At 36.0% G+C, this 144,179-nt stretch overlaps 1 protein-coding gene and 1 pseudogene across 3 annotated transcripts; one reads left to right on the top strand and one right to left on the bottom strand.

The window, feature by feature from the left end:
• Nucleotides 1-29,627: 29,627 nt before the first annotated feature.
• Nucleotides 29,628-138,579, bottom strand: LOC149536351 (ABC transporter F family member 5-like). 2 transcript variants are annotated; one of them, XM_089802980.1, is made up of 9 exons: nt 137,318-138,579; nt 135,960-136,301; nt 104,116-104,256; nt 103,824-104,003; nt 100,804-100,959; nt 71,484-71,585; nt 71,222-71,350; nt 70,729-70,833; nt 29,628-30,104 (listed from the first exon to the last, which is right to left on the bottom strand). In XM_089802980.1, exons 1-9 carry the CDS (start codon nt 138,215-138,217, stop codon nt 30,009-30,011), a joined length of 2,151 nt encoding a protein of 716 aa, XP_089659106.1. In that variant the 5' UTR covers nt 138,218-138,579; the 3' UTR covers nt 29,628-30,008. The 2 variants fall into 2 exon arrangements, with proteins under 2 accessions (XP_089659106.1, XP_089659107.1); XM_089802981.1 differs by lacking the exon at nt 70,729-70,833 and having other exon boundaries at nt 137,318-138,572.
• LOC149536352 (hydroxyphenylpyruvate reductase pseudogene) lies at nt 31,359-106,512 on the top strand (annotated as a pseudogene). Its single transcript, XR_016356773.1, has 3 exons — nt 31,359-31,711; nt 104,915-105,540; nt 105,991-106,512. The product of XR_016356773.1 is annotated as a hydroxyphenylpyruvate reductase pseudogene (transcript).
• Nucleotides 138,580-144,179: the final 5,600 nt, after the last annotated feature.

Raw genomic sequence — 144,179 nt, 5'->3', positions numbered from 1 at the left:
TGTCACTTTGCAAAAAAATCACGATGAATATATGGTTGAATCAAACTTTTAAATTTGTCCATAAATGCTCCAGTACTTATCTCCTCTTCAACATATTCTAGTCTTTTGGATTCTTTCCCAAATTTAGTTTCATTCCTTACATACTTGTAACCCTTCCACTTTATAATTTTTGTAACATCAATTTCTTCATTTTTCAAAGGAAAAAGATCCAAATTAACATGTGTCACATGTTCCTTTAATGCAGTTAATTTGACCCACGTGATCACTATTTTGTCACATAAAATAAATGAGATGAACTCACTTCATCTACTAGGAGGAGCATTTTATAACCAAAAGTTTCTTTTACAAATTTTTGATAAACCTGATAATGGAGATCAAATTCAATATTATAATGACAGCAACAAGTTTCAAACACTTTGTTTCTCTTAACATAATATGGATTCAATCTTTCAAATAATGTCTTCTCAATCTCTATATTGGGATTTGAATTACAAAATGAGACATATGTTTCATGTTGTGTTATGTCCAACCAATGTTTTGTATGATGTTCATAATGATTAGCTCTAACCATGTGTTTGAGAACATCTCTAGTATTTGACGAAGGATGAGTACTATCATTCCAAAATAATATTACAAATTTTTTTATTCCATTATCAATCCTATCACAATGAGGATCTCTATACATTACTAGTTTCCTTCCGAGTGCAATCATCTAAAACCATTCCCCTCCTAACATATTTTGATATTTATTTTCTACTAAAACCAATTTGTGATGAAACTCAAGATATTTGTTTGTTTTGAGCTATAGTGCTACCAAAAATAGATGTCAACATAAAAATTCTTGTCATGGTTATCTTTTCCTTACAGAGCTCAAACCTTTCTTAACATTTTCAATAATATCACTTTGCGTGTTAGAAAATTTTCTCTCTTTTTTATGTTGTGTCTACACCCAACAATTTTAATGGATCTTGCAAGTTTTTTCAAATAAGAACATGAGAATGTAATTGGGATTTTTCAAGTGTTTCTAAATCATCAAATTTACTTCTTTTTTTTACACTATCTTATTCAAAGCTCTCTATTTGGAAAGACTTAATGATTTAATATTAGTAAGTGATTTCAATTTATCCACTTACATTGTAAGTAAATGATCTAAATTTCTAGTCATGATATTTATCTTTACACTTATAGATGGTCCTATTTAATCATTCATACCAATTGGAACAACTCATCTTGGCCCTTCTCCAATTTATACTACTTCATGTCCTGAATTTTCATGTATCGGACTTTCTCCAACACCTATTTGTTCATCTTCTAATTGTTTGTTGTGGAATACATGCCCAAAAATTAATGAAATTACAATATTATTTAAAGAAAATTGAAAATAGACACATATGAATGTACAGGTACATACCTTCTCTCCTTTGGTAATAATTTGCTAATATATTCTATGATTTCTCTATTCTACAACAAGTGATTTGTTTCTTTTTTATTTACTTTGTCTTCCTTTCTTTTTTCCCATCTCCATTCTTCACAAAACTATCAAATTGCCTTTAAAAAGAAAAACTCCTATATTTTATAATTCTTCTTTTTATTTCTTCAAACATAGCAAATTTGAAGGCAATTTTGAATTGATTTGCAAACTCAAAGCACATATCCATTTATATCAATCACCAAAAAAATTACCTTCCTAACAATGGGCTTCATATAAATCCCCCCTAGGCCACTTTCTAACAAGGGAGAAAGTTGTTAGAAAGTGCCCAAGGGCTTTCATTTGAAGCACCCCCCTCATGCCACTCACCTGACTGTAGGGAGCTTCGAACAAAGCCCCTTCATTCAAATGTCACAAAATAGAAAAAAATTCAAACTTCTTGAAATTTTTATCAAATTGTGTCCTTCTAGTGGCTCAAACAAGGGCTAAATAGGTCCATATTCTAAAAATAAACATACCATATTGTTGTACTCTGAATAATTTTTCCAATGATTATAATTTTAATATTTATTATGTTTATTGTAATGTTTTATTTTTTATTTTATTAAATATAGGTTGTTTGTCCATTTCACAAATTTTATTAAATATTGTAACAACCACTTTTTTTTGGGTCTGACTAACATCATATAATATTAAGGAAATATAGTTAATACTTCGTATTCATAGGAAGATAGTTATAATAGTTACGATCGGTTAAATGGAAATTTCATAACTAATAATTGAAGGCATCATCAATGAATTTAACAAGGAATTTAAAATCTACATACTGTAGAGCTCAAAACCAAAATCCATCCAGGGATGCTTCTGCAAAACCCAGATTAGTCCATATATACCACTTAGGATCAAATAGCTATACAACTTATTGAAATACAAATACCATAAAGTACCACTATATCATTTAGACATCAAATACCATTGTATCATTTAGGGCATCAAATACCAATGTATCAATTAGGGCATCAAATACCACTGTATCATTTAGGGTATCAAATACCAATGTATCACAATTAGGACATCACATACCACTATATCATTCTTTTTTCTTTCTATTGCTAACTATGGCAATAACATGTAGTTAGAAGGTATGCTCATATTCAATATTCACATAAATGAAAGACTGAAATAACAATCCGTCAGATAAACCTCTCTCTAGCATATAGATATATTCCATGTTCAGTTGGCAGATCAAGTGATCTAACTAGTTACCAATTTCATTGACAAGAAAAGTTGCTTTAATTTAAAGGAGATAACTGAACCAATGATATAAATTAATCCATCATATCTTCTACTTTTATAAATAGCATAAAAGTAATATACATGTTGCCAACAAATGCTTGATTGCATAACTTATCTTTGTCTGGTACATGTTTTGACATCTTGTGGAGAGGGAAAACATTTTCAGGGGCTTAACCTCCCAACCATGGGCCTTAACTTACCCCCCACACAATCTCATTTGAGAAAGGCCCTCCCTACTCAGAAATAGATGGGGAACAACATATCCTACAACTAAGCATCCTGGTAATAGAGTATCAATTTACCACTCGACTTGGCAACTGAATATAATTGGAAAATCATGAGCTAATGCTTAACTAATTTGCATTTACAAATTTTTATTATTTATCGAATGACTGATCATATAGTTTCTATTCTTATAGGGGAATCACTCCTCCTCACCCATTATCTAAGGCATTTCTTCCTTGGTAAGTCCCTAGAGTTATACCAAATTTCTTGAGACCCTAACACATAGTCTCACTAAATATATTCATAAATTAGAAGTACAGTGTGCACCCATATGTACTTTTTTTATTGCTCCTAGAAAATTCAAAGCCAATTTAAGGATAAAATCTCATAAGAATTATAGTAACATGAGAGAGATAGCATCATGGAAAGAGATTCTTATTTAGCCTAAGGTTTGGATCTCTAATATACAATTGAAAAACCAACCTGACAATGACATATAGTAAGCACCACTCATACAGAGATATAATAAACATGATCTAGTTGTATCAAAGCAATATCACTTGAATTTGAAAGTTGAATATATGTGAGTTTTTCACAACCCCTTCATGTGAGCCAAGATCAAGGCCATAGAACTAAATGAGGAGGAATGAGTAAGATGGAATGAAGAAGGAAATGTGATGCCATTTCTATGGAGTTACTAGATGTTTCTATGTTAATGTTAGAACGGTTGCTTTACGGACTTAGCAAGAGAAAAGAGATGTCCCAAACCACATCCAGAATGGTATTAAATAATAACTCTCTCTTAGTTTCAAAACAAGAACATCAGTTGGTATGAAATCTTGATTTATGAATCTTGGAAAAAACTATGTGGTTATGAGCACATGGGCATCGACTTACTTGGGTCATCATATTGATGTGAAGGAAAAAGAATAATGAAGTTATTGGATATAACATGACAAATATAACTTTATATATATATATATATATATATATATATATATATATATATATATATATATATAATCATCATGTTATGTGATTATCTTATAATTATACCTAAATGTGTATGTATGCAATTCAAAGAGAATATATAATTTATTTCTAACATTAATTCCCCTCTATATTTGCATGCCCATATATATATATATATATATATATATATATATATATATATATATATATATATATATATATATATATATATATATATATATATATATATATATATATATATATATATATATATAAACATATGCATATATCTATGACTATAGGTGTTAACCATGTATCAAGGTGATCACATATATTTATATATATAGACTTAGCAAGATGGTACTGATAGGGATTCAAATCAACAGAGAGGTAATTGCTCTTTAACAAAATATTTAAAAGTGTATTTTTTTTAAAAGTTTGACCAAGTAGCTCATGGTACTGTCCAACATACACTTTTTTTGCCTAGTCTCTTACCCTTAGCCATGGTGGTTCACAACTCATACCTATTTTTCCAGTGATGGTGGTGCCCCTCTTGCCTAATTCCTTTTTGGAAATGCTTTCCCCCTTTCAATGTGCTTCTACAAACAAAAGTTCCCATGAGAATGTCATATTCCTCAACAAGTTATTATTCATAAACCATCATAATGTCTAACCACCAATTCACTTTCAAGATGAATAACCAATTTTACAATATTTAAAGATAACAATATAATTGCATCATAACGATTAACTAACATGTCATCTTCATATGTAGTTAGTTATATTGATTATATGAACATTTTAAATTGGGTAAAAATTGGGATGTAAAAAATATTATTTATGAGGCTTCCACTTGTAGGTGAGTTGGTCTATTCAGTTTACTTCTTTGAGGTCACAAATTTGACTCCCCTTCATAGTGAAGAAGGGTTGTAGGCTAGTTTCCCTTACGAGACTTTCATGCCAAGTACCTACTCTACTAGCCTAGGGTATAAGACTGGACTTTTCCCCCAAAGTTTCAGTCGCCACTTGTAGGTGAGTTGGTTTCTTCCTTGAGATTTATTTCCTTGAGGCCATAGATTTGACTCCCCTTCATAGTGGAGAAGGGTTGTAGGCCATTTTCCCTTACATCTTTTTCATGCCAAGTACCTGCTCCGTTGTTCTAGGGTATAGGACTGGACTTTTCCCCCAAAGTTTAAGCTGCCACTTATAGGTGAGTTTGCATGTGCCTTGAGGTTTACTTACTTGAGGTCACAGGTTTGACTCCCCTTCATAGTGGAGAAGGGTTGTAGGTCAGTTTCCCTTATGGGACTTTCATGCCAAGTACCTACTCTATTGGCTTGGGGTATAGGACTAGACTTTTCCCCCAAAGTTTAGCCACCACTTGTAGGTGAGTTGGTATGTGCCTTGAGGTCACAGGTTTGACTCCCCTTTGTAGTGGAGAAGGGTTGTAGGCTAGTTTCCCTTATGAGACTTTTGTGCCAAGTGCCTGCTCCGTTGGCTTGGAGTATAGGACTGGACTTTTTCCCCAAAGCTTTAGCTGCCACTTGTAGGTGATTTGGTTTGTTCCTTGAGGTTTATTTCCTTGAGGTCATAGGTTCGACTCTCCTTTGTAGTCAAGAAGGGTTGTAGGTCAGTTTCCCTTACGAGACTTTTCTGCTAGGTACCTACTCTGTAAGCCTAGGGTATAGGACTAGACTTTTCCCCCAAAGTTTCAGTTGTCACTTGTAGGTGATTTGGTCTGTACCTTGAGGTTTACTTCCTTGAGCTCACAAGTTCAACTCCCATTCGTAGTGTAGAAGGGTTGTAGGCCAGTTTCCCTTATGGGACTTTCATGCCAAGTACTTGCTCCACTGACCTAGGGTATAGGACTGGACTTTTCCCTTAAATTTTTTAGTTGTCAGTTGTAGGTGAGTTGGTTTGTGCTTTGAGGTTTACTTCCTTGAGATCATAGGTTTGACTCCCCTTTGTAGTGGAGAAGGATTTTAGGTCAATTTCCCTTATAGGACTTTCATGCCAAGTACCTACTTCACTGGCCTGAGGTATAGGATTGGACTTTTCCCCAAAAAAAAAAAAATTAAATGGCTCCCATTGCTCCCACTCACATTTCTTCCATTCAAAATGTGGATGATCCTACCCATCGTCTACCTATTGTTGCTACAATTGCTCACCATCCTCCTCCTATTGCTGGTGAAAGGGTTTATACTACATCTCCTTATGGGTCTACTGGGATGCCTCAGATGGCCCTCTATGGGTCTTGGATTACTGTAGGAAGATCTACAATATCTTATGCGGATGTGGTTTCTTTTTAGGTAGGCCTTGGTGATCCTTGTTTGGTTGGGTGAGGGGGACTTCATTTTTTTTTGCCTATCTTTGTAAGTAGCCCCATTGTGATTAATCTAGATTCAGAAACTATTGATGAGATTTTCTAATATGTGGAGGATTACTCTTCTACTATTGCTATATTTTTTTTTAGGGGTTTTTGGCTCTCTCTTCCACATTTGCATGCTTGGATTTCCAAACATTAGGAACCAATCATAACTAATTTAGTTCAGATTTACCCTGTGGCAAGGGGTTTTTTATTATGAAATTTGTAAATGTTGCAGATAGAGAAACCATTTTGTGTAGTTGTTTCTCATGGGAGGAGAGGTTCCCCCTGATGGCCAAACCTTGGTATCAGGGATTTGATCTTACTGTACTAAATCCTTTAATAACATACCTTTATTGGTAAGATTGTCAAATCTTCCCCTTCACTTTTGGTTGGATTCAATCTTGGAGGTTGTGGGGAAGGCCATTGGATATTTCTAGATGGTTGATTCAGAGTCTTCTAATGTGTATATGATGATTTATGCTCATATTCTTGTAGAGATAGATGTTTCCAAGGGTCTCCCTGAATAGATTACTTTGGCTTCTTCAAATGGTTCTTGGACCTAGATTCTTGATTATGAGGGTATTCCTTTCAGGTGCAAGATGTCATAAGACTAGCCATCTTGTTTTGTGGTGTTCCTCTGATAAGGTTAGATCAAAAAAATCACGGGGGTTTTGAACCATCACTATATAGTTCAAAAAGTTTCCAAGGAAGGGCATGGGGCGGATAACTCATCTCAGAATGATCCTTCTTTGGAAGATGATACTCTTGTTGTTTTTTATGATATAGATGTTGTCTCTAAGGAGGTATTGGTTTAGAATGTTAATGGTGTCCCTTCTTTTGTTGTTTAATATGTCTAGAACATTGTTGTTGGTGCTGAATTAGCTGTCTTTTCTCCTTCTTCTAAGAGGGTTTTGGGGGGTTAGTAGTGGTGCTACACCTTTTCCCCCTTTGGATACTCTTGTGGTCTACCTTGTTTCTTCAGGTTTATCTCTAGATTGGCAGATGGTTGCTAAAAAGGTGGAGGATGGATGGATATCAGTTAAAGGAAAAAAGCCAAATCCTACAAACCTTTGTTTGATATGTCTTTATGTTCTCAAAAGATTGGACCAAAATGTAAATCTTGATGGTCTTTTGTTTTTTTTTTGGGCTAGCTTTTATCCCTCTTATTGGGAACTATGGTGTTTCCCTCTAGTTTTTTGGGTGGTGTTCCACAATTATATTAAGATCCTTCATTGATATATATTTCTTGTCTCTTTGTAGAAGATTTTAGGTCCTTTCAAAACCTATTTTTACTTAATCAAAACAAATATAATGTATGATATTTTTGTGAATTAACATAAAACATCAAAGGAGAATGGAAAGGGGAAAAGATCACATGTACCATTTACCTATCTTTAGCTTATGTTGAGAAAAAATATATTGCATGCTAATTCTTATAGATCCAAGTGATAGAGCTTGTGCCCAAATTGAAAACATTCCTAGAAGTGGACTTTTTGTCATCAATAAAGCCTCCCTAATCTGAATCTATATACCCAATGAGTCTAGGATCGGTATTTCATCCATAGAGGATACCAAAGTCTGATGTACCCTTGATTAGTGTAGGATATGCATTGCTACAACCTAATGATCTAAAGTAGGAATTGTGATGAAGTAGGATATATAACTCACTACAAAGATCAAATTGGGTCTAGTAGTTGTGAGATAAATTAAACTTCCCACTAGTTGCCTAAGCATGAATTCATTTTCAATTGGAGAACCAGATTTGGCTGATAACTTTGGAACAAACTCCATAGGTGTAGTTATATGTTTAGAGTTGTGTATTATGTATTTTCTAGCAAAACCCATGCAAACTTACTGGGAGATGAAGATGCCATAAGACTAGTATGAAACCATGACACCTAGGTAGTAGTGCAAACGGTCAAGTTTTCTCATGTCAAAAGACTAGTATAAATTATGTTTTATTCCCTAAATCAAAGATATCAAATTTCCAAAGATTATCATATCATCAATACATAACTAGAAGAATGATATCATTTCTAGTAGTCTTGACATTTAATGACTCCTCTAGAAACCCTAATTCATAATGTGCTTATAAATTGTAATGTATCATGCCCGAGGAGCCTATTTTAGGTTGTAGATTGCTTTCATGAGTTTGAGTACCTAGTGTTCTTTACCAACAACATTGAATCTAGGAGGTTGCATCATGTAGACCTCTTTCTATAACTCACTATTAGGAAAGCACTTTAACATGAGTTTGATGGACCTACTAGCAACATTGAATTTCCATGGCTAGGACTAATTTGACAATTTTCATCTTTGTTGTGGGAGAAAATATACCCTCATAATCAATTCCTTCACACTGAAAGATCCTTTGGCAACAAGAAAAGTATTTTACTTATCTAAAGTATCATAAACCTTGTATTTAACCTTAAAGACCCATTTGCATCAAATTGGTTCCTTCCCTGGAAATCAAGTGTCTGTCTTCACCAAAATATGATTCTTAATGTCCATAACTTGTTCGCACATAGGTATCCCTTTTTCTTTTGTGTATGTTTGAGGCTCATACACACTGTGAATATTGTGCATAAGAGAAAAATTTATAGAATCATAAGGTTTGCTCTTCTTTCAAGTAGTTCTAATTCTACTGATCTTTTCACATTTTAGCCTAGCATTTTTATGTATGAAAGTAGAAGTTCCACCATCAAATGTAGGAGGTGCAATATTATTAGGCTTATCAAATAGAAGATCAAATGAGTCCTAAGGAAAGATAAGTGATGTAGTTGCATGTCTAGGTGATCCTAAGGGAGAAGGAATCAATGTAGGAGAAGGAACAAGAAGAATTGAAGCCCTCTTATTAGGTGGGCCTAATGGAAAATGGACGCCCAAGTATTGAACATGGAAAGGTTGCTAAAAATCTAAAACAAGAGGAGTTAACTAAAATGGTCTTTGTTCCTCGTCAAAGTCCATATGATGACTAAAGATGAGATGATTTATCTCAATGTCAATAAGTTGATAGGATTTTTTATTATCCTTGTAATTGGATAGCATAATTTTCTATCTCTTATCATCCAACTTGATCCACTTAGTATCAAGCACATCAACAAAATTGGTGGTGTCAAAGACTTTGAGATGACTAATTTTGGGCTTAAGAGTTGACTGGACCTCTTTTAAATCTTCCTCTTGAGAGCTACAATTGGAGAAGGTTGAGAAGATAAACAAGAATGTACTTTGCTTCACCCAAAAAATTCTTTGGGACACTCTTTTTTTCAAGCACAGAGTGGTCTATTTTAGTGAGCATATGGTTTCTCTTTTCAAAAATATTTGCTTGAGGAGAGTAGGGTATTGTTAACCAATGTTTTACATCATGTTCAGAGAAATGGAAGAGGATACAAAGTAGGATTCTCCCCCATTGTTAGTTCTAACACTATATTGACCAAACTCTTTTTCTACAAATGTTTTAAAATTTTGAAACAAAACAAATAGCTCTCATTTTTCATGAAGAAAATACACCCACATTTATTGAGTCATAAACAAATAGTAAGAAATGATTGCACCTAGTAATACAAGGAGTTTTCATAGAACCACAAATATCAACATGGACTGGTTTGTTGTAGTATTTTACAAGCTCTCCAAGAGTTGCCATCTGAAATAGACTCTTATGCTACATCCTATTAGGATTAAAGAGATAGAAATAACAATTATATGCAAATATAACCAATATCATAAAATAATAAATCACATAGAAGAGAACACGAGACATAAAGATATAACATGATTCACCCAATCCCTAGGATATGTCCACCAAGAAACAAGTCCAATATTCTTATTATCCAATTATTAGAACCTATGTACAATTTGTGGTCTCTTATAGCTCAATACCACTGCAACAAGCTACAATCCCATCATACATTATGAAATCCTTAACCCTAAGCCATTTGTACAATTTTTTTTTGCTTACAAAATTAGGGCTAGAATAAGTCATCTAATAGAAAAAATAGTAGTTGATGCCTTTTACAATAATAAAGTTAGTTGAGCGCACCTAGGGTAGACCCCTTGATCCTATCTTGGGGGTGTTACCCCCAAGCCCCTATAGTAAAATATAGGGAAACCACACCAAATAAAGTGAGAAATATTAACCTTCGAGTCTAATTAGGCTCCACATCACAACAATCTCCCACTTGAAGATTGATTAGACTCCACAACAATAACCTCCTACTAGGAGACTAGTCATAGCACCGCTGAACCCGAAGCTCCCTCTAGAATGTAAGACCACTCGGACTATATTGTTCGTTTATTTTGTTCTATCTAGAAGAACACCCAAAGCTAAAGAGGAGTTCAAATTCTATTGTGTCACTGCCTTTGTAAACATATCTACTAGATTATCATCTATATGTATCTTTTCCATCTTTAACTATCCGTTATCCAAAACTGACCAAATGAAATGGTACTACAATTGTATGTGTTTTATCTTAGAATGTATAGTAGAATTCTTCACAAGATGAATAACACTTTGGCTATCTGTAAACAAATAATTGTCCATGTGAGGGTGCTCCAACTCTTCCATGAACAATTGAAGCCATATCATATCTTTCATTACCTCTGTAGCATCAACATACTCTGCCTTTGTAGTGGATAATGCATTAACCTTCTACAACCAAGAAATCCAACTCAATGTTGTCCCACCAATAGTAAATACATAACTTGTAGTACTTTTCCAGGTATCAACATTCCTTGCCAAATCTGAGTTAACATAGCCTTGTAAATCAATAGTAGAGTCCCGAAAATATAAAAACTTACTAGATTTTCCTATCAAATATCTGAGAATCCATTTGACTGCATTCCAATGCTCAATCCCAAGATTACTCATATACCATCTAACAACTCCCACTCCATGTGCAATGTTTGGCCTAGTAAATATCATGGCATATATTAAGCTCCCTAGAGCTGAATCATAAGTTACCTTGGACATCTTATCCTCCTCTTCTTTTTTCTTTGGACACATCTTCTTGGTCAATTTTAAATGAGTAGGAAAAGGTGTGCTAACAACTTTGACATTCTCCATAGACAAACATTACAACACCTTCTCAATATAATCAACCTGAGATAATGTCAAGTTTATGTTCTTCCTATCTCTGCAAATTTTCATGCCAAGGATTTGTTTTGTTATCCCCAAATCATTCATTTCAAATGAATGTGTTAATTGTTGTTTTAACCCCTTAATGTGACCTATGTTAGATCCAACTACAAGCATATCATCAACATATAAACATAAAATAATGTAGATATCATAATCAAACCTCTTAAAATAAACACAATGATCTGAATGACACCTAATGTATCCATGTCGATGCATAAAACTGTCAAATTTAACATATTAGATTCCCGAGGTGCTTGCTTAAAGCCATATAAACTTTTCTTAAATATTCACATTCAATTCTCCTTACCTTTGACCTCAAATCCCTATGGCTATGCCATATATATATATATATATATATATATATATATATATATATATATATATATATTCATCCAATTACCATGAAGAAAATTTGTTTTAACATCAAGTTGTTTCATATGCAAATCTTTAGCAGTGAAAATACTTAAAATACTATGAAGAGAAGTCATTTAAACAACAAGAGAAAATATCTCATCAAAATCAATGCCTGTTTTCTATACAAATCCTTTTACAACTAACCTAACTTAAAATCTATTATTACCTCCATCGTCTTCATTCAACCTATAAATCCATTTATTATGTAAAGCACATTTACCTACAAGTAACTTATATAAATCCAAAGTCTTATTTTTCAACAAAGCATCCATTTCTTCTATTATTGAATCTTTGTATGCACCTTCACAGATTCATCATAACATTCAAGTTCACCAATATTTGTTAAAAAAAAGAATACAAAGAGGGAGAAAATATTTTTGGAGGTCTACTTAGCCTTGTTGATCATCTAACATTCAGTGGGGTGTGTGGTATTCTTTGTTACAGTTGTTGCAGAGCATGAAGGATTGATGAAACATCATCCTTTTGAGTATCATCCATCACTAAATAATTATTATTTTTCTTCTCATGTTGTTGCAACATATCTTTGTACAACACTTTATCATTGAATATGACATCCCTACTTCTTCCAATTTTATGATTTTCAAAATCCCAAAGCCTATAACCAAATTCATCAATGTCATATTCATAAATTTTTTTTTTTTTGATTTAGCTTCCATCTTGGTTCTATTTTCAGAATCTATATGTGCAAATGCTTCACAAACAAGGGTTCTAAGAAAAGAATAAATTGCCTTCTTACTAGTCCATGCTTCGTCTAGAATACCATAGCCCAAAGGAGTAGAGGGACCTCTATTGATCAAATATATAGTAGTACTGACAACCTCTGCCCACATGTTTAAGGGAAGACCAGCATGCAACCTCATGTTCCTTGCACACTCCATAATTATCATGTCCATGTGTTCAACCACTCCGTTTTCTTATGGAATCCTTGGAACAATTTTTTTCCTACAAATACCATTTGTGGAACAATAACCTTCAAACTCAATGGTGCAATACTCATCATCATTATCAGATCTGAGACATTTAAGCCTTTTACTAGTCTCATTTTCAACCAAGCTTTTCCATTTTTTAAAAGTTACAAATACATCATATTCATGTCTAAGGAAATAAACCCAAACTTTTCTAGTTGCATCATCAATAAATGTAACATAATAATGAGAGCCACCAAGGGAAGATGCCTGAGTTGGTCCCCATACATGTGTATGCACAAGCTCTAATTTCTCATTTTTCTTTTCCTTCCCACTTTTCACAAAACTAACTCTCTTTTATTTTCCATACAAACAACTTTCACAAAAATCTATAGTCATACATTTCAGACCTAATAAAATTTTCTTTGAATGAAATAATTTCATACCTTTCTCACGCATATGCCCAAGTCTATTGTGCCATAGTGTTGTTTTAGAATCTATAACAACTATTTGTTCTCCTTGCTCAACTGCAACAATTATTCCTAAACAATCATTTTTCTTTGAAATAATTAAAGTCAAAGGAACAATATGACATTTACAAAGATATAAGGTGTCTACTTTCACACATTTTTCTTCTATAAGAGAATCTTTTGAAACCTTCCAATTTTTATCATTAAATGTAACTATGCAACTCTCAACACCTAGTTTTCTTGCTGATATTAAATTCCTACTTAGTCTTGGAACATGTCTTACCTCTTGTAGTAGTCAATGATTCTCATTTTGCAACTTGATCTTAATTTTTCTATTTCCAACAACTTGACAAAGTTCATTATCCCCCAAATAAACAAGTGCAATATCCCCTTGGACATAATCAAGAAAATGACCTCTATGGGGAGTAGCATGAAATAAAGTCCCTAAATCTAAAACCAATGAATCATCAACACTTTCTAAAGAAAGAAAGAAAGTATCATCTTTGAATTTTTTACGTAGTACATTTGCCTCCTTATTCCCTTCTTATTTGTCTCCTTCATTACTCTTTTGAGTCCAACAATCTTTCTTCTTATGCCTTAATTTCTCACAGTACCAACAATCTCTTGGTCCTCTCAATTAGACCCCTTTCTATTTGATTTTTCTCTTGATTTCCCATGATTTCCTAAATTGTTTTCTCTCTCATTTTTTATGCATCTTCTTTATGCATTCAAAACACTTCTTGGTGTAGACCCACTTGAGCTTTTCTTATGAGTTTCCTCACTCAGAATAACACCAATCACATTATCAACTTTTAGGGTATTAGATCTAGAAAAAAAATTACTCGAAATCACTACCAAGTCATTCTATCTTTCAGGAAAAGAACACAAAATCAAGAGAGCCCTAATTTCTTCATCAAAATTAACATTTATAGAAGATAATTTTCTAGTAACTATATTGAACTCATTTAAATAATCTGCAAAAAATCCACCTTCTGTCATCTTCATATTAAATAAACACTTCGTGGAAAATATTGTGTTTGAAGAGGAAGGCTTTCCATACAACTTTGCTAGGATTTGCATCAACTCTTTCATCGTCTTTGCTTTTGTAATATTAAATGTCAAAGATTGTGCCATGCATAAATGAATACTTCCAAGTGCCTTTCAATCCAAAATATCCCATTCCTTATCTATTATAGCGGTTGATTTCTTTGATTTTCCTTGCAATGGCCGTCATAAATCCTTCTAATAAAGATAGTCTACCATTTGCATTTTCCATAACTGAAAGTTCTACCCATTAAAATTCTCAACCTTCAGCTTACCCTTATCTACCATCACTCCCGCTCAATTGTGAGATTCTCGCTCAACCATGAGACCTTCCTACAAAGGATAATTGAAAACAACCTTGCTCTAATACCACTAGTTAGGATTAAAGAGACAAAAATAAAAATTACATGCAAATATAACCAATATCAAAAATAATAAATTGTATAGAAGAGAACACAAGACAAATATTTAATGTGGTTCACTCAACCCTTGGGCTACCTCCATCAAATAGCTAGTCCAATACTCTTATTATCAAGTGATTACAACCTGATTACAATTTGTAATCCCTTGCAGCTCAATACCATCGCAAGAAGCTACACTCTCATCATACATTATGAAATCCCTAACCTTAAGTCATTTTATACAAGTTTTATTCTTCTTACAAAATTAGGGTTGGAATAAGTTGTCCAATAGAAAAAAAATAGCAGTCAACTCCTTTTATAATAAAAGTTGGTTGAGCACACATGGGGCTCTACCCCAAGACCCCGCAAGATGTGATTCCCCTTGACCTCATATTGGGGGCATTGCCCCCAAACCCACATAGTAAAATCTAGGGGAAAACTATGTCGAATAAAGTTTAAAAAAACTAACCTCCAAGTCTGATTAGGTTCCACATCACAACACATCCCAACTTGACATTTTATGCAAACTTTGAGGTTCTAGGTCTAAATCTTTGGTAGTCCAATGACAAGATCTTCATGAAAATGTTGAGAAAGATAGTGCCCATATCGCTATGTTAGAGTGTAGTAATTGAGGAGAATTCGGTTGCCATGGAAAACTCTAGAGATTCACAAGAGTCAACAAGTTTGAATAGACTATGATCATCAAAACCCATCACAATAATGGACAAGTCTTGCAATCAATGATATTACATTACTATGAATTGAAGGTCATGTATAGCCAAGAAGAATGTCTCATAATTTGATTGACTAAGAGAAGGTTGAGTGTCACTCTTGGAGCATAGTACACATCCAGGAAAATAATGGGTCTCCCTATTAGATTGAATCTATATATTTCCCTTTTTGACAATAGTGTACTCTTGCACTCCAAATAAAATTGAATCTGAGGATGGCTAAAAATCTATAGAAAAAGGCAAAACAATACACTAATTTTGAGTTTCAGAAATATTTTTTAGCATAGGTCCCATTGTAGGAATGTTGAAAGACCAAAAAAAATCTAAGAGAAACTCAAAGCACATCTTGAAAATCCCACAAAAAATATACAATTGAAAATTAAATCCAACTAAAGTATAGAAGGTTTATGAAGAAACCTTAAGTAGCTAAATAAAAAAGTTTGCAACTACTAAGAAATTGCATAAGGGATGTCAAAGGGTTGAAGTGTTAGGATTAACAAGACATAAATAACAATTACATGCAAATATAACCAATATCTAAAAATAATAAAGCACACAAAAGAGAACATAAGACACAAAGATTTAGCGTGGTTCACCCAATCGTTGGGCTACATCCACCAATAGTGAGTCCAATATTATTATTTTCCAACAAATTCAACCTCATTACAATCTACAATCCCTTATAGCTCAATACCGTTGCTACTAAATCATCATACATTGTAAAATCCCTAACCCTAAGCCATTTTATACAATCTTTTTGTCACTTTCAAAATTAGGGCTCAAGTATTCCATCCAATAGAAAATTAACTCCCAATGCCTTTTACAATAATAAAGTCATTTGTGCTTTTGGGGGTTTTTCCCCTGAGAACCCCCATGAGAGCATTGCCCCTCGAGCCCACCATGTATCATGACAAGGAGCATGCTTAGGTCTCTACACTAGGACCTCACAAGGGGCATTGCCCCCAAACCCCCGTAGACAAATCATGGGGGAGGGGGGAACCATGTCAAATGAAGTAGGGAAAAACTAGTACTTGAGTTTGATTAAGCTCAACATAACAACAATCTCCCACTTGGAGACTAATCAAACTCCACAAAAATAACCGCCCACTTGGAGACCAGTCATAGCACTGGTAAACCTTTAACTCCCACTACAATGTAAAACTACTCTAGACTCTATTGTTCTTTTATTCTATTCAGTCTAGAAGACCAACCAAAGCTTAAAAATATTTTAGCTTCCCCCTTGTCACCGCCTTGTTAAACATATATGTCAAATTATCATCTATGTGTATCTTTTCCAACTTTAGTCACCCATCATCCAAAATAGACTAAATCAAATGGTACTACAATTTTATGTGTTTTGTCTTTGAATGGACAAAAAAATTCTTCGCATGATGAATGACACTCTCGTTATCTATAAATAAATAATTGTCCCTCTGTAGGTGTCTCAATTCTTCCATGAATAATTGTAGCCTTATCATCTCATTGATTGCCTCTATCAAAGTAACATACTCAGTCTATGTAGTGGATCAAGAATTCACCTTCTACAAATCCACCTCACTATTGTCCCACCAATAGTAAATATATAACTTGTAGTACTTTGTGCAGTATCTAGATCACCTTCCAAATCTGAGTCGGTGTATCCTTGCAAATCAGTAGTAGAGCTAGAAAAATGTAAACATTTAATGGACATTCCTCTCAAATATTTAAGAATCTATTTGACTGCATTCTAATGCTCAATCCCAAGGTGGCTTGTATACCTACTAACTACTCCCACTGCACATGCAATATTTGGCCTAGTAATACCATGGCATACATCAAACTTCCTAGAGTTGAAGCATAAAGTACCTTGGACATTGTATCCTCCTCTTCCCATGTCTTTGGACACATCCTCTTAGTCAAATTCAAATGACCAGGCAAAGGTGTGCTGACAATTTTGGCATTCTCCATAGAGAAACATTGCAATGCCTTCTCAATATAATAAGCCTAAGATAGAGTTAATTTCATGTTCTTCCTATCTCTACAAATTTGCATAGTAAGAATTTATTTTGTTGCCCCCCAAATCCTTTGTAGAAAATGAATGTGCTAACTATTATTTCAATTCATTTATGTGGTCCATGTTAGACCCAACTACAAGCATATCATCAACATATAAATATAAAATAATATAGCTATCATCATTCAACCTCTTAAAATAAACACAATGGTATGAACAACATCTAGTGTAACCATGCTCATTCATAAAACTATCAAATTTAAGATACCATTGCCAAGGTGTTTATTTCAAGCCATATAAAATTTTCTTCAAATTGCAAACTAAATTCTCCTTACCCTTGACCTCAAATCCCTATTGTTGTTCCATGTATATTTCTTCATCCAAATCACCATGAAGAAAAAAAAATTCAACATCAAGTTGCTCCAAATGTAGATCTTTAGCAACCACCATACTCAAAATAGTACAAATGGGAATCATTTTAACAACTAAGAAAATATCCCGTCAAAATCAATTTCTTTTTTCTATGTAAACCCTATTACAACTGACCTATCTTTAAATATTTTCTTACCTCCATCCTCTTCTTTCATCCTGTAAACTTGTTTATTCTGTAAAGCCTTTTTAGTTGCAGACAACTTACATAGATTCCAAGTCTACTTTTTCAGAAAGGAGTCCATTTCATTTGTCATTGCCGACTCTCACTGAAGCTTTGTATCCAACTACACATCTTCATCATAACATTTAGGTTCACCAACATCTATTAATAAAATAGAGTACAAAGAGGGAGAAAATATTTCTAGAGGTCTACTTAGTCTTGTTGACTATCTAACATTCACTGGGGTGTGTGGTATTTGTTGTTGATGTTGTTGCGAAGGATAAGAAACTATGAGAACATCATCTTTTGGAGTATCATCCAGTACTACATAATCATTTTCTTTCTTCTCATGTTGTTGTAATAGATCTTTGTACAACATTTTTTCATTGAATATGACATCCCTACTTCTTACAATTTTATGGTTTTCAAAATTCTAAAGCCTATATCCAAATTCATAGATGTCATATCCAATAAATACACATTTCTTTGACTTAGCTTCCATCTTAGTGCTATTTTCATAATCTATATGAGCAAATGTTTCACAACCAAAGGTTTTGAGAAAAGAATATCTAACCTTCTTACAATTTCATGCTTTCTCTAAAACACCATAGCCCAAAGGAGCAGAGGGACCTCTACTGATCAAGTATACATCAGTATTGATAGCCTTTGCCCACACATTTGAGGGTAGTCCAACAGGCAACCTCAAGCTCCTTGCACGCTCCATTATTATCTTGTTCAGCGTTCAGTCACTCAATTTTCGTGTGGAGACATTAGAAACACTTTTTTATCTACAAATACCATTAGTCTTCAAACTCATTTTTGTACTAATCACCACCATTATTAGATCTAAGACATTTTACCCTTTTACTAGTCTCATTTTCAACCAAGCATTTCTATTTCTTAAAAGTTACAAATACATTTAATTTGTGTCTAAGGAAATAAACTCATACTTTTCTAGTTGAATCATCAATAAATGTAACATAATAATGAGAGCCGCCAAGGGAAGATACCTAAGTTGGTTCCCATACATCTTTATACACAAGCTCTACCTTCTCATTTTCTTTTCTTTCCCACTCTTCATAAAACTAACTCTTTTTTACTTTCCACACACACAAATTTCACATAAATCCATATTGACACATTTTAGTCCTAGTAAAAATTTCTTTGAATGAAGTAATTTCATATCTTTTTCACTCATGTTCCCAAGTCTGTTGTGCCATAGTGTTGTTTCAAAATCTCTAGCAACTATTTTATGTTCTTCCAGCTTAACTGCAGTAATTGTTCATGAACATTCATTTTTCTCTGAAATAATTAAAGTAGAAGAAATAGTATTACATGTAGAAAGATATAAGGTGCCTACTTTCACACCTTTTGCTACTACTAAAGAACATTTTGAAACCTTCCATTTTTTATCATTAAAAATAATTGTGCAACCCTCTATCACACATTTGTCATACTGAAATTAAATTCTCGCACAGTCTTGGAACATGTCTTGCCTCTTGTAGTAGCCAATGATTCTCATTCTACAACTTAATCTTAATTTTCTCATTTCCAACAATTTGATAGGGTTCATTCTCTCCCAAATAAACTTAGCTCAAAATCACCTTGGATATAATCAAGAAAATAAACTCTATGGAGAGTACCATGGAATGAAGCCCCTGAATCTAAAACCCATGAATCATCAACATTTTCTAAGGAAAGATGAAAAGCATCCTTGTTAGATTTATGACTTACCACATTTGCCTCATTGTTTTCTTCTTGTTTGTCTCCTTCATTGTTTTCTTTCGAGACTAGCAATCTTTCTTCTTCTGCCCTAGTTTCTCACAATACCAACAATCTCTTGGTCCTCTAAATTGAGACCTCTTTTCGTTTGACTTTCCTCTTGATTTCCCATGATTTCAAAAATTGTTTCCTCTTTCATTTGTTCTATCTCTGCTTTGAGTGTTTAAAACACTTCCTAATTTAGATCCACTAGAGTTTTTTCTACGAATTTTTCACTCAAAATAACACAAACCACATCATCAAATTTTAGGGTATTAGAACCAAAAAAAAATTAATCCTAACCATTACCAAGTCATTCTTGCTTTCAAGAAAAGAACACATAATCAAGAGAGCCCTAATTTCCTCATCAAAATAAGACAACTAACTAGTAACCATATTAAACTCATTTAAATGATCAGCAACATATCCACCTTCTACCATCTTCATATTATTTAGACACTTCATGAGAAATACCCTATTTGAAGTGGGAGGTTTTTCCTACAACTTTGTTAGGGTTTGCATCAACTCTTCTGTCATTTTTGCTTTCATAATATTAAATTCTACTAATTGTGTCAAGCCTAAACAAATACTTCAAGTGTCTTTTTGTTTAGAATATCTCAGTCCTCATATGTTATATTTTCCTCTTTCTTGGCATTTCCTTGCAATGGCCACCATAAAGCCTTCGGTTGAAGATAGTCCTCCATTGCATTTTTCATAATTAAAATTTTTGTACATTAAACTTCTCAACATTCAACTTACCCTCATCTATCATTGTTCCCACTCAACCGTGAGACCCTCTTGCAGAGGAGAACTGAAACAATCTTGCTTTGATACCACTTGCTTAGATTGACGAGACAAAAATAACAATTACATGCATATATAACCAATATCAAAAAATAATAAAGCACATAGAAGAGAACACAAGACACAAAGATTTAATGTGGTTCACCCAATCCCTAGGCTACATCCACCAACAACAAGTCCAATATTATTATTAACCAGTCATTTCAACCCTATTAAAATGTGTAATCCCTTACAACTCAATGCCACCACAAGAAGCTACTAAATCATTATACATCATAAAATCCCTAACCCTAAGCAATTTTATACAAGTTTTTTGTTGATTAAAAAATTAGGGCTAGAATATTTTGTCCAATAAAAACTTAACTCCAAATGTCTTTTACAATAATAAAATCATTTGAGCTTTCAGGGGTATTTCCCCTCGACCCCACCCTGTATTGTGACATGGAGTGCACCTAGGGCTATACGTCAAGACCTTGCAAGGGACGCTGCTGCCAAACCCCCATAGACAAATTTAGGTAGAAATCACATCAAATGAAGTAGGGAAAAATTAACCTCTAAGTCTAATTAGGCTCCACATAACAACATGAAGAAAACCCAATGGCAAGAAAACCATTAGTCTCTAACAAAAACTAGCCATAATGATGGTCAAAATACAACAAAAGTTGTCATTGTTTATGTAGTGTGGAATCCTTGAAGTCTGCTTGCAAGAAAAAATGTCGTAGCAAAGAGGTGGTTGAACGTAAAAAAAACCTATCTAATCAAGTGAAACCATTGTTGTTTCTATATAAAAATGGAAACAAATAACCTAGAAAATGCCAAGTCGTGAGCAAAAAATTCTTCATTTTGTAGACTAGGAACCTAGAAAAGATTGTAGGAAGAAAAAACAATGCTAGCATAGGCCCTCAGAAGTCATTGAGGGCTAATAAGCAAAGAAAACGACCATGAAAATGGTCAATCGAATTAGAGAAATTGAATAAGGAGAGGGACAGGGAGAGAGAATATATAACATTTAACATAAGATTTCTCTATTAAATAAAATATATGACATCATACACATAATAGTAATTTAATAATTTAGTTTATTATATATGATATATTATAATGTAGTATATCAGTTAGATTATAATATAGCGTGATATGTATTACATAGGATAAGAGGAGAGGGCTTCCCATATAGGGACAGCAAGCCCGACCTGTAGGGGTAGGGATTGTTTCACCCAACAATGGATACTAGGTGTTGTGTGTATTGACTCATATAGTACTACAGCTAACACTTTAGGTATCCTGCCTGGGAAGTACGTTCACAAGAATGAAACTCAAAGGATTTAACACTAAAAGGGACTTCTTCGAGTCAAGACAGTAGGGCTTCACCAACAAGCATACATTAATGGCATAATTATAGGGAGTAAAGTTCCAATATTATTGCATTTAGCAATGTGGAATGGGAAAAATAGAATGTCAAGGAGGACAAAGCAGGGAGAAATCATCTTTGGGGTGCCTCACAAAATGGAAGTAATTCCCTAATTTGATTGAAAGGCTTGATTCTCTCACTCATGTCCTTAGATGATCAAATAAGCCCTACTATTCTTGAGGGGTTTCATCCTATATGTCTTAGTTGTCAACAACACTAGAAATGGTGTTGTGATAAAAGCTCTTGTTCCTACTAATGATGTTACTATGAATGATGTTCTGACATGACCTATTGCTACTAGGTATGTCGGGAGTAGGGGTCATCGCCAACTATCTTAGCTATCTCCTACCTATTTGCCTCGAGATTGATATGGGATTTATCTTGTAAATTAAAATTTTGGAAAGTAAACCCAAAAAATGTGCTTATGAGACTTCTTACGTTTTAAGATTTCGACCATTTAGTTGACAACTTTTTTCAACCCAAAATTTGACTAAATGAAAAGGATTTCTTAAAAAGATTTCAGCTTTCCACCAATATATTTTAGGTCTAATTTTAAGTTTGATAAATAACTATTATTTAATTTATTTACATCTAAAGTTATGATTGATAGAGTAAGTGAAAAATATTTATAACATTTTTCAAATCCTATACCATTTATCACATTTTATGCTTTGCATACTACAAGAAAAAAGTTGAACATGTTAATTTTTATATTCCAAAGACATTGTAAATTAATTCATATTTATATTATACAAGTAATTGCAAATAATTTAGTGAATTAATGAATAAACAAGACTTTCATTTATAGTTTACAAAGACAATGTTTATGTTTTGAGACAATTATTAGAATTAAAAAGAATCTAATATTTACAAGATTTACAATATTGGGCATTAAATAATAATAAACAAGATCTTACAGTGGTAGTATTCTAATACACAACCCTCTAAACTTAACAAACTTCTCTAGAAGTAGGAACTTGATCAGAATATCTATAGTTTGGTCTATTGTAGGAAGATTTTGCAAATTCAGAGATCCGTCTTTAGCTAGCTAGTGAATGAAGTGACAATGAATGTCAATATGTCTAGTTTAATCATGGAAAAATGGAGTTTTGCCAAGTTTGAGCACCTTTGATTAATATAGCAAAAGAGGGTTCCTTCTTGAGACATGTAAATGCCTAAAAGCATCCTTCAAAGCCAAACTACCTCACAAACTACTTTTACCATTCACCTATATTCAGCTCTTGTCAAGAAAAGAGATATAGCATGCTACTTATTACTAGTCCAAGTGATAGCACTTCTTCCCAAACTGGAGACATACCAAGAAATGGACTTTTTGTCATGAGAAAAGCCACCCCAATTGGACTTTGTGTATTAGTTCATCCATAAAGGATATTGAATTCTAATGTGCCATTGACAAAGTGTAGGATGTGCTTCATTGCATCCTAATGATTTGAAGTAGGAGTTGGCATGAAGTAGGATATGTAGCTCACTAAAAATCTTAGATTAGATCTAGTGATTGTGAGATAAATTAAACCGCCTACTAGTTTCCTGAATGTGGATTCATTCTCAACTACATAACCAAATTTAGCTAATAACTTAGGACCAAACTCCATAGATGTAGACATAAGTTTAAAGTCTTGCATTCTGAATTTGTCTAGCAAATCCCATGATTACCTAGATTGGGAGATGAAGATGCCATGAGAGTGTTGTTGAACCTTGGCAACTAAGCAATAGTGCAGAAGCTCAAGGTCGGTCATATCAAAAGACTAGTCTAGATTATGTTTGATTCTCTAAATCAAAGATGTTGAACTGCTAATGATTATCAAATCATCAACATATATAACCAAAAAACTAATATCATTGCCAATAGTATTGACATACAAATCTGAGTTTGAAGGACTCCATTGGAAACTCTGATTTGTGAGGTACTCATCAATTTTCATGTAACAAGCGCAAGAAACCTATTTTGGGTCATAGACTATTTTCATTAGTTTGATTACTTGGTGTTCTTTATAAGCAACCTTGAATCTAGGAGGTTGTGTCATGTAGACCTCTTCCTAAAACTCACCATTCAGGAAAGCACTCTTCCGATTTGATGGACCTTCCAAACACACTAAATTGTCATGGCTAGGACTAATCTGAGGTATTCATCTTTGTTGTGGGAGCAAAGGTCTCCTCGTAATCAATTCCTTCACACTGAGAGAATCTTTTGGCAATGAGGCAAGCCTTGTACTTATCTAAAGTATCATCAACCTTGTATTTAGCCTTCTAAACTCATTTACATCCAACTAGATTTCCTCCCTAAAACGTGAGAGTTATTCTTCAACGAATTGTGGTGCTCAAAGTCCATAGCTTCTTTGCCCTTAGGTGTTTATGTTTGCAAATTATACACAATATGAATGTTGTCCAAGAGAGAAAAGTTTAGAATCATATAGTTTTCTCATCTTGTGAGCAATTCTACTTGCGATGAGCTCATCATCATGACATATCAGCCCACCGTTTATGTTGAATAGTAGACGTACCAACATAAGATGTAGGAAGTGCAACAAGATTAGTTTCTTCAAATAGAAGATTGGATGAACCCAAAGGAAAATTAGGTGGTGTAATTGCATATCTATGTGATCCAGGGAAGGAAGGAACCGATGAAGATGTAGGAATGAGAACAACTAAATCCCTCCCATTAGGTGGACCTCATGAGACGGGCACCCAAGTCTTGAATTTGGAGAGATTGATCATCAAAATCCAAAATGAGAGGAGAGAGTTGAAATGGTTCGTGTTCCTCATCAAAGACTACATCGGGACTAAAGATGACATGCTTTGTCTTGATGCCAACAAGTCGATAGGCTTTTTTATTATCATTGTATTTGGTTAGCATGAGTTTTGGCTTGTAGTATCCAACTTAGAATACCTGGCATCAAGCATCCAAGTAATAGCGGTGGAGCCAACAACTTTGAGATGACTAGTTTTGGGCTTACAGCTTGACTATGCCTTTTTCAAAGTCTTCATTTTGATAGCTACCAAGGAGAGCAGTTGAGAAGATAATTGTGTCTAACCAATATTTCTTTGAAACACTCTCATCTTCAAGCATATAGTTGGCTATTTCAATGATTACACAATTTATCCACTCAACGACACCATTTTGTTGAGGGGTATAGGGTGTTGTTAACTAGAGCTTTATGCCATGTTCACAGAAATGGGAGAAGACAAAAGAATGGAATTCTCCCTCAAACAGTTCTAAGAGTAACAATATGTTGACCAAACTCTTTTTCTACAAATGCTTTGAACTTTTGAAACCAAACAAACATGTTTGGTTTTTTATGAAGAAAATACACCCACATTTTATGATTGAAATCATCAAGAAAAAGTAAGAAATGTTTTGACCTAGTAATAGTAGTAGTCATAGGACCACAAATATCAACATGAATTGGTTAGTTGTAGTTAGAAACTCTCCAAGAGTCACCATATGAAAACATGGTCTAGTTCCCAACTTAACATTCCTTGAAAATTCCGAGGTTTTGGGTATGAGTATGGTAGTCCAATGACAAGATCTTCCCAAAAAAGTTGAGAAAGATAGTGCACATTTAAGTGTCCATATCATTGATGCCAAATTGTTCTAAGGAGTGCTTGGATACCATGACAAGCTCTAGAGAATCACCAGAGTCATTAAGTTTGAATAAATTGTGATCCTCACAACCCATGGCAATAGCAAACTATGTCTCTTGATCAATGATGCTATATTAATGTGAGTTGGTCATGTCTAGCCAAGTAGAGTATCTTACAATTTGATTGATTGAGACAAGATTGGCATTCATGGAACATAGTATACATTAAGGAAAATCAATTTCCTCCCTCTAGATTGAATCTATCTAGTACCCTTTGCAACAACAATGTGCTCTTCTCCTCTAAAAATAATTGAAACCAAGAACAGTTAAAAATTTGTGAATTGATCCCGGGGACAAGTGAAATGACAGGATGCACCAAAATCAATGTACTAGGCAGAAGATCTAACATGATTTGTAGGTCTTTTAGCCATGAATTTGTAAAAGGCAAATTTTCTTTGCTTACTGTACTCCACTACATTTGCTTTATGTTGTGAACCATTTTACTTGGTCTATATAGCCAAGTGCTTATGACACTCAAGTTTCATATGACCAAACTTATGGCAATAGTTGCATTGAATGCTCTTCTTTGAGCCTATTGATGTTGGAGAAAAGAATGTCTACTAAGAAGATTGGGGAGAGTTAGTTGTGAAGGCTTATTCTCACAAAGATGAATTGGTACCGTTGTTGAATTGTTGTTTCTAGTGATCTCCTTGTAAGAGCATTTGTGCAAAGATCGAAAAGCCTCAAGTCAACATTAGTTGAAGCAATGTTGAGAGTCTCAACAGAGTGCCCGTGGGAAGAAATTAGACTTTTCAAAGAGATCACAACTATGTCTTCTTCCATTTTTCATCCAACTATTTCTAGTTGATCTAGAATGTCCATGATTTTATTGAGATGATCCTTCAAGGGCACTCTTTCATCCATCATAATTGTGAAGAGCATGTTCATTTAAAAGAAATTGCGACTCTTATCAGAGTTTGCATACAATACTTTTAGATACAAACAAAATTTGCAACTATTAGCCAAAAAGAGCCTACAACAATTGCTTATTGATGACTAAGAGTTTGATAAACATAATAGGTTCTTGATCTTACTCATCAATTTTGCTATGCTTCTAGCCTTCATCCTCAAGATGATCAATCTTGTCCAAAACAATTTTGTCAAGACGTGTATTCAAAGATCATCATTCACTATTTCTAGCTATTGTAGTTTCTTCCATTGAATTTCTAACTCCCTCAAGGAAAATATCCAAGTACTGTAGTTTCTACCATTGAAATTTCTAACTCTCCTCAAGAAAAATATTTGTTAGAGGTGTCATTGGGAAAATGAGGAACTTTGACCGTATGGCAACACAAATATCGATGTATGAGACTTTCAAGACAAAATTGTGTAATGAAAGACACTAAAGCGAAAAATAATGTATTAATTTTGAGGTAGAAAAATATTTTTATGGGCATGGAACCCAATGTAGGAATGTTGGAAGACCCAAAACAAATTGAGAGAAACCCAGAAAACCTCTTGAAAAACCCACCAAGAATATACATTTAAAAAATTGAATCCAACTAAAATATTGAAGGTCTTTCTTTAAAAACCTTGGGTTGCCTAAAGAAAACATTCTGCAAGTATTGACAAAATGCAGAAAGGTCGTCAAAGGAGTGAAGAAAACCCTAGTGGCAAATAAAAGGCTAGTCTGTAACTAAAAAATTGACCGTTATGACGATTGAAATGCAAAAATATATGCCATTGTTTTTGTAAGGTGGTACCCTAGAAGCTAGCTTGTTTGTGAGAAAAAAGTTGCAAGAAAGATGTCGCAGAAAATAAAGGAATGCGTCCAATAAAGCAAAATCATTGTCTTCTTGAAAAACAAAATGAACCCAAAAACACCAAATCGCAAGCAAAAATTTCATTGTTTTGCATACTAGAAACGTAGAAAGGGTTGCGGGAAGAAAAAACAATGTTGGCACAGGCTATTAGGTAAAGAAAACAACCATGAAAATGATTGATCGAACCAAAGAAATGGAGCACAGGTCTTAGAGAGAAACAACTGTGAAAATCACGTGCATGCTAAACAAAAATACAATCGTGATGTGACCAAACAAAAAATGCACATGGGGTAGGAGAAAAAAATTTCCCTAGGGCAAGCCCATGTTGTAGGAAGAAAATTCGAAAAAATACTATTTAGGAGTGGCTCTTGATAGATTGGCATGAGATTTGGTAATGTTAGTGACCATTATTTGAAGAGCAAATGTTGCAAATATGGCCAATCTTAGACTTGCACAAGTTTGATTGTTTATCAATCTGATATACTCTTCTTCTAGTGTGTCATTGTAGAGGTTGTGTATGCTTCGTTCTTTTCTTATGATTGATTATTAATGTATTAGGCATAAGTACGGGTGTTTTCTAGATGTTTATCTTGTTTTCTAGACCTATTGTAGCATAAGTGAAGGTGTTTTCTAGATGTTTATCTTGTTTTCTAGACCCATTGTTTATTATATTTTCTAGGTGTTACAAAATGATACCACGCCTTTAATCTTTGATATTATTACCAAAGGCTTACTTTTTGTTGGGTTTATGATTTCATTGCTTGTCCATGTTTCCTGAAGGTTTGTAGAAGTTCCATGATGTTGACAAAGCTTTGATGTCTCATTGTAAACAATGGACACCAATGTGTTTAGCATAGCTCATTAATTTATGTACTCATCCACTAAATAAGTTGTTATCACGTATTTACCCACTAAATATATGGACAGATTGTTTGTTACTAACCCAACTAAACAAGTAGTTACATTTATCATTTATATTAAGTTTTCTTACTAAATAAGTAGGCATCTATAATCTCGCATTGTTGAACAAATGGTTGTGAACTCCCTCTCTCAATGTTGTTTGAGCACTATGTCAAATGAGTAGTATTGGTTGGCTTGTCACCTAATGCATTTTATAAACATCATATGCTCTACTCTGCCCATCTTAGGTACTACGTGAACAAAAAGTGAAAAAGAAAGTGCATTGCATATTATTTCCAGTTGTTAAAAAGTTTCTAAAGAAGGGTTGTTACATCATGCTAACATGTTCGGTGAGAGAGACTTACAAATGCTAAGAACAATATAATCCTAAAAAGCCTTGTGTGGACTTGGTTTTTTGCTTACTAAGATATTTTTCAATTATCACTATGGATTGCTAATGTGTTTGTGTTCAGAAAATGATGCTAGATGTGTTCAAATAATTCTCTCTAGAGTCAAAATGGAAATTCAGATCGGGATACAGTTTTATGCCCAGTTGACAGAAGTAGTATCAATCTTTAACCTGTATTTTTGAGGGCCCAATTTAGTGATACTGACATTTTAGCTCGTTATTTATCAGTTAGATTAGTCCTAGTTAATTTTAGCAAAAACAATTACAAAAATAAAACACAATCGCTTCACATAAAGTTGGTGTTACCCTCCATTTATTGCATCTCATCTTTTAACATCGGTATTCCAATAACATAAGTTCCTTTAAATTTATCTATAGCTTATTTTGTCATCTACATTATCAGGAATATACAAAATCAAACCTCTGAAGATAGCAATCTATTATCACAACACATGGTTTACAAACTAACCATAAAAATCATTTTTCCCTATTTCTCAATGATGCATTTCATCGAGTAATTTGAGATTATCTGTCTTCCTTTAACCAAATCTATGTAGTTATCTTTCAATTTTACGTACACAAAAAGTTGTCTTTTCACTAATATAGTTGAATGCTAATAGGATATCCATTATATTCTCAGTAAATGTTACAAAATACCTACATGTTTCACCCCTGTACTAGATTTGTGTGTTCCTACTTCCAGATCTACAAAGTAAATGAAGCAATCAAAACTGAAAGCCCTATATAGTAAAATCTATAGTTGGTACAGACATCTGAAAGGAATTCACAAAATGTTGTTCAAAGCTGAATGAACTTGACCGTGAAAACTACTCAAAATGAACATTTTTGTAGAAATGTGTGGCAAGAAGTTTTCAAATAAAGCCCTCTTGAAATCAAACAAAAGATTCACAAGCAATAATTTTGCTTGAATACCAAACAAATATTCTTTATTCTTTAAAAAATATTTGTTTGTGATTGCATGGCCCAACAATTCTCAGACGGATTTGATAAAGACTGGATACAATATTACCAGGAATCATGATACATGTATAGTTTTTGATATATTTACTCCACTAATCTTTCATTGTTCAAGGACTTGTACAACTGGTCTGGACATAACATAATGGAATTTGCATTTGTTTTTCAAAACATTTCTTTACCACCACAAAATAGGCTTTCTTGTACAAGAGGCTTAGGAGCATATTATGCCTCCTACTGGTATAGATTTATATTATGAACATAAATAGAGGCCATGTAGGGGCATAGGTAAATATATCGACATGATAAAAAAATTGGGGGTTCAATTCCAACGCTTGGCATTCTTCAATTTGCTAGATTTTGCTTTGTTTTGTTGAAAAGAAATTTGCTTTTGCTTCTTCATCAGTAATTTCTCTGCCTGCATTTTCACAATGGGATAAAAAAGTCTTACGAGATCATATATAACCACACATTTTAATAATTAGTTATCCACTTGAGAAATAAATCCTACTTGAAGATCTCTCCAATTCTAAATCTGTTGCAAAAAATGCAGATTGCAAACCAAGTGTTCATTTCAAGCTTGAATTGATTGCATTCACGTCATATGGGGACCTACCATTAATGATGTCAGAGTTTTCTGCATAACCAGTGACAGAAATCTGATACAACTGTTTCAGATGTATTCATTATGTTTTCTTGCATAAGGCATTTCAATTGCAACCAGCTTGTTTACTTGGTAGACATCCACATGCTGAATGCCAAGTCCAACTTTGGAAAAGCTCTCAGCCAATATTTGAAGATTTTTCATTTTATGAGTCCATGCCATTTCCCTAGTCTCTTTGTAAATGCATTAGAACTAATAACTATCATAAGCAGGATATTAATAAGGTAAAATCACCCTTTCTAGCAGCTGAAAAGGCACATACCTACGATGGCCAACATCATATGGCTGCAGCTTGTGACAAATTTACAAGGTATAACAGATGTTGAAGAAAGAGAACACATAAGAACAGCATAGCATCAATTAAACAAAGTTTAATGTCGACAAGACATTCTAGTAGCAAAAAGGATTCCCAGGAATGAATTGGTAAAACAAAACACAAATACTTTTTCAAAGATAAGGTTAGAAAAAAACAAAAAAATCGTAAGAAACACACTTCAATCATGAATGGCAAGTCTTTTGCACCAAAACCACAATAAAATCAAGAATTTTTTAATTAGTAACTTTCAATGGTCAAAGTTGTTAACAAGAAGTTTATCATAAAATCACAATTATCACTCAAAATTTTTTATTTTTGGGGCAAGTCACAATTTCATGCAAATTATTTTCCCAATTTTCTAAGGATCTATCTCTATTTTGGAGATGATGAAACTTGGTAACTCATTGATTATAATCTAAGTCACAGGATACGCTGCATTTCATCCATTAAGTTTGAATTTCAGCAAATTTTTACCCTTTCCGAACTTCATCCAAATTTTATCGAATGTAGTATAATATTGTTATTTATAATAATATTATTTTATTTTAAAATAATATTGAGTTATTTAGTTTAATTATTTAGCAATGTCAAACTATTTTGACAATTTTGTGGAAGTATTACTTATATTTAAAAATTAATAAATTTATATATATTAAATTTAATGTTGGTATTTTTCCAAATTTTTGCCCTTGCCAAATTTTATGATCGACGAACTTGATTTCGAATTCAAACCTCATGACTTAGATTATAATTATAACCAAGATAGAACATTTTAATCATGTATGATCCATATCCCACTTTTTCATCATTTTAAGTTCTTAAAGTTATCAAATGTGATAAACCACCCCTTTCCCCAATATCCGCTTCACTCAATTATTTAACTAGAAAGTACATCTCTTAATATATTCCAACCATAATCTAGGGTTTCCTCTCTGCTCACAACATAGTGTTGGCTTTGATGTGGAATAACGGCCCCTATTGTAATCATCTTGTGTTCTTTCTAATTCATGTAATAAATGCTATTTTCAGTGCTTCTTTAGCATATGTGAGTCATATTATATGATCCTTCAACCCAACTTGCTAGGGGTGTTTCTGTCCATCAATGTGTTGTGATGGTGTATTTTGGATGCTTTTGAGGCTATGTCTGTATGACCATTGAGGTGTTTCGAAAGGAATTTCTGACCATTGATTATGAGATGCATATGCTGTACCCATAAATGTCAGATCATTCCAGTGTTTTAGCATTGTGTGATTGTGGATTATGCAAATCATTCTTGGATTATGCTAGTCATAGAAGATTGCAGTAGATGTCATGATTTCGGATCATGATTTTATACCCTGCTGGTTAATTATGTTGCTTTGGCTATTTATTATATGGAGGAGGTATGCCTAATGTCTAAGTTACCGACTCAGATGCAGATTCCAAAGTGGATTCCAGAAGCGGATACAAGATGCGGAGAAAAAACAAATTGGATGCGGATGTAGGAGGAAACGTGTGTGTGTGTATAGATATATACATGCAAAGAAATGCAAGAAATATACAAAAACAAATCATTTGATAGTATTAATATGATACTTAATCCTTTATCAAAATTCAAGATATTTCAAAATTCATATGATATATCAATATGTGCTTGTCCAACATAAAATCTGAACAGAATTACATTAAAGTTTTGGCTTTCCTGGTTCACTGTTTAGCGAAATTTTCTTGAAGCCTGAATATGGAATATATTGGTCATTATTAATTTCAGCTTCCTATAATATGTTCTTTGATTTTTGCTTGAGAGGTGCAGCATGAATACGATCCCTTGTTTCCATATACTAGTTATGGTCTTAAAGTTGATTCTAATGTAACTCTGTGATTGGTTTTTTCCAGAATTATACTCTTACTGACACAATGCTACTGCTTTATACACTTTGATTGTCCTGATGCAAGTTCTGATTTAATTATAAATGTTGTGCTTTAATCATCTGGAACATTTATCCAGTGCCTTGGAGTTTGGGTCAGACAAACTAATACTAAGTATTAATAACTATAAAAGGAATCAGTCTGATGGTGCATAATGTTCTGTAAATGTAAAGAGACATGATGCCGGAGTGGCTTTTGTACATCCATCATAGTTTTAGCATGTATAAGATCATTTGTAACATATTAGGATGCTGTGATCAGTCTTCGTGTTTTGGCCACTGGGCCCACGGATGCTCCTGGATGTATCCCAAAGCCCTGTGGAAGCTGGCTGGAAGCCTGTGGCTGGCTTCCGGCCAGCTTCCACAGGGCTTCTGGATGCATCTGGAACCCGTCCACATCAAAATCCGCACCCGTGGGTTTCCAAGAAGAATCAGTAGCTTAGCCTAATGTTTGACCTAAGTGTGCAGGAAACTTAACAGGTATTAAACCAATGTCTGGTATTTGGAAAGTTGACAAAGATTTTGCTTGGCCATCTCACATTACTTAGCCTCATGAAATCCCTGTATTACTCTGAATTATTAAACCAATGTCTGGTATTTGGAAAGTTGACAAAGATTTTGCTTGGCCATCTCACATTTCTTAGCCTCATAAAATCCCTGTATTACTCTGAATCCAAATCAGTAATGATTCTGAAATCCATATGCTATTAAAACCCAAAAAGTGTGGCTAGGCCTTTGTGTGTCATGTTTATCTTTTGTGTTGCATTAAAGCTATTTTAAAATAAATGTTTACTGTGTTCGTGAAATCTTAATCATCAAAAAGGTAATGTTTATAGTTAAGCAAAAAAGAGATTGCATTATTATATTATTGGTGGAAAAAAATCAATTGTTTACTTGAAATAAGTTTAGTTGCCTTGAAAACAGAAATGGTTAGCAATAGAGATTGAAAGTTACTATTGCTTAATTTAATTTTCATTATTCTTGGCTGCATATTTTTCCCACACCCAAAACTTTTTTTCTCCCCTTCTCTTGGACAATGGAATGCAAGATGGCTGTTTCACATTTATCTATTTCTATTCGCCCTTGTCTACTTTCACCACTTAACAACTTCTGTTATTGTTCTTATTATCACCATTTCTATTATCATTTTTACCATACTTTCTTCAATTCTTAATTCATCTTTCTATGAAATTTAAACCCTTCATCTTGTTTCAAACTCAATCATCTTTACCTGTTTCTCAATTATTTTTTATTTTTACTTATACCAATATAAAATTTATAATATCATGATATCATCATTCTACTTTTAGGTTATTGCCAACCCATCTTATCATTCTCTTCATTTTATTGTTTCCACCTTTAGCTTACATCTTGTTATATTCCCTTAATGGATTAAGTTAATTAAGTTAAGGAACCAATAAAAATAATATCTTCAGAGTTGTCCCTATGACTTTATTTTGTTAGAAGGACAACTTAGTATTATTTTATTATTAAAAAGAAAGGTCCAATAAAGTGTTTTCAAAATTAGGGTCAGTAGACCAAAAGAGTTAATTGAAAAATCTAATTAAAAAGTATATTGTACACTTCTAGAAAGTGACTTAAATTACTGAATACCTGATCATAAAAGGAGCTTGGCTGGTGAAAATAGGGTTTCTAAATAATTCATCGATTTGACTTTTCTAATAGCTTCGATCTCATGTTCATTGATTACCTCCCAAGGAGGAAAAGCCTCTCTATGTACATGATTGAAGGATTAAACCCCTCACTTATAGAGGATCCCATATTCCATTCAAAGATCACATTGGTGCTGAATGTTTCCAGTATTCAGTGGTTTGATGTGTCTGGAAATTTTCTAGATATTGGAATTTGTGCAGAAAGTTCCAGAATGAATGGAAGATTCCAGTTTGGTTTGTGGATTTCTAGTTAATAATTGTTAGAGTGTGATTGCTGCAAATGTACTAGCATTGTTTGTAAATTCTGTGTGTTTCAAACGCAGCGAGTGCTCTTGCCTTTATATTGAAAATGAGGCAAGGAGAGACATGTCCCTTCATGGGACATGTCTATTCATTATTATGAGATTAATATAATGACAATTGATTATGTGTGTTTGTGTGTGTGTATATCTTTGAATCATTATTATATTAATTTCTCTTGAGGGTATTTAAGATATATTTATCTTCAATAGACTAGTCTCATAGGATTTATCTGACAGAAGCTACAAAACATCAACACTCCCTCTTAGCTAGAGAGGATAAACATAGGATATGATATTACCCCAGCATAATATCAAGAATGGCATGTTAAGAATATACTTGATCCAAAGATATATAAAATTTGATATCAATTCATTAAATCAAGCGTAATGGCCTCAAAACATCAATTCGCATGATATTCATAAGTACTTTGAGCAATGGTCTTTTGAATATCAAGTCACATGATATTCACCAAGTACTCAAAGTAATGGCCTCTTCAAGATGATGTCATGTCATATTCACCAAGTACTCTGAGTAATGGCCTCCTGAACATCGATTCACAAAATGTTCGTAAGGTATGTGCACACATATCCTCAATAATACTTACCGTAGGAACATTATATTCATGGTTTGTTTAAGGAAATTAATCCACCATGCAAGATATAATCTATCATGATCTACTTAGACATCATAAGATATCCATCATAATAGAAGATAAAGTGATTGTAAGATCATCACCTTCCAATAACTTTAACAAATACAAGCAATAATCATTTTGAAGTTGTCACTTCCTCGTGATGTCCACAGGGGGCAGGCCCATTCACACATGACATCAAAAGTTTACATGAAGTCACCATATATACTCTCATGTGGTGTTGTCATAACATCCACCATGACCCATATCAGAGAATAAGGATTTTCACCTTACACTTTTCTCTCATAGAGAAGAATGTGTTACGAGCAATTGCACTTGGAACTTCTCCTTCATGAAGGAACACTAACCTTTTGACCTACTAGTCAAGGTTACTTGTAATGAAATGTCAAACTCCCTCTGAATCTAATATCAACTTTTTTGACCTCCTTGTACAAGGTTGCCTCTAATGAAGTGTCAGACTCCCTCTGAATCTGATATCAATCTTCTTTTCCAGCAAAAACATCCTCAGAGAGAAAGGAAAACATGAAGGCAAATAGCTCTTATAGTATGTATAGAAATACAAATAAGAGATTGACTACAAAAAAAACAAAGGTAGTTTTCAAGATATATTAATTAGAAAATACTAATCTCTCCTTATCTTGAATTCCACTTCCAATGTCTTCTTATCCTTTCTTGTAATTTCCATCAGATCATCAGCGAATGTTATTTAGTGACTACCCAATAGTCATGAGTTAAACTGATGAAAATTAACACCATTTGTGGAATTTACATATCGTCGTAACTTTGACCGACAAGATCTCATTGGTATGTATCATAAAGTCGGTATAACATTTGCAATGGGCCTCCTGATGAATCATATCAGCATATATCTCTTGGATGCTTTTTATTGGTGTAGCATTCCATTGTCAGGATAGCCTTTAAATTTTTATACCAATGGCTGATGGAATAGGTTTAGGGTTTCCTTAGTGGAATCTGAATCCATTGCTCCATATCTCTATACCTTTCTTGATTCTCAGTACTCGTATTCCTTGGCGCATGAACACAACATCATCATTATTATTAGCGGCACACAAGACAGTTTTATTGCCTTTGTTGTTTCCTTTAATGTTGTGTAGAATTTGCAACCCAATTCACTTTACAGAGTGGACTCTTAACCAAAACACCTTCATTATCAAATTCGCAATCCTTATCAATAGACCATCCTTTGTTGCACATATAATGCTTATCAGTAAACAATCCCTTGTACATATCAGAATATTCTCTCAATTTAAAGTTTGTAATGAATTTGAACAAAATACTTTGATAATCGCCTAGATGAGGATTTTGTGTCTTAATGTTCTGAAACTGTTGTTTTTTCATCTTTTATCACACCTTCATCTATTTGAAGTCACTATACGATTATGGCTTTTGTATAATATGAAATCGGCTGCTACTTATGATCACAATTGCTGCTTATATTGACCTGTTCGAAAAGTCTCTATATATTTGTCACTGTCAAAAATCTTCATATATAAGTTGCTAAATGATTACAGAGATGCATCCAAGATATCTCTTTTTCTATTTTCTGTGCATATACAGATGTAATGATATTTTTTTGTTGATGGCTTATTCATCACATCCTTGTTTGGTTGATTTGGTATCTTCTACTCTTAACATTTGTGCATGTTCATATTGACGGTATAGTCAAAACGTGTTTGATTTTTCCTTCCCTATTCGATGCCTAAGATTCATCCATATTCTTATTCAACAGTGACCATTTGCTAGGGATCGTCCTCTCTGAAATGTTTGCTCCTTATTTAACAATGCTCAGTAGATCTATCTTCAAGCTGTTTAGGCTTTATAGAAGGAACTTGGCTCTATTACCATGTTAAAGTGTGCTCACTGCAAATGTAATAGCACTGTTTGTAAATTCTGTGTGTTTCAAATGCAGCTATCTCTCTTGCCTTTATATTGAAAATGAGGCAAGGAGAGACATTTCCCTTCATGGGACATGTCTATTCATTATTAAGAGATTAATATTATGACAATTGTAACTATATATATGTATATATATTTCTCCTAATAGTATTTTATATATGTGTGTGTTTGTGTGTGTCTCATAGGATTTATCCAACAGAATTTACAAAACATCAACAGTAATATTTATATTTCCAGATTTATTTGTAAGGTTTCAATGTTTCATGATCTATAAATTAGAAAGATATATTATTGGTGCAGCTTAATCTGTGCAGAGTTAATATTATTGCTGCATATACTTATTTTCTATTGTGTGCTTAAAATGGTTGCAGGTTTACGTATAATATTTCTAATTGTGAATCAGCAGCTTTTTATGAACCAGCATAGGGTGTCATGGAGTTCCTAAAATCCACTGCAAGAGACAGTTTAGTATAAAGCATTATTAGTCATACCATATAGATAAGATGTTATGATGGATATAATATTATTTGTGACTCGTAGGAGGATAAGGTGAAAAGGTTTACACTAAGGAGGCAAGGCTTGACAAACTTAGTTTTGGTCTGTCATACAATTCAAACCAACAAAAGAAGACAAAATAAGGGCATCTAATTAATAATATGTCAAATGCAGCCGATGATAGTAGCTCCCATATTAATCTACATTACTAGATTCGCATGTCTGACCCATGAACCGGTATGCCTCCAGACTGTGCAGGGTCCACATTTGACCCTGTGGGTCTGTCCAGATCTGAGGACCACGAATCTAGGCAGACCCACAGGGTCAAATCCAGGCCCTGCATAGACCTGGCCCAGACCAGTCGAGAATCCCTATGGATCGAGGGGACTCTGGCACGGACCCATAGGGAAAAACATAGGATACGGTCACAGATCTTGGAAAAATGAATTGTGATGATTTTCTTTAAAATCATACTGATAATGTTTATCTTTGACATTTGGCATTGATCCTTGATCAAGCATCATACATTCATACAATAAAATGATTTAGATATATATTTTTTGTGTCATATAAAGGGACCATGTTGCAGTTTTTTCATCTTCAGAAAAGAGTATGTATGCAGTAGACGATGATAGCGGGACATTCTGTCAGGCTTTTGGCATTTTGCAATTAATGACATAGACTACTAGAAAAGAGTTGGAAGGTCAGCATATTGCACTAATGTTGTATGCAAAGTGCAAAGTGTAGGGACCATGGAAAAGGGCAGAAACACATCTAGGCACCATACAAGAAAAAATCTGCAGGTACTGACACTTTTCTTTTATATGTTTTTGTTTATTGTATTTTTTGATCGATAAATGGCCGAGGCCTAGATTAATTATTTAATTATAGTTATGTATTGAAATTAATTATTATCAAGTGTTAAGGTCAAGTAGATTTGAACCCAAGACCTCCCACATAAGAGGCTCACAAGTTACCATTGTGTTGTAGGCTCTTGCCTATGTTTTTGTTTATTGTTACTATATAGCTCTCGAATTGAAATATATCGAAATAAGGTCTCTAGTTAGAGAGATAAGATAAGATAAGATAATAATACTAATGTCCAACAAAAAACCACAAGGGTTTATGGGACTGAGCATACAAACAGAAGAGCCGGCAACAGCAGGATCACCAAATGGTGATAGAAAAGAAACAAAACAAAAACACAAGACCAAGAACCACAGGACTAAGAATCCTTCCTTGGTACAAAGTAGTCAATCACAGAAGGATATAATCGTGGACAAACCAAAAAGATAGATCACCGCCAAGACCCGCTGGAGGAGTGTCGCTGCCTAGGAAGACTAGTACAATGTCTGACCGATCTAGAAAGAGTGATGTTGGAAGGCCTTTTCATGCTCCGTGACTGAGACAAAGGGGAGAAAAAGGCGATGATGAGCTGGTCTAAGATGTGGTCCTAAGATGTGGCTAACTGAAGGGTATGCTCACGAAGCTGGGTGGCCTCCCGAAGGTAAAGTGCAAGACACCACTAATCAACATAGCTAAAGAACTCCGAAAGAGAGAAACAATCTTTGAAAAGACAATAAAATCTCCCTCTAATCTCATAGTAGATAGAGCAACGAAATAAGAAATGGGTCTCAGTCTCAACTTCTGCCAAAGTACACAATCTACAAACCCGATCCTCTGTCCAAATGGTGATCAGTCTAGATCCGAAGATGATGAGAACCAACTCTGAATGAGCCCAAAGAGAATCGAAGGGCGTGACACCAATGCCGATAGAGATGTCGCCGGTAGAAATTGTGTATCAGCCGACGGGTCCCTTCGGGAAGGAAATTGTGTATAAGCCGACGGGTCCCTTCGAGAAGGAAATTGTGTATCAGTCAACGGGTCCCTTCGGAAAGGAAATTGTGTATCAGCCGAAGAGTCCCTTCGGAAAGGTTTTTGTTATGTAGCGACATGTTGTATGTGGCCAACAGACTCCTTCGGGAAAGTTCTTCGGAAAGTATTTATAACCCCTTTGGGAAGCATTGTATTCAAGAGATCATATCATATCAGAACCTAATGTAATATCTTGGCATATGCGAATAATAATAAGAGTTTTGTTGTTCGTGTTCGTGTCCATTATCTGTGTGCAATTCTTAATTAACCTATGCGTAAACATTTGGCGCAGTTGCCCGATGGACCTAGTACGTAGGCAGGCGGATATGAATTAAATGCCGAATCAGTTGAACAAGAATAAGAATAAGTTGAAGGAAAAGGATGACATACGCATTGCACAAGAAGATTTAATTTTGGCTCAGCAGACAGAGCGTCGAAGGAGATTTCAGAAGATTGCCGACAGAAAAAAGAGCGCGGAAGGATTGTTGAAGGAGACTCGACAGCGGCTCGTTTTGGTGGAAGAAGCGAGGGAGGAGTTTCTGAACCTGCATACGCCACGGGAAGAGAATCCTAACGGAAGGAGATCGACTAGCACGGCTCGGAGTGCCGAAGGAGCACGAGTGTGGAGTGACCTCTTCGTCCGAGATATACTTCCGAAACGAACAGCTTCGGTTGACGAACCCTCTTCTTCACCAAACAGCACGGAAGCAGAGAACAGCACGGGTGTCCAGAACAACGCGGGTGTGCAGAACAATGCGGGTGCCCAGAACAGCTCGGGTGTTGGAAATAGCGCAGGTATGCAGAACAGCGTGAGTGTTGGAAACAGTGCGGGTGTGCAAAACAGCACGGGTGTTCAAAACAACGTGGGAGCTCTAAACAGTGCGGGTGCTCAAAACAGTGCGGGAGTGCAAAACCATGCAAGTACACAACAAAACCCTCAACATACAGTGATAATGGCAGGTCCGAAGGAAAAGTTGCCTAAATTTGATGGTGATGAAGCAGCTGATCCCATTCGACATTGTAAAACATGTGAAACAATCTGGAGGGCAAATGGCATAACAAATGCAAACAAATGGATCCGACAATTTTCCGCTACCCTACGAGGTGTTGCGATTGATTGGTTTACTGATACTGATCCACAAAAGTTAAACAGTTGGGATAACATTAAGGAGGAGTTCATCGCAAAATTTCAACTTCTGTGCGACGATAATGAAATTGTAGCGAAGATATTCAATACCAAACAAAAGAAGAATGAAACAGTACGGGTCTTCGCCAGGAGGTTGAAGGACTTAATCAGTAAAATGGAGAATAAGCCGGCAGATGGGCTCCAGAAAAGATGGTTCATTGAAGGCCTTCACCCGAAGCTGCGGAAAAAGATGAAGATCGTGCCACCATCGACATATACTGAAGCATACAATCGGGCATTGAATCTTGAAAGTGAACAGAAGACAAAGAAGAAGAAGACCAGCTCATCCGATTCAGATGACGACGAGCCTTTGGGAGAAGATAGCAGCGACGATGAAGGCAGCAGCAAGAAAGTTCGTGCTCTTCAGAAGGACATGCTTCGGATGATGAGGGAGTTCAAAAACATGAACAAGGAGACTAAGGGAAATGACCTATGGTGTACGAAGTACAAGAAAGAAGGCCATATGAAGGGATCATGCCCGAAAGATCAATTTTGTGAGATTTGCCAGATTATGGGACACCCGGTAAAGGAATGCCCTTTCAACTTGAAAACAAGAACACCACAGCAAGTGTTCCTGACACAAGAGGCATCCCCGTCAAGAGGGAACGGGAACACCAGTGTGGAAGGTGCCACATCGGGCGGATACAGAAACAATCGGCGCGGTCAAAACAACAACAGCAATAACAACAATGGCGGCAACAACAATATAGGCGGAAGGAGCCGAATTCAGTATGATGTGAATGGTCGACCGATTGTTCAATGCCGCACATGCAATCTGTGGGGTCACTTCGCCCGAAAGTGCACAACGACAAACACACCGAAGTTGCTATGCCGATGGTGTGGACCTAGCGATCATGATGATACTAAGTGCCCGAAGTCCGAAGTAAACTTGATTGCCGTCGGGACGGATGAGGAAGAAGTTCTGGCTATCACACGGCAGCAGGCGAAGCTCTACCCTGATCCGGCGGAATAAAAAAAGAGACTGGAGGAAGCACGGGCAGAGATCCAGAAAGCAGCACAGGCAGAAACGGCACACCTGAAGGACCCGCCAAGTACCTCCGTCTGAAACTGTGCAAAACAGAATATTGTACGGCAAATATTGCAAGCTGAGATACCCGTCAAGATAAATGATCTGTTGCTCACTATGCCTCAACTCCGTACGGCCCTCACAAATATAGTTTCGAGTGCTAAGCAACCCATAGAGCAAGACAAGGAGAAACAGGGGGCTACAAGTGCAGAAGACTCGATGTTGTTAGCTCTTTCATCTGAACGCTATCCGATGGTTGTTGAAATGGGCATTCTCGGGACTGTGCTAACGGACACGATCGAGGACGGAGGATCCGGTGTCAATGTGCTGCCAGAGGATACTTGGAAAAAGTTGGGACAGCCGACATTATGGCCACCTACCTTCCAATTGTTAACAGCCGATCAACATGGAATCAAGCCATTGGGAATACTCACAGCGCAACTAGTGACAATTGGAACACAACCATTCCTGTTGGACTTCGTTGTGATTCCTCTAAGGCAGAGAGGATATGATGCCATTCTGGGCCGGGGGTGGTTGATACAAGCTAAGGCAAAACACGATTGGAAGAAAAATACTTTATCACTTGAAAGCAAAGGCCGGAAGTATGTCATCGATCTACACACTCAGATGGTTGGAGAAGAAGCTCTATCATCGGATTCTGAAGGAGAAGATGATGAGAGGAGGCAGAGTATGGAACCCGATCAGGAGGGAGTCCTACGATTGGAAGGAGATGACGATCTGGATTCAGTAAATGGTCTTTACCACTGGCAGATAGAGGATTACGAGCTCTTTCCAAGTTGTAATATGCTAAGGATCGACAAAGGTAAGAAAGAAGAAGGAAATGAATGTCCGAAGGAACACAGAGAAGCCGAAGGAGGAAATGAATGTCGGAAGGAACACAGAGAAGCCGACGAAGGAAATGAATGTTTGAAGGAACATGGAGAAGCCGAAGGAAGAAATGAATTTTCGAAGCAACACAGAGAAGCCGAAGAAGAAAACACGGATATGACTGAAGCTGAAGGACAGAACATACAGTACGAACCCAAAAGAAGGAAAAATTCTACTGTACAACTGCGCCGAAAGAAAGTATTACGTTGAACCACAAATATAGCAGAAAGGTACCAGCAGCAAGGAAGACACACGATACGGTCTGCACAGGCAACAAAGAGGAATGGTTCAATAAAAGTTGTAGCAGTACAGAGTGAATGTGTTATTAACGGACATAAGGGGCAGCTGACGGAGTCCGAGCTTCGGGAACAAACTAGGCAATATGGAGATGACATAGAACAGGCGTAGCAGGTTTCAACTCAGACAGTGGGTGTTGAAGTACAACAACCGGAATGAGATCAAATCAGGCAAGTTCAAAGTTAAGTGGGTTGGGCCGTATCAGATCTGAGAAGTAGGGGACAATAGAGCAATAGAATTATGGACTTTGGATGGACAGGAAGTGCCTCAGGCGGTGAATGGCTCGAAGTTGAACCACGGCCGGAAGACTTCTGCGTCAGAGAATGGCCTTCGGGTGACCCCTTCGTCATTGCAGACCGACGATGCCGACGGTCGGAGGGAAAACTAACTTTGCTATTGAAAAAATAAATAAATTGAAAAAAATATATGTATAATAAAAAAATTATTTTAAAAAAATTATTTTTAAAAAAAAGAATGAAAAAAAGTACCGTACGGATTTTGTCTGCTCACCGTATGGTTTTCACTTAGTTTTTGAGTTGTACGGCTTTTGAGTTGGGAGCTACTGTACGGATTTTGGAAACAAAGCACCGTACGGATTCTTAACTGTTCACCATACGGTTTTGGAGGAAGTACAGCTTTTGCATATTATAAAGTATGAGAAGTACGGCTTTTTCTTGCAGTGTACGGTTTTCTTTTTGGTGTACGGGTTTCAATATTTGAAGAAAACATTACCGTACGGATTTCATAGTTGAAGGGAAGAATACCGTACGGTTTCCATATTTGAAAAAAAGTGCTGTACGGATTTCATAGTTGAAGGGAAGAATACCGTACGACTTCCATATTTGAAGGAAAAGGTAGCACTGTACGGTTTTTCATATTTGAAGGTGTACGGTTTTCCTGTAGTGCGATTTTTAATGCAATGTATGGATTTTAATTGAAGGCTAATGTACGGTTTTAGTATAGTATGATTTTTTTAGCAGTGTACGATTTTTAAAGAGCTACATATTGTAACATTGGGACCACCGTACGGATTTTAATAGCCTGAGAAGGTTAACGTACGGACTTTATTGAAATCACCGTACAGACTGCAAGATTACAGATTCTGAAGAGTGGGGTTTGGGCATACGGCTTCTACTTGCTATTTGGTAGCACAGAAGGGTGACAGGAGGTTTTCTATAAAAAAAAATAAAAAAAAAAAAAAGTCGACAAATCAAGAATGCTCAGAATGAGTATCAGATGATGCCACAGGGTAGAGGAAGAACCAACGATTGCTAGAAAGTGTAGAATCGGCAAAAAATGACAAAAATGGTGTGTTCCGTGTAGTTTTGTGTGGGTTTCAAAGTGCTAAATTGGTCTTGGCGGCGAGGGGCGCTGCCCCTCGACCCCGCCCTGCGCACCCAAGGCGCTGCCCCAGGACCTCACGATGGCGCTGCCCTAGATGTCGCTGAGGGCGTTGCCCCCTGGACCCCCAGTCGTTGCGAATATCAGTCGTGGGAGTCTGACCAGTTGAGAAGACTTGGAGCTACTACAAGCATGGAGTGTCTGTGTACCAGAGGCACTGCGAGTAGGTGTTGGCCGTGAGGCTGTCTTGGTGGATGCGTAGAGAGCTCGGGAGGAGTTGATCATCCAATTGAAGGCAGTACAGCGACACTTGGTTCAGTGCACCTGGAATTGGAAGGCAGAAAGCGACACAGGTGGCTATCAGGGTCAGATGTCAGATTGGCTAAGGTGACAGTGTTGAAGACCAGTTAGTCAGTCAATGTATTTTGGTTGTTGATTTATCTCAGAGATTTTGTAATAGTCGTCAGGAGACGACTTTTCTTTTTGGGGGGGATGATGTCGTCGGTAGAAATTGTGTATCAGCCGACGGGTCCCTTCGGGAAGGGAATTGTGTATAAGCCGACGGGTCCCTTCGGGAAGAAAATTGTGTATCAGCCGACGGGTCCCTTCGGAAAGGAAATTGTGTATCAGCCGATGGGTCCCTTCGGAAAGGTTTTTGTTATGTAGCGACATGTTGTATGTGGCCGACGGACTCCTTCGGAAAAGTTCTTCGGAAAGTATTTATAACCCCTTCGGGAAGCATTGTATTTAGGAGATCATATCATATCAGAACCTAATGTAATATCTTGGCATATGCGAATAATAATAAGAGTTCTGCTGTTCGTGTTCGTGTCCATTATCTGTGTGCAATTCTTAATTAACCTATGCGGTAAACAAGAGATAAGCAGGATGCACAATAATACCATTCTGAATTGCAAGAAATGCTCTGCATAAAATGCCATCTTAGGGCATAATCCACCAGAAGGATTTCACCAAGTAGTGATAATGTACTGCCTGTAGATATCCTGTCTAACATACTCATTTAACTTCTGACAAGAGGGAAGGAGATGAGCAAGAACATCCAACGGAACTGGAATGGAGGGAGACAATCAATGTCGATCCCGATTGAACCCAACAGAGAGGTGGCTAGGGCATACCAACAACGAGATCTAGTGCTAGTGTCGGATCTCATAATTTGAACAGAAGAGTAGTATGCCAAATGAGAGTATCTATGACAGTCAACATCAAAATCCATTAAACCATGAAGTCAATGGAGAAACCAAATCAAGTCAAAAATGGTCACAAGCCTAAAAGGATGAGCTCCAAACTTGACTAGGACAATGTTGTGAGGAGTGAGTCTGTGATAGCTAATGATGCGTCGTAAAACCAACGTTTGAACATGCTCAATAGAGGCCCAATCAGAAGCAAGAAGAGAAGGCCCCCAAACCACCGAGCCATAAAGAATGGTCGGTCTAACCAAGGAGTCCAAGAGGGACGGCTTGGACAAAATGTCCTTAAAATGACGTCTGAAGCACTGTCTCTCAATCATGGCCAAAGATCCCATGCCCATACTAATTTTGGATTGAATAGCAGGTCTAAATTGAAGTGGGGTCTCGAAAACTTAACTCCGAGATACATATATGAAGAAGTGATCTCAACCTCCTACCCCTGGAAAAAGAAATGAAGATGAGAGGTCTTTAAAAAGTTAAAGATCATAACATGAGTCTTAGCCAGATTGACCACAAGTTGACGCTAGTCACAAAAAGAGGCCAGACCGTTAAGGAGTCTCTGTAAGCTATCAGGAGAAGAGGTCAGGAGAACAACATCATCAGCAAAAAGGAGAATGGAGATCAAAACTTGATACAAATAACACCCGTCACCAAGATCCGAAGAGTTCACAAGAAAATCCTCGAGCTCGTCAATATACAATCCGAACAAAGTAGGGGAAAGAGGACAGCCCTGCTTCATGCAATGGTGCTCTGAATCAGATCAAAAAAACCCTCTAGAGTCCTGAGTCTACCAGTCACCTTCTCATACAATCTAATAATAGCAGTCAATAGCATATCTGAGATCCTGATCTCTCTAAGTCTCTGAAATAAGGTCATCCTAGGAACAAAATCAAAAGCCTCACAGAAATCCACAAAACGGCAGTATACTTTCTTAGCGTGATGCCTAGCCTCCTCAATAAAAGCCCTCAGTAAAGATGTGATCCATAGTTTGATAGTCATCTCAAAAACCAGCCTGCCCTTTAGCCCTACAACCTCTCCTGTCTAGCTCTCTAGATAACTTGGTGTTAAGAGCAGTGGTGTAAAGTTTGGCATAAAGAGAGAATAATTTTATGATAAATATGCTGTCTATAGTAAGTTCATTAAAGGTTGTCTGAAAGCCATTTGATAAGGATGTTATTTTTGTTTTACTCAACTCAAGTCACATTAAAAGGTTACTTTTATTACTTTTCTCACCTCTGCAATGAATCATTGACTTGAGCGACAAGACATAGGACAAATAGCATCTATCTCTAGCTGATATAATGGCAGGAAGTCTCCAAAATTTCTTCTCCCAAATTCCCAATTTCTACATGGAAATAACTATCCATCATGGAAGACCAAACTCAAAACTCAACTCAATTTGAAGAAGTTAGAGATGTGGTCAATGAAACCACCACAACACACAATACAAATGCTGATGAACAAAAGAAACTTGATCAAACTGACAGAAAGGCAAAATTGATCATCTTGTTCAAGGTGTAGAAATAGGACAAATAGCATCCATCTCTAGCTGATATAATAGCAGGAAGTTCTCCAAAGTTTCTTCTCCCAAATTCCCAATTTCTGCACGAAAATAAAAGACCAAACTCAAAACTCAACTCAAATTTGAAGAAGTTCGGGATGTGATCAATGGAGCCACCACAAGACATAAGACAAATGCTGATGAACACGAGAAATTTGATCAAGCTGACAGCAAGGCAAAATTGATCATTTTGTTCAGGGTGTTCAATAACGTTCAACCTTTCATCCGAACTCATCCATAGCCAAAGATGCATGGGACAAGTTCAAGATGATGTATGAGGCAAAGAATTAAAATCAGATCCTGAATTTGTAGAGTCAACTACCTGGTCTGAAAATGAGGAATGGAGAACAGTTCAAATCCTTTTTTTAAAAATCATTGAGTTGAGGGCTTCCCTACAAGCATTAAGAGAAACAACTGATGATGCTATCCTAGTGCCTATCGTTCTAAGAGCACTACCATCTAGACACAAGGTGTTTTTGACAACACTGAATCTCACAGAACAGACTCAGTTTTGAGTAGCTGGTAAATCTCCTTCAAAAGGGAGTGTCTATAGGCAAAGATCATAATCAAGCTGATCATGCAAAGATGCATGGGACAAGTTCAAGATGATGAATGAGGCGAAGAATGAAAATCACATCCTGAATTTGTAGAGTCAACCACCTGGTCTGAAAGTGAGGACTGGAGAACAGTTAAAATCCTTTATTAAATAAATCACTGAGTTGAGGGCTTCCCTACAAGCATTAAGAGTAACAAACTGATGACGCTATCCTAGTGCCTATGGTTCTACGAACACTACCATCCAGACACAAGGTGTTTTTGACAACGTTGAATCTCACAGAACAGACTCTCTATTTTGAGAAGCTAGTAAATCTCCTTCAAAGGAAGAGTCTATAAGCAAAGATCATAATCAAGCTGATCATGCAATAACCACACACCATAAAAGAAAAAATCCTACAAAGCAAATTAGTGGACCTCCCAAATCTACTAGTTCATCCAGACCTTAGAAGAAATGGCCAATATGTGAAAGAATAGAACATGATGTGAAGAATTGGTGGTACAACTCCTTAACAAAAGGATCATCCAACAAGTCACATCAAATGAATCCATTTCAAAGTGGTAATTCACAATGGGAGCAGAAGAACACACAGAAACAACAAAGCAATGTCAATGAAGCAGAAGGTATTCTAGACAAGGAATATGTGTTTCCGGCGCACACTTCAAGAGATGGTTCACAATCAACCACATTATGGCATGTGGACTCAAGTTTTACAAAGCATATGACTGGACAAAAGGCGTGGTTTCTCACCTTGAAACCTCATCATGGTACAGTCTCTCTTAGCAATGATACCACATATGACATCCAAGGTATTGGTGACATCTTTTTACAGTTTGGCATGCATCTCTGAAATCTTACTAATGTTTTGTGCATACCAAGACTTACCAAAAATCTCCTATCTGTTAATCAGTTCCTTGACCACAACTTGAGAATTGAGTTTGATTAAAACCTGGATAAAAAATTTTGTGTCAATCACAATAAGTCTAAACATTCAAAAATTGTTGCACATGCCTCTAAGAAAGGAAAAATGTTTAGGCTTGATACAATTGACAATAATCAAGCCTTACTGACTAAGGGTAGTGATCTACCCATGTTATGCCATCATAAATTTGGTCATTTGAAAACTGGTTATTATCAGGCCCTTAGTAAGAATTGCATTGTCAAATGGTTTCCCTCACTTGAGAAGTCAACTGCTATCTGTTCTAGTTGTATTGTTGGAAACCAACATCAAGCACCCTTCTATCAAAGTGAGCATTGTGCAAGCCAATCTTTGCAGCTGGTGCATACCAATCTGTGCAGGCACATGGCACCTAGTCACAGGGGCCAAGCTTACCACATTCACCTGCTTAGGGCCGAATTTGAAAGTTGGTTTGCACCAAAGTCGGATACGGTGCAAATTCAGTCAAAAGATGGTTTCGGACTGGATAATTCAGTTGAAATTCTCTGAGAAGGAACCTGTGCAAGTTTCCAGTTACTTTGATTAATCCAGGAGGAATTTGGAAGAATTTACAATGACTTTGAAATAAATTCTGCATATCCAGAGGAACAGGCACGACTTTGAACAGAAATGATGTGCAATGATCTTTCCTGCCCACTGAAAGCCAAACTAAGAACAAAATTATGATTCTCGGCTGCAAACTGGTCATTACTCTCATCAAGCTCCCTGGGTAACTAACGGAACTAGAGCTGGATTGTCCAGACTACAGTTGGATAGACTGTCAGGTCTACAACCAATGCACCACCAACATGGACTGCTCAACACACCACCAACACGCCACTCTTATCTACGGAGCATGTATTGAACCAATCTACTTCCCTAGTCCAGACTGAACCAATATCTCCACCCACAGAAATGCATTGAGCGCAATCTCATTTTTTACCATATATTAATGGCGCTGGAAATGAATGCTATGCTAGAGCAATGGTACAGATTGCAAGAGACGTCGACAATCTATTGAAAATCGTCCTAAAAACTCTCTTGCAGGTTTTCAGATCCTTGACGCCATTGCATATTATGAAGTGGTGAGATTAAATAATAAAGTATATTATATGCTAAAGAGATGTTAAGTAATTTGGATGCCAAACTCCCTTGTAATGTTCCCAATTTTGCTAGCATCAGAGTTTGAGAGATTAGCCTATTTGTGATCCTTGTAGGCTAATTATTGTGGATAGAAGGTCTTTTGAGTCAAAGGCTTGGCCATGTGAGGGCCTTGTCTTCTTTGCAATTCAGTATGTTCTAGTTTGATCTTCATTTGACTCAAGTTGGACTTCATTAGGGCTTACTTTTATGCATCTTCTATTTATGTCAACTCTGGTGATGATTAAAAGGGACCCTTTCTATTTTAAGAAAGTGCATTTGATCACATGAGGAAATAATAGGTGTGACTCATGTTTCAGACGGCATATTTAAAGGATAAGTATTTTGGGAGTTACTATTATTTTAGTGGCCAGATTATTATTAAATTATCAAATGAGAAATTCTAATTGATAGGTGTAATGTTGAAGGCTCTTTAATGAAAAGTGTGATGAAGAAGCCAAGTTGCATTATAAAAGAGACTTCATGAAGAAAAATAATTCATTCTTTGGCTATTGTTTTTATTATTTGGTGAAGTTGCTTAAGGTTTTCAACAAGAGTTTCTTGAGGACTGATTCCTCTTTTGATTCACACTTTGAGCCATTGAAAGACCTAGTGAATTGTGCTCTGATTCTGGTGATTAATTCTGATTGTACTGATGGTAATTCTGGTGCAGCTGTATATCAAAATTATTAAGTTTTGCTGAAGATTCCTCTGGGGTTTCGACACCAACCATTTCCTCCTACTGGCATGAGTTTGTAGCTGATTGTTAATGCCATTTCTGTTGAAATTATAGCATCAATTGGATATCTCTTATCGGTTATCTGATTATGACTCAAGATATGTTTTGCAGACTAACATATGAATCCATACACCTATATTTAGATCTACATATACATACATGCAATCATACACTACTCTGCCCGACTGTCTCATTGATTCGATCTGGTTTATACTGATGAACCAATAATCCATTATATACTGCATGTCACCTGAGTGTCCATGGAGCTTGACCTTATCATTGATCAGACTGCTATCAATGGCAGACAAATGTAACTCAAGATCACTGATTGTGATCAAGTATATTTACCTTGGTATCGGCGATCAAATCAAGTATTGTGTTTGTTAAAACACAATTTGTTAAGGTCATCCATTGTATGGACATGACCCTACAGGCCCAAAGGGCACGTAGAGTCATGTCTACAATCGGACATTACTCTTTCCAAGAAATATATATTGAGAGATAAGATAGATGGAAACACATCAATGCAACAAACGGTATTACCCTCAGTCTGATATATCTGCAATCACCTGTTACATATAATAAAGATCAGTATCATTTACTTGAAGTTTCAGAACAATACTATTTGATTGAAGACTCAGAATGAAAGCCAACTTTGAGATCCAAAAAACATTATAGATATTTGTGCAATTGATTATAAAAGAAGATTTCATAGGCATCTGAGTTCACAGTAAATAAATTCCACCTCTGATCCAAATTCGTTAACATGGTATCAGAGCCTCGTTAGTAGAACAAACCTTTGAACCAACAGTGATTTCTTTCTTCAAGATCACTGAAATACTTCTTTGCACAATCAAATCAATCATGGTGACCAATATCAGAGTTGAGGATAGACTAGAAGGTGCCTACAACTTCGTTTCATGGAAAATTTGAATCACGGCAGTACTCCAAGAACTTGAATTGGAGTCATTTATAGAAGAAAACAAGGAACTACCGAAAGATGAAACGGAATTGATAACTTGGAAAAGATGGAATAATAAGGCCAAGAATATTATCATTGATGGGGTTAAGATCATATTCTTCCATCAATAGCAAAACTTACAAATGCTTATGATGTTCTCAAAACTATTCAAGACACATTTGAGATAAACAATGCAAGCAGATTGCTTAAATTAAAACAACTTCTAAACATCAAGATGGACAAAGGAGATTCAATCACCTCCTACTTCTCCAAAATCTCTGAATTAAGAAATCAACTCTCTACCATTGGAAACAATGTTGAAGATATCGAATTATCCCTAGTAGCTCTTAGAGGATTACCAATATCATGGGAATCATTTATTCAGTGCATCAATCATCCATCTATACCCAAATTTGATCTACTCAAAAACGAATGTACCCAAGAAGAGGCTCGTTTAATCTCAAGAGGTATCATCCCTAACAAAGAGGAAGAGATTCAAGCATTGCATATAAATTCTAACAATAAAAAGGGAAAATTCAAAAGGAATAGGGAGAAGAAAACCTATAAGAAAAGAGATCTGTCCAAAGTTCAATGTTATAAATGTGACAAATTTGGACATACACACATGTATTGTCCAAAAAGGAAGAAAAATCTTGTCAACATGGCCGAAGTCAAGGAAGTAGAAAACAAAAATGAAAAATACTCATTATTCTACTTTACCCTATCTAGTGAGATAAACTCCGTAAAAACACCTGGATAGTTGACAGTGGAGCTTCTAGACATATAACCAGATTTAGAGATAAATTTGAGACTCTTGAAGAATATTCAACTGAAGAAGTGACAATAGGCGACAACTCCACCTGAACGGAATTGGGACCTGTTTAGTACATCTAAGTACCGGAGTTAACTTACACCTAAAAGACGTCCTACTTGTTCCTGGAATCAAAAGAAACCTTACCTCTATATCTGGTCTAACAAATCAAGGATATCGAATTTTTTTTCAAGAAAATAAAATCGTATGTTGAATGAAGTATTCAAACATTAAAAATGCTATTACTATTGGAGTTAGAGAAGGAAGTTTATACAAACTTTGTAATTCCACAAATCTAGCACTAAATCATGAAACTGGAAAGACAAATGAAATTTGGCATAGGAGACTATGACATTTAAACTTAAGAGCATTACCTTCTATAGAGAAAATTGTAAAAGGTCTACCCAACCTTAAATATGTACATGAAGGATGTGCATTAGGAAAGAATCCTAAAACTTCATTTCATTCCAATGAACATAAGTCTAAAAACATTCTTGAACACATTCATACTAACTTATGTGGAACCATGACACTGCCTTCATTAGGAGGATTTTCACTATACATCATCTTTGTAGATGACTATTCTAGAAAAACTTGGATATATTTTTAAATCAAAAGATTCAAATGAGGTCCTCAAATTTAAAGAATTCAAAGATTTAGTTGAAAACCAAACTGGGAAGAAAATCAAAATTTTAAGATCTGATAATGGAGGAGAATACATCTCCAAGAACTTCAAAGATTTTTTATATTTGTTGGGATTAAGAGGGAGTATATTGTACCACATAATCCTCAACAGAATGGAGTAGCAGAAAGAAAAAATAGAACCATCACTGAAGCAACTAAAGCAATTATGCACGATCAAAATCTACATACATCATTCTAAGCTGAAACGTCTAATACTAGTGTACATATTCAAAACAAATGTCCTCATGCAATTCTAGAAAGCACAACTCCTGAAGAAGTTTTCTCAGGAAACAAACATGACCTAAGTCGTCTTAAAACTTTTGGTTGTCTAGTATATATCCACATTCGTAAGGAGAAAAGAACTAAACTAGAGCCATCAAGGAAGAAAGGCATATTTGTTGGCTATAGTGATTGTTCTAAAGCCTATAGAGTATATGTGTCAAGTTCAAGAACAATTGAAATCAGTAGAGATGTCAAGTTTGACGAACATGTTGTATTCAAAACTTCTAAAGATATAGAAGAACCTAATGATGATTCCATTCCTCATAATGATGAAAGTTCTATGATTGAGAGGGAGAGTGGCATAGAAGATAATGGACCCACTACATCTAATCCTGAACAAACTTCAAATCCTCATAACAAGAAAAGACCCTTATGGACAAGAAAAATGATTGAAGAAAATGGTACCCGATGAAGTACTTAGAGAAACCAAGAGGACAAGAAATCATTCATGTTAAGTTACCCACATAAATGAATCCACTAAGCATGAACCTTCTAATGTTGAAGAAGTTCTAAAATCCCAAGCCTGGAAAGATGCCATGATTGAGGAATATCAATCTATTATATAAAACGATGTTTGGGATATTGTGCCAAGACCCAAAGACAAATATGTTGTCTCCTCTAGATGGCTATTTAAAATCAAGCAGGCACCTGATGGCAATATTGAGAAATACAAAGCCAAATTTGTGGCACGAGGATTCTCACAAAAGGAATGGATCGATTATGATAAAAAATTTACTCTAGTTGCCCAGTACACATCCGCCAAAACTATACTTGAAATAGCTGCATCCAAAGGTTGGAAGGTTCATCAGAGGGATGTAAACACAACATTCCTAAATGGATTTATTAATGAAGAAGCATACTTGGAACAGCCAAAAGGGTTTGTTATCCACAAGAAAGAGTCACGTGTATGCAAACTAAAGAAAGCCCTTTATAGTCTTAAACAAGCACCTAGGGCCTAGTACAAAAGAATAGATAGCTACCTTACCAAACTCCAGTACTCGAGAAATGAAGCAAACCGCAATATATACTTCAAGATATCAGAGGGAGATATGTTAATACTACTTCTCTATGTTGATGATCTTCTGATTATAAGTGAAGACCATCTCATTATCAAATGTAAGCAAGACCCCATAGCTGAATTTGAAATGAAATATTTAGGGCTTCTACACTACTTCTTGGGATTATAAGTAAGACAAAAGAGAGAATACATTTTCCTAAATCAAGGGAAATATACCATTGACATATTGAATAGATTTGGCATGATGGACTGCAAACCACTATCCATACTGATGGAGACAAATCTCCATAAACTCAAAACTGAAGCACGTGAGACTGAGGTCGTTGATCCTAATATTATAGACAAATAATCGGACCATTAATGTACTTAGTGAACACTTGTCCAAATATCTGTTATGCCACAAATGCAACGTCAATTTATGTGTGAACCTAAGAAGGTTCACCTTGTGGAAGAAAAACACATCTTGAGATACTTACGAGGCACTATTGGACTCAGGATAAAATACAAAAGAGTTGAGATACAGGTTTGTAATGTCCCCTTTTTAGCATTCATAGCATGATGTTGTCGTTAGCCTATTTCCCCACGGTCCCGTAGGCTAACCAGAACATTAAAGGGGCTTAGAGGCCATTTGGCCTAGATAGTTTCAGTTGCAAGTCTTTTTGAGGGGTTTTGAGGCAACTTTGGGCATACTTACTATTTATAGTAAGTCATCTTGGATATGGTCGGACATCCAATGGCAGCGGTATGTCGATGGTAATTGTTTAAAATCAGCAAGAAGACTTGTTTATCATTGATAAGGTTTGTTATGCATTGATAAAGCTATTTTATGAAGTTAAATTTAAATATTTAACTTTATTAATGCATAGACTATAGTTTGTGGGAAATATTTAAATTAAAAGAGTCCCCTTTATTTTATAACACATTGGAGACATAAGTTACATAAAGGGAGTGATGTTTTATCCCACATTGAGAAAACGAAGGATTGAGCTCTTGTGAGAACACTATAAAAGAAAGGGGAGAGCTTCTTTTTAGTAGGCTTGGAAATATCAAAGAAATTGGAAAATTTTCTGGAGATTATGTCTCAATAGTTTGAAGGACGAAATCCCTTCAAGCTGGAAATCTTGACGCCATTGAAAGATATGGTCTTGAGATTCAACATAGTAGCAATCCGAAAAAGCAGATACGAAAAAGCAGTCTGAAAAAGCAGGCTGAAAAAGCGGGTACGAAAAAGCAGTCCGAAAAAGCAGAACCGAAAAAGCAGGCCGAAAAAAGCAAAGCAAAAAGGGCAGCATTGAAGGAAATTATTACAGCCATCTACAACCAGGTTCTTTTGTTAGTATTGCTTTTTAGGGTGTTATAAGCTTTCAGCTGTAAGTGTGCATTATACCAGCATTTTCATTTTGTAATCCATGTAAATGCCAAAGTCTTGGCCATATTTCATGAGCAATGTAATTTTCATTGCAATTAAGAAGATAATAGTTTCTGGTGTCATTTAAGCAATTTAATATCATTATTTATCAGCTAGTTAGTTTGCATACCAACTGTTTGTAAAAATGTCAGTTGGTTGTAAGTGTTCATTTCTCATGCTTAAATCATATATATGCACTGAATATTGTCAAAATTAGTAGCACACTCATGTTAGGTCATTGTGTAGTCCATTGTAGTCTTCTAGCACAAGATTCTCATTGATGCAAATTGAAGAAAAAGTCATTTGAAGCCAGCTGAAATACTATATCAGTATACATCCCTTGCATGTGAATTGTTTGATGAAATTCCTTGAGCTTTCATCAGCTTTTTTGAGAGCAGATTTGAGGAGGGCCACTATAGTGGTATCAGAGCTTGCTTGCAAAGTGTTTGACGAAATGTCAAACAACTGAAGTATAAAGATTTTTGGTGTTTGAAGAAGTAATAACCTATTGGGGTTATTACAAGGTTCATGGATATTCAGACTCCGATTGGGCCGGATGTTCAATTGATCAGAAGAGTACTACGAGATGTTTTAGCCTTGGTTCTGCAATGATATCCTAGTTTAGTAAGAAGCAATCTTCTATTGCTCTAAGTTCCACCGAAGTAGAATACATAGCTACATCCATGGGAGCACGAGAAGCAATATGGTTAAGGAAGTTACTGGTTAGGCTATTTGGGAAGCCTTTAAAAACTACAGTTATTGATTGTGACAACCAAAGTTGTATCAAACTATCCACGAATCCTATCTTCTATAACAAGTCAAAGCATATAGAGATACCTATTCACTACATCAGAGATATGGTAGATAGATGTGTCATCAAGTTAGAATAAGTCAGCATTGAAGAGCATTCTACTGACATATTCACCAAACCTCTTGCAAAGTTGAAAGTTGAGTACTTTAGAGGGAAACTTGGTATGACAAAATTGTAATTGTAACTCCTGGGACATACTCTAAATTGTGTAATATATTAATCTCTGTGTGTGTGTGTTTTGTTGTTATTTTATTAAGAGTTACTAGTGTACACGTGTTTATGAAAGATGATGATCTTTCACTTTATGAGCTGTTAGGTCTCTATTGTAAGGTGACGATCTCAACAATAGATTGACACGTTATCATAGACTTCATTAAATTACTTGTCTTGGGATGTGTCGGATAGTATGATAACAAAAGTATCATGATTGACTACTATTATGGTTGTGGAATGAGCCAGGAGCTGTGATACTATTTGTGTTGTTTTGAGCTATTGTTCCATTGTCATGATAAGACCTGTTATCTTGGTCTTTGATAGTATTCATGACTATGAAATGAATTATGATAGACTACCTTAGTCCTAGATCAAGTCGGAGATCATGATCCTATGTTACATTAAGATAAAGATGGACATCTTATAGACTATACCCAGCTATTGTCCCGGATTGTGCCAGAAATCAGATGTCTAACACCTTTCTAGACTATGTGTTGATGGGCATTTTTAAGATTGATAAAACTTAGATCATGATGTTGTGAGACAGCCATATCCTCCCTTGCTAAGAGGGAGCGTTGAAATTATAACCTCAGTCAGATATCTCTTATTGGATATCTGATTATGACTCAAGATATGTTTTGCAGACTAACATATGAATGCATACACCTATATATAGATCTACACATACATACATGCAATCATACACTACTCTACCCGACTGTCTCATTGATTCAATCTGGTTTATACTGATGAACCGATAATCCATTATATATTGTATGTTGCCCGAGTGTCCATGGCGCTTGATCTTATCATTGATCAGACTGCTATCAAAGGCAAACAAATGTAACTCAAGATCACTGATTGTGAACAATTGTATTTACCTTGGTATTGGCGATCAGATCAAGTATTCTGTTTGTTAAAACACGATAATTTAAGGTCATCCATTGTATAGACATGACCCTACGGGCCCAAAGGGCACATAGACTCATGTCTATACAATCGGACATGACTCTTTCCAAGATATCTATATTGAGAGATAAGATCGATGGAAACACATCAATGCAACAAATGTTATTACCCTCGGTCTGATATATCTGCAGTCACCTGTTACATTTAATAAAGATCAGTATCATTTATTTGAAGTTTCAGAATCATACTGTTTGATTGAAGACTCAAAATCAAAGCCAACTTTGAGATCAGAAAAACATTATAGATATTTGTGCAATTGATTATAAAATAAGATTTCATAGGCATCTGAATTCACAGTAAATAAATTCTACCTCTGATCCAAATTCCTTAACAATTGCTCGCCATTTTTGGTGTCTAAGAAGAGCTGCGATCTAGATCAGGTTTGGTGTCGATTTAGTTTGCCTTCATTATTGTTTCTTACTATGACTTTTGAAGGCCATTTTACTGCTATATACTGGTGTCTACAACCTGCAACTCTTAGACCATTATTTGTGGCCAGTTGCATATATTCTAGCTGCATTGGATTTGGCATTTCTAGCGTACGATCTGTTGTCACTTGCTGGAGCAAAATTATTGTTTGAGCATTGAATTTAGAGAAGATTCTGCTGCAAATTGCAAATGCCTATCAGCACAGTAGTGGTGCTGCATCATAATCAAGTTCCATGATAACTGTTTGATAAAATATCAAGTTGTAGTCGTGTGTTTCAGCCATTAGTATGCATGGCAAGTGTTTGTAGAAATGCTTAGTGGTTGTAGGTGCATATTGGGATGTGTGGCAAGTGTTTGTTATTATGTCTACTGCTGTAGTACTTAATTTCAGTCATGTAAATGTTTGTCAAAGGTCTGAAACAGCTATTATGCCATTTCCATAACAACCTTGCATTGCTAGAAGCGTTCAATAACCTCATTTGCTGCCTATAAACTTAAGGAATACAATCTGAAAATAAAGGACAGCAAGATATAGGATGCATGCAAAGTGTTCGATAAAATGTCAAACATTCAAAAGTGAAGTAATTTGATGTTTGCAGGAGTTAGAACCAGTTGGGGTCTTAAAGTGGTATCAAAGCTTATTTGCAAAGTGTTCGGCAAAATATCAAACAACTAAATAGTAAAGGAAATTGGTCTTTGTCAAAGTGAGAACTAAGAGGACTCTTGAAGTGGTATCAGAGCACTTTCTTGCCAAAATGTGCAATAGAAAAAATTTTATTATCTTGGTTCTGTTGTTGATATTTGAGAGAACAACACTCTTGCACTTATTTCAATTATGGATAAGTACAGGAAAGTCTAATAAATATGGAGACCTGTTGAATAGGAGTAATCTCGGGAAGCAAACAAATGCCTTAATGGAAAGTATGGAAAAGCTTAGACAAAATCAGAAAAGGATAGAGGCAAGACTTTCAGATCCGGCGACAGTTGACAAGGTAGCTAGGTATATAGTCTTCATTTTTAAAAGGTCTTCACCAAGAATGCAAGAAGATAAACTAGATTTTTTCACGGGTGAGACATCCAGAAGTCTTCACCATGAGTTCTCAGTAGCTGGTGATCATGGTGAAGATGATTTTGTGCTCAGTGGGGCAGCCACTAGTCCTATATGTAGTTATGATGTTGGAGATTCTACACAAGGGCCTGTGGATGTGTCTGTTTCATTAGAGGACAGCAACATTGAGTTCTAGCAGTTTGAAGATTCTAGATTTAGTGCTTCGGAAAATGTTGAGGACATGCTAACTACCTTTGATGGCAGTCTTACATCAGTTGGTGCTAGTGGGGATATGAGTAATATAGGGTCCGATTTTCAGGAAAATGGTCCCTTATGTGAGTATGTTGATATTGTGGATAGTGTGAGTGCAGAAGATGCAATTGTTACCACTATTAGTTTAGACTCTCTTTATGAGGGTGTTGCTTTTGAAGATGGTGTGGAGAATATGAGCATTGATGGTTCTCAATATGGCAGCTACAACAGTGTTGAGTTAGGCAGGAGAAGGTAGTCTTCTCAAGTGGGATGGATGAGAGCATGGAGCTAACCAATTATGACACTCATGATTTGAGTGTTATAGAGGAGTTAGGTGATGTAGATTTATAACTTGGTGATGTTGATCTACATGATGACATCAAGTATTGTATGCAGCACCAAGTGATATCAGAGGGGCCTTAGTTGGACGGTATTGATAGTAGTGATGTCGAGACCTTTGATGTTTCACACGATGATGATTCATGCTACAAGTCCAGTATATCATATCAAATGACAAGTGATGACTTAGAGTATTTATTGGATGATGGTAGGTCCCAAGATCGTCATTTAGAGGGACTTACTAACGAGGGGGAAGCAGAGACATGCAAGGACTTTGGTACAACAATGGCTTCAACTTCTTCAAAGGAGGTAATGGAGAGGTACCCAATAGCAGTTTCTTAGTTGTTGATGTGTGTGAGGATGATAGCACACATGATGTTAGTGTTCTTGTGGTGAACAGTGTAGATACAATCTCCTATTACAATGTTGTTAGTGAGTTAGAGAGCTTACATAGGAGCTAGGGTATACAAAGACATCATGTGTGCAAACAACTGATGGTGAGTGATAGTGACATATTTTTAGCTCTTGATCATTGTGATGCTAGTATTTGGTTGGGGTGTTCCTATGACACGTGAGCACGATGGTAGTTCTTTTTTCCTAGCACAAATTCATTCACTTCAAGCAGTTGTTGGGATCTTGAAGCATAATTATTTACAGTTGGTAGCTGACAGGGATTATCTTCCGGAGTGGGGTAGTACTTGTTATGAGGCATTGTTAGGGAAAGAGGAGGTTGTTGAGCTCACCCATGAGCTTGAGGTGATTGTGGACTCTTTGCAATGTAGTCAGTTGGCCCTCCAGGAGTCACAGTCATGTCTGGACGAGGATATTGTAGAGTTAGAGCGACTATAGTCTTCACAGCTATAGTTACAATTTGTTTGTCTTTAGTGGTAGTTGGTGACGATTTGATATCCAGGGGTTATGGTTATGAGAAAGTTAGAGAGCTGGCCACACATATCCCAGTTACTGGTGCAAATGAGTGCATCTGTAGAGAGAAGTGAGAACGCACAAGTTGTATAAAGATCCCTTGTGGTTACATCCACTATAGATGTTATTGGTGATGAGCTAGATGACAAGGGTTACATTTAGAACTATGACCCACAAAGGAATTTTGGGATGTGTACATGGTGTCGTGTACATATGGTTTTACTTTTGACTCTCAGGTGCACAATTCAGTTGCGCATGTGTTAGTGTGTATGGCAACTCATTTTGCACAATTCGGGGAAACAAGCTTTGTCAACTTTCTGAGTTGCTTCTCTATGAGATATCTACAATCAAATTCATCTCAGTTTGGAAATCATGTCAATTAGATTGGTTATGATACTACAAGAGCTATTTGATGATCACAGGGACATTACACAATTCTACCCTTGGGACTCGAGTGGACTAATGTGTTATTTGTTTCTGAGATTGCTTGGGGACAAACAATCTTAGAGAGGGTGGACTATAATGTCCCCATTTTTGCTAGCTTCAGAGTTTGAGGTATTAGCCTATTATTAAGATACTCGTAGGCTAATTATTATAGATAGAGGGTCTTTTGAGGTAGAGGCTTGGCTATGGGAGGGTCTTGTCTTCTTCACAACTTAGTATGTTCCAGTTTGATCTTCATCTGAATCAAATTGGACTTTGTTTGGGCTTAGTTTCATGCACCTGCTATTTATGGCAAGTCTAATGATGATTGAGAGGGACCATTTCTATTTTAGCAAAGTGCATTTGGTCACATGGGGATATAATAGGTATGACTCTTATTTCAGACAGCATATTTAAAGAACAAGTATTTCAAGAGTTATTATTATTTTAGTAGCCAAATTATTATTAGATTATTAAATGAGAGCTTCTAATTGAAAGGTTTATTGATGAAGGCTCTTTATTGAAAAGTGTAAGGAAGAAGCCAAGTTGCATTATGAAAGAGACTTCATGAAGAAAAAGAATAATTCTCTTGGCTATTGTTTTTATTATTTGTGGAAGGTTTTCAACAAGGGTTTCTTGAGGACTGATTCCTCTTTTGATTCACACTTTGAGCCATTGAAAGATATGGTGAATTTTGCTCTGATTATATGGTGATTGACTCTATTTGTACTGATCGTAATTTTGGTGCTTCTGTATATCAAAATTATTAAGTTTTGCTGAAGATTCATCTAGGGTTTGGATGCCAACCATTTCCTCTTCTTTGTGTGAGTTTGTAGCTGATTGTTAATGCCATTGCTAGCCGTTTTTGGTGTCTAAGAAGAGCTGCGATCTATATCAGGTTTGTCATGGATTTGGTTTGCCTTCATTATTGTTTCTTACTGTGACTTTTGAAGGCGATTTTGCTGCCATATACTAGCGTCTACAGCCTGCAACTCCTAGACCATTATTGGTGGCCAGTTGTATATATTCTAGCTGTGTTGGGTTTGGCATTTCTAACATGCGATCTATTGACACATGCTGGAGTTTAAGCATGAAATTCGGAGAAGAGTTTGTTGCAAATTGCAATTAGTGGTGTTGCATTATAATCAAGTTCCATGTTAATTTGGTTTGTCCATGAGAATTATTTGTAATAAATTGCAAGTGTTGTTTATCCATGAGATTTATTTGTAAAATGCTTGCAAGATTGCACTACAGCTGTTTGATGAAATGTGTGTTTCAGTCATTAGTATGCATGTCAGGTGTTTATAGAAATGCTTAGTGGCTGTAGGTGCATATTGGGATGTGTGGCAAGTGTTTGTTATTATGTCTATTTTCTGTAATAGTTGATTTCAGTCACGTAAATGTTTGTTAAAGATCTGAAACAGCTATTATATCATTTATATAACCTTGCATTGCTAGAAGCATTCAATAACCTCATTTGCGGCTTATAAACTTAAAGAATACAATCTGAAAACAAAGGACAGCAGATAGAGGATGCATGCAAAGTGTTAGACAAAATGTCAAACACCCAAAAGTGAATTAATTGATGTTTGCTGGAGTTAGAATCAGTTGGAGTTCTTACAGTGGTATCAAAGCTTGCTTGCAAAGTGTTTGACAAAACAACTGAATAGTAAAGGATATTAATGTTTATCAAAGTTAAAACCAGAAGGGGTTCTTACATCCCCAAACTCCATCGTGAGTTTAAATATATTAATATTTCATAGATAATGATTAACATATTTATTATTGTTATATTTATTAATTTAAAAAATATTTTCATTTTTATATTATAATGTTTAATAAATGACTAGTGTGTATTAAAAATTCATAATATACTTCTTTTTAAAAAATTTGATTCAATACTCTTAAAATATTTGTTGTTGTACACATTTTTTTAAAATATATTTTTATACACACAAACCTAAAATGAACCCAAACCCACCTAAAAAATATTTGAACAAATTTCAAACCCAAATCCAAGCCTGAATCTAAACCGGCAACTTAGCACAAGGGATTCAAGTATTTTCATCTTTTTGTTCATTTCACACACGAAAAAGCATGGGTATATTTCTTACAGCATGAAGATGAGTCCTTCGCCTACTTCAAAGCGGTTCTTACTCTTGTGGAGAAGATACGAGTCATCATATTCCTATGCTCCACTCAAACTAGGGGGGAATACACCAGAACAGAATTCTGTGTACCTGAAGGAAAATGGAATTCAGCATAAATTTACTATAGCATACACACCTCAGCAAAATGAAATTCTTGAATGTAGAAATCACATCATCATGGAGATGGTTTGAAGTATGTTGAAAGGTTCTCCACTAGAACATGTATATTAGGCTGAAGTTGTTTGCACAACAGTTTATCTTTTGAATCATTGACCAACCAAAGCCCTTGATGGCATCAGAGCAAAAGAAGCATGGACAGGGGTAAAGCCTTCCATCTCTCATCTTTGTGTACTTGGATGGACTACCTAACGCATATTCCTGAACAAAATAAGGCAGAAGCCATATGAAAAGTCATTGCAATGTATTCTTCTTCGATATAGTAATGAATCTAAGGGAAATTTCCTTATGTATCCTAATACAAAGAAGATATACATTAGAAGAGATGTAATTTTTGATGAGCAAAGTGAGTCATGTTCTCCGCTACATCATCACCTACTTTAGATAGTGCTCCTATATTCAACATGGAGGGAAAAGTTATGGGAACATTGATAGTCAATCAACACCCACAGATGTCACAAAACCTTTAGCAGAGTGGTATAATAGTACCATCTACTGTTCAAGAAGCACTAGAGTCAAAGCCCTAGATAGAGGCTATCGATGCAAATTATCAATCTCGGACGAAAAACAACACTTGGAAGCTAGCTGATCTACCACGTGATAAAAAAAAAATTGGATGTAAATGGATATTTAAAACTAAATATAAGGTAGATGATAGCATAGATAAACATAAGGAGAGACTTGTAGTCAAGGATTATGCCCAAAAAGAAGGGATAGATTATAAAGAAACATTTTCTCCCACTGCAAAAATTAAAACCATTAGAATAATTTTTGCTTTACTCGCCCACTTTGATTGGAAACTATACCAAATGGGTGTAAAAAGTGCACTTCCCAATGGAGGCCTTAAGAAAAATGTCTATAAGACCCAACTAGAGGATAAGTTGCACCCGATAAAGAAGAAAAGGTTTGCAAACTAGTCAAATTCATATACAGTCTCAAACAGGCTCCTAGAGCTTGGTATATTAAAATTTACGAACATCTGCTACAATATGGTTTCACTAGGCATCTATGTGATCCCAGCTTCTACCTCAAAGGTCAAAGGGGGAATATTGTGACCATTAACACATATGTTGATGACTTAGCAATCCCAAGTAGCTTAGAAGTAATGCTTGAAAGTTTGAAACAACCAGAAATGATCTCAAGAAAGCTTTTGAAATGACAAATGTCAGACTACTACACTATTGTGTTGGCTTAGAGGTATGGAAAACTAATCACCATATCTTTCTATCTCAAAAGAAATATGCTGAGATACTACTAAGTTTTGAATGATGGATCCCAGGATTGCAATTATTTGTTTCTAATCCTTCTCATCTAGCAAATACAACTCTCTATCGACAAGTGATTGGATTCTTGATTTATCTGACGTACTCCAGACCAAATATCAATTTTATATTTAATTATCTATCAAGATTCATGCAAAAACCAAAGATGTCACTCATTGGAATGCAACAAAAAGATTCATAAGGCATACACTTGGTATAGCGGATCATGGTTTGGAATACAAAAAGAATGATCAATTCTTCTTGACATGATATACAAATGCAGACTATGCAGATTCTATTAATGATAGGAAATCCACATCTTGATTTGTATTCTTCTTAAGTTCAGGACCTATTTCTTGGAGAAGTAAGAAGTAACCACAGTTGCTCGTTCTTCAACAGAAGTAAATATCATGCAACAAGTGCAGAAATTTGTGAAGTTGTTTGGCTAAACCACATATTAGAAGGGCAGGGGTGCCACAAAACCAGCCTGCTGCCCTCTATTGTGACAACATAATTGTTCTCAAGCTTGGTCACAATTTAATGTTTCATGAAGCTGACTCTTATATCATATGAGAAAATGTACAACAAAACAATGTTTAGCTCCAATTTCTCTCTATCCAGGAACAACATGAAGATATCTTCACCAAGCCTCTTTGTAATGTCCCCTCTTTCAGCTTGATCAGATGGTCATTCTATTAGCCTATTTCTAAGTCTCAGTTGGCTAAGTGGTTTGGGGTTAGGAACTTTGTGTCTTGGTTGAGTTTGTGCAAGAGTTTCCCAAGCATTCCAACAGGGTTTCCTTTTTAAGCAGAGAGCTATTTTGAGTACTTACTATTTATAGTAATTCAATGGGCTATCCATTCTTCAGTAGTGTAGAACTTCTATTTAATCTTTGGCAAGAAAGTTTTTAAAAAAATATTTGATTGATTTCCTTTATTCATCTTTTAAAATGCTGCTTTTTAAGCCTCTCAGAAAAAGACTCCTGCCTTAATCAAACAAAGTTATTTTAACGAGGGATCAATGTATTTCATGGACATGAGGCTAATATTATGCCTTGAAAGTGGACACAAAGGCAAAAATGTTTTTAAGATACAGTTTAAAAATACAAAGAGGATGGACAGCTAGGAAGGGAGACATAAGAAGATAAAAAAATAAATTAAAAAAGAAGAAAAGAGGGTTTAGAATTTTGGAGGGAATATGACATTTAAACTTGTAATGCCCTAATCCTCTCGTCTTCAAAAAGAACATTTTTACTCTCATTTTATCATCTTGCTTTGGCAACATAATGAAGTGCTGCTGGAGAGTTTTCAGGGACAATTTGCTGATTTAAGGACGAATACCCTCATCTGGGATACTGGTTTCGCTGATTAAAGACTCCCTCGAGCTGATTACTGATAAAAGATCAGAATTTGATGTTTTTTGGTGCATGCTTTGGGGTGTGAAGATAGAGAGTTTTAGTGTTTTGATGTGGGTTCTTAGTCTTCAGTTTGGTGTATGTGGGTTTTCGTGTGTTGGTGATTTTCCCTTTGTGTTGGAGTGAATTAGGGTCTATTTGGCTCCGTTGTCAGGGTGCTGGAGTTTATTAATAAAAATCTGGAAATGTCCAAGGTGACTGAAGCACATTTTTCAAAATAAAACTCAGAGATTTAAATCTGCTTCAGGGTACTCTGCCTTTGTGTTTCTCATGGCTGGGCAACATCTTTTGGGCTATCTTTTGTGGATTGTGATGGGGTTTGATTTTATAATGGAAATCGCCCTATTCTAGAGGATTACACACTTCCTCCTTGGCATGTGGAGTTTGGCGAATGTCAGATGAAGAGTTATTTAAGCTGGTAATTTTCTGAGCATTTATCAACAAGGCTGATTTTCCCAGGTCTGAGATATTGTAACAGAGGTCTGATTTCAGTTTGCAGTTGACTGTTCAGTTGATTTGTAATGGGTTTCCATATGAAATGGTGCAAATAATGTTTATTCTATTCAATGTAATGTTATTTCTATGTATGCACTAACCTATGAATGAAATCTGAAGTAAACAAACAGAAAACAACTTGTTCAGTTCACATCTATTAAACAAATATTGAAAACAAAATTCAGGGGTGCCCATTACACTCTTGCGCACGAGATTTTTAGAATTCTCTTATTAGTACTTTAAAACAACAATGTGATAAGTGGGGAATGTTGGAACATTACATCATTGTCCACCTGTGAATGGTTTGTCATTGTGTGCTTTAATTTGTTATTGTTTGTTAGCATATTTAGGATGCTGTTTGTTAGATTTGAGAACCTGTGGTTTCACAGGGCTCATCATGTTTTTCTGTATAAATATGTGGCTTCTAATGTAATGGAGATCACTTGAAATCAAAAGCTCTTAATATATAGCAGCTACTCAATCATTTTTAATATTTGAAAGTGTTTGTTTATCAGTATCATATACTCAATAGTGACTTGTGCAGTTCTCCGTTGCTTTATTCTGTTGTAATGCAGTCTGCCAAGATGGATTTGCATAGCTGCCAAGCTCCACAAATCATTATTTAGTTTGGTAATTACATGCATTGCTTTTGAAAGCTTGCCTCCAGAAGTGAAATTAATAGGCTACATTCACATCCCAATTACAGTATCCTCTCACCTTTCCCATAGTGGGTTCTTTTCTGGCGATCATAAAGTGCAACGGTTCGTGTTTTATTTTTGTACTTTACAAAGTCACCTAATATTCCAAAAATGGACATTACACATCCCCCAAATATTTCCAACACAAATATTTTAACAATTTTTTATTTTATTTAATTTCCCATATTTTGTGCTTTATGGGCCCTTCTTATAAAGAAAAATTTGCAACCCACTCTTCATTCTTCACCTTGATGAAACTTAGAGCAAAAACATCTCATAGGTTTTTCTACCATTGGGGTTAAACAAGGCTGTCCTCTCTCCCCCACTTTGTTCGGTTTGTATATTGATGAGCTTGAGGATTTCCTTTTGAAGTCTTCGCTCCCAAGTGACAGTTGCTACTTACACCAGGTTTTGATCTCCATACTTCTTTTCGCAGATGATGTGGTTCTTCTTGCTTCTTCTCCAGAGAGTTTACAGAGGCTTCTGGATGGTTTCGCTTCTTTTTGTGATCAAAGACAGCTTGCGGTTAACCAGGGTAAGACACGGGTTATGATCTTTAATTGCTTAAAGACTTCTCATCTTCACTTCTTTTTTTAGGGACAAGAAATTGAGATCACGTCTTCTTATATGTATTTGGGAGTGGAAGTTTTCTGGACCCCGCTTCAATATGAGACCAATGATAAAGTCCAGAGTTAGTAAGGGTATGGGTTCTCTTGCTATGCTTGAGAAACAGTGTTTTAGACACCATTTCTAGGATAACTCGTCCAAGTTATCCCTCTTGGACTCCCTTGTTCGGCTGACTGTTCTTCATGGCTCAGTGGTTTGGGGGCCTTCTCTCCTTGGTTCTGTCTGGGCCTCAATCGAATGGGTTCAAACATTGCTTTTACGACGCATCATTAGATGTCACAGGGTCACTCCTCATAGTATCATTCTTGCTAAGTTTGGTGCTCATCCCTTCAGTCTTGCAGCCATATTTGATCTGATTTGGTTCCTTCATCGCCTACGTGGTTTTGCAAATTTGGTTTGAGAATGTGATAGATATTCCTACCTGGCATATTGTTCTTCTTTTGCTACTACGAGTTCTGATACTAGCTCTTGTGCATGTTGCTAGTATGCACAAGCATCTTCTCTGCTGAGCTCGATTGAGATTGATATTGATCGTCTCCCTCCTTATCAGTTCTTGTCAAATGTCCCTACTCATCTCCTCCCATCTCGATAGGAGATAAATGAGCATGTCAGACTTGATATCTACAGACAATATATTATCACTACCTAGACTAACCCTTATGGTGGCTTATGTTTGAGGATGGCCTTCTATGCGGAGCACTTTCTAGAGATCAGTGATGGGAATATTGCTCGTCCTAGTTACCTATCTCGACAGTGGTGTCATGCCCTACGTATCTCTCTGGAGTCTTTCAAAGTTGGTTCTCACTATCTTTGAGCTCAAATCAACTATCATATTGACAGAGGAAAACGGATCTTAAAGCTGTGTACCTTAGCTAAGGTCAAGACGGAAACTCACTTTATTTTCTATTGCCCTATCTTTTATGAGATCAGAGAGATTTTATTGTTTGTTCCGGGACCTTTTTTCTCTTTCACCTTTTTTCAATTATTGTGACCAGCAATGTCTAGTGCTCTATCTTCAGGAGGCCACTCTGCTCCATAATAGTACTTTACAGTCACTACTTCCTCACCGACATACCTCTGATCATCTTATTTCTGCCTTTTTCGCACCCTTATCTCCTTTATGGGGTGTGAAAAGGCCATCTAGGTCTACCAGTTCTACTGGTCATTCCAGATCTGTCAAAGCCCGTAGCGGTTTCTTACGTCAGCAACACTCCTCCACGAGTTCACAAAGATAGTTTAGGGCTCCTGTCCACTCGCAGTCTTATCCTTTTGTGACTGATTTATTTTTGCCAAGAAAGGACTCCTAGTCTTTGCCTTGGCCTCTCTCTTCTTGTTTCTTGTTGTTCACTTTTCTTGGACACCGTTTGGTGCTCTTGTTGTTGTCAATTGTTTGATTGTTGTTGTCGGTAAAAGGTATAATGTAGCCGGCGGGTAGAGTAGTATCCGAACGGGCGCGTGACGCTTGAGTCACCCCTTCGGAAAGGTATATGTACACGTCCGAGATGGACTTTGGAATCATTGTAATCGGAAATCATTGTAGTTATTGTAATCTGCAAATGAATACATGAATAAAGTACCTGTTCGGAATTGAATCATGTTATACTTGTGTTGAACTTCTTACCCTATGCGATAAATATTTGGTGCCGTTGTCGGGGAACCTGGAACGAAGGAATGATATGAAGATTGATGCCGAATTTGCCAAACAAAGATCGGAATAAGGTGAAAGATAAGAATGAACTAAGTACAGGAAAAGAAATTTTAATTTTAACACAGCAAGCAGAACGCAGACAGAGACTTCAGCAGATTGCCGAGGGGCACCGAAGGGGTGAAGAGGCACAGACGGAGGGAGTGCACTCAACTAGTAGGCTGAGGAGTGCCGAGGAATTGCTGGAAGAAACTCGACAACGCTTGAATTTGGTGGAGGAAACAAGGGAAGAATTTCTTAACTTGTATACGCCGAGGGGAGAGTGTCCGAACGGAAGGGAAGCAACTCGCACGGCTCGGAGTGCCGAGGGAGCACGAGCATGGAGGGATCTCTTCGTTCCTAATACACCGGACAAACGGATACAGGCGGAGAATAGAACATCACTTGAAGACTTGTCACCAGACAACGCGGTTGTTGGGAACAAGACTGTTGTCCAGAATAGCACGGAAGCACAAAACAACGCGGGAGTCCAGAACAACGCGGGAGCACAGAACAGCGCGGGAACACAGAACAGCGCAAGTACACAAGTACCTCAGAATCCAAGACAAGTAACAATGGCTGGCCCTAAAGAAAAGTTACCCAAGTTTCACGGTGATGGTTCAGCAAACCCTATCAGACATTGTAAAACGTGTGAAACCATATGGACGGCAAATTGTGTGACGAATGAGGGTAATGGGAAATCATTGTAGTTATTGTAATCTGCAAGTGCATACATGAATAAAGTACCTATTTGGAATTGAATTGTGTTATACTTGTGTTGAACTTCTTACCCTATGCGGTAAACAATTGTAAACTCTCAGTCCCGTAGACCTTTTGTGGTCTTTTGTTGGATATTAATAATTTTATCTTATCTTATCTACAAGCATTTCACTGATTACCATGATCGATTTAGTTTTGTTTCTCTAATGATGTTATAAATTGTAAACTAGAGCATTCAATTATTATTCCCCGCGCCCCTCTCCCAAAAGAGTAGAAAGAATTTTTCAAAATATTCTCATACCAACAATGTGGGTTCTCTTGTTAATCAACCATAAACTCCTCAGATTCTTTTTTATACAGTATTTCCTAAATTAGATATAGAGTTCACAAATCCTTTGACCTCTCCATTCGTGGGAGAAGCCTTTTTTGTCTTTAGCATGTCATCAAGTTAATCAAGTTCAAAGATAGAAGTTCATTGACAAGTTTGAACTTGAGAGATGCATACACATAATACAGATTTAAATGAGAAAGAAAAGACAGAAAAAATGTCACAAAGATACCTTGGACATCTTAGATTTGGCTTTTACTTTGGGAGCACTGAGCTCAAGTTCTTCCTCTCGCTCCAGTGCTTTCTCTCTTGCTTCAAGGTTTTGTTCCAAGTAGTACTGAGAAATCAAAAAGAACTCAAATTTTTTGATGTTATCAGATTCATGCAATTGAGAAAACACAAGATAACTATATATAATATACATAATATCCACATTAATGTTTCGACATCATTTGTGTCAAACTTACAAAAAAGCAAGACTGTCAAAAAAACATATAAAATAAAATGAGATATGTTTAGACTTCAGAGTATTAAGAGAACAATGAACTGAAAGCAAGGCTGCTTTTATTTAGGTTCAAGAACTTACAATTTAATTCACTTATTTCTTTGACTACCTTTTCTAAACAAATATAACTCCTTGAGTGATTGTTCCAATACTCCTAATTAACCAGGACTTCAAAAATGATTGCAAAATTTGTATGTATGGAAAATATGAAGGTACTTACATTGTAATCACCAACATAATCATTTAGCATTCCATCCTTCACCTCCACAACTCTATTGACAATTTGTTTTAGAAAGTATCGATCATGAGACACAGCAATTACTGTTCCACGATACTCTCTTATCGCCTCCTGATCATGCAATTCCAGTCAATACATCAGTTACAATAGTAAATATCTGAGTCAACATAAAATTCATGGAAAAATAAAGTTATGCACGCAGAATAGAAGAAAGAATCTCTTAAGCACAATTTTCAATTTTCACCTCGAGCATCTCCTTCGTTGGTATGTCAAGATGGTTAGTTGGCTCATCCAGTACAAGAAGTGTTGAAGGTGTAACCATGAATTTACAAAAAGCCAACCGTGCCTGAAACATTGCATTTTGATGAATTTTAGTATGTGTGTACTTATCAATTCTTTATTAATAAATGACACTTTGAAAATCAAAATTGTATGATAAAAATATAAGAGAGTAAAGTGTGTAGAAATGAATGATGCATGAAAGCTTGAAACAATGTAGCAGAGATAAAAGTTACAAAAATAGATTGCAAAATATAGTACAACATACAGAAACGAGATCAATAGAAAACAAACAATATAGAAATTGATATCAGCAAGCAAAACTTCAAAATAAAGGTACATTTATTTCAGCTTCCTCAACAATCCATCAACAGTCCTCTTTAAAAATCCTAGATCATAGATCCAGATGGTGTTTATCAGAAAAGCTAAGCATATTGGAAATTTAAATAAAATATATATGCAACAACAAAACATTAGCTTCCTAGACTGCATGTGGCCAGTTAAAAACTTCCCATGATGATAAGAAAAATGAGAGAAAGGAGGCTTATAGAGTATTATATGCACCAAAAGCTTTCCTAATTCAAAACAGGTTTGCATGTGAAAGTTCCTGGGATAGTGTGTTTGTACATTCCTTCTAACTGCTACTCCTATCAGTTAGAAGGGCTTGTGTTTTAGGGCCCCTTTGTCTTGTAGTTATTACTATTTTACATAAAGATTAGAAGGGGGAGCCTTATAAGATTTTACATGCACCAAAAACTTTGCTAGTTCTGTGATGAAAATCATTGATACATTTGTATCTTCCTTCTAAATAGTACTGCAATTAGATAGAGGTGCTTGTGTGTTTTGAGGGTCTAAATGCCGTGTGTTTGTTACCATTATACATATAAGATAAAGATTAGAGATGAGATGACTTCTCGTGAAGACTGGTCATCAAATATATAATCAAACAGTCACTGCTCAAAACCCCCTCAATGCTAAGAATAATTAGAAGTTAACATGGCAGTTGTAATATGTTAGTGAACAGATTTGTCTTTTCACAAAAGTATCCTCGAAATGACTCCGGAATGCCCAAACAAGACAACAAAGTTCTGTAACTAACAGTTGAGACGTTTGCAATAGTATGTGCAAATGCTCTCTGAATTTTGACAAGGTACAGCTCCCTTCGACTGATATGCAATGAATATTGTATCGCTGATACGCTTTTCGCCAAAAAGCATCAAAGGTACCAGCATCTACCCATAGCCATGATGTAGATGTGAGGGAATTGAAATAAATAAACTCAATGGATATAGGAAAATAATACAAAGCCTACTTCCCTCATATTAACATTCAAACACTAAATAAATTGAAAGGTGTACATTCTTTCCCAAGGCAATTAATCCTCAAATCAAAGTGTTAGAATCTAATGCATGCACAGCTGAATGGATAAGCATGATGATGAAATGATTCCTGGGAGACAGCTAGATAGAATCTGAAGAAAATGCAAATGAATTCAAAGATTTCAAAACACAATCTTCGTTATTTCAACATCCACAATAAACTATACACTACTAATTCCTGAAAAGAAAACTATGCCCTTCACTCCTATAGATAACAAAATCAGAAAAATGCCCTCTCTCCTATAGCACACAGATTTCTGAAGAGAAGTGGAACCTCTTCTTGGTCAAGCCTTTTACAATTAATAGGCCTGGATGGATGTTATTCAGTCTTCGTACCTGAATCCTCGAACCATATGGCTCTCAACTGTTCTTTAATTCCCATGGCCACCTTTTTTTTGCCGATGGCTCTCATTTTAATATCATGCCTTTTATGATATTCTCTTCTTAAAGATTATCCATTTCATTAAATATTATTCCCCTCGGAATATTATAGAGGCGAAGAGAATATAGAATTTTGATAGTGGTGACCCCACATTGGTATAACTTGTTTTGTTTTGATAGACCAATGTATGTCTTGTTACCATAAGAGAGAGTTGATACATGTTATACTAGACAAGTGGCATGCAAAGAGGAAAACAGTTTTACTCAATGCATCCTTTCTCATCTATGATAACTCCTTTTTTACTATTTTTATTTCTTCCATGTGTGAAATAACCGAAATTTGGAAAAATGACTCTTTGGAGTTCATTACCGCAACCATACTTGACATATGTTGGTCCAATAGATATTTAAATTGTGGTTTTCTCGGGTTTCCATTATAATGATATCATGGTGTGCTCCATCCTAGTTTGAAGAGGCCCAAGGACTCATCAAGCCTGATACTCTGTACATTTTTGCGTTCCCATTTCGAAGCATTCTGACAAATAGTTTGCTATGCTGCTCATGGACATTATTTTTATACACACCTATCATGATTGATTACAATGTGAGATTGGTGATCGGCATATATTGAACACAATTTGTGCTCGATTTTAGAGTATGCTCAATGATCCCTTACTCAATAGATCATTGGGGCATGGTCTCATCGTTATACTCTTGTTCGATGTCATTCTTTTGTCTAGGCTAAAGATCGATGATCCTTGATTTGTAATGCTCACCTTTATCCCGCTTTGATTTGGATTTGAACTGTGAACTTTTTCAAATAGTTCGCATGTACTCATCTCACATTATAGAAACTGAGTAACCAATCTTGGAAACCTCTGGTGTTCCCAGTTCCTTTGTCATCACGAGTCCCTTGGAAATCGATTTGTCATACTTGTGTGGAACGAGCCCCAGTTTGAGACCAAGTGTTAACACATTATGAAGACAAATCCTTAAAACTTGTTGTTTCCATCAACATATGTAACCACCATTTGCAACTATATCCATATTTGAGGCCTTGCTTCCCGTGATGTTGGCATTTCTGTTCAGGCCCAATAACCCTTGGAAGTTATTACCTTTTATAACGTTTCGATGTTTTAATGGAATGACTTCCTTGATTTTCGTATTTCCATCATTGGCAATTGTCATTATTTAGTTCACCTCAACATCCACCATGTGTTCAAGCAACTTCTCTATTCCCCTTTGATCGGTGAGTTGAGGAACACAAGACAATATGAACTCGAACTTTCATGTTCTCCATCTATGAATTAGATGTAATCATATAGACTCCATTACATCAAACTGCGCAATTTCATCTACAATAATTGGGGACACGGTTTATGTTTGGCATATCTTCCCGATAGACCTTTCATGTTTATTATTCACTAATCATTGATCCAACCTAGATGTGTTGTTGAGTACCTGTACCATTAATCAAATTCCTTAATCACTCACTAATCGATCCTACAACCTCTGTCTATTATGATCTGAAATTTTGTGAGCATATTATCAAACAATTCATATATGTCCATTGTGTCTTGGCTCAAACTGTTAGCAAATACACGAAGGGAACCCGATAGGATGAAGATTATGGCTTGAGATGAATCGACATCTCTCAAGATTTCTTACCGGGTCTTTGTGCAGTGTCTTCATGCCATTATACATTGTTTTGATGCCACATCTATCAGTTGTTGATATCTTAAGCTTCCTAATCAATCTCCAACCTATCTTCTCTACCTTTTGTCAGTGAAAACATATTTAATAACATGAAGCCGAACTTTAGTGATGGATTTTAATGGAAAATCCCTTTCATATTGACTATGATCAATTCCTTCAATGTCAAGGCCTTCATTACTTCAAAGATGTTTAGGCAATTATCATCATTTTGTGAAACATTTCATGGTTATCTTTTGGATTTGCTAGCTCAACTCCATTAGGGGTAGTTTGATAATTGACATATAACTACAAAGCTTCATGCACTAGTATTCCCATATAAACAAGGTAAGTGAACACCTTCAAACCAGCTCGATCTCTACAAATTTCATACATCATGGACTTGCTCGGAGACATGGGTTACTAAATTCAGCGAAGTTCCCAAACAAGGGACGTCTTGGATTCATCCTTCAATGGTGGCATGCAACCCTATTGATCGGGTGTGACATGTGCCTGATCCATCATCAGCCATCTTTGGTGTTTCCAAGCCACGAGCCAATATTTAACATCTATTCACTCCATGTCGTTATGTAGCCCGACTGGAAATGGACACTTAAAGGATGCAAATGATATCTTCTACAAGCACAATTTAACTGACACTGTCATTAGCTTAATAGTTTTGAATTACTCTATTTTGGCCTCCTCTGTGAAATACCTATCATTGGAATGTCAGAGATTTCATGAACCACAGAGTAGGTGAAACTACACTTCAAAATCTGCATTTTAGACCATAGATTTGAACTTTTTACTCCACAGTTCAAACCATTGAACTGGGTAGAATTCTTGAACCATCGAATCATAATGAACCTATCTAAACCAATTGAACCATTTTAAATCACTTGAACCATATTGTCTCTGGGTATGCCACCTCAAACCTGCTGAACCATATTAAGTCACATTTCACCTGGATCAAGCATATTCATAATGGAAGCATCTACACAAGCTAATTAGAACTATAATGTACCAAAGGGAACCACTGAACTTGTGCTCTTGAACCTGAACTCTGAATTGCCGAACCTCTGTACTAAGCCTATGAACCCATTTGTACCAATCAAACCGATATGAAGTAGTTCGAAGTACTTCAAGGCTTGTTCTTGAACTTACAATATTCAACAAGAACATCAGAGATAAAATGATTGATTTTAAAATTTTGAGTTTGGATACATATGAGGGCTAACATAATAATAAAATAAAATAATTATCTGCGATATGTAAGGGCACAATCAGAGGGTCCACTCAGGTGTAGTGTAGTGGCAAAAGACAAAGAAGTGGTGAAAATGTCTAGGAAGTAATGATGGGTTGCAAGCAAAGGCAAAGTGGAGGGCTGCAAGGAAAGGTAAGAAAAGAGTCGGACCTAGAAAAATTTCAGAAATAAGTGTGGAGACTAGGACTGGATGGGTGCGATACTCGATCTGCTCGAATTCCTGCAAACTCTCGGTGGATCTATATGGACGATAGGCATCTTCTAGCCTATTCAAGCCTCTTTGTGTAGGCTAGGTTGCAAAGCAAAGTGCTGACTTCTCATTCCCTTTTTCCTCTACCTCTCCAGTTGCGACTCCTCCCCTTTTGGATTCTCAAGACCTTCTGGCATGTAAGAACATATCAAACCTAGTTCATGTTTGCAACAAGTCTTATGTGATGTGTGTAGTAGATCAAGCAAGCAAATCCTAACCCATCTCCTCCTAAGGTGTCATTGTCGTCACCTTTGGTTTCTCCAAAGGTCATTCCTAATCCTATCTCTACTCTTACTCCTTCAGCCTCTATTTCAGTTGGCGATGCAAAAGTGGCTTTCTTAGTTGAGCTTGTGGATTTTCACATAACTGACACTTGTGTCAAAGTTGTTTCTACAGATTTGGGGAGCCAATCTTTGATCATTATGCTTTGAAGTAGTCACCTTTTGATAGGTTTTGGAATGGGTTAAATCAACTTGGTGCAACTCATCTCTCCCTGTCCTCAAACCATTGGATTTTGAGTTCTTTTTTATTTGTGTCAAGCACCCTTCAGATCGTGATTTTGTCGTTCACAATGGCCCTTGGTTCTTTGGACAACTAGGTATCCCTGTCACTCCTTGGAACCCCTTCTTTGATCCTTCTTTGGCTCCTATCATAGAAGTCCCTATACAAGTCCAACTTTATAGTACTCCTTTGATTTTGCATGATTCAAAGCTTATCAAGAATATGATAAACAAAGTAGGTATTTTTGTCAAACAAGACTCTCATGGTTCCTCTAATGTAAGAACCCCTATAGGTTCTAGCTCTGCCAAACCATCAATTTGTTATGCAAATGGTATGTCTATACGTATGTATGTATGTATGTATGTATGCATGTATGACAAGTTTACAAACTTTGTGTTCCTGACCAACAACCTTAAATCTAGGGGGTTGCGTCATGTAGACCTCTTCTTGCAAGTCACCATTCAAAAAAGCACTCTTAACATTCATCTGATGGACTTTCCAACCAAACTAAGCTGCTAAGGAAAGGACAAGCCATACAGTACTCATTTTGACTGTAGGAGAAAAGGTCTCCTCATAGTCAATGCCTTCTTTCTATGAAGCACCCACAACCAACAAGACAAGTTTTATACTTGTCTAAGGTTCCATCAGCTTTATATTTCACCTTGTACACCCATTTGCAGCTAATGGGCTTCTTCCCTGAAGTAAGATCAAAGAGGACCCAAGTGTGATTTTTTTGAAGACTTTGGAACTCTTCTTTCATAGCCTATTCCCGCTCAAGGATAACTATAGCCTTAGAATAAGTTTGTGGCTCATAGACACTATGAATGTTAGCCATAAGAGCAAAATTAACTTTAGGCTGTTGTTTGCTCTTATTTTTGGAAGCTCTACCCTCAATGAGCTCATCATCCTTGAGATCACTAATAGTTTTAGCCCACCATTTAGCCCGGAGAGTGGGGGAACCAATGTTTGGAGGGGCTGGAAGAGGATTAGGAGCAGCAACAGCAGCAGAAAGAGGATTATGTTCCAGAGCCTCAACAAGATCAGCAATAGGAGCCTCATGACGGGCATCCTCTACATCATCCCTCCCATCAGGTGAAGCTAGAGGAAGAGGAACATTGTGAGGCTGATCCTCAAAACACTACATAGGAGAAGAAAGAAAAGGTCCTCGAGATTCATCAAAAACAACATCACGACTAAATATAAGATGATCAATGTCGACATCTATCAGTCTGTAGGCCTTATGATTATCATTGTACCCTATCATCATGAGTCTCTGACTCTTGAAATCCAACTTCGAGTGCTTAGCACCAGGAATCCAGAAATATGCAAGAGAGCCAAAAGTCTTCAGATGACTGATACTGGGCTTACGACCAAACCAAACCTCTTCTGGAGTCTTTCCTTTAACAGCTTGAGTAGGAGAACGATTTAGGAGGTAGACAACAGTAAACACAACTTCTGCCCAATACTTATTAGGAACAATTTTGTGTTGTAACATAGAATGAGCCAACTCAACAATCGTATGATTACGACGCAGTATGAGATGTAGTGAACTGGCGTTTAATACCATGGGTAGCATAGAATTCGAAGAATGCAGTGGAACAAAATTCTCCACTATTATCTGTTCTAAGAGAAATGATACTACAGCCGAACTCTTTTTCAACCAAAGATTTAAACTTTTGAAAGGTAGTAAATGCATATGATTTTTGTCTAAGAAAGTATACCCACATCTTTCTACTAAAATCATGAACAATGAGCAAAAGGTATTTGCAACCAGTAATTGAAGATGTATTCATAGGGCCACAAATGTCAGCATGAAGTAAATGAAGTACCTTAGATGCACGCCAATAATGACCATCATTGAACGAAGTAAGATGTTGTTTGCCAGCTTGACAAGCGCCACACACTCCAAGATGTTGTGTCTGAATATCAGGTAGGCCAGAAACAAGTCCCTCCTGGGACATCTGAGACAAGTACTAGATGTTGAGATGTCCCTATCGCTGATGCCACAAAGTGCTAAGAGATGAAGTACGAGCTCCCATAGCTATCTCAAGAGAATCACCGGTGTTAGTAAGCCGATATAGGCCATGATCTTCTAGACCAATAGCAATGGTAAGATGAGTCTCTTGATCAATAATGGAACATTTTTTAGTACTGAACACCACATCCAATGGAGGGGAATTCCTCATGATCTGATTCACAGAAAGCAAATTGAGTGCCATACCAGGAACGTAGCACACATTGAGGAGGAGAAGCTTCTTCCCATCAGACTATATCTGGACATTTCCTCGGCCAACAATTTTGTTTTCCTCTCCTCCGCCAAACACAACTAAATCACTAAACGGAGAGAAATCTATAAAATAGTCACGCTGATGAGAAAAGTGACATGAAGCACCAGAATCGATATACCAAGCAAAAGACCTAGCTATATCTAAAGAGCTTTTAGCCATAAAAGCGTAAAAAACAGACTCCTGCTCAGAGTGTTCAGCAACATTTGCCTGTTGATGTGACCCTCCCTGCTTCCTTTGTTCAAAAGTGATTCTCTAACGGCAATCTTTCTTCATATGGCCATACTTGCGACAGTAGTGACACTGCACTTTCTTTTGCTGAGGGTTACTTGAAGGTTGATGTGAACATCCATGTTGAGAGTACTGAGATGGTTGAAATGTAGCTACAAAAGCATTGTTTTGAAGAGGACGAGGAAGCACAGCTACAAAACTGCTACTTCTAGCGATCCTGTTGTAGGAGTTTGTTGCATAAAGCAGGAAACATCAAAACAACATTCGTAGACGTAATGTTGAGAGTCTCAACAAAGTGCTCGTAAGATTGTGGTAGACTCTTGAGAGTGATGACTACCATATCTTCTTCCTCCATTTTCTGACCAATAGCCTCAAGCTGATCTCGAATGTCCTTAATCTTCGTGAGATGCTCCTGTAAAGACATACTATCATCCATCATGATAGAGAACAATTGATTTTTCAAGAAGAAAACTCATCTTTTATCAAAGGTCTCATGTAGCTCCTTCAAGTGCTTCCAAATGTCGGAGGTCGTCTTCCATAAAGGAATCTAAGGCAATTAGTCATCTGTAACAGACAGCTTCTCTGTTACGATCATCAAACTTGTCCTGATCAGCTCTAGTTGTGGTAGGACGAGTTTCTGTGCCCAAAACCAATTTGTCCAGGAGGCGATACTCAAATATAGTCAACATACATTGCTTGCAAGTATTGTAATTATTGAAATTAAATCGCTAATTGCCCTCTGACATCAAGTTGGTCAAAGAGGCCATTTGCCAAAAAAATGAAGTGTTAAATACAATTAGGGACACTTCAAAAACTGAAGTTCAACAAGCACGAATTTCAAAGCAAATTCCTGGCTTACCCAAAAAAGATCCGACAGGTACTTGAAAGAGCTGAGAAAAAACCCAGAAAGAATCTGAAGTCAGATTTCAAATCTGTTGGCTCAAAAATTGAGACACGGAAAATGAGGTACCTAGAAAAAACAAAGTTGCATGAATACAGATATGGATACAAATACAAATATGATATTGGGTACGGATACGGCGATTTTTTTAAGACCCCCAATATGGATACGGCTGGACACAACATTAATAAATAATACATATACATATATTTAACATAGTTATCTAAGTTATTGTGAGAGATTTTCATTACTTCAAAAGTAATATTGACACATAAATGCTACATAAATATTAATAAGTGAATTTAACGCTTTACAATATGTAAACATAGTAGAGTTGCATTAGAAAATAACCCAAAAACAGGTTGATGAAATATAAAAACATTTTAGTTGTCTTTCTCATTCAGTGGAGGTTTTGTTTATACTATTTTAAAAAAATTTGCTTTAATATAGTTTTTTTTTACATTAAAGGGAAGATCTACATCAAATTTTTAAAAAAAACAAATCCCATAGTATTTGGTACGGTTCATAAATCAAGTTTATTAGGCAGACATGGGTACAATATTCGACGTGTATCCAGGCAGTATTGGATACATTTCTAAATTGGATACGGGGATATGCACGCCCAAGTAGGGACAGAGGAGTTTCTGGCAACTCTAAGAAAAAACTGACGAAGACCCAAATAAGATCTCGGAAAACCCACCAAGAATCTGAACTCAAAACAATTTTTTGAGCTCAAAAAATGAGGGTTTCAAGCAAAAAACCAAATTTGCAGCCATGGAGGTCAAAAACAGCAGAAAAATGGCAAAATGTTGTCAAAATATGCCCAAAAAAGGACGATGTTGGTGCTGAAAGAGGCATTTAGGTTGTAGCAATCAAGAAACGACCCTGAATGTTGCAAGAAGTCGTGATTTTTGTAGGCAAAAATTGCGATTCATATCAAACGTTACAGGCCCTTTTTTTTCCTCTACAAATGGCAGTATCAAACGTTGCAGGGGATGAAAACGCCAATGATCTGTCACGTGAGGTCGTGAGGTAGAAGAAAAAAAATGCAATCTGAAGCTCGCGATTTGCAGAGGCAAAACTACGATTTTTGTTGCTCGTGGAGTCCCAAACGAAAACTTTAAGACAAAACCCTTGTTCGAAAAGGAAAGGATTTTGATATGATGAAGCAAGGATGACAGAAAAATAATTTCGAAAATGGGTTTGATAATTTTGAAGAGGAAATTATGATTTTTGAAAAAATTTAAGAAGTAGGCTTTGATACCATAAAATAGTAGACGCAAGAGCAGATAGATTTTAATGAATTGCTTAATATTTACAATGAGCAACACGCTCATATATACAATTCCAGATATTTACAAAATAGCAAGTATCTAATATTAGACTGCTACAATATAGGAACAAAATAGCAAGTATCTAATATAATAATATTAGATTGTTAAAATACGAGAAGCTATCTTAAGCGTTAAAGGAAACATTCAAAATATTCTAATATAGAGGGTAGGGGTCAGCGTCCCATTAGAGAAGCAGGCTTGGACCTATAAACTATGAGGGAGTCCATAGATGGTGTCCAAGGAACTTGGATAACATTTGTATCTTTTGATCACAAATCTAAATAATTAAACATCATTTGATAACCAAAATGGCTATTATAAATATTCAAATTGATTTATAAATAATCATTATAATTGACCCAAAAAGGGGACATTGCACCTTGACTTGGACGAATGTCTATAATCAAGTTGGATCCTGACCTTGATTTCAACTTGTGTCTAAAACTTGTAATCTCCACCTTAAAACATGAGAAAGGGGCTGCAAACAGAGGTTAAATCAAGATGGATGACTTGGAAGCATGAATTCAATATAATAAACAAATCTGGGCAAACTAACAGTGAAATTCAAACCTGAACTAATCAAGACAAGAAAACATACAACTGGGAGATGAAATTGATGAATAAGTGAAGTTAATTGGAAGAGCAAGTGCAAATTAGAACAAGCATAGAAAAACATTGACTGGAAATGCTATGCAAAGGCAGGTTGGGATCCAACCTTGCCTTGGACAGGCCTCCAACATAAGCAACTTCAGAATCTCATCTCCCACTTTAAACACTTAATCCGGTCAGCCAAGGATGGTATCCAATGAATTAAAAGTTGTTTGATAGCAATTCAATTAATCTATAAGACGGTTGGCCATGCAATGAAAGATGTCTTTTTGTTGAAATGGCTATAAGAGCAAACTCTCAAAGTCAATTTAAAGCAAGTAAAACAAAAGGCAGAGCAAAGCATTAAGAATGTGAAAATCAGAGAAGGGGTAAAATTCAAGATATCACACCTTTGGAGAACTCAGCAATTTCCTTCCAACATTTGGATCAGGTTTTGACATGAGCAGGAATTGTTTGTTGTCCTCAATTTTGTATTTGCAAAATTGGATAACCCTACACAATTTCCACTAATTTTTAGTCAACTTCTCTAAGTAGAGTGTTCCTAACATTTTACGAAGGGAATCAGTTATCCCTTGAGTTTTCCAAATTTGTGCATCCTATGGATGCCATTTTCAAAGGTTTTCATCGAGTTTCTCTTTATCTTTCTTGCAAAGATGGGTTTTTCTTCCTTGACTGCAGGTACTAGATTCTTGGTAACCTTCAAGTCCTTGATTGATTTTTCTTGATTGTTTTGTTTCATTTTGATTTTGTTTCATCCTAGGTTTGTTGGTTTTTGAATTCTTCTCATTTCGAGCTATTGTAGGCCTAATCGGAGCCATATTCTAAGAGATGATAAGGAATAAAGCAATTACGGGTGGGATTTTTATGCCCGATTGTAGGTCTTTGTTCTTTGTCAAAAGCCTGCGATTTGGAATCAAAGGTCACTTAAGTCATGAAGTACGGGCTTTTTGCAAGTAATTGCAACTTGTTTTGAGAAGCATTCACTTGTAATGGATGGATAAAAGTCCAGCATTGCATTTGAAATAACATTTTCAAAGGGAACTTGATCTCTTTAATGAGAATGTTATATATGTAAGTGGGCCTTTACAAACTAAACTTCTACATAACAATAAATGCTTGGAGGCATGCATATAAAACCCACCCATGCTCTTAAGACGTTTTTCAAGTTGATTGCAAGTGTTTTAAGGAAAACTATATGTAAGCAGGCTTTTAACGCCCAACTACATATACTGATTACTACTCAAAACATATTGAATTCTCCTTGTAATGTGATCTCAAAACTCGTCTCTGCATTTTAAAGAGGAAATAAATGATTGTTAGAGTGTGTGGTCGGGTTTTAAAAGCCCAACTATGTTATGCTTTCATGTTTAAAAACTTTTAAACATGCATAGCGGTCAAAAAAGCCCATCCTAGAGCATTTGCATGTGATTTTTTAAAGAAAAAATCATTTCCAAGTTGCAGCATTGCTTGGTAAGCCTGCCTAGGGAAAATGCAAGTAATTTATAAAAAGACAAATCATCTCCAGCACTTGTATCATCGTTTATAAGGCCTGCCTAGGGCATTATAAGATGTTTTTACAAGTGTTAAAGTTCCAAGCTGCAACGTGATTATAAAAGCCTGCCTAGGACAGTTGTTCATAATTTTGAAAGATTACAATGCATTCACAGCTTGTATCAAGAGTCTAAAATCCCACCATTGCTGTTGCAATACATTGTTCGCTTGAAATATGGTTTAGAAAGCCCAGTCTAGGGCAAAACCGACTCACTTTGCTGGTGTTCAAACTTTGCTGCTTGTATTAATCAATACAAACCACATTTTTTCCCAAATCGCCATTTCTTTTTTGCAGAAGATGCAAGAATGTTTACAAACAGAAAACATTTTGGTGCTTTCTTTGTTCATTGTGAACCAGGTTGTTGTTCCCTAGATGCCATTTTTTATCAGCGTTGCAAGTTGGCTTGCAACAGTAACCTCAAAACCCATTTCTGATGTTTGAATCAGTCTTGGAGGTTGCTAGTTTATTGCATTTCAGTTTACATTCTGTTGGTGAACAGATTGTCCTCCAAGAATATGTGTGCAATTATAACCCTGACTGCCCAAGTGGGAGAACTAATCAACACCAACAGTTGGACAGGTTACCGTTGGATTGATAACCTCCCTCTGAATTTTATCGGGTACAGCTCCCCGTATAAGATCTACAATGAATTAATTGTGGTTGCTTTTAACCTAAAAGCATGAAAGGATTACAAGCATCTACCTGTAAACACAAAGTAGATGCGGAAAGCTAGATGACCACAAGAAAATAAGTAACAAATGACACAAAGTCCATTTGCATGTAGTGTTACAAGGAGAATGAAGCCTGAGAAAGCAAAGAATCAGAGCTTTAAAAACGCTTTAAAATCAAATATATTTAGAAAGCCATGACATAAATGCATTTACAGAAAACTGAAAGTCATACAAAGATAACAATCAGTGGAAAGAAAATTGCCCAGACTCAAAATTCTAGTATGCAATTATCTCCCAAGTCTCCCTCCTCTAAAAATGTTGAAACAACAAAGTTCTCATTACATTATGCATCTAAATCACTAACTGAGAAGGCAATCTGAATTCCCTCCCCCTGCATACATTCAAAATCAAAATATCCCTTGTTTTCCAACTCACAGTTTGGAAAATTAAACAAAACTCTGCTCTTTCTCTCCCAGTAAATAAAACTTTGATCCAACTCCTCTGTTCTGCAGCCCAAAGTCTACAGACCCAGCCAAAAAGTGGAACCCCTTGCATTGCTGCTGCTGGCCTTTTTATCTTTTCACTTCCCATGGCTTTTCAGTTTCCCTAACTGAATCTTGAAACCGTTTCTCTTCATCTTCCTTGATAGATTTTCTTTGATTTTTATGACATTCAACTTTTAGAGATTTTTCACTAAATCAAATGTCATCTTAGCATATTCGGACAAGTGGCAAATGAATAAATCAGTTCAAAATAATAATAAAAATTTGCTGCTGGGCGGATTTGTTTTGACAGTCAAATGGGTCTCGGTGCGGGGGCCATAACTAATTATTCTACCGTTGGATTTCCTTCATTTTTGGATATGTTGAAGAGATCCTAATTCCGCAGAACCTGACCGGAGTGATCGAGAAAATTATGTTCGAAACAAAAGTTATTGAACACAAAGTGGAGGTATATAAAACTGTCGAACCATCAAACCCGTTGAACCACTTCAAACCATGTCATGTTTTGAACCTGAACTCTGAACTGTTGAACTTTTACATTGAATCTACCTCTATTTGAGCTCCTTGAACCTATGAACCATTTGATCCTCCATGAACCTGTTGTACCATTTAAAACATTTCAAACCGATTGAATTCTTTGAACTGCCAAGCTCATTCGAACCTATGGGATGGATCATTTGAACCGCTGAACCACTGTGAATCTTCTTATGTAGACTAAACCATTGAAAAAAAATGCACTGAAGATTCCAACCATAACCTTGCACCTCTGATAACTATTCTTTGAACATGTCTGTTATGCACATTGAACCAACGAACCTGTAAAATTATTTGAACTTGTCCCAGCAAGTTGAACCAATTCGAACTGCTGAACTATTCTGAACTTCTTTGAACTACTTTGAACTTTAGTTCAAAGTAGTTCAAAAACATGAATTACATGTTTTAAAACCATGTCCATATTGGGTACCAACACATTCTCAGCCATTTCTCACGAGATCATCAAAGAGTAAGAATTGCATTGATTGATGAAGAGATTTTTCCCTTACATGCAAGTGGACTTGAAAACCCCACTTGCAAGTGTCTTCCAAATGCAAAATGAAGTCTCCTTCTAAACCTGCAAGTGCACTTTAAAAATCAGTTTGTAGTCAGCAAACCTTCCCAAAATGACTTGTAATTGGATTTGCAAACCCCACTTATAAGAGATACATCCCTCTTGTATGTATATGCATATATGCCTCATTTTCAGACCAAGTGCTTGAAATTCATTCACCTATAGTGCTCAAGAAAAACCCTCTAATTCATCTTTTTCCTCATTTTAAAAGCTGATTCCTTTCATTTTCCCTCAAGGTTTGATTGATCCACATGCATAGCTCCAGATTACAAAGTTCTAGCTTGGAAAAAAAATCCACAAGTTCACTTGTTTGCCCACGTGATCTACCCAATCAACATATCATGGCATTGAGGTAATATTCTACAAATAGAATCAAAGACTAAAGAGTGACACGAGAAAAGAACGACACCATGATGAAGCCATACAAGGAAAGGGATGAGTGATGGAATGATTGTGCGCATATAATGCTTTCAACACAGATACGGTCACAAAACATTAAAAGATGCTTTCCTAGTAACGACCATTATGATGCAAAACAATCAAGGATGCAAGTTTTTGTTTAAGTTCAAGATGTCTCCACCAAATTTAAGCACAACAATCACAGAGCATCCTATAGCACCATGAAGACCAACAAAGGATACTGTAATAGAAGTCGTGTCTTGTCAGGCACTTAGTTTATTTTTCATCACACATTTTGTAAATTTGTTATTGACAAATTGCATGTAATTGGGAAGTAAGATGTAATTGCATGTGACAATATCATATGCAAAGTCATTGCATGTAATAAAATAGCAGGGCAAGTACATTAGGACTTCTAGTTTGAATAAGTCAAAGTTAGTTTGGGAATAGATCAAAGTTTGTTGGGTTTTGACCACTTTTATTCTTCAGCCCCTCACCTATGTATAGGAGGGAACCTCATTGTAATTTTAATTTTAATTTTTTTACAATGCAAGAAAACTCTTTCTAAGACTTTGAGCTTGGATGTAGAATAAGTTGCTTTCAATAAAAGAGGCAAATTGCTTTCAAACTTTGTGTTGATTCAAGGTGTTATATGGTGACATTTTTTTATTATTGATCGTGAGTTTATGCTTTGTTCAAGAGAGATTTGAATTCAATCTTGCAGTCTTGAAGCTGCATATTGCGTTCAAATTTATGGTTCAATTTGAGTTTTTGGAGACTGTGTTGCGTAAGGGCAAAGTGATATAGTTGATGGTGGCTTCAAATACTTAAGGCTGAAAGACTTTGTGCTTAAATGTTAAGTACTTTCATAGAAATTAGTGAAATATTCAGTAAGAAACTTTGTACCTTACCATTGTTCAAGTTATTAAGTCTTCATTCGGGATAAGTGCAAAAGACACTGAGTTTCTACAACAGTTCCTCTCATGTAAAGTAGATTGGTGTCTTTTGTGTTGTTCTTACGTCAACTAGCAAGTCATTGATATTATTGTAGCAATAAGTGTTTTTTGTTAAATTTTAGTGTTGTTCATAAATTGTTTGCAAAATCATTCCTAGAAAAAGAGGAATTGATTAAGAAAACTACCCCATTTTGTAATTTCCAATTAAGTCTTTGTTAGAGCCACCTACAGTAAGATGGAAGCCCTCTCCTATTGTTGAGAGGAGAGAGTAATCTCATGTGACATTGCCTAAAGGTACAGTTGCAAGTTGTGGTCATAGTTACAAAAAGTTTAGCCAATAGTTTTCAGTGATTCTGCTAAGGACACAACACACATTTGAAAACCTCCCGCTTTCATTTGAAATATACCCATGTCCTTTTCATTGTAATTATCCATTGTATTTTTTGTAGTTTTTTAAGCTTTTACCAAGGATATATAAATGGTTGCCCAAGGTCCTTGGGGAAATGCTTTTGGTCCCTTGAATTTGACTCTACCACTACATACTCTTCTTGGTGGCTTGGGAAATAATTTTCCCAAGATCTTTGGTGATGGACAACATACTAACAAACATATTGCTTATTTTTTAATTTCATGTGGTGTTCATGGTGTTGAACATGAGGAGATGTTTGTAAGGTTGTTCATGGAAACTCTCCAAGGAGTGGTTGTTCACTAGTTTTATCACCTAGCACCCCAAACCATCACAAGTTGGGCTACTCTCATAGCTAAGTTTGAAGAAAGGTTCAACCCTCCTGAATATGCTCATGCCCTATTGGCCCAACTCACCTAGTTGAAGAAGGAATCTCATAACCAAATTTGCTTCTCATTTCAACAAATTGACACAAAGAATTCCAATTGTTGCTCACCCTTCAGTTGCAAATTTGAAGTTTTTCTTTATCAATGGTCAAAGTCCTAAAGTCAGTTTTTTGTTAAGAAGAGCAGCCTGCACTACTCTTGCAGCAGTACAGGCTTCGGCGATTGAAATTGAAGATGATCTCATTCTTTCTGGGCAAATAAGAATAGAAGCAAGTGGGTTTGAAGAAAGTTCCTTTTCTTTGGATCATTTTCTTCCATCAGTGCAGAGGTTGGCAAATGAGTTGCTTGCTGTCAAAAATCAAACAGCTCAAGGTATGTTCTTCATTCTTCATGAGGATGTACAAACGAAACCTTCTCCAAATGTTGCTCGTAGTCTTGTTGGTGGGAACCAACAAGAGTTAGTTTTATTACCAACGAAGCTTGCCATTAAGGCACCATAAGTGAAGGCTGCAGTGAAGTATCCTGAATCTGAATCTAGTGATCTTTTAATTCTCTTTGAAGTAAAAGAAGCAGACAAAGATGAAAACCCTCATTTCTCATTTTTGCATTCTCAGAGAGTCATTGATGAGAAGCAGAAAGATGAAAATCATTCTTCAAACATCTAAGCAAGTAAAGATAATCGTGTCATTAGACGTCAAAAGATGGACATGCATAAGGGTCTCAGTCAAGCTGCAATAATGCATCTTCGTTTCAACGGTCATGAACTTGAACAAGTGTTGAAAGAGCTGTCCCAGAACTTGATGACAATCTTATAATGAACATCATAGAGGAATTTTGTTCAAGTATTGAAGATAATCCTCTCATGTCTGAAATTTGTAACAGCATAATGAAAAGTAAGCAATGAGACAACCCATTATGATCAGTCTGTGGTGATGACTGTTGATGAACCAATTACTCAAGTTGCAACAGCAAGAAAAGATCAGTTTCATCAAGGGGATGCCTAATCAGACATCTCGCTTGGTTGGAGGCCAGCTGAAAGAGTGATATTTCACTTGTACTTGAGCATGAAGATACAATTGAGGAAGAGGCTAAACATGCATTTGAGTTCAGCGGGAACAATTTGAATACATGGACCTACTTCGGGGCAGCAGTACATATGATTCATCTCAAGAGGTACATTTGTTCATTTCTTCCAAAAGGTCTTGCATCAAGCATTGACATCATTGCTCCAGCTATTTGTGGTTCATCTATACAAAGTCTCTGTGAACATGCAAGGTACTGCAAGCTGCTAAAAAAGGCAGCTATTTTGTTGAACCGGTAGATGGTTTCATTGCTGGCTAGTTTTCATTAGGTAGGTTTTCTCTTTTTAATAAGTATGTTTGCACAGGTTTGTGTTTTGTTTTTGTCAGGTTTTCTTTGTCTTAGTCGTATCATCTTTTTTGTCATTTAGTGCCTTTGATGCTCAACTTTTTAACCTTAATAGATGCTAAGGCACTTAGACATCTAGATTCTACAAACCTCATTTCTAAGAACAACCAAGTTACATTCCCCAATTAGAGCTAATTGTTGTCATCAATTTTGTACTTGCAAAATTGGACAACCCTACACAATTTTCCATTAATTCGTAGTCGATTTCTTTAAGTTGGGTGTTCCTAATACATTTTACAATGGAAATCAGTTATCCCATGAATTCTGCTATGTTTTACATCCTACAAATGCCATTTTTGAAGGCTTCCATTGAGTTTTTCTTGTCTTTTTTGCAAAGACAGTATTTTATTACCTAACTGCAAGTACTCAATTCTTGGTAACCTTCAAGTCCTTGGCTGATTTTTCTTGATTGCTCTGTTTGATTTGGTTTTCCTTTTGTCCTAGCTTTGGTGCTTTCTGAATTCCACTCGTTTCAAGCTATCATTTGGCCTAATTCAGAGCTATATTCTAAGAGATAATAAGGTATTGAGCTACCTGCAGCTAGGGGTTTTAGCCGTGACTGCAGATTTGTTCTTTGATTAAAAGACTGCAATTTGGAATCAAACGTCCACCAAGGCAACTTAAATCATGAAATTCGGGTTTTTCGCGAATCATTGCAACTTCTTTTTAGAAACATTCAATTGTAATGGATGGGTGAAACTTCCCCATTGGATTTGAAATTAAAATTTCAGAGGGAAACTAATCATCTTAATGAGAATGTTATATATGTAACTGGGCTTTTAAAACTTGATTACATGACTTGCATAACAAAAAATGCTTGCAAAGATGCATATAAAACCCACATATGCTCTTAAGATGTTGGTTTTCAAGTTGATTGCAAGTGCTTTAAGAAAAAGTATATGTGAGTGGGCTTTTAAAGCCCAATTACATATAGTAATTACAACTCAAAGCATATTGAATTCTCCTTGTAATGCAATCTCAAAAGCTCGTCTCTGCAATTTAAATGGAAAATAATTATTTTAAATGAATATTGAAGCATGTAGTCAGGCATGTTATTCTTTCATGTTTTAAAAACTTGTAAACATGCTCTATGGTTAAATATGTCCGTCCTAGGGCATTTGCAAGTGATTTTTGGAAGAAAAAGATCATTTCTAAGTTGCAGTGTTGCTTGTAAAGCCCATCTAGGACAAATTCAAATAATTTTAAAAAGGCAAATCATCTCCAGCACCTCAAGCATTATTTCTAAAGCCCACCCAGGATATTATAAGATGTTTTTGCAAGTGTAAAAGCATTTCCAAGCTGCAATGGTATTTGTTAATCATTTTGAAAAATTACAATGCATTTGCAGCTTGTATATGTTGTCCTGCATTTTGTCACCACATAATGTAAGTGACAGGACACAACTTTTTCAACTTAGTATCATTTTTCTCTGAGTTTTATTTAATTGGCCGACATTGATCAATCAATCGATCCCAATTGACATAATGATTATTTTTACTGAAGACTTTCATCTAGTCCTTTCAGTTTTTCTGTTTGGTGAGCCTATGCTTGAATTTTTAAGCCTTCAATGTCTTTTTTCACGTTTTCAAGTGTGTGTTTGTTTTCTTTTGATCTTTTAGTTTAGCTCAAACCCTTCCTTTCAGTTTTCCCTTCAATTCGGTGTATCTTAGGGCTTAATCGGGTTTGACACTCAAAAGATATGACCATTTTAGTGTCCAAAAAGTGTTACCTCGAAATGCAATTGCATATTTTGAAATATCATGTTATATTTTAATGTTGACATTCACTTTTTGAAAAATATAACATAAATTGACTTTATGTAATGTTTTTAAGTTACTTTATTGCTCTTCAATCCCTTAGACTACTCTGGTCTTGTGGACGTTATTTAAAAGCATTCATTCATTATCACTTAAGTGACTATAGAGCACTTTATGTTATATCTTCTTATTGAGTTGCTTTCTAAATTTTCACTTTAGTGACTTTATTAACTATATAGTTTGATTTAGATTTTGGAGTTACTTAATGTTTTAATTTAAAACATCTAAGTAAATATTACTTTTTGAATGATATTTGCACATAGTAATTAAACTAAATAGTGTAAATATTATTTTTGACCCAATTAAGAGATATCTCCTCAATAATCAATTAAACATGTGCTTAATTGATCATTTAAGTTATGTAAAGACAACTTTCAACCCATTTACACGTTTTTATATAATGGACCTCCAAGAGTGCGTTTTGCACTAAAAATGCATGTAATGGACTTCCTAAAGTCCATTTTGCATAAAAATCTTCTTTGCATGTAATCCACTTTACATGTAATTGCATCTTGAGTCCACATTTTGGCTTTCCAAAGTCAAAATTGTCAAAAACATATTACTTATTGCATATTTTCAAAATATGTAATGCCTTTCCAAGAGTGTGTTTACAAAGGATTTGCCTTTACATGCAAGTTTTAAAATATGCAAAGGGCCTTGGAGAATGTGTTTTTGCCATAGTTACGGGACTTTGCGAGTCCAAGGAAGACTCAACCTTTCCAAGGCAAATGGCCTCTGGAATCGGACTCGGTAGAGTCCACATGGACTCGCCAAGTCCAGAGACTCACCAAGTCCCGAGCTCAGGACTCTCACCGAAAGGTGCAAAAAAAAAGAGCAAAAAACAATAAAAAATAAAAGAACAAGACCCCTGAAATCATCAGAAGGAGCTCTTTCAACATGCTTGGTTATGCTTGGAGATTAAATGAAATTGTGAAACTTTGGAGAATATGTCCCTTGGGCTTGGAGGACGCAAACCCTCTATGTTGTCGATCTTGATGCCATTGAAACACATGGTCTTGGATCTAGTTCATAGCTACAAGGTAAAATCTGTGTTTGTGTTGATTTAAGTTGCCCGGGGTTCAACTTTCAGAATATGAGGAATTGTGAGGCATCAGCAAATAGAAGTCTTGAGCTTTCTATTAGTCTTCACTGGAGCCGTATTTACAAGGATGTGGTGTTTTTATGCTGGCCAACTATTACTTGCTGACTGGCATTAAGAATGAGAGACAACTATGTTGGGACTTACGCAGTGTTGTCATATGAACTCACAATTTTCTAAAAAAACTCAAACATCTGCATCTCAGGGTACTTTATTTGTGGAAGAACGGCTAAGTGAATTTATATGGTAACCAAACAAGCATTGTGGTCATCTAGTGTTGGACGTGAATCTAGAAAGAAGCTACAAACAACAATAAACATCTAGGGATGCAAATCGAAATGTGGAAACAATGATATATTTTCTCTTAATTAGGACCCAGAGCTCAGGCCTGGAACTTTTGATACCATGGATTTCGTAATCCATGAATATTGTAGACATTTGACACTGCAGTGACACTACATTTATTACTTTATATTGTGTTATTCATTTTTTTTCCTTCAGAAATTTGCTTTTATACTTATGTGATCCATGCAAAATTGTGTGTATCAAGTAGCTTCTATTTATCTCAATTATTGTGTATTTGATGTTAATTGACTAAAAGATGCATGAAAAAATCTTAAAATCCTTTAAAAAATTTGAATTTCATGGGCTTTTCAATTTTCGGAGTCCTTATAGAGTCTGGTCACCAAGTCCAATCTTGACTTTTCAAGTCAAAGATGAGTCCAAGTCTCGTAATACTGGTTTTTGCACTACTTGCATCATTTTGACAAATTTAAAAACATGCAAAGCCACTCCAAGAATTTGTTTTGCATCTCCACTCCAAAAGCAAGATTTCAAAATATGCAATGAGGCTTGGAGAGTGCAAATTTTCACTACTTGCATCATTTTGACAAATTTAAAAATATGCAAAGGCACTCCAAGACTGCGCTTTGCATAAAAGACTAACTTACATGCATTTTAAAACATGTAAACTCTCCTAGAGAATGCGTTTGGACCCTCAATGCATGCATTTGCATCTTGAGACCATATTTATGCGTCCAAGAGCAAAAACGTTCATGCTTGTGCCCTTGAAGAATACATTTTTCCAAGAAATCTTCAGATTTGTTCATTTCATGGCATGAAATCCATGCAATAAGAGGCGCTTTTGCATTCTCATGTCCTAAACGTTAATCTCATGCAAACAAAATTGCATTTCATGATCTTTTGGAACCACGTTTCAGCAAAGAAGTCCAGATTTGGAGGTTTTAGACCACATTTTTGGTCAAGAAGGGATCATTTTGGGGTTTTAATCCATATCATTGCCATTGGAGATCATGTTTTTGCATTACCGTGCAAAAAATTATTCATGGTTTTTCATCTTGAGGCCACATTTTTGATAAAAACGGGTTCTACTTGGATGTTTTGGTAAAAACAGCTTGTGTTTAAGTGATCTTTGACCACGTTTTTGGTCATTCCTATGCCAAAACGTCCATTCAATGCTCATCAATATCCATCACTTGCAATATTGAAAGAGTCAAGTAAGTTGTTTGTGGATTCGAATTTGGAGGAGAATTTGTCTTCAAACCTATTAATCTTCCTATTTTGGCTCTTTGATCTCCAAGTAAGTAGACATTTTCAACTTTGCTCATTAATTCATGCTTATCTTACTATTTTGCTGCATATTATGGCTTCTTATTGCACATTTGTCCAAATGTATGCCATGTAAAGTGCAAATTCTCTTTAAATAAGATGAAAACATTCATTTTCAAGTGCTTGGAATTTCCCAAAATTCCAATTTCGAATTTGCATAGGAAAGTAGCTTGGTATTTGCCATGCTTGAGTCAAAAACCAAAGGTATGTTTTTGTTTAGTGCTTGGTTTTTGTTTGTTGCTTGTTGCTGTTTTGTTTTTCGAAAGGCTTAATGTTCTTTCCCAAGAATCCAAAATCATTCTTCACCATTCCACTTCCCAACTTTATGTGCAAGTGCATCACACCATTTCACCAACACATGCCAAAGCACATTGCATCCATTCCTTTCATATGCAATTCCATCTACATTTACATGTAATATTATTCTCCATTCGTATTTACATGTAATCTCACTCTCCATCCGCAATTACATGTAATTCCATCCATCATATGCATTTACATGTAATCTCATCCTTTGAACCTAATTGCATGATTACATCAAATCAGGTTTAGATGTAAATCACTTTACATGTAATTACATCTAGAGAACCCATTTTGGCAAGTCACTCTTTAAATACCAAAATCAACTTTTTCATTTGCATGCATTCCCATGTACTTAGCTTGCATTCCAAAGAGCATTTACATGAAAACACATAAATGTTTTTCAAATTCCTAAGTCCCATTTCAGCCCTCCGCACCTTCTTTTCATATCACATCAAACTCATTGCATTCACTCCATGAGTATCTAATCCATACTCCGAATTCATTTTTTCTCAAGATCCGTCTTTGTCGATATTCTCATGTAGTCAATATCCATATCTTTTGATGATGTATTCACACTTTGGAATTTTCATGTTACAACACAAAACATGCCCTCGTCTTCAAAGTCAAAAGGAAAGATGAAGTATCAATATGACAAGGAGTTGGCACATGCATCTGCATCTCAAGTTTCTTCTACCTTAAAAAATGTTTCTAATATACAGATCGGACATGTGTACATGGATGAATTCCTACAAAGGGTCGAAAATCCTTCAAGTAGATAGATGAGGTACATAAAAAAAAGTAACATCCACCTTGTATCTACTTTTCCTATGGTTGTCGTGGAACCTGAGTTCGTCTTAGGATGCACTCGCCATTTCAGTTTTAAATCCAAAACGACCAAAATGCAGATAAAAAAGTTATCGGTCTAGATCCAGAGTTGATTGAAAAGATTTTCAAGGCCCCTCAAAGTGCAGAATGCATAGACTTACCAAAGGATACAACTCTCTACTTGTGGAACCAAAAAAATCTAGAGTATCAAAAGCATATGAATGCATCTTACTTGACTATCAAGAGAAACAACTTTTCTAGATGGCCAAAGACTTTACACAAATCTGACTTTAAGCCAGAATGTAAAGACTTGATTACGCTTCTCAACAAGGTGTGCGGCCTTAAGGAATCTGACGAATTTGAACCATGTATACTCAAATTCATTTTCCAAATCTTTGATAATGAAGAACCTATCTTCTGGGGAGAGCTCATTGGTACAGTTTTGTGTGAATAGTTGCTTAACATGGAAACTTCAACACCATTCAGACCTTGTTTATATAGCTGCAGCTATGGGATCTTTTTCAAGCTTATCCACCAAGAGAGATCGCACCCTGGTTCCCATTTGGAATCACTATAAACAAATCACATTGACACAGAGTAAGGTATACTATAGGAGAGTCCAAGAAGCATTTTGGACATTTTAGATGTCAATTTGAAAGAGTTGTCGATCAAGAGGATATCAAATGAAGCTTGTAACAAGGTCAACCGCATCTTTCTACAATTTCCAATTTTCACTTATCTAAGGGTTGGCTGCTTCAAAGGAGAACCATATACACTACCAAGGTATCCTATTGACGGGACCATTCTAATGGAGTTAGCCAGGCAGCTTATGGAGGTACAATCAAATCAGAATACTCTACATAAGCCAAGTTTCAGTATCACTACCGCCAAAGCTTTGGTGATTGGGCGATATATGCTCAACTCAGTATACAAGGCAAAAGACATGGAGACAAAACTTCAGTTGACTACGATGAAGAAGTTCAAGGCTAGGTATGATTTTGATTACCGAGGTTTGAATTCAAAAATCAAGAGAGCATACACTCATGTTCATCGCATGGAGGATGTATGGATTGATATGTGCACAGAGCTGGATATTACAAAGATGGATTACTGTAGGCTCACCTTGCGGTAGATCATTGATCTCAACATGATTGAGATTCTACCCAATTTCTAGGCAAGAGACAACAACAGTATTCTAGATCCAAAATACCATCAGGCATGCTTTGAGAAGCGTTGTCGATTTCCCATCAATTGGCAACACAAGGAATGCATCTCTATCTTTGATAGATTCCAATCCATCTTGGCAAATACCAATACCAATAAATGGCTAAAGATCAACCGCCTCAGCAAGGTATATCCTAAGCTCGGGTTAGATTGCAACAATTCTAGACCAGTTGGAAGGACATCTAAAGTGGAGATTATAAGCCAAGATGGTGCATCTTCTTCAACACCTGAGAAATCTCTCAAGCACCAATTCAGGAAGAAGTTGACGAAGAAATTTCATTTGAAGAAGAATCTGATGAAGAGGAAGAAGGAGAAATCATGATAACTTCTCCTCCAAGGCCACCAAATGCTCAAAAACTGCCTACTCGAGGAGAACCCCTTTTGGATAATGTAGACAACAACGTAGATTCATTCTCCACTATCTTTACATCTACCTCAGAGGTGAACATGTCATCTTTCCCTACCTCTTCTGCAGCTCCTCCTGTTCTCACGGTAGAACAGCGTGAACACTTGGGAGATGTTTTTGAGGATTTTCCAACCCTCACAGAAGGACAAATTTCCCAACTTGACACTTCAGTTGCTAGTTTTGATATGTTCATGATGGAATCATCTCAACAAGCACCTATGGATTCAGTTGTACAAACTGAGGCATGCACAGCTACAACTAAATACAATCAAGATCAATGTCTACCATAGCCACTATTGTTGTTTTAGATGATGATGGTTTTAGTTTGTCTACATGGTTGGGAAAGATTACTATGAAGAGGAGGAAAGTAGTGTTGCCTCCAGACAATCTGCCTGTCAAGAAGACCAAATCCAATTCTTTGAGAGACAAGATTGTTTCAAGAATTGCGGTTGGGTCTAAGAAAACCAAATATGTTTAAGTTGCAAAGCCCTTAGTGGATAAACCAGCTAAGGAACTTAACTTTTTAAATTATAAGATCACCAAGATTTTTCTTGGTAAACAAACACGGCTGGGATGTTTGCAAGATGCTCAAGACACACTTGCTAATGTGCCTAGAAGCAATCATGATCTTTGGGAAAGGAAAAATCAGCTTAAGGAAGAAGTCATTCACCTAAATTAGGTTATTCAATAGTAGTCATCACAGCCTGCAGCCAATAGTTCTCATACAGCTAAGGAGAAAAAACTGACTGAAGTAACCAAAGCTTGGTTTGGCGAATTTGTCTAAGGAGTGCACGCCAACAAAGATATGGTCAGAGTTCTCGAACACATTAGAGAAATTGAAGAAACTATACACAACTTGATTATTTCTATGAATCAAGAAGCCAACACTCTAAAAGAACTTTTGGTAGATTGACAGGAGATGGCCAATACTGATTTGGATGGCATGGTGGCATGTGAAGTCATTCTATCTTTAAAGATGTTTTACAGATGCCAAGGTCTCATGGGACACAAGGAAGAGACACTAGGAAAACTATTGACCAAATTGGGGGCAGCCTTGGAAGACTGTCAGACATTTGAAACATATCTTATATGCAACTTGGAACAAATAGGATGCATTGTTCTCACTGAACATGATAATTTGGTTTCAGCTAAAGAAATCATTCCAGAATACACAAACGGAGTTAATGTTGAACTTGACTTTGAGGAATTTGTCTCACATACAATGAATAGATTTATAGCATATAAATCAAAGCCAAAGCATCTAGAAGATTTGATTGCAGCAGAATACAAGATTGTAAGATCGACATACACCAATACAGTCAAGATTGAGGCCATATCAAAATCAATGTAGATCTCAGATCGTCCTATAGTGCATGGCTGCATCACCAAATTCAAGGCACTTCTGAATAATCATTAGGATTATTCCTTCTACTTCTATCTGCTTCTTTCTTTATTTGCATGCATGTAGTTAGAAAGGATGTATTGCATGAAATTGTGTAATTAAATGTAACACGATTTGCATGTCCTTATGACATGTAATCCAATAATTTCTCTCCTTAGTTAGACCAGGCCAAAGTTGGTTGAGTTGCTCCCACTTTTTCCTCATTTTTCTCAACTCTTTTGCCTATCTAAAGGAGTACCCCCTCATTGTAAAAATCATCTTTTATTATATGCAAGAGAGCTTTGGAGAAATTGTGCAAGTATAACTTTGATTGTGTAGTATTATTATGAAAGAAAAGTGAATACAAATAAACAATTGGAGCTGAACTTTGATTGTGTGAAATTGTGACTAGTGCAAATTGGAAGCTTTGACTGTGATTTGCATTTGTTATCTTTGATTCATGTGTTTTTGCATTCTTGATAATTGAGTATAAAGAGTTAGGAAGCAATTGGAGTCGAAGCTTTGATTGGGAGCGGTTGTGGTAATACATAGACTAGGAGCTTTTATTATAGCTTGTATCTCCTTAATTCAAAAAAATAGTTAGAATTCTTTACTTCTAGAAGTCTTTGTGCCCCAATAGTAAAGGTCATTCTTATAGCATAGATTAAGAAAGGACTTAAAGCCAAACTGGTACGCTTTCAGCTAGCCTTTGAGTTAGTGTTGGTTTATCCGTATCACCATTTTCAACTTTAGATAGAAGTGTACTTCGAGCTTTCATCTTGCCCATCTACGAGTAAGTGGATTCTTTTCTGAAAGTTAAGAGGAAAGAATATTGGTAATACCCTTTCAAATCTCTCAACTTCTTGCTTACCTTGAGTTGATCCAAGGAGCAGTGAGAAGGGGGAGCCTTCCCTACAAGGTAGGAAAGACTCTCTCACACATTGTGACTGGTCTACCTATTTTGTGACTGAATTTTACCCAAACTGTTGGTTGCAAAATATCCACCCAACAGTATCAAGAGTCTAAAATCCTGTCATTTCTGTTGCAATACATTTTCAGCTTGAAACATGGTTTAGAAAACCCTAACTAGGGCAAAACTACTCATACTTTGCTGATGTTTAAAGTTTGCTGCTTATATTTATCAATACAAACCACTTTTTTCCCCATATCTTCGTTTTTTTTCTTTGGCAAAAGATGTATGTTTACAAACAGCAAAATAATTGGTGCTTTCTTTGTTCATTGTAAACCACATTTTCGTTCCCTAGATGTCATTTTTTATCATCATTTCAAGTTGGCTTGCAACGGAAATCTCAAAACCTGTTTATGATGATTGAAAACTCAAAAATATTGAAAGTCTGTTATTCTTGAAAGATTAAAAAAGGTCGAGATTGGCCTAGCTAGGTAATGGGACTCACCCAAACTCGTCAATTGATTGCTTGTCCCATACTTGGTCGAGACCAAGCTCGAGCCCCTGGGACTCGTATCAGGCTTGACTTGACTCACAACTCGCCAAGTCTGGGTGATTACAGATCTTGTTTCTCTAACCTTTTGACATCTTATTCTTGATGGTTGATATCATGGAGCAATTCATAACAGAGATCTCAAAACATTTATAAACATTCAAAAGTAATTCAAGCAATGTCATAGATTGTGGAAATATTGTATCTATGAAGAACAATAGGCCAACACATAACAATTGAACAGAAATAGCCAAAGCATAGAAAACCCCTAAAATACCAATAATGGGACCCACATATCTAAAACAATATTTTCCAGGGTTGAGGGATAAGCTAACAATAAGCATAATTAAAAATAATAGGGTGGGACTGATGAGGATAACGAGAATGGAGTCTTGATGAACAATTTAATTCCTGTAAAGCTCAAGCCTTAATGTATAAATTATGTAAAATAGAAGAGAAATTCAAAGGTTCTATTTCAGAGTTCAACAAAAGACAATACTGCGTCAAATGTAAATTGAAGTGCAAGCCCCTCATACACCAGAAAATAAGCTTCATGCATGTACACTGCATCATGCAGTCTCTCTGCATACATCATACAGTTCAAATAGGCTGCTTTCTAATTGCCACAGGGTTAGATATAATTCAAGTGCTTCAATTTAGTCCAACTAAGATGAGCTATAGAAAATATATACTTCCTACAGATAATGCACACGATTTCTTCAGTTGTGAAGGCCAAGTATTGTCTAATCAAATACAAAGATAGGTAATTTGAAAGTAAATTTATGGATTCAACTAAAGAAAACATATCATATTAAAAATTTGGAAAATGTCCACAGAATGCTACTTTATTCAAAGAAACTAATGCTTTTGGACATTATAAGAATTGCAAGTCCACATTTCTGTACCTTTTCACCACCACTCAGAAAAGAAACCTTTCTATTTAGCATGTCTGCTTTGAAGTTGCAGCGACCCAATAAGCCTTTTATATCATTAATTTTCCAATCTTCTGCAGCCATTTCAACTGTCTCCAGAACAGTCTTTTCTAAATCTAAAGCTTCTGCCTGCAACAATTCTAAAGACAATCAATTGCAGATGCGATTGTTCGTACAACACAACGAAGAGAAGTCTGTATAAAAATGCACATAGAAACAAACTAACGTACATTCTTATCAGAATTCACACTTGAATTTGAGTAATTCTTTTACCAAGCATTGGAAACTTCAATAAAAAATTACACAATATGCATAATAAGCAAGCACTAGCTAATAGCTTCCAGGAATAGGAGCAGAAGAAATTGAACTGGGCCTATGTTATGCAACCTTTTCATTATGCCTCAATAAGTAAACATGCCTATAAACAAAAAAAGCAAATCACCATCATTGTGTCGCTACTCTCTAACATCATTAAAAATGTCAGTGCATAAGTTTTTCATATTGTGAAAAAGATTCAAGCCATTAAGGAATGACTTAAATGAAGTTATTAAGGTTATTAAATTGACTGAAAGCAAATATTATTGATGTGTTGTTAGAGCCTTTAAATACCATGAATCTCACCAGTCTAGCTAGTTGCTAATAAAAAGGAGAGAGAATCATGCCACTTACACTCCAGAAAAAGAAAACCATAACACATGCAGCTTAGAGAAGAGACGCGGGAACTCTTTTGCATTTACATTGAACAACTGTGTCTTTTTTTGGTCATTTTCCTATATATTTTACATAATCTATCAAGGATCCAAAAGCTCTTTCCAGTAAGTACTCAAGTGTAAATGTCATGTCTGCAACACCTGATATAAGCAATCATCTCACTTACAGGGCCATTGTAGCTAGCAGAAAAAATAGGATAGTCTTTGCAAAATAAATGTGATTAAAGAGGTTTAGAATTTCAGACTAAATTCAGATGCCACTAGGGAAACCAATTGTTAGAAAATGAATAACATCCCAACTTCACAAGCAGGCTTCATTAAACAATGAAAATCAAATTTGGCATTGATCCAAAGCTGGGTTGATGGAACTTGGCACATATGCTTTTACATGCTTGCGGGTAGGATTGGCATTACCTTTTACATCGATTATTGTTGGACCACTCCTTGCACATGTTACATTTTGTCATTGGCATTGCAAAGGTCCTTGTCATACTTAAGTTCAAAAATGCAGAAAATGAATCTTATAGCTGACTTCAAATCAAGTTAAACACCTAACACAAATAAATCAACTCCACAACATCGTGTTCAAAGGGTGCAGCTTGCAGCAGTCTTAAGGTACAAAACAGAAGCAGAAAAATGGACCCAGAGAACCATGCCTTATTATGAAAAACTAGGCAAGAGACCTAGCTGACAAGAGTGCAACAGACTAATCAGCCAACTGCCATCCCCAATCCGTCTACATTGACTGCCTTGACTAAGCCAATAATGACTGAGATAGTTTGCCACTAAATTGAGTCAACCTGCACCCGTAAAACATCATTCTGTGAAAGAAATCCATCACTTGTCAAACATTTCTTCAGTACGTTGAAATCTTATAAGCCATTTTTCCTGTCATTGCCTTTTTCTATAGGCCTGTGATAGATTATAATTTATTTTATATCTGATACTATTCATATGATAAATGCAACAAAGTGTAGGGGGTACTATTTTCCAATCATGTTTACAAATATTTTATGTTTGCATCATTTCCCGTCCTGATGAGTCTTTTCAAAGCTCGTGGTTGCTCATGCACATCCCACTTTAGTAAAAAGCATGAATATTCTGGAAAGCATGATATAAAGCAAGTGAGAAATGTTATTTCAAATAAATTTGAAAACAGAATAACTGTTAGTTCTCACATAATTTCTTGTCCCCAGTATCCTATTCTCATGGAAGAGGAACTCTGTTTGAGAATTGGTACAGAATCTTGTTTAGCTCTAAATAAAACCATGGAAGGCAACCTTAGGAGAGCTAGACACAGACTTCCTTGGCATGACAGGAGTGGCACATGGCTCAGGAAGCATTTTGATAGCACTTTCACATTTGGATCAATTGGTGTCTGTTTATATGGTTCACTACAATTTTGTAACCTCAAGAAATTCATTCATGAATTTATAATCCCAGTCTGTACATTCCTTGTTTGAATGCAACCAGTAAGGGGCATTCAAAAGAACTAAGATGATAGCAAGAAGAGTTGCCCTGCCACATGTGCAATGTATTCATTTAAAAATTAAAAGCAGCAAGAATTAACTCCATGATCCATGACATTCAATGGGAAAATATCCAGATCCTAATTTAATGCTTTTTAATTTGTATATCGATTACAGATATCTTGCTCATTTGAGCATCAACATGAGACCAATAAAAGCTCCTTACAAGCATCACCTATGGAAGATGAAGAGTCACTAATAAAAAATTTATTTTTATTTAGCAAACACCTCCGTATTAGAAGCCAACTATGGAAGACCAAGAGTCCCAATTTAGAATTCCAATTTAGATGTCACTATGCAGAACCGAACTTGGTTCTCCACAATGAAAACCCAACATTTCAGCCAACTGAACTCAACCCCTTGGACCCTAACATAGCTTTGAAGCCAACGTTATTACATTTATAAATCTATATTCATTTTACTTGACCAAAAATAGGTCAATATACTCAGATATGATCATGCCAGCCAATAATATTTTTCAATAAATTATTAAATAATAATATAATGAACATTTTGATTCTAATGCGCTCTAATGAGTTAACAGTTGCAAGTAATTAATTGGTCTTTAATCAAAGAACAGCTGCAGATATAAAGGATGGAGAAAGGATTAGGGAGTCAACAACAAAATAAGTCCCATTATATGAAAAAAGAGCATTAGACACTACCATTCATTTCTTTTAAAGGAACAATAAAAATGAAATAAATGGATATCCTAAACGAATTTGAATGGCAAAGGACAAAGCAGCAATATTACCTGATTTTGCTCAAAATAATTTGGGAAAACATTATGCTCCCCAAGACCAACTTGCCCACGAGTAGGCTTTTCGTAACCCATGATGATCCTCAATAATGTACTCTTCCCACATCCATTTGGGCCAATGATAGCCATTTTTTCACCTCTTTCAACTAAAAGGTTCGCTTTCTTAAATAGGACCTAAGTGCATATGTTCAATTACATGGATGAGAAAGAATACAAAAGCAAAAGAACTTCAAAAAGCTGTGTTTTAAAAAAACAAATACATTTACCGAGAAGAATAAACACTCACTTTACCATCATACTCAAATCCCAAATTTTTTATCATGACTACAGTTTTCCCACTCCGTTCTCGTTCTGGGAACCTGAACTTCATTGCCTTGCGCTCAAAAGGTTTCTCAATTTGCTGTCCATCCTGAAGCTTTTCCAATTTCTAAGATAAAACAATAAATGTCAAATTAGTAGCAATCTCACAATAAAGTCCAAATGACAACAATGCAACCCTCAGGCTGAATAAAAATAGTTGAAGTATGCACTCTGATATACAGCCAACTTATATTTTAATCAAGCTGTTGAAGTTTTGTGAAAAAACTACTAAAACTATAAATGAAATGCACATATTGAATGTTGATTGACAGAGAACCTTAATGTGATGGATTTTAACATGTTTACAGCTGCTGCTCTAACAATTATTCGTCTTCCGGAAGTATCTTAAGATTTAAAACAAAATTCTAAAGAAAAAAAGTGTGTGGAAAAGTATCTAAGTAGTTTTTCAATAGTAATCATAATATCATATAGTAATTATTTTCATACCCAAAATTAAATGTCAATGTCACACAAATTTATCGTAGGATGTTGATGCATGTTACATCCCTATTTTTTTTGCTTAAAAATAAAATGCTCTTTATAGCCATTGTGAACTTCATGTGTAGTAACTTGATTTGGTTAAGTTAGTTAATCGCTATGGTTCGTGTGAAATGGAGGTGTTGGTTATTCATTATAAATTCATGGGATTTGGAATATTAGTTAATCGTTATGATGTCATATAAATTGGAAAGGGATAGCTAATATGACCACTTGTTACGCCGTAGGCGTTTCCTCTATGAAGTTGAGAGGCTCAGTTTGACATCCAACGGTTGACAGCGATGGAGAGCAAATGACTGCCATTGAGATGCTTTGAACCGTAGATCTTTTTGGTTTTTCACTGTTCACCGAAGAGGAAAGTCCACTATTGTTGTACCAAAAAAGAAGCTCGAGCAAACCCAGCAAAAAAGAAATGGGGGAAGGAGGACTGAAGCAGGTGGGAATTCTACTCACATACCCTTTCGTTCCATACATAATCGAATCTCTGGACCGCAAATTTACAACATTCAAGCTCTGGGAAGTTCAAAATCTCGAGTCTTTTCTCGCAGAACATTCACGTTCGATCCGAGGTGCGGTGTGCAATACAAAGGCCGGCATGAATGGAGAGCTCATCGATTCGCTTCCCCGGTTGGAGATTGTGGTCACCAACAGCGTTGGATTCAACAATGTCGATTTAGAAAAGTGCAGGGACCAAAATATTGCGGTGGCCAACACTCCCAATGTCTTGACTGATGATGTCGCAGATCTAGCCATGGCTCTCATGATCGACTCTCTCCGCCACATCTCGGCTGCTGATCGGTTTGTTCGCCGTCAATTTTGGCCTGAAAAGGGAGATTACAAGTTAATGACCAAGGTAAGGGTTTCACTGCATTACAATTTGTTGTTTGCCCTTTTTCTCCCCTTTTCAGTAGGGTTCAGTAAAATGCAGAAAGGGGTTGTTGAAATTATATGAATCAACTGTTAAATCACAATGTTCGACATATATATAGTCTTTCAAAAATTGTAGATTCTGAATCATCATAAATATAAAATAAGTTCTTTGTGTGTAAAGGGCTAGGAATTCGGCATAAATATACAATCTTTCAAATACTGTAGACTGTAATTCTGTAGGAGGAGGGAGAGAAATTACTTTATTGAAAGAGATTACAAAATGAAGATGAACTGTTCTATCGATGTCACAGATTACAAAAGTTCTCAGAAAAATCTGATATCATTTTACTTTCTAATGTTCTCATTTGGAACATAAACCACCTTCAAAATTCTAGATTATTGTTATACTTATTTCCTAATACTGTTTATGCAGCTAAGTGGAAAACGTGTTGGAATAGTTGGGCTTGGACATATTGGTTTAGCCATAGCTGAGAGGGCAGAAGCTTTTGGCTGCAATATTGCCTACTACTCAAGGTCTAAAAGGCCTGATGTATCTTTCATATACCATTCGAATGTTTTAGACCTTGCAGCTAGCAATGATGTTCTTGTTTTGGCATGCTCCTTAACAAAAGATACTCAACACATCATCAACAAGTCTGTTCTTGATGCATTGGGAACGAAAGGCACACTTGTGAATATAGGTCGGGGTGTCCTTGTAGATGAGAAGGAATTGGTGAAGGCTCTAATGGAAGGTCGGATTCATGGTGCTGATCTAGATGTTTTTGAGAATGAACCTCATGTACCAGAAGAACTGTATAGCTTAGAAAATGTGGTTTTGGTGCCACATATAGGAAATGCAACATGGGAAACGAGGAAGGCAATGGCAGATCTTGTTGTTGCGAATCTTGTGTCACACTTCTTGGAACAACCTTTGCTGACCCCTGTACCTTCATGAAAAACAAAATTTGGCTAAAACTTAATGTGGGACTATTATGTATTATTTGTGGGACCTATTTAATTGTTCTGAATGAAGTGTACATATCTTAGCTTTTTAGAATTTAAGCTTGTGATTTCAAATAAAATGTCTCGTTTGTGTTAGTTACGCAAAAAATATTACAGCAAAATACGGCATACCTATTGCACACTAAGGTGCGATTGCTAGTTATACTAAATTTGATTTGATTAAATGATGAGAAATATGTTATTACCATGGTAAAATTTCTTCTTGCAGGAGTGCGATGAATTGGGGGGGAGCATTGCCAGAAAAGGAAAGGACATGAAGCATCACCTATGATTGAGCTAACAAGAATGGGTCCTAAACCACCTTGGTCAAGGGGCAAACCGGACTAGGCGGCAAGGGGATACCAAGTGATTACCATGAGCTAAGTTGGTCTATATATTTAATAAGATGATAAAATAATTAAATGAAAAAAGATTGTTACCTTTATATATATATATGAACTTATGAGCTTCCTATGATAATTGACATGTCTGAACATAACGATACCATTGTACCTATATATACTTGCACATATACTTGCACATGTATTTATCTACATATATGTATATATCGTAATTCAAATGAGACATACATGAGTGTATTTGCCCAGTTAAAATAAGACGTATACTCAAGATACATATGCTTAGAATTATACATATACCTCGGCACATGCATATACAAGTATAGATAGATATAGGGTGGTATCCTTATATTTACACCTTGTAAGTGGAATTATTATTTTCCAACCTTTGGCTATGTTTAATTATATTTCATGTCATCAACCCTCTTTGTTTTTCGAATGGCCTAAGTAATATTTCTTTTCTTCATTGGAAATAGCCACGTGTGCTATTGGCCTATTTAGAGGCTCTTGAATGTAACTCTTAACGTTGCCACCTTCCTCATCTTGCTTGTAATCGAACATGCTTGTGAGAGCAAGCAAAAATGATTTTTCTCTTATGTGATTCATGTTAATCAGCAGAAGTGTCTGCATATGCTAGCTTTTGTGAATTCCATATATGTGATAACAATCATACTACTCTGTTGTGAATCTGTGCATTCAATGTCGTGCATATATTTGCTATAGCATTTCATACTTTGCTACAACTAACACATCATGTGTCATGCTCATATTGTTCTTAATATTTGCACCTCATCAGCTCTTCTAGGATTGCACCTATGGTGCCATGGGATTGCACTTTTGATTCATAAATATTTAGCATAGTCCTCAACAGCAAATCATTGTATCCATGTTGCTAGAAGCTACAGGCAAGGAGTCACATCAAGCAATCCAGTTTTCATTACACTTGAGGGCGATAATGCCTCTGTCAAGTCATGCATTTCTTTCTAGGTTGTAATAACCCCAATAGGTTATAACTTCTTCAAACACCAAAATCTTTTATACTTCAGTTGTTTGACATTTCATCAAACACTTTGCAAGCAAGCTCTGATACCACTGTAATGGGCACCCTAGAAATGCCCAAGAACTGAACCAACTGCTGATAAAGATTCTAATGTTTTTGCATAGATTTTGAAACTATATAACATGAACAAGAAGGAATTTATGCAAACTAAAGATTGAACTACTGCTGAAATAATATTAGTTCTCAAACTAATAAAATTAAATGCATAGAAAACTCACTAATTACTCCAACATCATAAAATCAAATACATAACAAACTCTTCAACTCACTAATTACACCCAATCTGCCTGTAGCTGGAAATGCGTCCGAGCTGCCTGTTAATGAGTTGATAGCAATGAATTCCAAAGGCCAAATCCCAAGGGAATGACGTCTAGAATGTCACAACAGAGGATAGATGCCCTCTAATGCCAAGAATAGATCTATAACTCACACATCCAAGTTCTTATCAAATGTCATTCACAATAATCGGATGCTAAACAATGAAGCTCTCACCTCTATTTATACTTTTCCTTCACCCTTCTAGAAGGAAATAAAATATTAATTAATTTCATTTACTAGAAGCTTCCCCCTTCCAATAATTAATGCACTCTCTAAAAACTCCTCCCTTGCAATACAATAATTAATTGTGCTTCTAGAAAATTAAATTACTATAGGTATCCCCCTTTCCAAAATTAATGCACTGTCTAGAAGCTTCTCCTTGCAACACAATAATTAATTGTGCTTCTAGAAAAATAAATTAATTAAATCTAAAGTCACCTTTTAATTTTAATTTATTTAATGACTTTATAAGAAATTAATTTAATCAATTTCTTATTTCTCCAGTTAGCCTTTGGAGGACGTAAAGGCTAAGAACTCCACTGGGTTGCTAAAAAGATGGGGACATTACATAGGTTTTCTTATCATTTTATTATATTTAAAGGGCTCTAAAAGTTCTAGTTTGAAATTGAAAAAGAAATAATGTTACGTATTATATAGAGCCAAATGGTCAGCTCTAAAATGAATGCCTTGTTTGCATAAGATTGTGGCATAAAGCCTGCTTAAGGATCATATTTAATTATTATATACTGTTTTGATTGCTCTTTAAAAAAAAAAATCACAATTGGAAGGATATCTATCTCCGTGCAATACTTATACAAGGGCATCCTCAATATGCCTATGAGATAAGAGGAAGCACTCTCAATGTGTTAGGGGAACTATTAATAATTAACATACACTCATTATGTAAATATATGTCATAAGCCCAGGATGGGCAGCAAGTGATTGACTAAGATGAACCATGATTGTTCAAAGATATAGACAGCCATACTAACATTCGTCAGCATGACCATCAAGGTCGAGATGAAGACTATGGGCTGATAGTAAATGAACAATGAGTTCTACGTGCAAGAGAAAAGGAAGAAATCAGAATTCATGATAAACAATTAATAAGCTTAACAAGTATTGTAAACTGAGTCAGCTCATGATAATCAAGAGGTACTAATCTTGTTGTCAAGTCAAGCAGTGGGTGCTCGGGCACTTAGTGTCCATTTAAATCCCTAGCCAAGGTAGGTTTAGTGGCATGCTTTTTTCTGTGACCACTAGAGGTCAGGGTTGCTAGCAATTGGATAGATGGGTTGATGGGAAGGACTCCATAGCCTAGTTGGCTGCCTAATCGACACTCTAACATCAGGATTCTCAGTGGTAGGATAGGGGTGTCCCATGCCTAATCCCGAGTAGGGAGGGCCTCTCAGTTGAGATTGTGTGGGGATACTTAAGAGTCCACAGTTGGTAGGTTAGGCCCTAGAGTGGGTTTGCTCCATAGTTAAGCACGCTCGCGCTAGAGTAGTACTAGGATGGGTGACCTCCCAGGAAGTCCCGATGCTTCACTCTGTGAGCATCACCTAGATCCAATGAGTGCTAAGTGTTCCATTTATTCTCATGAGAGATGGATTCATGTGTGAATCGCTACTCATGACATACGGATCAATGAGTTTGACTCAAAAACTACACAGTTAAATCTTCATAGTAATATCACAATTTGACTTGTGGAAAATATCTCCTACTTATCAATGCTTCTCCTCTCTACTAGATGCCAAGACTTACACAAGACAAGGATATGTTCCACATTCAAGTTATCATCTTTAAACGGGTACTTTACTTTATGTGTTTCATTTTCAGTTGAAGATATGTTAGTAGGTTAATATTGTTAAATCAGTTACTCTCTTTCATTGTACTAGGATTTAATTATTCTTTTATATCCGTTGATCCCTTTTATTTGAATGCGTAGAGAGTTATTAAACTATTATATGTGAATATGAAAGATCTTGTTTATTTCATTTATAATTAATTGATTATCTAGGAGTGGGAAATTTTAGCATGTTACATTGTATAACATCCCTATCATAGATATAGTTCAAGTAAACCTTTTGGTAATTGTTAGATACAAATAGCATAAAATTGAACAATAAGCTTGTTAATTCATCTATAAGGTATTCTCTACCTAGTTCAAAATAGTATCACAACCATAAAATAGAGATCTGTAAAGGCACAATGTAATGTCCCCACTTTAGCAGTTAAATTAATTTCTTATAAAGTCAATAAATAAATTAAAAATTAAAAGGTTACTTTATATTTAATTAATTTAATTAATTATTGTATTACAAGGGAGAAGCTTCTAGAGTGTGTATTAATTATTGGAAAGGGGGAAGCCTCTAGTAATTTAATTTTCTAGAAGCACAATTAATTATTGTATTGCAAGGGAGGAGTTTTTACAGAGTGCATTAATTATTGGAAGGGGGAAGCTTCTAGTACTTGCAATTAATTAATATTTGGTTTCCTTCTAAAAGGGTGTAGGAAAGGTATAAATAGAGGTGGGAGAGTCATTGTTGAGTATGGGATTTTTGTGAATGACATTTCATAAGAGCTTGGATGTGTGAATCACATATCTTTCTTGGCAATAGAGGACGTTCATCCTCTCTCGTAACATTCTAGACGTCATTCCCTTGGGGTTTGGCCTTTGGAATACATTGCTTTGTACTTGATGTTATCATTTTGAGAACTAGTATTATTTCAGTAGTGGTTTAGTCTTCAATTTGCATAAATTCTTTCTTGCTCATGTTGTGTGGATTGAAACCTATGCAAAGACATTTAAATCGCTCTCAACAATTGGTTAGTTCTTGGGCATTTCTAGGGTATCAGAGCCCATTATAGTGGTATCAGAGCCCGTTACAGTGGTATCAAAGTTGTTTCTAGGGTTATTATTATTTGAGCAATTGGTTTAATTCTTGGGCATTTCGAGGGTGCCCATTACAGTGGTATCAGAGCTAATTACATTACAGTGGTATCAGAGCCGTTTCTAGGGTACCCATTACAGTGGTATCAGAGCAGCCCATTACAATGGTATCAGAGCCCATTACAGTGGTATTAGAGCCCATTACATTACAATGCTATCAAAGCTTTCTTGCAAAGTCTTCCACGAAGTTATAACCGGTAGGTGCCCATTACAGTGGTATCAGGGCCCATTACAGTGGTACCAAAGCCCATTACATTACAGTGGTATCAGAGCCCATTCCACTACAGTGGTATCAGAGCTATAAGTCCTGCCATCCTGTGGAGGTCTTATAGGGAATTTGGAACAACCGGATAGAGGGGAAAATGTTTGACAAAACGCTCAGACGATTACTAGGTACATTACAGGAGGGGCAGCGTATGCAACAAGAGTAGAATAGGCAAATGGATATGATGTTGCAGCTTATGGCTAGACAAATGGGCATCAATATTGAAGATTTGTATGTTGCTCCAGTACAGGAGATAGTTGAATCCTCAGGTGGGATAGAGACACGTATAGAGCCATCCGGCTATGATGTTGATGATGTGGGTGTTTCAACAAAGTCAATAGATGTGGGTTTATGCTCTAGTATTATTGATTCACAATTTGGTGTTGAGTCATGTGTGCAAAGTCAGGAGTCCACATATGAAGCTTTGTCAGGGGATGGCGATGCAACAATAGTGGGATTAAGAAAATGCGACGATACTGTCATATCAGCAACCACTTCTGTGTCAGTTGAACCATCCAATGAGGAGTTTAGCGATATGCATGCAGTGGTTGATGTGTGTTCTAACAATGGCGCACATGTTGATTATGAGTTTTCATCAACTAAAGATTTGGTTCAGTTTTCTGTTGCACCAGTTAGTGTTGTTCCTATGTTCATATATTTCAATGCGGATACACCTATTGTTGATATAATTAGCATGAGTGCATATGGTTCGCCTATAGCTACATCTTTTTCAATGCATGTTGGTGATGATCAGGATTCTAGTCCAATATATATTATGTGGGTGGGTACAGGGAAGAAGAGATTTCAAAGATCTTCTACGGAGTTGCCTTCTGGTGACATTCTAACTTCTACATCATCAGCACAAGTTTTGGGTGCTAGGCTGCAGGACATGTGGTTGGTCCTAATGATGCTGGTTTGCAGTTGGTTTAAGGTCCACAGGGATGTCACCTACTACTTCAATTGGAATCCAGGTGGAGATTGGAGTTCATTATGTTGCTGGATTGCTTGAGGACAAGCAATTTCAAGGAGGGTGGATTGTAATGTCCTCACTTTAGCAGTTAAATTAATTTATTATAAAGTCATTAAATAAATTAAAAATTAAAAGGTGACTTTATATTTAATTAATTTAATTAATTATTATATTACAAGGGAGAAGCTTCTAAAGTGTATTAATTATTGGAAAGGGGGAAACCTCTAGTAATTTAATTTTCTAGAAGCACAATTAATTATTGTATTGCAAGGGAGGAGTTTCTAGAGAGTGCATTAATTATTGGAAGGGGGAAGCTTCTAGTACTTGCAATTAATTAATATTTGATTTCCTTCTAGAAGGGTGTAGGAAAAGTATAAATAAAGGTGGGAGAGTCATTGTTGAGCATCGGATGATTGTGAATGACATTTGATAATAGCTTGGATGTGTGAGTCACATATCTTTCTTGGCAATAGAGGACATTCATCCTCTCTTGTAACATTCTAGACGTCATTCCCTTGGGGTTTGGCCTTTGGAATACATTGCTTTGTACTTGATTTTACCATTTTGAGAGCTAATATAATTTCAGCATTGGTTCAATCTTCAGTTTGCATAAAAAATCTATTTCAGCAGTTGGTTCAATTTTTTGGGCATTTCTAGGGTGCCCATTACAGTGGTATCAGAGCTATAAGTCCTGCCATCCTGTGGAGGTCTTATAGGGAATTTGTGATAGCCGGATAGAGGGCAAAGTGTTTGACAAAATGTATATCGATCCAAATCAGAATGTGATGTTTAAACGATTACTGGGTACATTAGAGGAAGGACAACATATGCAACAGGAGTAGAATAGGCAAATGGATATAATGTTGCAGCTTATGGCTAGACAGATGGGCATCAATGTTGAAGATTTGTATGTGAGATCTCATGGTGTTGCTCCAGTGCAGAAGGTAGTTGATTCCTTAGGTCGGATCGAGACACGTATAGAGCCACCCAACTATTATGTTGGTGATGTGGGTGTTTCAACGAAATCCGTAGATGTGGGTTTATGCTCTAGTATTATTGACTCGCTATCTAGTGTTGAGTCATGTGTGCAAAGTCAGGAGTCCACATATGAGGCTTTTTCGGGGAATAGCGATGCAACAATAGTGGGATTAGAAGAATGCAAGGATACTGTCATATCAGCAGCCACTTCTGTGTCAATTGAACCATCCAAAGAGGAGTTTAGCAGTATGCATGCAGTGGTTGATGTGTGTTCTAATGATGGTGCACATGTTGATTATGAGTTTTTATCAACTACAGATTCGGTTCAGTTTTCTGTTGCAGCAATTAGTGTTGTTCCTATGTCCATATATTTTGATGCGGCTACACCTATTGTTGATACAATTAGCATGCCTGCATATGGTTCACCTATAGCTACATCTATTTAAATGCATGTTGGTGATGATCAACATTCCAGTCCAATATATATTATATGGGTGGATACAAGGAAGAAGAGATTTCATAGATTTTCTACAGAGTTGCCTTCTGGTGACATTTTGACTTATACATCATCAGCACAAGTTTTGGGAGCTATGCTGTAGGACATGTGGTTGGTCCTGATGATGCTAGTTTGCAATTGGTTTAATGTCCACCGGAATATCACAAACTACTTCAATTGGGATTTGGGTGGAGGTTGGAGTTCATTGTGTTGCTAAATTTCTTGAGGACAAACAATTTCAAGGAGGGAGAACTGTAATGTCCCCTTCTTTTTAGCAACTAAGTGGAGTTTTTAGCCTTCATGTTCTCCAAAGGCTAAGTGGAGTATAAGAGGAAATTGAATTAATTTCTTATAAAGTCATTAAATAAATTAAAAATTAAAATATGACTTTATATTTAACTAATTTAATTAATTATTGTATTACAAGGGAGAAGCTTCTAGAGTGTATTAATTATTGGAAAGGGGGAACGTCTAGTAATTTAATTTTCTAAAAGCACAATTAATTATTGTATTGCAAGGGAGGAGTTTCTAGAGAGTGCATTAATTATTGGAAGGGGGAAGCTTCTAGTACTTGCAATTAATTAATATTTGATTTCCTTCTAGAAGGGTGTAGGAAAAGTATAAATAGAGGTGGGAGAGTCATTGTTGAGCATCGGATGATTGTGAATGACATTTGATAATAGCTTGGATGTGTGAGTCACATATCTTTCTTCGCAATAGAGGACGTTCATCCTCTCTTGTAACATTTTAGATGTCATTCCTTTGGGGTTTGGCCTTTGGAATACATTGCTTTGTACTTGATTTTATCATTTTAAGAACTAATATAATTTCAGCCTCGGTTCAATCTTCAATTTGCATTAAAAATCTATTTCAGCAGTTGGTTCAGTTTTTGGGCATTTCTAGGGTGCCCATTACACACAAGGTTGTGAAGCATCAAATAGAAGGATTAGTAATTATGGATCCACTTAGAAGCATTAGTTACTAGATGTACTTAATGTTCTCCATGCTCATGTCTTAAAAACTGCACCAAAATTTGTTAGACAGCCAGAAGTGTATGCCACAGACAGATCCATGGAGGTGAGTGACATTGCCAGAATTTGTATGTTTATTTGTATCAAACATTTAAGTAGGTCTTGCCACAACATGGGGCAAATGTTTTCTCCTCAATGCCATGGCCATCATTCCCCCAATTAGAAGTTCAACATAAAAAATATTTTACATTCTAAACTTTATCACAGATCAGATTTGTAATCTTTGTACTGAATGTCTATTGAGTAATATATTGTATCAATAAATCTGAGTCCGTATAAAATGTTATCATGCATCCATTCACATAATATAAAATAAGCAAAAACGACAAGATCTACAAACAGAAATAAGCTTGTTTTCAGTAAGTCAAAGCAAACATAAGTTTTGAAATTGTTGAAGACTGAATGAACAGAGAAAACAAAATGAATATTGGATTAACAATGAACTCTTAAATAGAGTTTACATACACTAATTAAAGTGTGGGCTAAGAATGGACTTAACGAGAAAAACTTTTAAAAAGCCTAAATGACCATTAACTAAGGTTCTAGAAGAATAGACTAAAATAGAAAGAACTGAAGATACTAAAAATAATCTAATACCCTCCCTTAATATTCATTTTAACAACTACCCTACAGAAGACAATGCATGTCTTGTAGTCACAAATACTTTAGAACATAAAGTTGTTGTTGAGATCCTCCCTGGATCTACAGATTGGTAATGACCAAGTGTAGCCAAAAACGAAAAAAGAGAAGGCGGTCCCCTACTTTAGAATGATTTGCTAGTGTGCGAGTGAACCTGCCACAAACTCTTCCACTAACCCTCCTAGAATCAGCAAAACTGCTGACCAGAAATCATATCATAATCATCCAATCTAATTTTGAATAATAGAATTGTCCATCTCTAGAAACAAAGACAGTGAGAATGGCTACAAACCCTCCAAAATACCAAGATTTGAAGAAGTACAAAATATCATTTTTTTGGAAAAAACAACAAAATCCTTAAAGGAATATCCCATGCAAACTTCACGCACAGAAACTAGATACAATTTTTTTGGAGAAAAATCGACCAAATCCAAACATGATTTTTGAGGTGGAAAATCAAGCAAAACCACACAGAAGTTGAGATACAGATCAAAGAATACAGAACTCCATTTTTAAGGGAAAATGGTAAAACCCAACTGAATATTTTTCAAGGGAAAATATTATGAAAACCCACCAGATAACTTTTGAGAAAAAAATAGTAAAACCCTCCCATAATATGAGTTGATCAGAATGTTTAGGAGGCAAACCCCTAATCTGAAAACAAAAGCAATTGGGGCCTTGTACTAAGACCCAGCCTATGAAAATTGTGCAGTTGTCAACCGTTTCCTGTAATCTTTCTTCATGTGACCCAACTTGTGACAATGATTGCACTAAAGACATGCAGAAAAAACCCTTAATGGGTTTCTAATTAGACTACAACTAAAAAATGCCAAAAAGTATTTTACCCCAAAAAACTGGCAAGCATAGAAAAAGCTTCGAAGCTTTCAAAAATCCTTGAAACTTCTAATTAAAAATTCAGCAATTTTGTGCCCTCCCATAAGGGAGTCAAGCCCAGACCTACTCTGATATCATGAAGTTGTTAAAGATTGAATGAACAGAAAAAATAGAATGAATATTGCATTGATAATGTGTAATGGGCAGCTCTGATACCACTGTAATGGATACCCTAGAAACAGCTCTGCTACCACTGTAATGGGCACCCTAGAAATGCCCAAGAACTAAACCAATTGCTGAAAGCGATTTTAATGTCATTGCATAGATTTCAATCCACATAACATGAACAAGAAGGAATTTATGCAAATTGAAGATTGAACCGCTACTGAAATAATATTAGTTCTCAATTGATAAAATCAAATACATAGTAATGTATTCCAAAGGCCAAACCCCAAGGGAATGACGTCTACAATGTTACAAGAGAGGATGAACGTCCTCTAATGCCAAGACCAAATCTACACCTCCAAGCTTAATCAAATGCAATTCACAATCATCTGATGCTAAACAATGAAGCTTCTCCATTGTAATACAATAATTAATTAAATTAATTAAATATAAAGTCACCTTTTAATTTTTAATTTATTTAATGACTTTATAGGAAATTAATTTAATTTCCTCTTATGCTCCACTTAGCCTTGGAGAACGTGAAGGCTAAGAACTCCACTTAGTTGCTAAAAAGATGGGGACAGTATAGTCCGCCCTCCTTGAAATTGCTTGACCTCAAGCAATTCAGCAACACAATGAACTCCAACCTCTACCCAGATCCCAAATGAAGTAGTATGTGACATCCTTGTGGACATTAAACCAACTGCAAATCAGCATCATCAAGACCAACCACATGTCCTGCAGCCTAGCACCCAAAACTTGTGCTGATGATGAAGAAGTCAAAATGTCACTAGAAGGCAACTTCGTAGAAGATCTATGAAATCTCTTCTTCCTTGTATCCACCCACATAATAGATATTGGACTAGAATCTTGATCATCACCAACATGCATTGAAAAAGATGTAGCTATAGGTGAACCATATGCACTCATGCCAACTGTATCAAAAATAGGTGTAGCCACATCGAAATGTATGGACATAGGAACAACATTAACTACTGCAAGAGAAAACTGGACCGAATCTGTAGTTGATGAAAACTCCTAATCATCAACATGTGCACCATCATTAGAACACACATCAACAACTGCATGCATGCTACTAAACTTCTCATTCGATGGTTCAACTGACATAGAAGTGGCTGCTGATATGACAGTTTCCTCGCATTCTCCTAATCCAGCTATTGATGCATTGTCATCCCCTGACAAAGCCTCATATATGGACTCCTGAATCTGCACACATGACTCAACACCAAATTGTGCATCAATAATACTAGAGCTTAAACCCACATCTACTGACTCCATTGAAACACCCACATCACCAACATCATAGCTGGGTGGTTATATAAGTGTCTCAATCCCACTCGAGGAATCAACTACCTCTTGCACTAGAGCAACACCATGAGATCTCACATACAAATCTTCAATATTGATGCCCATCTGTCTAGCCATAAGTTGCAACATCATATCCATTCGCCTATTCTGCTCCTGTTGCATATGCTACCCCTCCTCTAATGTACCTAGTAACCTGAACATTACATTTTCCTAATCTAGACCCGTATAGATTTTGTCAAACACTTTTCTCTCTATCTGGCTATTCCAAATTCTCTATAAGACCTCTATAGGATGGCAAGACTTATAGCTCTGATACCACTGTAATGGACACCCTAGAAATGCCCAAAAAACTGAACCAACGGTTGAAAGCGATTTTAATGTCTTTGCATAGGCTTCAATCCACATAACATGAGCAAGAAGGAATTTATGCAAATTGAAGATTAAACCGCTACTGATATAATATTAGTTCTCAATTGATAAAATCAAATACATAGTAATGTATTCCAAAGGCCAAACCCCAAGAGAATGACGTCTAAAATGTTACAAGAGAGGATGAATGTCCTCTAATGCCAAGACCAAATCTACACCTCCAAGTTTAATCAAATGCAATTCACAATCATCCGATGCTAAACAATGAAGCTCCCACCTTTATTTATACTTTCCCTACACCCTTCTAGATGGAAATCAAATATTAATTAATTGCAAGTACTAGAAGCTTCCCCTTTCCAATAATAATTAATGCACTCTCTAGAAACTCCTCCCTTACAATACAATAATTAATTGTGTTTCTAGAAAATTAAATCCCTAGAGGCTTCCCCCTTTCCAATAATTAATACACGCTCTAGAAGCTCCTCCCTTGTAATACAATAATTAATTTAATTAATTAAATATAAAGTCACCTTTTAATTTTTAATTTATTTAATGATTTTATTGGAAATTAATTTAATTTCCTCTTATGCTCCACTTAGCCTTGGAGAACGTGAAGGCTAAGAACTCCACTTAGTTGCTAAAAAGATGGGGACATTACATAATGAACTCTTAAATAGGGTTTACAAAAACTAATTATAGTATAGTCTAAAAATAGACTTAACTGAGAAAAAATAAAAAGAAATCCTAAATGACTATTAACTATAAGATTCTAGAAGAACAGCCTAAAATAGTAAGAACTAAAGATACTAAAAATATTCCAATAAGTTTTACCATGACTGATTCTTGTTTTCTAGTTCCTACCAAAGAGAATACTTGATGACGAAGGAAGAATAGCAAAACATTTATTCAAAATGAAAGCTGAAAAGATGATCTTGTTCTCTACTGGAAGTGAGAACCATTTAGCAAGAATAATATTTAGTAGTCCCTAATTATTGGGGAAACTAATTATCAAGAAAAGGGAAAACCCATTAGCAAGCTTCAATGTAACCAACTAGCCACTTAGCTTTATAATAATCGATTTTTAGAGTGCTCAATCTGATTAAATTTAAAGTAAAACATAAACAATCACTTTTTCTGTCATGGTTATGTATACCCTATTTTCACAATACACCTTTAACTTACTTCTTATTTGAGCATGCTCTTCGGTGTTTAGCCTTTCTACGGAAAAGCCACCCGAACAAAATTCGCCAGTATTCTGCAAGATGCATTCTCATTCCTCAAGAATTGTTCCAAACATACCTAATTTTCTGAGAACACAAATAGAGCATTTCACATTTCTCCATTTCATCTACATTTTTTTCTTGTCTCATATGTTTCAGAGTTGTTTTGATGCACTTGGGACATTTCCTATTGTATGGAAGGGAACAAGTATAGGAGACGTGTACTTGGGGATATCCAGAAATCCCTGTGAAATAGAATACCCAACATACTAATGCAGCTTGGAAAGCTACTAGTGTAAAACACATCAAGTCATTGACCGTGTATCCTCTTAGTTTTTGGTGCTTTGAGTAGTGCATTATAGAGGAAATTCATCATCCTTGAATTGCCCTATGTTTTAAACTTCTCATGCACCCTTTTTGGAAGGCTTTGTCAAGACGATCACCTTATTGCTTGATAGAACGAGTTTTTCTTCTCTAATTGTAGGTGCTTGAGTTTTGGTAACCTTCAAGTCTTTTCTTCATTTTCCTTAGTTTTGTGTTTTGTTTTAGTTTTTTTTTACCCTAGGATTGTAGCATTTTCAACTCCGCTTGTTTTAAGCTATCTTAGGCCTCAAATGAAGTTGTCAAGCTAAAGTTCATAAGGAATTAAGCATTTTGCAAGTAGGATTTTTCGGCCTGCCTACATATCCCTATTCTTTAATTAAAAATCTCTCAAAAGTGAGCTTTTTATTGATAATTGCATTAAATAAAAATGTTTTTTACATGTATAGTAGGTCTAGAACCCGATTTTAAAATTTCACATGATTTCGATAAGATTTGGATATAGTTTTTAATAAATTTGTATTCTAAAGGTGGATTTTTTCAATCACATTACATATCTCTTCATTTTAAACTATAATTAAATGTAAATTTAAAACATAAGAAACTTTTTGTGCAGTAAAAGGAGATTTTATTTAGTCTTGCATATCATTACATATGCAAGTCATTTCTCAAATTCCACCATCAATATTTTGAACCCAAATCATCAAGGGGGTTTTAAAAATGTAAATACATGCATTAAAATCAAAGTTGTGAGTACAAGTAAAAGGGTGAAAACAGCCTATCATCATTTTGGATGGCCTTTTCGAACATGATTGCACGTATTAAGAACACTTTGATATGCATGCATATGACGCAGTGCAAGGTAGGAGGATCCCCAAAGGAGATGTCCTAGCCCCCAGCTATACAACCATGCAGCGGAAACACAACAACAAGAAACAAGAATGCAAGGTTTGATGCCAAATCACAATAATATATTCATAAAATATAACTAATTACATTCAATGTGTCGGGTTGTAAGGCCTTCCTGGTTAGGGCCAACTACAAAGCAAGTAATAGTTTTGCAAGATCCCTCAAGATCCAATCCCGAACCCTAGCTAGTCCAGATCCACACTCTGGTAGAAACCTCCAAGGAAGATCTCAACTTGTGCTCACAAGCCCACCAAGCAATCTCCTTGTTTTCCAAGCCGCAACTACTAGCTCTTCTCCAAATTCGCTCCTCCAAGCTCCTCCACTTCTCCACGATGGACGAAATGACGCCTAAAGACTCCCCTACAACCCCTACTTATAACAATCTAAGCCACAAGTCGGCCCAGAACACAAATTAAATACAAATACATATATTAAATGCCACAGGTCGGCCAACAACAATAATTAAATGTCCAAAATCGATGTCTTAGTAAAATCGCGATATCTCCTAGCTCCGAATGAATTAGAACTTGTGCTTCGAACCGTAGTTAGAAATCTAGGCCCTCTTCAATCCTTGAAATTTTCATCCTCTAACTCATTATGAAAAATTAGTTATACGGCTTGAAACAGACAAAAAATTTCCAAACCATGCTGAGCAACCAAAGACTATGCCCAGTAACCAAAGACCATGCCGAGCTCCAAAACCATGTCGAGCTCCAAGACCATGCCGAGCTCCATAGACCATGCCGAGCTCCCAAACCATGCTGAGCACCAGTGTTCACCAAGCTCCATAACCATTAACTAAAATTGCTCCAAACATGCAGGATTGCAAGCGAACCCAAGATGCTCCTGCATCAAACACCCCAGGTTCGAAAAGATGTTCTAGTAATTGGAAGAACATCTTCTAGGATTCAGCACATAAATCCCAAACTGGTTCTTCACATACATATCCTCTGAGTCTTCAACTTGCACACTCCTTCCCTTACTTTTCTTCTTCTTCACATCCACCACAGGTGTTCCATAGGTCTTCTTTCCATGCTGATCTCTAACCTTCTCAGAATCTGCCAACTCAACTCGGCTTCCAATACTCAGGTTCCTTCTACCAAGCTCTTCATTCTGCAAAAGAATCAGGGAAAACTTCCTACCACCTTTCTCAATAGTAAACACATTCCTAACACAATCATGCACAACCCTGCAATCATACTGCCAAGGTCTACCAAGTAACACATGACAACTGTTCATATCCACAATATCACACAACACTTGATCCTTATACTGCCCAATTTGGAAATCAACAAGGCATTGCTCCCTCACTTCCAAAGCATGCTCACCTTGCAACCAGCCAATCCTATAAGGATAAGGATGTCTCATTCTCTTCAAACCAAGTTTTTGAACCAGCTCTTCAACAACAAGGTTATCAATACTACCACCATCCACAATCACTTTGCAGACTTTACCACCAAATTTACGAGTTTTAAACAAACTAGTCCTCTGACAAGAATCCAATGTCCTCTCACCAACCAATACTCGCCGAGCCAACAAACTCTCTCCTTGCTCAGGCTGACTGTCCTGGACTTCAACCTCATTCACAACCGCAGCTACCCTGCCAATAGGACATTCAAAAGATCTATGCCCTTCTTGACCACACTTGAAACAATTACCTCTGAACCCACCTCCACCTGTCCTTCTTCTCTGTTCAACAGGTTTTGGTTCACCTTCTTCTTTCGGTTTAGCCTGTGCTGAACTATCCTACTTCTCCTTCCCTCGAGAACTACTTTGATTCTTCCTCTTTAGCTTCTCCTCTGCTCTCAAAGCATACTGATAAGCATCCTCAACTGAAGAAATATTCAACATACCAACCTCATCCTGAATATTAAATCTCAAACCATTGATGTACCGTGCTAACTTTTCCTTTGACAATTCTCTATGACCAAACCGAATAGTTAACTTGTAGAACTCCTCAATATAGTCTTTCACAGTCATATCCCTCTATTTCAGATTTTGCAACTTCTTAAACAACTCAAGTTCATAATCAACAGGAATGAACTTAGCCTTCAACTCAATCACCATCAATTTCCACCTAGTGATCTTCATTTCACCTTCCTCTTCTCTATTTCTTTGTAGTTCCTTCCACCAAAGAGCAGCATGTCCCTTCAGCTTAGTTTGTGCCAACCTTACTCTGAGTGGATCCTCAATATCCTCAAGCTCAAAGTAGTCTTCCAATTCACCAATCCAATCAATCAAGTCTTCAAAATTCAAAGTGCCTGAAAAATTAGAAATCTCCATCTTACGCTTCAACTTCAACTGAGATCCAGGTCGAGCAAACTGACTAGCCCTAATTCCAATAGGTCTCTCCACATGATTAGATCTATCCTCACCACTAGATCCAACAACTTCAAAGTCTTCAGCAACTTCCTCATAACTACCTTCAGTACCCACATGCCTAGGTACACCACCTAAAGCACTCACAATTTTAGTGATCATGTCACTCTTCATTGATGCTATCTGAGATCTGAACTCTGCTCTAACATCCTCAAACTCAGATCTGAAATCTGCTTCAACCTTCTCTGAAATCCATTCTTCTACAGCATTAGTAAGATCAGCAATTGCCCTAGGGTCCAATCTTTTTGGAGGCATCTTCCCTAAGCAACAAATTCACCGACCAAAAGATCAATTAGCCACAAGATCAACCTCCATCACCTCAGATCCTGGTGCAAGTTGCCTCAGCTTCAACAATCTTTCTACACGCTCAAGAACAACCTTCGCTCTAATACCACCTGACGCAGTGCAAGGTAGGAGGATCCCCAAAGGAGATGTCCTAGCCCCCAGCTATACAACCATGCAGCGGAAACACAACAACAAGAAACAAGAATGCAAAGTCTAATACCAAATCACAATAATATATTCATAAAATATAACTAATTACATGCAATGTGTCAGGCTGTAAGGCCTTCCTGGTTACAGCCAAATACAAAGCAAGTAATAGTTCTGCAAGATCCCTCAAGATCCAATCCCGAACCCTAGCTAGTCCAGATCCACACTCTGGTAGAAACCTCCAAGGAAGATCTCAACTTGTGCTCGCAAGACCACCAAGCAATCTCCTTGTTTTTCAAGCCGCAGCTACTAGCTCTTCTCCAAATTCGCTCTTCCAAGCTCTTCCACTTCTCCACAATGGATGAAATGATGCCTAAAGACTCCCCTACAACCCCTACTTATATCAATCTAAGCCACAAGTCAGCCCAAAACACAAATTAAATACAAATACATAAATTAAGTGCCACAGATCGGCCAACAACAATAATTAAATGCCCAAAATCAATGTCTTTGTAAAATCGCGATATATCCTAGCTCCAAATGAATTAGAACTCGTGCTTCGAACCGTAGGTAGAAATCTAGGCCCTCTTCAATCCTTGAAATTTTCATCCTCTAACTCATTGTGGAAAATTAGTTATACGGCCTGAAACAGACACCAAATTCCCAGACCATGCCAAGCTCCCAGACCATGCCGAGCTCCATAGACCATGCCAAGCTCCCAGACCATGCTGAGCTCCATAGACCATGCCGAGCACCAGTATTCACCAAGCTCCATAACCATTAACTAAAATCCCTCCAAACATGCAGGATTGCAAGCGAACCCAAGATGCTCTTGCATCAGCATATATATTCTAAAAGCATGTTGTGACTTCTCATATATGTAAAAGACATATTACAACCCGTTATAAAGTGTTTGGACATATATTTTGCATTCCTATAACCCATGGTGACGATTTTTGCCTTAATTGCATGTTTTTTAAAAATCCATCTAGTTGTATATGCAAGTGCATCTATAAAATGTGTCATTACTCAAATGCATTTGCATTTTTGGCTAGGAGGGCTCAAGTGGTGGCCACTTTTAGACTTATTGCATGCTTAAAATACATGTGTTTCAATTATAGAAGCTCGTCATTACTCTAAAGGGCATGCATATGTCTATAAAAAACTTGTTTTCTTCCTCCAATATGTTGTGCTTCCTATTGGGGCCTACAAGCAGCAATTTTTAGAGCAATTTCATGCTCTCGAATACATGAAATGTCAGCATTTTTACACAAACACTGCATGGTAGTAATTTTTATCATGGTTGTACGACTCCTCCAATCTTTCCATACCTGTATTTGGTCCTTTAGAGCACATCTAGGGCATTCAAATACACGAAAACGGCATTTGAAGAGGACAATGCAAGTATTTTAACTTAAGTTTGGGTTTTAGAAACCCATCTATGGCATAAACACTTCATTCCCAACATGTTTTGACCTCAATAAAACACGTTTTTTTTCCTCGAGGTGCCATTTTTGGATTGATTTTTCATCTTAATCACAAACTTGATCATTTGCAGGTTTGATTTGTTTAATCTTGTTGCTATTATTATGCATTTTTGTTCTCTATCTTGCACACTTGTCAACCACTCAATCTTGACTCAACAAATGCATTGATTTAAAGAAGATTTAATCAAACTTCTTTGCCTATATAGCTTCAAACTTAAGATCTTTTCCTCATTTCAAAATCACTTAGATTTGCCTCAGATTTTCTCCAAGATTCTAAGACCTTTTCGTTTGCATTTCTCAAGAAAAGAGGTAAGTTTTTCTTGTGCCATTTTAGGACTTCTAACCTTGTGTATTTTTGTTTTTGAATATAAGTGCAAGTCTTTCATTTATTTTTCAGATTTGCATGCTCCGACTTCCATCTAAAATCCTCCAAATTGCATATGCAAGAAGCTCTTCATTTTTGTATATGCAGTCAAGATTTAAAAACGCTCTAAACATTGAATAACTTCCAAGAAGCAAGTTATTTATCTCACATGCAAACACGAGATAAAAGTCCACTTTTAAAGAGCATCTCACACTCATTCCATGCTTTTATCAAGGCTGCAAATGGGCTTTAAAACCTTGTTTAAGAGCTTTAAGCGCTTGTCAATTGAGTTGTAGCGGGCCCTAAAACCCCTATTTATGAGAAAAATGCCTTACCGCATGAATAAATATCCATTCTTACTCCATTTTTCTACCTGAAGCTTAATGTCCACATATGCATTGCTCCCAAAAAAAATCATTTTTGGTTTTTCTCTCCATTTAAAGAGCTAATTTTATCCAAAACAAATTATCCTTTGCTATGTCAAAGTTTTCCAATTGTTTTCCGCACTTGCATGCTTATGGATTTACCCATTTGTGCATCAAACAAGCTTTCAATGGATCCATCTCATGAAGATGCACTCACTCTTTGGGACTTTCATGTAATAGTTGCTCATAGGCTTGCCATGTTAGGAGAAGCCATTCCATCAAAAGACAAAGAGAGGAAAAAGATGAGGTACCGATATGATAGTTATCATAACTCCAATCCTCTTCATGGGTTATCATATTGTGAATAGATTCGAGATATAGAGTTTTCCCATCTGAATATGGAGGATTTCTTGAGAAGAGTTGAAACTCCCACAACAGATAACATGGTTTATATCAAACATAGATATATTAACAAGGTTTCAACTTTTCCTCTTGTTGCGCTAGAACCGGAATTCGTGTCAACATGCGCCAAGAACTTTGATTATGGTTCCAACACAATCAGAGATCAAAATGGGAACATCATCATGAGTCTTGATCTTGATGCCATAGATAGGATTTTCAGAGTTCCACCTATTACTGTCGTAATGGATATCTCAAAAGAAAAGGCCTTGGAAAGATGGGAGGAGGATAAACAGTATACTACAAGTATGTGAATGATCATTAGCTTATCAATAACCAGCCTAACTTATCCAGATGACCTAAGGGACCGTTTGTTTCCTGGAATAGGAATAGGAAATGTATTCTCTGTTTGGTACCCCAAATCGGAATAGGGAATAGGAAAACATATTCCAATTTTACCCCTAAAATGAGTATATGTCCATTCCAAAAAATAGTTATTGGAATAGGTCATTCCTATTCCCAATCTATTTTTTTTTTAATTGTTAAATTTGTTTTTATTATATATAATTTTTAAAATTTCTTTTCAATTTTTTTTTAATTTTTATTTTTTTTAAAATTTAAAATTTAAACATTTTTTTTAAAACATTTTAATTATTATATCTATTTGTTTAAAAAAAAAAAAAAATTATGTTTCTCATTAACTTCAATGATAAAATAAAAATGAAAAAAAAAAACCGTTTTACCATTATTGAAAAAATGAACTAAAAAATAACCAAAAATAATCAATTAAAACAAAAAAAATTGAAGGAATTTTTTTTTTAAAATACAAAACTTAACTTTATTCCTATTCCATTTTTGTATATCCAAACAATGGATTAACATATTCCTAATCGAATTCCAAGTGAACCAAACAGGATTGGAATTGCCCTTCTCTATTCTTATTTCGCATTTCCATTCCTATTCTATTTTTCTATTATATTTTTCAAATCCTATGCTAGCAAACAAACGGGCCCTAAGGGAGGGGTGTCATGTTCAAATTTTAAAGCGGAGATCAATGATCTCATTACATTGCTTAGCAAGATTGCAAGACTCAAGGAATTAAACACCTTTGAGCCTTGGATGAACAAGTACATCTTATTATCAAGTCTAAACAGAAGAAGATATTTTGGGGAGAAATGATTCGAGGCGTCATGTGCAAACAATTGGCTAAAGTTTCCTCCACTGGTACATTCTATATGAACTCGTACCTGGTTTACATTGTTGTTGCCCTTGGGTCGTTTTTTGGCCTTTCAACCAAGGCAAATAGGTCACTTCTGCCTATATGGGAGTACCATGATCAGTTGCATTTGAGATCTAGTTGATGCATTACAGAAGGGTACATGATGCTTTCTTTAGGCATTACATGTACTTGTTTGATAAAGAGCTTCCCAAGAAGTGTGTTTCTAATGAGGCACGGAACAAGGTTAATGAATATGGTAGTCTTTTCCTACAATTTCCCAACTTCACATACTTGAGAATGGGACATTTCCAAGGCAAACCATATACCTTGCCAAAATATCCTATTGATAAAATCATATTGATGGAGTTGGCAAGGCAAATCATGGTGGTGCAAGCATACCAATCTACAATGCATAGGCCAAGAGTGGGATTTCTTCACAAAATCCACTCAAGATTGGTGGATACTCTTCGGATAAAATTCCAAAGGCAAAGAATATGGAGTTTGAACTTTAGTGGATCATGTTGAAGAAATTCATGGCAAGGAGTTGCCTTGACTAGATTAAGCAACAAGATGAGGAGGCAATTTGTACATGTGCATCACCTGGAGGACCTCTAGATTGATTTATGCATGAAGGTGAACATTCGGAAGTTGGACTATTGCAAGTTAGTCGTCAAGCAAATAGTTCACTTCAACCTTGCAAATACCTGATAGGGCTAAAGATGATGGTGATATTCTTAATCCAAATTATGCAAAGCATCATGTGGAGAGCTTGTGTATCTTACCACCTCCATGGTCACTAATGGAAAGCATGTTCATTTGGGACCAATTCTAACCTATCCCAGCAAATATGAATATCTGGTTGAAAAGGAGAGGCCTTTGTTAGAAGTAAAAACCACCAGGATAACTAAGAGGGTGGGGTGAATCAATTATGCAATTATCAACAACTTCATTAATTCTGAAACATGTAAACAATAGATGCAACAACCATAGAAAGACAACCATGCACAATAACACCAGATATGTTAACTAGGGAAACCCTTGATCAGAGGAAAAACCCTGATGGGAATGATGCCCACAAGATATGTACTAATATAAAAGTTCTTTGTTAAAGGATGGACTCTGTTAGGAACCAACGAGATACAATCAATATATATGAGTCCCTATTAAGAGACATTGAATCCCCTGTTAGGAGTCGTGCCAACCCTATTAGGCATTAAAAGGAGGGCAACTGAACCCACTATCCAAATAGTCTCAAAAGTAGTCTTCACTAGATGATCTTCCGGATAAGCATATCCAAGATCTTTGAACTAACTAAACAACAACTCCTTTGCAATACAGTTCCTTTGAAGCTCACAATATATCCTCAACATCAATCTCTGCTCTGATCAAATACAATTTCGCATCCAAGTTCACATAACCAACAAAATGATCTCACTGATGATTTCAACCAAGGAAACAATCCTTCCTTTATACCAAGTCCTACAACAAGTATTGAGTCAGCCTTGAGACTTCCCCAATTTACAATAATAATATAGGACATCCTTAAGATATTACATTACAATTATACCTTTTTTTCAAATATATTTGCAATAGTTGGCTCACTGAGAACATCTTCCAAACAGTATTGGCCAAACCTCATGGAATGAACATTTCTTTTTGCCATCTGGAACATAGCATCTTCAACATGTCTCTGATCTTCATCTAAGCTCACTTAATCGGATTACATCTCTATTAAAAGATATAATCAATTTACCAGTAAGTGCTTTCCAAAAACTCCCTCTAAAAGCAACCTTCAAAAAACATTGCATAACTCTATCATATTTCCATATTTATATTTGTGCACTTAGTTATAGCATCTCAGAACATATGTCTAAGAGCGCACATCCCAACTCGTTGACCACGCCAAACAATTCTTCCTCTATAACTCTATTAATCTTCACAGAATAAGGTATATGTTGACATCAATGACAAACTATGTCATGAATGCAACACATAAGCTCTGAATCATGTCTCTAGCAATGCTATGATCCTCCCCCACAGATATATCATTAGCATTCATGTTAACAGCCTTAAGTGCATCAAAAATCAAACTAGGTAAAGGTTTTGATCCTTCTGATTCAGTTGGGTTGAAATCTGAGAATCAAAGGCAAAAGTAAGGATGTCACTTATACTTCAGCATCTAAACCTCCAGTTCCATCAATTCCAAAACTCTCCATCAAAGGGGCTAAGACTGCAGGCAAAGCTTTTGAGGTCAAGGTTGTAGAACCTAAAAGGATGCACACACGGACTAGTTATGATGGGATGCACAAAGGGACCATTACTGAGGAACTTGTTCTCGAAATCCCTCATTCCATAGGTACATCAGTCATGACAACACTCCTAGATTCCGCACCAACATCAGATGAGTCTGCTGACTCTCTACTAGACAAAGATGAGGATTCTTTTTCCACAATGCATGTTCTTCCTATGGATCCTGTTGACATTTAATTGCTCTAGTGGTATCCTCGACTGCTGCTGCATTTACATAGGAGGACCAATATAGCAGTTTTGAGAATATGTTTGATACATACTCTACTTTCTCCTTTGCGTCCATTTTACCCTTAATACTATTGGATGCTACTACAACTTGATTTGAGCAATTCATGGCTGAAGTTACATGCAGCAGTCCAACGTCAGTGGCAACTCAAATAGAAACTCCTCATATTGTGACTACAATTGTACATGTAGGAGTAGTTACCGCATTGACAATCACATTAGCATCTAGTTCATTTTCTTTCTCCTTATCTTAATGGTTAAACTCTATAACACAGAAGAGGAAGAAGGAAGAGATTCCACCTAAGGACTTTGATTTCAAACAAGTCAATAAACCTAAGGCCCCAAAGAACAAAAAGGCAAAAACAGTTTACCAAAATATGCTGAGATAGTTGAGCCTCTGGTTGATAACGTACTGAGGAGATGCAATCTATCGATTACAAGTTCCCCAAAGTTGAACTCGGCAAGCAAACACGGCTAGGCTATCAACAAAATGCGCAGGATGCAGTTTCTTTGCTCACACAATGAAATAATAAGCTTTGGGAAAAGAAGAACAAGTTCAAAGAAGAAAATGCATGTCTTCTTGAAGCCGCTGAAAAGATGAACTCTACTCAGAGAGTTGAGCATATTTCTCCTTTTTTTCCTAAGGATATTGAGCGGGTGAAGTGGAAGGCCAAGGCTCTGGATGATTGGTGTGGTAACTTGGAATCATAGGGTGTCCAGGGAATCTGTGATGGCCTGTGGGTGTTGCAAAATGCTAGGGCAAGAATTGCTAGCTTGAATGATCACATTATATCATTCAATCAACAACTAAAAATGTTAGATGAGGACCTAGATGTTTGAAAAGTTATGTTGGACAATGATCTACATACACTTCAGGAGTATGATGTTATGATTGTTATCTCTTCATCAAAGATGTATCATGATTACATGGACCTAATGGTCAAGAAACATGTTATCCAGGAATTGATAACCTAACTCAGGGCAGCAGTGGACTTGTGTAATGCACAAGATAACATAATCAGCAGAGGCTTTCAGGAAGTGACATGCAAATCGGTTAGTGAGGATGGTGAACTAAGGGATGAAAAGGCAGTAATGACCAAGTTCATAAAGGTAATTCGCCTACAGCTTGAGGTAAATAACTTCAGTTGCAATTACCATTGACAAGCTGACAAATCACAAGATCTTACTAAGCAATCTTTGGAAGAGTGTTGGAGAATGCAACAAATTGATCTCTAAGAGCACACTCATAGTTTGTAAAACAATTGCTATTGCAAAGAACACAAGAACACTTGATTCATCTATTGTGCAGGAGATTCTCAGTAAATTTGAGATCTTCGTCAACTCTCTCTAAAGATGATTTCCAAGTGTCATACACACTTGATTGTTTTTACATGCTTTCATGTAGCAAAAATAGTTTTGTGGCAAATTGCATGCAGAGCAAGAATACTTTGTAAATACATGAAAACATGTTCCTATGTATTTGCTTCATGAAATCAAGTTGCAAGTGCTCTAGGCCTTATGACATTGAATAAGTCAAAGTTAAATTAGTTTGTTAGAGAATAAGTCAAGGTGGTTGAGGATTTTCCCTTTTCTCTCCACATTTTTCTCTCTTCTTTTCCTATATAATGGAAAGAGCCCATTGTAAATAATTATCTATTGTTTTAGGAAGAATACTATGCAATGATATCTTGTGTCTTGGAAACTTTGTGTTTTATGGTACAAATTTTTCAGATTGAATTAAGGAAACAAGAGTTCTCAAACTTTGTGTTTTCTTATGTTGCATCAATTAATCTTCTTTGTTTCAGTGTATAGTTCTCTTGTATAAATTATCCAAGCTTTGAATTTAGCATCTTGAAGAGTTTGTGCTTCAAGGGAGGAAATTGCTATAGTTAAATAGTGGCTGCAAATTACTAAGGCCTAAAGACTTTGAGCTTTAGTTTGAAGTACTTTTATTTCGAAAACATTATTAAAAAGACTTTGTTCCTTGCTCATAATTTTAGTTTTAAATATCATTGAATTATCTGTTTTGTATTCTCTGATCAAAGTTTTTTTTGGTCTTGATCGATTTTTATCTCAAAAATTGTGTTTGGTTTTGATCGATTTTTCACCTCAAAAGTCATTTCTGGTTTATGTAATTTGCATGCGATTTAATGTCAAGGATTCTTGTTTTTGGGTTTTTACCTTTTTTATTTCCAAAGAAGCAATACTTTGTTAACTTCAAATCATGGTATCTTGTAGTCCGTTTTGGGACATCCTACTCATTTTGCAAAAGCTTGGAGGGTTTGCCAATTTTTTCTCAAGATCGTGGCAATTGTTCTTAGTGTGAGTCTTTGTCTTTAGGGAAGGATAGTTGTGTAATCCAACAACAGGTTGGACATTTTGTGATGATTTCTAGTCATAGGTTTTGCAAATTCTGGGAGGGTTAGTGGCAAACTCATCTCAGTGGTAGGCTCTTGTCTCTTGTTGCAGAGCATTGTGAAGAAGAAAGCCTTTTTTTTTTGGCTTCTCTTGGTCATTGACATTTTGTAAATTCAACGAAGGTCTCAATAGCACAAGAATGTTCAAAAAAAATTGTCACCACAAGACATGTACAATCTTTTGTAGGGTAGTTGAGAGAATGAACATTAAGGGAGGGTATTAGAATTTTTTTAAGTATCCTAGTTCTTGCTATATTTAAAGCGTTATTCTAGAATCTTAGTTAATGGTAATCTAGATTTTATTTTTTGTTGTTTTAATTTGTTGTATTTTTAAATGTAATCTTTATTTAAAGAATTTTGCTTTTTAGTTAACGATTTTTATAACATTTTTAAACTCTCTTTATTTAAGTGATTTGTTAATACAATCATTCCATTTTTTAAAATTGCAACGGATACAGCCATTTTTAAATATGCCTAATATGGATAATGGTTGGACAGAAAATAAGACTAAAAAACACATATACATATATTTAACACAAATTTCTAAGTTATATGAGGAGATTTTCTTACTTCAAAAGCAATATAGACACATAAATACCACATAAATAATAAGTTCATATAACACTTTACAATATGCAAAATAAGTAGAGTTGCATTTGAAGACAACCCAAAAAAATGGGTCAGCAAAATAGAAAAACATTTCGTTTGTCTTTCTCATTTGGTGTAGGTTTTGTTTACACCAATTTTTTTTTAAAAATTGCATTATGAAGTATTGTTAAATTAAATTTGGCAACATGTACATAAAAATTAAAAAAACCAAATCACATAGCATTTGGCACGGGTGGAAAATCAAGTATTCTTTGGACACATATGGGGTACTATATTTGACATGTAGCCGGCCTTTTTGAGGGAGAAAGGTGTTTCCTGCTATTATGCTTCTGGTTCTTCACAACCACCTAATCTTTGCTCCTTTACTTGTAGGCATACTCCTTTGGATCTGTGCCACTTGAAACTTGCCATACTTCTCCCAAGCATGCTCTTCAATGAGGAGATTTTCATTACTTCAAAAGCAATATAGACACATAGATGCCACATAAATAATAAGTTAATATAACACTTTACAATATGCAAAATAAGTAGAATTGCATTGGAAGACAACCCAAAAAAATGGGTCAGTAAAATAGAAAAACATTTCAGTTGTCTTTCTCATTTGGTGTAGGTTTTGTTTACACTAATTTTTTTTTTTAAATTGCATTATGAAGTCTTGTTAAATTAAATTTAGGAAGATGTACATTAAAATTAAAAAAATCAAATCACATAGCATTTGGCAAGGGTAGAAAATCAAGTATTCTTTGGGCATGCATGGGGTACTATATTTGACATGTAGCCGGCCTTTTCGAGGGAGAAAGGTGTTTCCTGCTATTATGCTTCTGGTTCTTCGCAACCACCTAATCTTTGGTCCTATACTTGCAAACATACTCCTTTGGATCTATGCCACTTGCAACTTGCCATACTTCTCCCAAGCATGCTCTTCAATGGTTGACTTGTAACTATTCAACATTTGGCAATTATCACTCAAGCAAGCTCCTTGATATGTTATAGTCACTTTAATGTTGTGATTTTAAGCTCAAACATGCTTTCGAGTTTAAAACCACTTTATAACACATGGATAATCCATGCCAAAGGCACTTCAAGGCTATATGTAATGTCCCCATCTTTTTAGCCTTTAATGGAGTTCTTAGCCTTTACATTCTCCGAAGGCTAAGTGGAGGAATAAAGAGAAATTGGTTTATTTAATTTCTTATACATTCGTTAAATAAATTAAAATTAAAAGGTGACTTTATATTTAATTAATTTAATTAAAAGTGACTAAAGTTAAATAAATATATTAAAAAAATCTTCTAGAAGAAAGAATTAAATATTATTTTATTTCTTCTAGAAGAAGGTCCATCTATTGGAGGAAAAGTGGAACTATATCTTTTACCCCACATTGGTTGTGAAAAGTGGGTCAATCCTATGAAGTGGAAATAAAAGGAGAGTTGGTGGCCATTGTTCAACAGGTTGAATATGAGAAAAAAATTGATGTGTGAGTTGCAGATCTGTTCTTGGCATTAGAGGACATCTATCCTCTCTTGTGACATTCTAGACGTCATTCCCTTGGGGTTTGGCCTTTGGAATCCATTGTTATCATTATTAGGCAAATTGAGCGGGTTTCTAGCTACAAGCAGATTTGATGTTTTGCTCATATCTTCTTCATTACTTATCCAACATTTATGCTACTTTGAGGGAATGATTATATGAAGATATTGGACTATTTGAAAGAAAAAATACTGTAGCAGCACTGTTAAGGCAGTACTGTTCATGCGGCACTATTCATGCGGTTACTATTCATGTGGCACTATTCATGTCACTGTAGCAGCAGGTTTAAATAACATTTGCTGAAGCATTATGTCAATAATATTGGAGCAATTAGTGAGTTGATAATCTGCCATGTATTTGATTTTATTAAATAACATCTTATAAGCAATTGTTTAGTTTTTGGGCATTTAAGGGTGTCCATTACACTATAAACCCTAACTTACTTTTAAGGCATGCCTTTAGTCATTGTCTGCACCATAAAACATCTAAAACTGGCTCAGGCATGGTTCTCACTTGCATCCTCCACTTAGGTCTTCATGAAAGTCTCCTGGGCACACTCCTGCAACATTTGTGCCACTAAAACCTTTGCATTTACATGCCCTCTTAATGTTACTGCCACTTAGAGTTGGCAAATGCGAAGCACACTTGTGCTACATCCTTGCCATCTTCAATATGACAAGACCTCTTTTAAAGCCCCCTTGAGCAATTTATGCTATCTTTTTTACACTTACAAGAATACATCATTTCCTACTTTGTCATGAGTAGACAGATGGGCAGAATGATCTTAGGGACAATCAACATTGCTTGAAATGGGATTAGTAACAAAATCAACAATGACAAAAACAACACACTCATACCTAGCACCTTGATAGATGTTTCAGCAAGACATGAGAAAACAGCTTCTAGAACCTATATAGTCGATTTTGGTAGGGATGTAACAAAGAGTAATTCTTCAACCTCATCAATGCACAATGCGTTGAAAAAAATGTTAGATTTTGATTGAAAATTTGGAAAAAAAAAAGAAAGAAAGAAAACTGAGATCTGATAAAACCATTCACATGCATCACATTGTTCTCTAAATTAGATAAGTTTTCTGTATCAAAATACAGGTTGCACCAATCTAAAATCCGAAAAGCCAAAGAGAAATTTGAAATCCTGCCAAATTGTGAAGCTAAGACAAACAAATCCTTTACACAAAGTTAACTGTACACAACATTCTGAATATTTAAGACCAAAATATTTTTGCACCCTGCACTCTCTATTTGGTAAATTTATTAAATTGGTAAGCCATATAGCTACTGAGCATATTTTAACTAAGAAGTAATACAACTGAAACTCAAACAGATCAAACGTGTAACCATAAGAATAAGCATAACAAGTTTTGAAGGATTTGACATATTAAATGTGTAAATTATATTCATATAACAAGCATTCCTCATGAAAAGTACCTTTTCTGCAGAAGAAGCACGACCTGAACGAGCCCCAGCACTCAATCTATGGATCATATCCTTTGTATGGTCAATCTCCTTCTGTTGTTTCTCCCATGCCATACGCTGTTCCTCTATCCAAGTGGCTTTAGCAATCATGTACTGAGAATAATTTCCTTCATAGGATCTCGATACACCCATATCTGTCTCTACTATTTTTGTGCAAAGTTGATCAAGAAAAGCTCTGTCATGAGAAATAATCACCATAGGCACATCTTGCTTCTTGAGATAACCTTCCAGCCACTCTATGGTGTCAAGGTCAAGGTGATTTGTAGGTTCATCCAGAAGTAATAAATCAGGTTCCTGCACAGATATGTAAATAAGAAGCTAAAATATTCTAATAAAACAAAAAATCCTGCATTACTACTCAAACTGCAGAAAGTATAGTTTCGGGCACTAAGATTCTTTCCAACAAATATATTAGTGTCACTCTCATGTAATCTTAATTCTCCGAGAGATAATTATAGTTTAAATGATTAAAAGTAAAAGGATGCCAGTGTAAGGTAAATCCATGGGAAATTCAAGCATGAACTGCTGAACTCTGGCACAAAATCATCTGCACTGAAACTTGAACTATATACCAATGACATTATTTGAACGTATTGAAGGTTTGATCAGAACTTTCAAAATAACAGTTGCTAATGACTCGAAAAACTTTGCATGAATGAATGTTTGCAAGTGTTAAGCACAATAGAAAGATTGCAACCTCCAGAGGGCTCATTTTAATTTATAGTCAGTTTTAATGGCAATGTCATGCTCTTTAGGATTTCAAATACATTTTTGGTCAGTTAGTTTAAAGATGACTGCAATTGAGTAAACTCGACAGCTAAAAGACATGCCACTGACTTCTATGGAAGATTATCATAGCATTGAGAAAGAAAGAAATTTATTAATACTTGTGGATGAACAAAACATGTCAAGGATTCAAAACACGCCCAGAAAAAGCAGCATGGGTGAGCCAAAAAGAAGCTGCAAAAGCAAGAGACAATAAAACGAAATTGCATTCTTCAGCTCACAATATTTGTTTACTTCACTCAATAAAGGATATATCTATGAAAATACTAACGACTTGCATGAACCAAATAATGTTCTCAAGAATTGGAAACCATTTTTTAATTGCGAAATTGAAATGCTTTCTAACAAAATGATAATGCAATTTAAGAACAAAAGCATTGTGAAATCCTTGCTAGGCTTATTCATCATGATGGACAGAAAGAAATGGGGAATGAAATTATATTACGAACATGAAGACGGCTAAATGGAGCTCAAAAGTACAACGAGTTACAATAGGAAATGAAATAAGGTCTAGGACTAATGACCTGAAGAAGAATCTTGCCAAGGGACATCCTCATCTGCCATCCCCCACTAAAAGATGCTACCAACCTATCAGTGTCCTCTTGGGTAAACCCGAGTTCAGGCATCATCTTATTGATTTTGACATCCACATCATAAAGCTGGACTGCATCTGCTTTCTTCTGCAATGAATCCAATTCGTCCAAAAGCCTGCCCATCATATCCATGTCATCTACAGCAGACTCCAGAGCTTTCTGCACTCTATCCATCTTCTGAGAAATCTCCGTCTCCTCCTTAAATGCACTCATGAACTCTTCCCTCACAGTCCTGGTAGGTACGACCTCAAATTCTTGGGTTAAAAAGGCAATTTTCATGTTGTACTTGGCCTTAATGATTTCTCCAGAATCGGGGTCCTCTTCGCCCGCAATAATTTTCAACTGGGTAGTTTTCCCTGCCCCATTGACACCCACAAGACCTACTCTCTGGCCCTTTTTGACTTCCCATGACACATCCTTCAATACAGTGACACCCTTAAAGGTCTTGCTGATGTGTTCTAGCCTAACACCACTCGAAATACTGGATGCGCCTGATTGATTTCTGATGCCCCTCTTTGAGCTTTTTTCGTTTGAGCTATCATAGAACAGGGATTCTATGTCTTTGACTTCAGTGCTGGTAGTCTCAGTTGTTGATGATGATGTTTTGATCCTGTTTTGTCTGGTGTTTTTTGTTGTCACTTGGTTTGGAACTAAGAATGCTCCAAATTGGGTTGTGAGAAATGGGCCTTCAGAAACTCTGTGACCAACAGTTCTAACCGGGGAGAATGGAAGTAGTGCTTTAAAAATGGGTTTTTTGTTTTCGTGAGGAATTGGAGGAGTGGTTAATGTGGGTCTGAAATCATTGCACCTTAGCTGCCTTACCGTGTTCATATTTTGTTTCAGTAATTTAATAGGGGAGGCAGAGACTCTCCCCTTTTACCAGTTTAAAATCTTCGTATGACCACCTTGCTCTAATTTTTTTCTACAGCATAAACAATAGTATCTGGTTTATTTTGTTCGAGTGTCTGCGTTAATTAATGAAAACATACTTCATGTGTAGTAATCAAAATCGCCAGGAAAAAAAATATCCTTTCAGTCTCCCCACGAGCTCTTCAGCAGCCTGCAGAACTGAATTTAATCGATAGGGAATTCAAGAACTCTTATAACGTTTTAGAAGAGTTTTAGTGGTAACACAATGCGCTATAATTTTTGTATCACAAATGGGAGCCATAAAAAAAAACAGAGATAAGATGTGGGCAATAAAGAGGTGTATTTAGGCCCAAGTTTGATCGCGGTGGGTTTCTCGTAAATCTTTTATTTGGATTTTTTTGGCTTAAATTAAATTAAATGGGTAGACGGAAAGATAGCCAATAGAGGGGTTATTTCATTCCTCTTATGTGTTTTTTTCTCTCCTTTATTGCAAAGGAACAATCTACAAGAAGTTATGATAGAATCTAAAAATAAGCGTAAATGAAAAAATTAAATTGTCAATGGGCTTTTGGTCTATTGGTGAAGTTGAATAGCTCACAAAGAGCCCACCAGGGATAAGTCTTGTTGAGTGCAAAGATCGAAGACATCATAAGGGATGAGGTCGGGACCATGCTCTGAGCGGGTGAATTTGGCAGCGTGGATGCTCCTTAACCCTTGACTCTTAGCTGAAGAGGTTTTAGGCACGCGTGGGCCCTTATTGAGTACCTAAAACTTGTTTGTGGATGACCTCCATCAAAAAAAAAAAAACAAGTTTAAAATAAAATCTAAAAACAAGCTTAAGAAAAAAATTATATGTACGAAATTTCTTTAGTATATCATAATGTCTCCATAATTACTTGTGTTACAATTATTATCATGAATATTTTAAACTATGTGATGAGTAATTGATTTTAATATTTTTAAAATTAAAATAATAATAAAATGCACATTTTTAATCTTACTTATCAATACATATATTAGTATGTAAACGTTTTTTTTAGCTTGCGAAATAAAATGACTTTTTCCTTCAATTTGTATATATATAAAAAAAAATTAATATTCATGTCTAACATTTATCAATAATGATATATCATTTTTTTAGATTGTGATATTAAGATATCTTAAGCAAAATATTTATATAAGAAAAAAAAATATAGGATAGAATTGTAATAGTCAACTTAATAGTAAAATAGTCGGCCTCTATTTTAAGCATCAAAGGTGAAAGCTAAAAATAGAAACTAGTGGGTTCAAGTAGGTGATCTTTGTAATAGAATGTAGTTAAGCATGTGTCAAATGACACATGGTGTAAGTGCATGAATGGTTGTCACAATTTTTTGGTCTATTCACATTGCCTAATTAAACATTGTGTGAAAATGAATAAAGAAGTACAAGCCTATAACAAAAAGACGAGAAGCTAGAGTAAAAAGTGTAAAATGAGGTAAATCGTCAATTGGGTCTCGATAAGAAAGGTGGATTCAATACCCTTAATTTGTAATAAGTCAATGAAGAAAGGACTCATATTGTAACCCTTAAATATACATGTCTTCATCCTTGGTGTTAGTTTTCATGGATCGTTGCAAATGTAGTTGTATTGCCTCTTCATATTTACTTTTCAAATGGCGGTCATCTATCTTATATTAGATGAAATATGGATAGACATGTCTGTTCACAAGACATGTTTATTCATTACTATTTAATATAATAATTTGTTATTTAACACACACACACACGTGTGTGTGTGTGTGTGTGTGTGTGTGTGTGTGTGTGTGTGTGTGTGTGTGTGTGTGTAGCGAGTTTTATCTGACTGGAACTTCATTGACATTAACACTCCCTCTTTGTTAGGGAGGATAACCATAGGATCATATATTACCTAAATATAATATAAGAATATCTTTGATCAGAAGATATTCAATATTTTGATATCATGAGCATTGACCCCCATAATATCAATAAATGATATTCACCAAATACTCTGAGTAAAGATATTGGTGGCCTTCTGAATGTCATCTCATATGATATTCACCATGTACTCTTTGAGCAATGATTGCTTGAATATCAAGTTGTGGGATATTCACCAAGTATTGTGAGTAATGGCCTCTTGAAGGTCATCTCATATGATATTCACCAAGTACTTTGTGTAAAGGCCTTCTGAACATCAATTTGCATAACATTCACCATGTACTAAAAAATGTTCATAAGGTATGTGCACACACATTCTCATAACGCTTACCATATGAACATCTTGTTGGAAGCATGAGTGCTGATGATATTCCTATGGGGGAGTATCGTAGAAATATGATTAGATCATTATCATGATGATATGTTACATTCATGACTGTGTTTGTCATTGATGTCAACATAGTAATTTTATATGGTATCTGACAAAAGAACAATGGAAATATCAAGTTGGTACAGACCGATCATTGAGTACTTTCAGTAGCGAGGTTAAAGGAAGATTATACTATGTGCCTAGTATACTTAGCTAACCTCAGAAGCATAAGATATTAAGTTTGGAAGGAGTTATGCAAGTTTTAGTAGAGATAGTTCTGAGATAGAGTTTATAGAGGCATGTTCTGGTAAACTTGTTATATCTCTTAGTAGAGTTATTATTTTGATAAGCTGAAGTTAAAGATGTAAAGAAGACTTGTTGGTGATGATGTGGCTAAGCTTGCTTGTCATAATGTTACATGTATAAAAAGTTATGCAAGTTGCAAGGTGAAAGATTAATGTTATCGCTAAGTGTAACGTGTTCTTAATGTGGTCCTATAATAATTAATTGAGAAGGTGTAACAGCCAACTTAGGGAATTGTTTTATGAATTTAGTGAAAAGGAAGGACATTTTCCTTTATCTTAGATGTGACATATGAGATGTTTATAAGTAGCACGAAGAGTGGAATACAAAGTTGAGTAGAGCAAAGTGGAAGTGAAGGAAACTTTATTGTTGAGGTTTTATTGTGTGATCCGAAGTTGGTTACTTGGATCCCAAGTTCATGACCTAGTCTACAAGGTCTGATAGTGATTGGTTTGGTTGACAAGATAAAGGAAAGAAGTTGAAATACAGTGTACACACAATTATTCTGCAAGGAATAGTTGAGAGATCAGTTGGACAGTGAGTTCAATGGTCTTGCCCTAGAATCTATTTGGATAGTGGGTCCTTTTATCTTTAACAACTCCTAATATGGTTGGAAACTCCTAACAGGGATTCTTATGTACTAAATGTTGTAATAGACTCCTAACAAGGTTCATCCTCTAACAAGGAATATTCATATTAGTACATCATCTTGTGGCATCATTCCCACCAAGGTTTTCCATTTGATCAAGGGTTTCCCTAGTTAACATATCTGGTGTAGTTGTCTATGTGCATCTTGTTATGGTTACTATTTACTTTGGTTGAATGGATAAAATTGTTTAAGGTTGATAAATATTTTAATTACTAGATAATTGTTTCACGCACCCACGCGCCCCCCCCCCCCAAGTTATCTTGATGGACTATTGTTTCTAACAATTGGTATCAGAGCATTGGGTCCTTAAAGATAAAGTTTAACATCTTTGAGAGATCAATGGTGATTTATTTCAGAAAAGATAGTCCTAAGTTGGATGGAGGAAATTTTTGACACCCAGAAGATGGAGCTTCTTGGTATGAGATCAGAATTGCATACAGAATTGAGCACTGAGTCTCTGCATAGAGGCAAAGTAAAGATAGATTGAGATCTGAAGAAGACATGAATATTAAGGAAGGTATTGATCTCCTCATGAAAAGAGAGCCAAAAGGTATGGAAGTTTTTTCTTGTTGGACATGTACTTAGTTTGGTCATTTTTCATGTAAATGTCCTTAGAGAATAAGGAAAACTAGAAAAAAATCATTTTTTGATGAAGATGAAGAAGTTAAAGCTAGTATGGAAAGATTTGTGAATGACTATGATAATGAGCCTAAATTGGTTAAGGAAAAGGAAGTAGTAGAAGAGATATCTTTGGTAACTATTGTTGATCCAAAGTCTAACCATGAAAATGTGGAAGTTATCATTAGCAATGATTTGCATAATAGAAAATAGATTGAAGAGAAAAGATTCAATCCTAGAGCAGAAGAAAGAGTTGAGTTGAAGACTCCTAAACATAATGGCATAGCAGAGAGAAGAAACATGTCAGTAACAGAAGCAACAAGAGCTATGTTAGTAGAGAATGATGTATCCAAATGTTTTGGAGAGAAGTTGTAAATACAACAATCTACACTATGAATAGAGTGCAAGTCAGGAATGACACAAACAAGACCTCTTATGAACTGTGGTTTGGTCACTCACCTACAGTCAAGTATTTCAAAAATTTTGGCACTAAGTGTTATATCAAAAGAGATGATGATATTGGTAAGTTTGATGCTAGAAGTGATGAAGGTATGTTTCTTGGTTATTCATTGAAAGCAAGGCAAATAGATGTTATAATCAAAGAACTAAGACTATTATGGAAAGTGCAAATGTGAGAGTTGATGAGAAATTTAGGATACAGGAAAGAATAGTTGATTACAATTAAGATGATGATGTTGTTACTAAACCAAGGAATGATGAAGTATTCCTTGAGAATAACAATGATTTGGAGAATGAAGGAGTGCCTAGGTAGGAACAAAGCTCAGAACCTTTAGCAAAGCCAAGAGTTGAGATAACAACTCCTACTTCAAGTAAGAATATGACAAAGAATCACTCACCCGAGAAGATCATCAAAAGAAAAGATAAACGTGTGATGACAAGAAGTAGAATCAATGAAGAATTATGTTTGATATCTCAAGTTGAACCTAAGAATGTGGATGAAGCATGTAAAGATTATTATTGGAAGCAAGTTATGAAAGAGAAATTAGATCAGATAGTAAAGAATGAGACATGGGAATTGGTCCCCAAACTAGCAGATAAGAATGTGATAGGAACTAAATGGGTATTCAGGAACAAGATGAATGAACAAGGCGAATTTGTAATGAACAAAGCAAGATTGGTATGTAAAGGTTACTCACAACAAGAAGGAATAGACTATGATGAGATCTATGCTCCTGTGGCAAGAATAGAAGTGGTAAGATAATTCTTAGCTTATACAACATATAAGAAATTCAAAGTATATTAGATGGATGTCAAGTCAACATTTCTAAATGGAGAACTTGAAGAAGAGGTATACATTGAACAACCTGAAGGTTGTACACATGACAAGGACATAGTATGCAGATTAAAGAAAGCATTGTATTGCTTGAAGCAAACACCCAAAACTTGGCATGCAAGGTTGGACAAGCATTTGACAAAGCTTGGATATAGCAAAGGTATGGTAGATAGTAATTTGGATTGGAAAGAAATTGATGATGGACTAATGATCTTAGTAATATTTGTTGATGATATCATATTTGGAGGAAATGATGATGGAAGTGACAAGTTTGTAATGAAATATTTTCTAGGATTATAGATTGTACAGGATAAAGAAGGAATCTTTATTTCTCGGACTAAGTACTTGAAGGATTTACTAAAAAGGTTTGGTTTGGAAACATGTAAACCTATTGGAACACCTATGGTAACTGGACACAAGTTATCTACAAAATATGAGACACTTACTATTGAGCAGAAGAAGCACAGATCTATGATTAGAGATTTGCAATATCTGACTCACACAAGGCTGGATATAGTAAATGCAGTTGGAATTGTTGCAAGATTCCAAGTTGATCCCAGAGAAGCACATTATGCAGTAGTCAAAAGGATATTTAGATACTTGAAAGGAACACCAGAGTTTGGATTGTGGTATGATAAGTCTAATGATTTCACTCTATGTGTTTATACTGATGTTGATTGGGCAAGTAGTATGGATGACAGAAAGAGCATCAGTGGTGGAGCCTTCTTTCTTGGAGGAAGATTGGTTTCTT

Source organism: Cupressus sempervirens, chromosome 10, assembly GCF_028749045.1.
Source record: "Cupressus sempervirens isolate cs-2001-9-10 chromosome 10, ASM2874904v1, whole genome shotgun sequence".
Classification (NCBI taxonomy): domain Eukaryota; kingdom Viridiplantae; phylum Streptophyta; class Pinopsida; order Cupressales; family Cupressaceae; genus Cupressus; species Cupressus sempervirens.
Note: the sequence above shows the minus strand (reverse complement) of the source record. Positions and strands in the feature narration are given on the sequence as shown.

What these genes read in the sequence shown, in the direction of transcription:
- LOC149536351 (XM_089802980.1), bottom strand. Translation starts at nt 138,217, where the DNA reads ATGAACACGGTAAGGCAGCTAAGGTGCAATGATTTCAGACCCACATTA. An exon ending in GTGCTTCTTCTGCAGAAAAG is followed by an intron (nt 104,257 to 135,959) that starts GTACTTTTCATG and finishes GTTTTATCTTAG; the next exon opens with AAATTGGAAAAGCTTCAGGA. An exon ending in CCAAATCTAAGATGTCCAAG is followed by an intron (nt 30,105 to 70,728) that starts GTATCTTTGTGA and finishes GTGAAAATGCAG; the next exon opens with GCAGAGAAATTACTGATGAA.